Source organism: Phocoena sinus, chromosome 1 (assembly GCF_008692025.1).
Source record: "Phocoena sinus isolate mPhoSin1 chromosome 1, mPhoSin1.pri, whole genome shotgun sequence".
Classification (NCBI taxonomy): domain Eukaryota; kingdom Metazoa; phylum Chordata; class Mammalia; order Artiodactyla; family Phocoenidae; genus Phocoena; species Phocoena sinus.
Genome location: NC_045763.1, coordinates 108,390,232 through 108,502,617, shown reverse-complemented (window position 1 = coordinate 108,502,617; position 112,386 = coordinate 108,390,232). Strand labels below are relative to the sequence as shown.

General features: G+C 43.1%; 1 protein-coding gene across 7 annotated transcripts; it reads right to left on the bottom strand.

The window, feature by feature from the left end:
* Positions 1 to 5,096: 5,096 nt before the first annotated feature.
* On the bottom strand, positions 5,097 to 90,552 carry BCL9 (BCL9 transcription coactivator). Of its 7 annotated transcripts, none has more exons than XM_032649462.1 (11): positions 90,379 to 90,516; positions 71,943 to 71,989; positions 26,563 to 26,698; positions 24,575 to 24,666; positions 19,876 to 20,188; positions 18,592 to 18,908; positions 17,203 to 17,392; positions 16,206 to 16,305; positions 10,222 to 12,463; positions 8,775 to 9,035; positions 5,103 to 7,464 (listed from the first exon to the last, which is right to left on the bottom strand). In XM_032649462.1, exons 5-11 carry the CDS (start codon positions 19,926 to 19,928, stop codon positions 6,347 to 6,349), a joined length of 4,281 nt encoding a protein of 1,426 aa, XP_032505353.1. In that variant the 5' UTR covers positions 19,929 to 20,188; positions 24,575 to 24,666; positions 26,563 to 26,698; positions 71,943 to 71,989; positions 90,379 to 90,516; the 3' UTR covers positions 5,103 to 6,346. The 7 variants fall into 7 exon arrangements, with proteins under 7 accessions (XP_032505343.1, XP_032505353.1, XP_032505372.1 ...); XM_032649481.1 differs by lacking the exons at positions 71,943 to 71,989; positions 90,379 to 90,516 and adding exons at positions 26,401 to 26,445; positions 30,477 to 30,666; XM_032649452.1 differs by lacking the exon at positions 71,943 to 71,989 and having other exon boundaries at positions 5,097 to 7,464; positions 90,379 to 90,552.
* Between the last annotated feature and the right edge of the window lie 21,834 nt (positions 90,553 to 112,386).

The following is a 112,386-nucleotide window of genomic DNA, read 5'->3' as shown; positions in this document are numbered from 1 at the left end:
CGGTTCCTGACTTCATGGAGTGGGTGAGATAGAATTGCTGTAGAGGACACAAATAGGATGTTGTGCTACAAAATGATGATGTGTATATGTGTGTGTGTGCGTGCGCGCGCTGAGGATGGGTGGATGTTTTGATGGGGTAATCAGAAAAGGCCTTTCTGAGGAGGTAACAAGCTGAGACCTGAAGGATGTGAAGGTGTCAGTTCTATTTTACAGCCATTGCTAGTATATATCTCTTCAATTAGATGTAGGCTCCTTGTAGGCAGCTGTTATACTTTCCTTTTACTCCACTGTGCCCAGCGCAGTGCAGGATCTAAGATAAATGCCCAATGTTTCTTATAAGACCCTTGCTGAAACCATGGATTCTGTTATATAATGCTAAAGACCATTTCTTTCCTGGGCCAAGTGACGCCTAGTTCATACTTTGTATGGATGTGATCCTTGTATTTCCTTATTGGTATTATTACACTTCTAAATAATAATGATTATATTTTAAAGGCCTTGCAGACACTAAGTATAATAGGAATGAAGAGGATTGTAGGAATTCTCTAGCTTCATTGACAAGGAAAAGACAAACTAATCTTTATGACAGTGTATTGACATTTCAAAACTAGCATTTAATTATTTACATACTGTAGTATATTAAAAGTACATATGCATTTGTATAAATAAATCTGTGTGTGTGTATGAAATTTTTTAATAGCTCAACTGCTGACAGCTGTAACAGAGAACTTCACCAAAGCCTTGGAAGAACTTTTGCAGTTTGGAGAACAAAATAAATCACAGTAATCCATGATTCCCTGTAACCAAATACACTTTGAGTGAAGGCAATGGTGATGACTCAGTGTCTAGCAAGGTGCTGGGCCCGGCTGGACTGCATTTGATGCTGGGAACTGAGCCGCCAGAGGCCAGAGCTCCAGAGATCTTAAAGCCCAGCTGAAAGCACATGCTTAGATCAGACTGATTCATGGGGAAGGGCGAGAGTTTCCAGGAAAAGAAACTCTCGGTGGAGCTGTGGGGTTTCTATGTGGGAAGCGGGGAAAATGAAAGCTCCTGAAAGCTTGGCAAAGACTGAGAAATAAATACAGGCTCCCAGGAGTCTTCAACGGAAGAAACTTAGGCTGTGACCAAAAAAAAAAAAAAAAAAAAAAATTTTTTTTGAAAAGTTAAATCCACCCTCAACACTAATTAACTGGACACTGAATACCACTGAGATTTCTAAGTCCTTTTTGCCTTTGACCCTAGCTCCAGCCACAGGAGAAAGAAAGAGGGAGTCTAGCACAGAGCTGTGGGCAGGTTGTACAGTATGAAGAACCAAACTTCCTGGAGTCACACATCAAACCAGTCCAGTCCTGTCCCCCTCCCCGCCATGGGAAAGACCTGCACTTTCCTAAGGCTGGGATTTTTTTTGTTTTTGTTTTTTAACCTGTTCTTTGGAACCCTGGGGTCCCTCATAATTGCTTCAGGCTCTGAGGGGGGATTTTGCAAGGGAAGCCTGAGTTCTTGTATGTTTGGTGAAATAACTGAATTTTTCCATGCTTTAAATACATGTGAGGAACTCATTTCTGAACCTTCTCTTGATCTTCTTTCTGTGTTCATATACTCACCTTCTTCCTCTGGCAGTATTGGTTGCCAAGCACAATTAAGTACTGAGCCAGAAAGTTAACAGTTGAAGTGTGGTTACCTATAGGCAGAAAACAGATCGGGTCTGTTACAGTAACCCAGATAAGGAGCCATGTGAGGGGGAGAGAGAGAGAGAGAGAGAGAGAGAGAGGGAGAGGCTTTTTTAATTTACACAATCCTCATAGCATACCTTCTTTTTAATCTAGTTTATGATTTAACTCCCTCCAATATAAAATACTGGGCCACAAACCGGCTTCTGGGCTCTATAAACTGTTTGCTTTAAATGTGTCATTAAAATTTTACCACCAAATTAAGATTCCTTGACTTTTCTTAAATATATATAAGTGTTTGTGATTTTGAAAAACATGACTGGTCTGGGTTAGAGAAAAGAAAGTGACAGTAGGCTCAACTTATTTAAGCAGCAGAAGAAATATGATGCAATTTGATGTTTTTTAAAGCAAAAGAGATGAGTCTGTGAGTTTAAAGATTTCGTAGAATAAGCAAGTTTTTGCATGTGATCTTCCTGTGGTTCTCTCACCCCTCCCCCAGCCTATCCTCCACACCCCAGGGCAGTAATCTTTCTGCAGAGCCAATCTCATCACCAGATTCCCGTGCTTAAAACTTGGAAGTTCAAACTCCTCAGCGGGCCACCCCAGGTTCTCCCGTGGCCTGTTCTCTTTCTGGGCTAATTTCTTCTCTCCACCCCGTTTGAAGAGCCCAGCTGGCTGCAACAAGCAGGCCTTTGCTGCCCCCACTTCCTGTTTAAAAGCCTACCACCACCCTCCACCAGGAAGTACTCCCTCCTTCAAGAGTAAACTCAAAACCACCTTTCGTGGAGTCTTCACCGTACCTTCTTCTCTGGCCCGCGGCACTCTGTCCGCACCTTCACTATGGCAATGCACGGAATGGTCAATTCACACATGCATTTCCCGGTCCCAGCCTTAGCACAGTTCTTGACACACACTAGGCACTCTCTAAATGGTTGCTGGTTGCTGAATAAATGAGTCTTTGGGTTAAATACAGCTTTCCTCTCCTCTCAGCACTTTAAAAGTAGTCAGAAAAGGAAAAGGAAGTGACTAAAGTGTAGACAGTTTAAACGGAACACAGTACCCACCCTGTCTAGGGTACTCCCGACCACTGGGAAGGAGAAAGCAAGAATAAAGATAGAGACCAGGATCCCAGCTCTGCTGTGGAGCTGCTTGAATTTCTCACAACAGCCAGGACCGGCTACTTCATCTGTGGGGCTCAGTACAAAATGGACATGTGGAGCCCCTGTTCGAAGATTATTAAGAATTTCAACATGTGGCAGCAGGGCATTAAACCAAGCCGGGCCTTGTGCACCTGCACAGGTCGCATGGCCAGGAAGCTGCCCTGATGACAGAAGTTGCATCACGATCACAGTATCAAGAAGTACAGGAGAGCAGGGAGGCTGGGAGAAATTTTGGATCAATTTTTTTGGATCATAGCTTTAAAATATGTAAAATTGTTTTAAAACTTATTTTCTCTTGCCCCAACCCCTCATAAGGCCTCTTCAGTTATGTTTGCTTGTTTTCATTTATAAGTGCAGATCCTTTAAAAAAGTAATTTTATTTCACATTGTTTTAGGGAAAATACCACATATGCTTCATTAGTCCTTAAGAAATAATGCTATGATCCACACCTCACCACTTACCCCAGAAATGAAGTTACACATCATTATTGTATCTCCTTCATTTAATCCCAAAATTTTGGCAGGGGCAGGAGTGGGAGAGACTGCCTTGGCTTTCACGGGATTATGTTAACATGAAACACCTTTATCACCCCTTCGCTGATTTTTTAAAAAATCTTGCATCATTAGTTCTCCATGCAAAAGCATCCAACCTCTCAAATGTGATTTTACTTCATAGCAAGAGTGGCAAATTAGAAATTGTTACATTTAAACCCCAAATGAACTTGGTTTATCAGATGTCATCATGATGAAATGTATAAGCTGATAATGTAAATGAATGAAGATTTATGAAGGGGTCTTTTCAAAACCCAGCTCCTTTGAAACGGGTAAGTTGGTCTGCACTGCTGCAAGTTCTCCAGCAGGGGGCAGCGCGGAGTGCCACATCCCCAGCCTCTCTCCCAGCAAGGGTCCACAAGACTCCTGCCTGCCTTTGGCTCCCCTCCTTGGGACAGACGCAAAGGGACCACACAGCATTAGTGACCACAGCACTATGAGATGCAGCAGGAAGTGGGGCTGCCCACGAAGCCGGACCAGTGGACAAACGCCAGGTCCCAGCCTTCCTTTCAGGGCTCTCATCTCACGCTCCCCATGCCTAGCTGTTTCCCTGTTCTCTTCTATTACTTCAAAGCCAGAGAACCTAGGAACAGGGCTAAATTCATGAAACAAAATGCTCGTTGTACTCTCCTAATTTCTCCACAAGGTAAAATTTTCACCGCCCAGGACCCTCTGTAAAGATCTGATTGTGTCAGAATTCTTAAACCAGTGAGCCCAGTTTTCTCAACTGCAAATGAGATGATGACGACCTACTTCCTAGGGCCCCTCAAGAATTTGCAAGGGAATGCAAGTAGAGTGGACGTGACTGGTAGAGGAGGTGCTCAAATTAAATCTCACTTTTGTGGTCCGGGGCTCTTGTGTTACTGAGAAAATAGTGCTGCTGAAGGTGGAAGAGAAAACGACTCTCAGAACACTCTCGGGGAGAGAGAGCAACATTCACAGGCAAAACTCAGACTGTGGAACACCAGCAGAGCCCAATCTGTACAAGCCTGTCTGCAGACGACTCTGCACCTGCTGCTCCTCGCTTAGATTCTCTCACCTGAGAACAAACATGCACACAGATGCCCACTTGCTTAGCTAAAGACGCCTACAACTCAAATACACACACCAGAACAAACCTAACTGTACAGAAACACAAACAGCTGGTCCCTTAGAGGCGTACCTTGCGGGACACACGCTGACGTGCCGAAGGTGTGTGCGTGGAAGTGAACTGTGTAGACTGAGCAGGGCCTGCAGAGGGTATGCGGACGGGCAGCGAGGTGGGGAAGCAGAACGGACGACAGAAACCCACGATTGCGGGTGCAGTAAGAATACTTCACCTTGACAAGCTCCAGGGACATTTCATGGCTTTTCAAATAACTAAAAATATACCTTTGGCCTCTTAATTACTTCACACCATTACACTGGCTCTCACAAAAATTCCCAGTAAAGACCATGAATTGCCTCTAGAGGTGGGGCATGGGGACCAGGGCTGCTCTTCTGCCTATAGCTAGGATTTCCTGATTGGGACAGAAACAGCACAGGATCAGTCTACACGAGTAGTTACTCAACAGCAAGCAATACGCTTCATCTGCAAAAGCACTTTTATGTACTTCCCCTAACCTTCACCCAGATCAACTCCGATACAAAGCTACTATGCTTCTGGGTCACATGGCAACTAATAAGCCCAATACTGAACAAACAGGAATCCAAATGGACAAAAGAGGCAATTCAGTTTTGTAAGAAACAATATATTTTATTTTTCTGACACCACAGCTCTGGTGAGTGGTTTTGTACCAAATTTAATGGAGGTTACACAGAACGTTTGACGCATGGGACGGGGAGGAAAGGGAAGGAAACAAAAAATTAAAAACAAAAACAAAATCTTGGATAGCTTTTAGCATCTGTTCCACTCCCACATTAATAAAATTCACTTGGGAATTCCTAATAAAAGGAGAACAGAAAACAAGGTGGGCAGGGAAGGGTAGGTTGGGGAAGAAAAGACGAAGGGCAAAGAAGACCATTGAGCATCCCAAAGACAGACCTTTCCCTCCCAGAGCCGGGACAACGCTCGGCATGGAAGGCGAGGCTTCGTTAGATTTATTTCCCCAAAATAACACCGTGTATTGCAGCTGCCAAAGGGAAAAAGAGAGGAGGGAAGCAGGGGGTCACCAGTGGGGGACACAACAGGAGGAAACTCACTTAACCAAGAAGATAGGGAAGGAGAGAGGAGGGAAAACAAGAGAAAAATGTGAAGGTGGGTCTTCAGATTGGGAGAGACAGACAGTGCTGAAGAGCACTTGAACTGAAAAACAAATGTCCTAAGCATCATTATTTTTAAAAAGAAAAATCTCCCCCCTCCCCCCACCCCTCGCTGAACTTAGTTCCTCTTTTTGTGCTTTTCATTAATACTCTGCTCTGAGGTCGTAGTTTGGTTTTTCTATACACTGGAGTTGAAAGAAAATAGTCCAAAGGTCTGAAGATGGATTCTCCACCTAAAGTAAACAGCCCAGCATTCCTGTTCTCTTGTCCCAAAGACTAAAGTCTCTGCTAAAATCCCTTTTACAATATAGTACAGTACACACAAAAAAAATAAAGCCCAAAGCAAAAACAAAACCAGAAAAGAATCCTGGGAGAAGCCAGTCCAAAGGACGTAAACATACAGAGAATGGTGCAACACATGACCCATGGCAATTCTCAAAGCACGGCTACAGATTCCCAAAAGTAGGTGCCATCATGGGATACCCAAGTCCACAAAAATAATTTTTAAAAAATAAATCTTAAAAAAAACACACCTGTTGATTAAATGAATAATTTGTTTTCAGATAAATCCATACATTCTCGAGTTCCCCCCTCCCCCAAAGCAGCCCTTGGGTCTCTGTTCTCCTATTGCATGACCAACAGTACTCCTGGAACTCCCTCAAAGCAGCTCTCAGGACCTGGAATCTCATCTTGACAAGGATCGGCACATCCAATCTTAGCAGCTTAAAACATCATGTTTCCTGGGTTGCCAGGTCCTTGGCTAAATCCAGCCATGCCCACGTCAGCGGCCATGCTCCGGGGCCTCATCTGTGGGGGGATCATGATGTTCTGTTGGGGTCCCATCATGCCCTGCATGGACATCATCATGCCTGGAGATCCCACAGGCCCAGGGTGGGTGTAGAGCCCGGCAGGCCCTCGATCCTTGCCAGGAATCATGCCCACGGCAGCAGCTGGATTGCTCATCAGGGTGGGCTGGCCGGGCATTGTAGATTGTGCTGGTGACATCATCCGATGGTGAGGTCCCATCATGCCTTGCTGGAGAAAGGCTGGTGGTCTCATTGGGTTGTGGCCTGGCATGGATGGAGCTGTACCAAGAGGGATGTCCGGAGTTCCCACTGGCCCTGGACCTCCCATGCCAGGTAATGCTAGTCCCATTCTGGGGGCTTGTTCGCCCATCATCCCCTGCATGTGCGAAAACCCAGGTCCAGGACCCTGGGGCTGTTTACGGCCTGGGACTTCCCCTCGAGGGAAATATTGCAGTGTCTGGCTAGGCTTCTCAGATGGAATAATACGAGACAGATCAAACTCAGGTATTCCGGTGGCTCCAGGTCGGATGACCTCCTGTAGATCTGGGTCTGTAAACACTGAAGGCATGCTGTTCCCCAGGACAGCAAAGGAGTCAGGACCCCCTGGGCCTCCAGGCTTGCAAAGTGCTGCATCTGCTGAACTTTGGGGCAGGTTGCTGGGGCGGCCAAGGGGCCCTTCTCCTGGGAAACCCATCCCTCCTGGGAAGTTGCCCTGCCCCCCACTGGGGCCATTGTGAGGAAATGGAACCTGCTGTGGAGGAGACTGAACTGGAGGGAAGCCCTGGGGGAAACCCATCCGTCCTTGAGGTACCATCGGAGGCTCCTGGGACCCATGCCCCATGATAGGATTGTGTGACATCAAGCCAGGCCCCATCGGGACCCCATGAGGAGGTATGGTGGGTCCCATGGCATTCGGAGAGGGCATCTGATTGGAGTGAGAAAGTGGCTGGGTCATTCCCATTGGGCTGAGGGTTGGCATTGGAACCACGGGGTTTGGACCTGAAATTCGAGGATTCTGTGTATTAATGCCCAGTCCTAGAAAAACAAAGATATCAAAGGAATCAACTTAACCGAAAGCAACTCAGGAAAACTATCATAAATCAAATTAACAAAAAAACTATTGTGCATCAAGTGTGCACGGTACTGTGCTGGGGAAACATACAATGCACAATCTCTGCCCTCAATAAGATTATAATACATTTTGGGGCACACAAACCAACAGCTCTACAAGACAATATATTATTGAGTCTTAAACTGTAGGACATAAAGGTATATAGAAGACAGCTAGGAAGAAAGTCTCCTGTGTGAAAAGTTACAAGTGAATATGCAAATGAGTACAGTCTTCTTCATTGGAGACATTTAATACAGAAGAAAACAATTTGCCTGGATGGCTTAGTATTGGTCCTTTTGGAGAAAGAGGACTAATCAGTCCTATGAGTCTAAGAATCAGCAATAACAACAAGGAAACCAAACAGGCCTTTTTCAATCGATACTTGACATCACTACTTTATATTACCTTACAGAAAGAGCGTTTCGAACTCTACGTTACGTGAAACGGTAAAGAAAAGCTAACTTTTAATGGAAAAGGAAAACACACAGGTTCTACTATGGTCTCTGGGACATTTAAATATTTGGTCTCTCCATGGAGTTAACCACTGAGAATGGTAAGGATGGTGCTTGATGATAAAGAGCATCCCTAACAATCAGAATGGAACTGGAACCAGAAACCCATGGCTCAAAAGTCACGGTCTCTTTACTGACCACCTTCACCATCCCAGATCATGTCCTATTAGTGAGATTTGGGGAGATGGGAGGTGTAGGGGTGAAGGAGAACAGAATGAGTAGGGAAGGGAGGAATTTTATTCTCTCTAGTTCTAAAGAAAGCGATTCTCTAGGAAATAGGGGCTTTCCATTGTCTGAAATCCTGTGGCTGCTTGTGGTTTGAGGCTGCCCTTCCAGGAAAATATCTGAGGACTAAAGACATTCTGATCAGCATGTTAAAAGGATACCGCTCTCAGTTATGTGCCAGGAGGACCTCCCCAACCTCCACCAAAAAAAAAAAAAAAAAAAAAAAAGCATCTAGGTACACAGAAGCATCAAAACTTCCATAAGAAAGTGACAAGAACTATAAAGAAGCCTGCTTTCTTATCAACAAATTCTGAATTAAGCTAATAAAAAATACTGTGATCATTCTCTTCCTCTAGGCAAGACACTTTAGTTTTACTGAAACTAACTCAGATAGTATACTTTTCCAACTTGGTGAACGTCCGGCCATCAAGAAAAGACTTCAAGAAGTTTTCCTTTGTCCAGAGCTAGCTCCATATCCTATCTTCCTGATTTCTTACCTGGCATATTATTCATTGATGGCAAGTTGGGAGAACGAGCTGGAGGGGAGTCGTCATCTGAGCTGGCCACAGTCTTGATGGCATCGTGGTATAACGGGGTAGAACTGGGCATTGCAAACTTGGACATTCGAGACATCATAATAGACAGTGGGTTCTGGGAAAGGGTCGGCTCTGGAGGCATGGTGTAAGGTGTACTAGAGGGAAGACTTCCCGGGATACTCACAGAGGCAGACTGGCTGGCTGTAGGAGGTGGGGGGCCACCTAGGAGAAGAAAGCAAAATAAAAAAAGGGCAGGGAATTAGATTTCTCTTGAAAGCTACTGGGCCTATCGTTATGAACGAGCAGGGCCAGGAATGAGACAGATGAACAGGACAGTGTTATTAGACCCAGGACATGAATCATCAGTCTCTAGTCAAGCTCCGCGTGTGTGCAGAGGGAGACTGCAGTGTGAGATGGAGGTGACAGCTCAGCAGATGGGAAGACAAACGCACCAAGAATGCATAAGAAATATTAGCTCAAACTTGGGAAAACCATGGGTTACAGGCAACTCTTATGGATCTCTTTCCCTTGCCAATCACAATTTAGAATTCGACTCAGGCGTTAGTATGCTAGGAAGCCAGATTAGCAATCCCACCCCAGGTACTAACTGAATCGCCCTACACACGCTCTTGATTGATTTTCTGCCACCAAGATGTCTGAACTGAAAAGGTCTGAGGGGGCAACTCCACTGTACTGCTTTTGTGAACTGCTACCTAACGGAGAGACACACTTGAGCTTGGGAGGATAAATCTCCTATCCTATTCTGATTCTAGTCTTCCTCAAGTGGAGACAGCACAGACCTAGTATTTATACCTCAGTGCTCATCTTCCACTGACCACCTCTGGTCCCGTTCACAAAACCACCATCATCAGTGAGAGCTTCTCCTAGGAAGAAAATACTAATAAATCGTAGCTGATCTCTGAGAACAGCAGTTTACCAAGGAGAATGTTTCGGTAACAGTTTCTATGGTCAACACATATTTACGAGAACCACTCAAGTCTCTCAGCAGCCTCTCCTCTTTGCTTGGGATGATACTCAGACTCTCTTGACATGATGAAGGGCAGCCCTTTGAAGTGGGTGGATCTAGTATTTAAAGGCACATTTACCCACTGTTGAGACATTCTATTGCACCACCGTGAGTTCACTGTGCAAACGTAAATCATTCAGTGAAATGACACACATTTCCCATTTTCCTCCCAGTCCTATCCGAGAAACATATTCTGCACTAAGAGCATAACCCCGTGGAAGTACCGATTACGCACTCTGCCACAACTACGTCCATCTTGGCAAAAGCCACCTCCTTTGGTTGCATAATCAGGTTAAGACACCAGTTTTCTTAAAGGATGTACATCAGGCTTTTGCAATCTCTGGCTTTAAGGTGCAACTGTGAGGATGAAAGCATACTGACCTGACTCTACACTTCCCAGCATGGCTGGGGAGGCCATGGTGAGGGGTGCTTTATGGTTTGGAGGGATCCCGGGGCTCTGAAGGGGAGGCTTTGGAGAGGAGGTCCATCCCGGTGATGGGGCGGGAAGTGATGGAGACTTGAGGTGAACAGGCGAAGCAGCAGCAGACCCCAAGACAGGGGGGGACTTAATGGAAGCAGCAGCAGCTGGGCCCGCCAGCATGCCTGCCAGCTGCGATGGAGTCTGGGGGGACTTGAGGTTCCCCGAGGGCGAGCCCAGCATTGGCGACTGGACTTGGCGCATCGTGGGAGATTTCAGAGGGTTAATGCCTGGGGAATGCACCTGGCTGCCTGCCACAGAGAGATCCACGGGCTTCCGCCCCAGGCCGCGCTGAACGGAAGGAGCAGTGTTGAGGCTAGTGGGGTTACTAGAAGGGTTGAGAGGTAGTGGTGGCATATGACTGAGCCGGCTGTTAGTCCTTTGGTCGGGCCCAACTGGTTCTCTGAGATTCCGCAAGCCACTGTTGCTGCCTGGACCCTGAGACATGGGGAGGAACGGCCTGGGGCCCATGCCATACTCTTGCTGAGGGTGCTCGCCAAAGGGCAGGGGCACCATCTTCTGCTGAGCAGGTAGCATGTCTGCACCGCCGGCGCGGAGTTTCATCATCTCCTCGGGCCCCACCCCAGCCTCTCTCATCTTCTGAGGTATCATCTGAGAGTTGGATCCCATGTTGACATTTAGACTGACATCTCCCTTCATCCCACTGGGAACCATCCCAAACTCAAGTTCCCGACCGGGGCCCATCTGTGGGGGCATTCCTTTTGGAAAGTCACCCCTAGAAGGGCTCAGCGGGCCCTCTACTGGTATGCGAGGGAAGATGGGATTATTCCCCGGCTCCATGTGTCGCTGGGAGCCAGGGATCAGCCTGTTCATCTCCATGCCGGGCCTGATGCCTTCCACGCTCATCCCCGGGGGCAGACCCAGCTGTTTCTCTGCCAGCTGCTGTTGAAACATCTCTTCAGACAATCCTTGGGGGTTTGGGAAACGTTCCCCTCGGCCAGGACCACTGAAGACGCCCTGGCCAGGCGGGAAGTTTCGACCGTCTGGGATTTTTGGCACATCGTCTGGCCAGCTGACTCCAGAGAGACCTGGTCTAGATGCTGGGTTGGGGACACTAGGCCCCTCCATTTCAGAGTTCATCATTCCTGCAAATCCAGGGAGGCGCATCTGGCTACCTGGCATGTTGGGGTGGGGAGCCATGGCCCTCGGGGGCAGAGAATGGGGCATGTTGATCCCGTCAGCAAAGGGCTCTGCACCCCCAGGCCCCCAGGCCTCACCGGGGGTCATCTGGTACGGAGGGGGAGGCCCTCGGACCACTCCCCGCGGCCCGTGCTGATGGACCATCATATCCTGGAGGGAGCACTGCTGCACGACCACTTGCTCCTGCTTTCTCCTCTTCTCCTCATAGAACTCCTGCTGCAGCTTCAGCCACGCTATCTGCTCAGGGGTCATGTGATCCAGGTGGTCGGGTCCAATGGGCCCAGACTGGGAGTTCATGGAAGGTGGAACCATTTCATCCGGAGAGAAGGGCACATCTCTGTGTCCCTGAGGGCCAAATGGAGCCCCCACGTCTGTCCGGGGCCCAGGTCCCTTACCTAGGCTTTGGGATTGAGCCATCATGGCCTGTATTGGCCCTTCTGGTTTTTTCTGAGGTCCATCTAACACCCCAGTACTCTGCTGGGGTCCCCCACTCTGTCCTCCCGGGAATTCTTTCTCATCAGGGAAAAGCATGCGCTGGATATCTCTGAGCGTCTGTAAGGAGCGCTCCCGGTGCTCCAGCTGCTCCTGAGACAGTCCGTCGGGGTTCTCTCCCAGCGGGGGGGGCTCTCCACTGGACAACGGTGGAGGTGGGGGGCCTTTGGGATCTGCTGAAGAGCTACTGCTCCCCTGGGAAACGGGAGTCACTGCTCGGTTGTTGGGCGTCGAGTTTGGCCCGGTACCGTCTGGCGGCAGTGGAGTGGAGCTGGCAGGGCTGCCTACAGAAGGAATCAGTTTGTTTTCTACCCCGGGACTATCCCGGTCCAGGGGACGCGGGGGGGCGGCAGGCTTGGGTGCTGGTGCCGGAATGGGTGGAGTTGGCTGCAGTCTGGTGTTCTGGGAGGAAGTCTGGTCCTGGTTGGCTGGAGCGGGGGGCTGTTGTGGGAGAGGTTTCGGATCATTCCGAAGGGCAGATATCTGTGTGTTCTGAAGATAAACGAGATTTTAAAAATCATTGGTGAACTGAACAGAAGGGCAATGAAAAGAGCAAGATATGTTATAAAGGACTTGTCCCAGCCACATAAATCTACACTGACACTTGCTGTAGAAACTGCTCATGTACAACCCCACTCTGGACATGCAGACATTTTGATTTCTTTCTCACACTTTGCTGTCAAACGGCATCCTCTTTCCCTTGCTGAATAACTTTAAAGCATGCCAAGGGAAAGCCACGCTGCCAAAGTGAATACATTTGAGTATCTATTTCGAGGAACAGGTTTGATATCACATGTCTACTATGTGTTTCTGATTCAGGGAGAGATTAGTTTCTTGGTATGTGGGAGGCTGTACCTAACACCTTTTTCTTTCCCCGAAAGTATAACTGGGTATGTAGACTTCTCATTGTCAATCAAAAAGTCTAATGTTTTCAACTGAAAGAGAAAGTCGTTGTCACCTCCAGCTCTGTACTCTGCCCGTCAGAGGCGGGAGGTACGGCCGCTCCACTTCAGTGTTTCCCCTGGCACGGTGACTAGTGAAGTACTCCTATCCTTGAGTTTCCAGGGGCCTGACATCTCCGATTTCTGTTTTCAGTTTGTGATCACTGATTCCATACGAGAATTTGTACATTAACTGTAGTAAGACCATCTGTAGGCAGGAAGGGTCTGCAGAGAAATCTGAGGCTATCTAGCTCATGGTGTCTCTTGATCTGTTCTTTCCAATAGACAGCACGCGGCCCTTTCTACAGGCTGGATGATCGCCTTATTATTATTTATTAAGTACCGATGCTATACTAAGTCCTGGGTAAAGGCACGCTCACCTACAATAGGTGACACGGACGCTGTCAGTGTCTGGAAGAGGGACTCGTAATGTTCTGGGTCTACACCTCGGCACTGCTGGAGGTACTGGTACTAGAGAAGGGCGGTAATGAAGAACAGACAGGCCCAGTCTAGCGACTCCATCAAGGGATCTCTCACCAGCCTCCAGTGAGCCGCGTGATCCCTTTTTGATGTTCACTTGCTCCTACCTGTTCGCTTAATCCAGACTGTATTTCCAAACCCCTAACACTCTTACTTACATCCCCACCTACTCTCTGGAACGTTTATCAAGGCGCAGATTTGTACAGGAATCATCATACATATCCCTGAACACGAACAGTTCACGTTCCGTGGGTATATATGCAAATGTTCCACTTGCTGGTATTCTCCACGCATCTGTGTCTGCAGACCGAGACTGGTGGGGTAAGACTGGCTGAACTTGGATGACTCTGGATGTTGCAGTGTCCTCTGTCTCTCTGACTCCTTAACTGGAGTGTGGAGGTCACCTTAATTTTCTCTCCAGTGCTAGTTTAAGTTTGGTTTTGTTGTTAAGGGTGGTCACTGATTTTCTACAAGGTGACCGTGACAGAAGAAACAGTTTAGTACCACCCTTTATATTTTAGATTTGGAGCAATGGTGATTGGACTATTCCCAATTCACTCCTTATAAACTCCTTTTCTGATTTCATTTTAGTACCAGAGAAGGTGGAGGTGAAAACTGTCTTAATGACTTAAGATCTGTCATTAAGTCAATAAAATGTCGGTTTGAGTTGCAATGTACCCCGTGCATTCCAAAACAATATAAATTATAATTAAACAAATATTTTTAAAGAATAAATTTAAAAATATATACATTTAAAATATTATATATATCCATCGTCTACCCTTGAGTAGCAGAGATGCAGAGGGACATGAAATTCTTTTCCTAGGCCTAGGAAAGCCTAAGCCTGCTATGTCACAGGGGGGACTTCTATGTTCATATACAACAAGGACGAAATGTCATCCATTCTGTATTGAATTGTCACTTCAGTCGTTTATTGTCATTTAACTTTTCCCACGTTTAAGACTCATCCAAGTTTTAGATTTTATGCTTCCTGAACGCAGGGACTGTATCTTGAACCTCTAGTGTCCCCACAGCACTCGGTGCAATGCCTTGACAATGTGAGACACAAGAAATATCTTTTGGTTCAATTTGGAACACTACATGTATTAAAACAACCATTATATGCATTTTCTAATGTAATTTATAGTAGGTGCTTAAGTTCCAGAGAGGAAACAGACTAACATTTACTATAATTTTGGAAATATCAAGCAATTAAAAGCATTCAATGGTTCTCTCACTTTGAAATAAATAAGAATCATTTTGAAAGTCACTGAGACCTTAATTATGGTATCATCAGCATGTACTCCAGTACTGCAGTTTTTGTTGCTGCTTTTTCTCTGTTCTTCAGTTAACTCAAGAGTGTTTGCTATTTTTTAAAATCCTGCTCTTTACAGAGGGTCTGAATTCAGAATTTCCCAGAGATGGCTACATGATGGAAATCCTAAGATATCTAAATATCTCCTTTTTTATTTTGTACCTCTTCTCTCCTAGTAATTCATCAATATATCAGCGTGTTAGTAGAAAAGGCCAATGCAGTGTGATATGCCTAAAACCACACAATTAGGTTAAATGCTCAGAATGTAGTTTATACCATCAAGATTATCTCCCATTGAACCTTCATACACTGTTGGTGGGAATGTAAACTGGTGTAGCCAATATGGAAAACAGTGTGGAAATTCCACAAAAAATTAAAAATATAACTAACATACAATCCAGCAATTTCAGTCCTGGGTATTTATCCAAAGAAAACAAAAACACCGATTAGAAAAGATACATGTACCCTTATGTTCACTGCAGCATTATTTACAATAGCCAAGATATGGACGCAACCTAAGTGCCCATCAATAGATGAACAGATAAAGAAGATGTGGCACATATATACAATGGAATATTACTTGGCCATAAAAAAGAATGAAATCTTGCCATTTTCAAAAACATGGATGGACCTAGAAGGTTTAGGCTAAGTGAAGTAAGTCAGACAGAGGAAGACAAATAGTGTATCATTTCACCTACATGTGGAACCTAAAAAACAAAGCAAATGAACAAACCTAACTAAACAGAAACAGAGTCATAGATACAGAGAACAAACAGGTAGCTGAAAGAGGAGATGGGGGTTGGGGAGAGAAGAGAAATAGGTGAGGAAAATTAAAAGGTACAATCTTTCAGTTACAAAATAAATAAGTCACGGGTATGAAATGCACACTGTGGGGAATACAGTCAATGAGTACGTAATATCTTTGTATGGTGATAGACAGTAACTAGACTATCAAATCACTACGTGTATACCACAAACTAACATAGTGTTGCAGGTTCATGACCACAAAAAAACTCATAGAAAAAGAAATCCGATTTGTGGTTACCAGAAGTGGGAGGGCTGGGGGAGGGAGAATTGGAGGAGGGTAGTCAAAAGGCACAAACTTCCAGTTATAGAATAAATAAGTACTAAGAATGTAATGTACAACGTGATAAATATAATGAATGCTGCCATATATTCTATATAAAAGGTGTTAAGAAAGTACATCCTAAGAGTTCTCACCACAAGGAAAAAAATATATTTTTTTTCTATGTCTTTAATTTTGTATCTATATGAGATGATGGTAATCATTTCGTCACGTATGTAAGTTAAAGTATACAGTATACAGCACCGTAGGCTGTACACTTTTAACTTATATGGTGCTGTCAGTCAGTTGTATCTCAATAAAACTGGGAGAAGAAAAAAAAGACTATCTCCCTATCAGTGAAATTCACCATCTCCCACCTTTACAGTCACTGCAGAACCTTTAAACCATTATTCCGTTTCCAAAATGACATACCAGAGGGGCTGTGCTTCTCTCTGTCTTGCTGTTAGAGATGTTCTGGATGTGGAAAGAGACAATAGTTTCAACCTGGCCCTTCAATACAGCTTCTGCAGCTCTGCAAAGACAGAAGAGATGCACACACTAGGACTTGTTCCTATTTCACTAACTGTAAATTTAAAGCACTTTAACCCGATTAAACTGGTATAAGAGAGGAAGGAGAAGTATAAAGAACCACCAGCAATGTTGAATGAGAAGAAATCAAGAGAAAAAGGTTTTCATTATTTGTCTATCATTTATCATCAAACTTCTGAAATTAAAAGATAGCCATTAGCAAATCTCAAAAGAGGTACTAAAAACCCCCAGGATTTTCTCCTTCAAAGCCATCCACTCTAGTAGGTGTTTTATAGAGCATCCTAGTTCAAATTCCCAACCCAAGAAGGGTAAAATGAATTCTCACACCTAATAATAATTAAAGGCTGCCAAGATTCATTCTATATCTTAATTTTTAAAATCTTAAATGAAAAAAACTAGGGTATATTCACATTTTAAATAAATAAATAAATATCCATTGACCCATCCATCCACTAGAGACGTATGTACCAAAATATTCACAGTAGTTATCTCTGTAAATTCCTGAGATTTTTTTTTTAGTTGTTTACATTTTCTAATTATTCCAAAATGGACATTACTTGTGTCATTTTAAAAAGAATATTAAGTTGCAGAAAAGTGTATATTGTGCAATCAATCCCTTTTGTGCTTAAAAAAGTATATATATGTATATTTGTACAAGTACAAAAAATTTCTGGAAGGAAAGCCAAGGAAGTATCATCAATGGTTGCTTCTGGGGAGTAGGGGTGGGGAGGTTTTATATTTTATTTTACCTCTTTCTGTAGCGTTAACTTTAAGTAATAATACAAGTGGGCAAAAAAAGGATCAATCTTCAAAGGGAGTAAGAACTTAGATGCCCAAACACGCAAGCCACGCCAATAGCAAGACATAGCCATCAACTTACTTATTGGCCATCTCAGTAGAAAACACATACACCACTTTGGCGGGAGTCTTCTGAGCAGGTGTGGGCTCTGGGGCAGTAGTCTGGCCATGGGAGGGGGTGGAAGACCTGGGGACTGTAGCATTTGACGGGGTCATTGAGTGTGGCGTGTGCTGGGAATCCTGGGACTTTATGTGGTCAGCAGAATTACATTCTAAAAGAATGAAAAGAGTCATGTCACCGAAAGAATAAAACTCTTTTTTCTGCCAGCATTTACAGCATCATAATGCAAACACCTTGAGAATTTCAAGGAGGAAGTACCTTGCTAAGAGGAAACCTCTTCTATTTATAAAAACACTTCTCCCTAAATGACTAATTACAAAGCACTCTTCCCCCACCTCCTTACTTCTCTACTATGCATTCTTCAGATATTAGCATAAATGTCCCTCCTTCCTGGAAACCCCTTTTGGATCCTCCTGGACTGGCTGCCCCTGCTAGTTGAACCCATAGCCCCCTAGCTCCCCTTATTTCAGCATTTATCAAATTTACTGTAATTGTTTAATGATCTGCTGTCTAGGTGCATTCAAACCCTTGAGGATAGCAACTGTTTCTTTTGCTGACCATGGCACCCCCAGCCCCCAGCATAGTGCTGGCGCTCGTAACAGGCCTCCTACAAACACCTAAAGAAGAAAGGAAAGACAGGGGGAACAATCACCCAGGTTCTCATTTCAAATTTGGGTCGAGAAGTAACACTTCCACTGCTTGAATACTAGTTTCATGTTCTGGCCTATAGTTAAGATTTTTTATTTTATACTAGGAGGAGAAAGCCTAAAACCACAGCCATTGGTCCTATACTCTTTCTGGCTCACTCCATTTTGGTGCCTACTGTATCTCTACTACATGTAGCCACTCGTTCCTGCCACACTGAAACTGACTGTGACAAACCTGGACTAGTGCCAGGGCTGCCTCTTGTGCCTACAACTCTGGCCAAATGGCAGCCAGAGTGCACAAAAGCCAAGTCTTGAAGGATGAATTTGATGGAGAAGAGGAGTGTCAGAAAGACCGCTCCAGGGTGGACCCTGGCATAGACAAACTGGAGCTACCGGCTTGACACTTAAGTACAAAGAGTATGGAGGCCAGAAACATCCACAAGAACGTGGCTAGGGCCATGGAACATCCTAAAACGCTTGCATCCTCAAGAGCAAGAAGTCAACAAGGTGGTTCCAAACTATTCTTCAGTTAGTAGGAAAACGACCAGAAATAGTTCCATCTTAAACTGCGAGAACTCCTGAATCTGATGCACCTACTCTCCCCACTTGGCTGCTATTAGGCTCTCTGGCATCCACCAATGTCAGAGGCCTTTCCTCAGGAATACCTACTGCCCTCTGAGTCTCAAATATCTTATAGACATACCTTTCATGTCAGAGTCATCGTTTGGAGTCCCAGGATCTCTCTGATCAAAGGAGTCGGCGGAAATACTTCGCTCCCTTTTCCCCTTGCCCTTGGCACCATTTCCAGCCCCATTCTTCAGCCCCATGCTCCCACCTGGGCCAGGGAGTGCTTTAGGGGTATGGCCCCCACTCTTGGAGTCACAGGGGGATGGCTGGGATTGGCTGGCTGAGCCCCCCTGTTTACCCTGATTGGAGAATTTGGAATCCAGCTGGGGGTTTCCAGATGGGGACATCACTGTAGGGGGACGGACCATCACCTCCTGCTTTGACTTAGGGCTACTAAAAGACACAAATAACAAAGGGAGATCAGACACCGGATGCAACTGGGCAGCACAAATTAGGGAGGACTGATTTTTATCACAGGTCAAGGAGACCTGGACCACTAAATAACCACCCCACCTTTCACCGCAGCCACTTGCTTGCTCCCTCCTCCCCTGCTCTCATCTCAGAGCTCTCAACAGAGAGGAGGATCAAGCAGAGTGGCCTGCCAGGCCTTGGGAACCCTAGAGTCACATGGGGACCCATCTCTAGGGCTTCTGTCAACAAAGGACAACGGTTTCTATGTACATAGAGAAATGACTCTCACACTAAGACTAGCTCAGAGTAAACAAACAGACATCGTTAAGATCAAAATACCACCCGCCCCTCGGCTGATGACAAGGAACAGCTGTAACAGGAGACTAGCCTCCCTGCTGGAAAATACGAGCAGGTCCAGGAGAGCGCGAGGAAACCTGCCCATGACTGGCAGGTTAGGGAAACCCTCCAGGACATACGCCCTGAACAAGCAGGATCACACCAGAGCAGACACACTAACCACTGCCGCCAGGGGAGAAGGAAACAATTCTTTTAGGGCGTCAGCTTAACTTCCATGGAACAGAGGAAAAAGCCTCACGGTGGGAGTCCAGGGGCTGGTGTTTCAGTTCTAGGACCTTAGGCCTCCTCACCATTCCAGGTCTCGGTTTCCTCATTTGCCAAGTTTAGCTCACTGTACTGGCTGGTCTTTAAGGTCTTTTTCTTTACGTTTTGGTGAGGAGAGGGGTGGTAAATAGGAGCGGCCAGGTAATAATGGACAAATAATAACAGAGGAAAACTCTAACCTAAACTCTGATTCACTATTCTATCACTATTTACTTATCTTCTTTTCTTTCCCCATTCGCTTCTAATTCAACATGTTGTTCCACCAATGAGCATTCATGGTCCACTATGACATCCCGAAAGGGCAGCTGGGCCAGGCCCTAGCCCTCACCTCTGTGTGTTTCCTGACGGAGAGTTCCTCACTTTAGGGTTACTGGAATGCATTGATTGAAATCCTGAGCTTGCAGCCACAAACAGGGACGGGCTCACCGAGTTCCTCTCGGGCTGCAGCAGAAACAGCTGCTGAGGACAGCGGCAGTGGCCCACTGCTTGTTGGGTGAGTCCCTTAGCGCTGGCCACCTGCACGCCTTTTTCCTCTTTGTTTTTCTCCGCTGTGGAAGTGGGTCCTGTCCCCTTGCGGCTCCAGCATTCTCTGGGTGTGTGCCTCCTGCTGCCAAAGGAAAATCTCGCATCTCCAGGGCACACTAGGAGCAAAAAGAGCAAAAACAGAGACATCAAACACCCTTACAGCAGGACCAAGGCTAAAGCACCGCCAACTTGATGGTGCAGAGCTAGATGGTTCCTCAGCTTCCATCAGGGTTAAAGAAAAGGGAGATGTTCATATTCCGGCCAAAAGGCCCTGGTGCTAATGCAGCTGAGGGGTGACTAAGACTTTCTGCCAAGCATACAAGCCTCCCACCCAAGCTTCGTGTACCAGGCATTTGTAAGCAGATGAGAAAGACATTTTTATCTTTAGCCGTATATCCTCCCTTACATTTCTCTACATCCAAATACAAAACCCTCAAAAACCTGGGTTTTTCTTTCTTCAATACAATGCTTTGAAACCACTGAGTACTCCAAATCCATAGCAACTATCTGGTGTTTCACCTCTGATGGCTCTGAAATGTAACCAACCCAACCCAATTTCAAACCATGAAACAAATTACTCTCTGTTTATATTCTCAGGGCCTCAGGGTGGGGAGACATTAAAGGAGGTACTTTTGAAATCAACTATTGAGCCAATACAATCAGTTCTGTCCCCTGATTTCTATCATCTTTCTACTAAATTATGCTGAGTACGTGTCCTGTGTTCTCACTGCTTAATGACAGGAGCTGTAGGCATGGGTAAGCATGGGAATGATCCATAATGCAGAAGGTAAAAGAACATCTTTGAAGGCTAAGATATTTTTTGAGCCAATTTGCAAGGCTAATTTGAAGCATAAAGGTCAAGAAAATATTCCCAAACCTAGCCAGAGAACAAATGAGAAAGCCCTTTATTTAGGGAAGCCTAAACAGGGAAAACCAAGATACACTTTCAGTCACTGCTTCTTCCAGGGCAGTTCCAATGTGGTTTTTTGGTAACCACTGTCCCCCCGCACCTCCCGCTCTACCTTCTGGTATCTTATCCATGGGGTATAGGATTGAATGAGGATATTAGAGGCAGGATTACTGGCTAAAGAATCAAAGGGAGTTAGAAGTAGCTTAGGTGTTACATACACTTTGAGAGGCCTCAAGAACTGGACTAAAATTGGGAGGGTCCATTATATTCTAGGACTTGGCACTGAATATGATCATTGTCAAGTGTTAAATGTCTATTTCTTCATTTAGAAATTTGCAACAGTCCCAGCGATTTTACCTGAGACCATGAAAGGAATTTATGGAAGTTCTGAGTGCGTATAATCACGTTTTTTTCTTTTAAATGAAGAAGTCAGGAAAAAGAAATAGAATACAATGTTACGGAATGTTTCTATGCTGACCTTGGGAGAAAGCATCCTAAAAATATTTTGGTCTTGATTATATTTAAGGTTGTATGTTTATCCCCCACCACCTTTAGCTTTTTTTGTTTTTCCAGTTTAGATTATAAAACGGATTGTGGTTGTCAAGTTCAACATAATATATGATCATACACCATATTGTAACCTCCCACTAAACATCGGGAATCACTGGTAAAACAGAAGTGGTAAGTGAATCTTGCATGGACAAAGCCATCAGAAAACATTCACCTCAGGAAAAAAAAGAAGCTATCATCTATATAGTCTCCTTCTGTAACTTCTTCTGGTACTTTCTGTCTGCATCACACATTCTAGCACTCAATCATACGTTGAATTGAATAGTCCCATGTGTTTTCTTTGTTTTTTTTTTTTTTTTTGCGGTACGCGGGCCTCTCACTGCTGCGGCCCCTCCCGCCGCGGAGCACAGGCTCCGGACGCGCAGGCCCAGCGGCTATGGTCCACGGGCCCAGCCGCTCCACGGCACGCGGGACCCTCCTGGACCGGGACACGAACCCGTGTCTCCCGCATCAGCAGGTGGACTCCCAACCACTGTGCCACCAGGGAAGCCCCCACGTGTATTTTTTATCTCCCTATGTAGACTATGCTCTTTGAAGACAAGAACCTTGTTTTAAAGTTCTTCGGTTTTTCTATAATACTCAGCATGATGTACTAAGAATGTGGTTGGACTCGTGGTGATGTACCCAGTTCCTCCCAGAGCAGAAACACCTGGCACTTGTGTTGCACTCTCCTTCCAAAGAAACTCTAAACATATTACAAATATCAAATCACCTCAATATGCCAGGCATTTCTGATGAGCTGGTAGCAAAGATTATTTCTAATAATAATAATCAACGGCATTTTACAGATGAACGGACGGAGCACACAGGTGTGAATGGGCTTCTCCCAGGTTTCGCATCAGTGCTCTCTGACCTGCTCTTTCCTCTAAGCCATCTCCTTACCATTACCTTATGGGTGGAGAGACAGCACAGAAGGCTGAAACAAGCTTGTGGGCTCACCTAGTGATGGGAATAAAATCCAGGTGCTTTAACCCCTAATCCAAGGGAGTTGTTGAAATAAGTCACCCTAGCTTTAGCCTGACACCAAAAACAACGAAGCAAGAAATCTGCCAAGTATCTTATCATACAACACCAAAGAATAAAATGAGACTCTTTCAGCTCCTACATTTTCAGGTTAGTGTTCAAATGTTTACCTTTAAGGACTAGAAAAGATCTTCCACAGAATGGTTAATTGTAGCCAGAGAGAGATATTTCCCCAGTATAACTAAATCTCCTAACTCTAAGATCTGCTTATATAATTTTTCTCTCTTTTCTTCTTAAATAATACTTAAGATTTTTACTATGTGTACATACTAACTCATTCACAACAACCACAGAAGGCAGGTCCTACTACTATCCCTATTTTAGAGATGAGGAAACTGAGGCTCTGAAACAGTAAGTAATTTGCCCAAGTAAGTTGGGTCGCACCCCAGTAAGTGGTGGAGCTGGCATTCAGCCAGACACTGGCCATGCTCTTCATCACTGCAGTGCCTGGCTAAGCATGGACTTGGTGGACAAGGTGAGCCAGTACACAGAAAATGCTTAGCAGCACAACATAAACATTCAGGTTAACCATGACTACTGCCATTCTCTAGCAAGCTCACCCATCCTGCCTAATGGCATTTCTTACCTTCACCGTCTCCAACCAGCATCCTCCTCTCCTAGTGCATGGCCTTGCCCAGGACTTAACAGGGATAAGAGAAGTAACCAGGCAGGATTCCTCACCACCAAATCTGCAAATCTCTTTTTATCAGTACCTATCCCATCTTTCTTCCCTTTTAATGAAACCGAAAAAAAAGCCCACTTCTCCCCAAAGGTCAGTCCTACCACAGGTGGTCTAGGTCCCATCCCTTCCAGCTTACTGAACACCCTCACTCTCTCCAGTGGCCACCTCTCTACATCCTGCATCTCCTGGATATTTCCAATCAGCTTTCAGACATGTTGTAGTATCTTCCAGATTAAAAAAAAAAAAAAATTAAAGCAAAACAAAACCAGCTCTGGCATTCTATTCCCCTTTGGAGCCAAGATTCTCTACTAGAGTTGGTAAGACACAGTCTTCAGTTCCTTACTTGCCATTCACCCTTTAACCATTTTAAACCAACTTCTACCCACAGATCACAAAAACCATGACTTTTGTTAAGGTCACCACTGACCGCTTTTCTAACCTCATCTTACTCCATCTCGTAGACTCTGCCAGTTGATCACTTCCTTCTTGAAACTCCCCTCTCTTGGTTCCCATAATACCACACCTTCCCAGTCTTCCTCCTTCCTCTCAAGTCACTCTTCATCTGCTTCCTTTGCTGGCCCCTTCTCTATCCAATCTCTACAATTTTGAGTTCCTCACGACTCTACCCTGGGGCATCTTCTCTTCTTATTCTATAAGCTCTTTACATGCCAACAACTCCCAAATTTCCATCTCCGGCTCAGCTTCTGCTCTGCGGACCTGTATACACAACTGCCAACTTGACATCTCACTAGATGTCTGAAACCTAACAAAGACAAAGATGAATTCTTCTTCTGTATATAGCCTCCCTCCCAAAAGTATTTTCCCTTCAGTTTTCTATGTTTTAGTAAATGGCACCTTCATCCACCCAGCTGCTCATGACAGAAATTTGGAGTCATTCTTGACACCTCTCTCCCTCACCCCTAACCTTCCATATCAAGTTGAATATTTTTGCTGAGTGAAGAAAATCTCAGCTTCAGTGTTTCTTCTTCAGAGAGAAAGGATACTGTATAGCCACTAATCTAGACAAAATTCTCCATTATACTCTTTTCATAGCATCCTGTGTTTTTCCTTCACAACATTTCCCATGTTGTATGATTATGTGATCATTTGCATAACATTCATCTCTCATGCTAGACTCCATGAAGGCAGGGATCAAGACTGATTTGTTCATCCTTGTATTCCTAGCACTTACTATAGTGTCTGACACGTGCTATTTGCTCAAAAAATATCTGTTGAATAAAAGTTGAAGCTTTTCCCCAAGATCATCTTTCTAAGCCACGCATGCTCTCTAGTGCTATCATCCATCAGGCTACTCACCAAAACCCCAAGGGTCACGATACAGCAGTGCTCATCCTGGAGGGGAGGAGCTTGCGGAGTCCAGGAACCCCTGTCTCAAAGGTGACCCTCACCTGGATGAGGGTAAAATAAAGAAGAAGAGTTTCTAAGTGATTAGAAAAAAAATCAGTAGTATCATTGTTACTATCTTAAGAGAAGAACAGGTTTCCTATTTATTCTAGAGCATTAGTTTAAGAGGAAGTTATCGCCTCCCATGTAAACAGAATCACCTTCCAATTATTACAGGGTATATTATCCAATCTGCAGGTATCTCAAGGGCCTTGTGACTTTCCCTCCTTCCCAACTGCATATTTTCTTTTCAGAAACTGGAAAAATATTAATAAAAAATAAAATCAATTTTTCTACTTTTCTGAACATTTAGTAGGAAAAAAACCCCTCACATTTTTGCTTCTTCCCATTCTTAATTAGTACAGAGAATTGAGAGCTGACTGTAAAGGTGAAAGATTCAAAATTCCAGATACACTTTTGAATTCACAAAGTACACACCATTCACAGTTCCTCCCTACTCTCAACTGTAACTCTACATGTCAAGCATGCAGCAAGGAAATTTATTTTCACATACTTCTGTGGGAACATATGACTGAACAACAGGACCATATGATTTCCTTTGCTTGAGAGCCTACTGTGTGTGAAATGCTATACTGACTTGAGCTAGATAATTCAATAGAACACTAAGTAACTCACCAGGCAGAACAATTTCCAACACTAGTCCTTGTAAACTAGAATTATAACACCAAGCCTCCCCCTTTGCCCAGAATTTATAGTTTTGAAATGGCAAGGAAGAACCAAGTTCCAGATTGTCCTAAGGCCAAATTATTTAGGAATCTTTAAAAGGAAACTCTATAAGGTGACAACAAAGTTGTAAATAAATTCACAAATTAGTCTAACTTAGGTCAGAATCACCTCTATAATTCCGATTTCAACTTTTCCAATGATCCTTTTCCACTCTCCTGCTCTAAGAAGTCAAGTTTATTACAACTATGTCATGTTTAACAAATTTCGTTTCTATGCTATGACCACTACACCATAAAAGGCATAGTATCAAACTTAGAATGTGGAACTAAAAGGCCTCAGGATTCCATTCCTAGCTCATTCTTAACTTCTGGCATGCCAACTACTCAAAGGCTTCCTCTCAGAAAAAGCACACAATAGGAAGAACCAATCTTTCCCAAACATGTGGAGAAAAGAAAACTATACTATGGACTTACATAGAAAACTTTGGTCCAAACAAAATGCTAATATATGTTTTCATATTCAAAGAGTAAAAACTCACCTACTGTCCTTCAAGCTAACAAACTTTAAGCAAGCAAATAAATTTATATCAAGCTCAAGAGTTTCGACAGAATTTAACCATTCAAAAAGGAACGTCATCTATCATCATTTAGAGTAATGGCTACCCAAAGTAAAATGTCAGCACAAATATCCCTTCTTTGTGAAATTTTCCTTGATTCCAAACTATCCCCAGGAATGTCCTCCATGGCCCCACAGCATTACACTCATGACACTGTTAGAACACTTTAAAAATTGTTTCCCTGTTATATATAGTCAGGGAACCCCCTGAGGAAAGGGTCATCATCTCAGGGCCCAAAAGAAACTCAATAAATGCTGGTTGATTTGTTTATTATAATGAGCTTGAGACTTGTGTACTGCTACTCTTGCCTCACATTCATACAAATCAATGATGACACAATAAATACTTGTTTAACTTCTTACCATCTGCCTTTCCTAGGAAATACTTTATTGCAGAAGTCCCTGTTCATAGGAAAGTACAAGGTAATTGCACTTACAGTTATGACTTGCATTTAACTTGATGACCTCTGCCTTGGGAACTGCTATAGTAATGAACAAATATAGTTTTAACTTACAAGAGACCCTACAGAAGCAGAAACAAAATCCAAAATGCACAGACTGAATCACAGAAGTTACGTGCTCATCATCGGGCTCTTTACCTTTCAAGATGTCCAATTTGCTCTCTCTTCTAACATTGGGACACAGAGGAACTTTCCAAGAGTGATCTCTGCCTCCCAAACAGAAAGGAATTTTTAGGTCAAAGTGGAGTAACACCAGCTAGTCCCACATTCAGTCCTACAGGAATGAGAAGAATGGAAAAGTTCATAGCCCATCACACCATCGGCAAAGAAAACCACCCATTCCCCAATGCTCTGTGACCAAAACAATATTTGGAAGAAGGAATAGTAAGAAAATAATTAGGTCAAAAATGGGGAAGGAAGGCAAAACCACTAAAACCCAAAATGCAAGAAGCTGGAGCACTATAGCCTACTTCTATCCTATTGAAGACTGGGAAGTTTAGAAAAGCAAAATCCATCAGGCACAAAAGCCTCATTCTAATCACTGCTTTTAACTTTCTCCCCAACCACGAACAGTTATCACAGGTTGTAAAATAGACTTTTATTTCATATCTTCTCTATGCCCTTGTTCTTAGCATGGTGAAGATGCTGAAAAAAAACTACAAAGCTTAAAAGGCAAGTGGCCATTAGATAATTCAACTTTCAAAAATCGGCAGGTCTACAGCAGGACCTCTTAACCTGGGATCCACGACCTCTTAAGGGGTCTCTGGAGAGACTTAGGAGGGGTGGCACCTGTGAACTTGGCTGGCGAAAATTTTGATCTTCACACTCACTAACCTCCAAGTAAAAGTTAGCACCACCTTTAACTGTGAATGTAGGTAACAACCCACAGTAGAATTAGCAATCCCCTGACTATGTCACCAAGAGGAACCACAAAACACTTCACATCACATTACAGTTGTTGCAGATCTCTCAACATAATATTTACACTCATCACTACTTCAAAATTATAGTATCATTAGGCCTGAAGCTACATTTTGTTATTTAATGTAAACATACAAACTACTGTATTACAATTGTTTAACAGTTTGATAACTGTTTCCATGTCATTTGTAATTCTATATATTTTATGTTATACATTTAAAAAACATGATTCTCAGAAGAAGTCCTATGCTTCATTAAATTGCCAAAGGAAAACATGGGACGTAGAAGATTAAGAACTTCTGATCTAGAGCACATAAAGTTTCTATAGACCCTAACATAGTCACCAAGGCAGACAGACAAGTAAGTCATTCCATTAGCAGTACTTCATAGTTGAAGAAAATTAAGCCACCAGGAAGCCAAGTAACATGTCCAAGGTCACACAAATTTAGAGTCAGCATCAGCCTAGGTTAACACTCACAGCATGTACAGTCCCACTCTCTCATGGGGACCTTTGCTTACATTTCTACAATTGTCATCAGTATCCTGTTTTACCACTAAATGGGGAAGAGGTATCACCTTTCAAAACTAATATAAAACCAAAACCTGGACAACAGAACAAGGTGGATGTATAAGGTACTTCTTTTTGTTCTCTGATCAAGCATGCTGCTGTAATTGTTACAGAAGCTGAATTTGGTCTGTTCCAGAGATAGCAGTTTTTTACAAGTGAGAAAAAGTTGGGCTACGTAAACTTTCATTCCCAGAAGTGTCCAAGGCACTGTGCATGCATTGTGAGTGGTTAGGGCAGTGGTATCCCCACTTCATAAATGGGAAAACTGGAGAATAAATATGAGAGATTTGTTTAAAGTCACACATAAGTCAATGGTAAAGCCAGCTTCCTGATTCCAAGTTCAAGGCTCTAACCACTATACCAGATCACCATGATCAAATATTAAGTTGATTATAATGCTTGTGAAACCTCTGTACTTTTTTCCCCCTACAAGCCAGAGAGCATTTTCTTTTTTTTTTTTTTCTCTTCGGTACGCGGGCCTTTCACTGTTGTGGCCTCTCCTGTTGCGGAGCACAGGCTCGGGACGCGCAGGTTCAGCGGCCGTGGCTCACAGGCCCAGCTGCTCCGCTGCATGTGGGATCTTCCCGGACCGGGGCACGAACCCGTGTCCCCTGCATCAGCAGGCGGACTCTCAACCACTGCGCCACCAGGGAAGCCCAGAGAGCATTTTCTTTTGATCCGTGGGAACAGACACACTTTTGAAGGCTATGGGAAAAATATCCCATAGAATAAATTCCAAAGTACGTAAGTGCTTTTTCACTTACACTAGTCATCTAAGAATCCAGGTCAGGAATCCTTAGCTCAGGAGCCAAGTTACTACATAAAACCTGCCTTATAAGAAGAGAACAGTTTGGAAATTGTTCCTTCATCTTTTAGTCAATGACCTTCTTATCGATCTACCATTATGTTTAGGAACTATTATCATCTTACATTCAACACTGTTATTATGCAATAATATTCTAATGGTTCAATACCATTAGATCCTAGATTCTAAAACTATGAAAGGTCATCCCTATCTCAACTCTGCATTAAATTTTCTCTTATCGAAACCACTAATTCATGGAATCCTCATTCCCCAAAGCATCCTTATGCCATCTAATTGCTTTTATTAACCCATTTCTGTGTTTTACAGATTGGGTCTTTTTCAATAGTTAGTAAGGAGGTCTTTCTTAAATTTGTACTTAGGACCATAACATTGTTCACACTAAATCCTTGTTAAACCTTCCCATATCATTAGTATCCAGTCAAAAACCAAAATCAACAGAACAACCATGTTGTACAATCTCCATGAAGAGTGAAAAGTTCTTGTCCACACAGGAGTCTTACCTACCAATATTCATTTGCACCCCCTACCCCTTACTCTCAACTACTTATCCTTCCTACCTGCTAATTCTGATTCATCACTTTGTGCTCAGTGTACAAGAGTCCAGATCTCTGACCTAAGAATAAACACTTAATTCTTGAATACATCAAATGCTAACAAATACTCCATCACACACCATTGATCAAAATGTAACTCTTTACACAGCCACTCAATCATGTTCCCACTAAAGTCATTGCCAGGGATCTGTCCATGTCTGCCCTAACCACAGTCTAACTCTGCACCATTTCTACCCCACCTTAGTCTCTCGCTACCAACACATAGTTATGTCCATTTCTCTACTTTGTTTAGTAACTTTAATAGTCTCCAACTGTCTGCAATCTAGGCTCTAAGTCACTCCTCTCTATCACAGGGCAGGGCTCTGGAGGACAGATTTCAGGCCTCCTCCTTCAGGCTTGGGAGCCTTCACCTAAGGCCCCCAGCAACACTGTTATAGGCCTCTGGCCCTTCCCTCTGAACATAATAACCAACCCTGCTGTTTTCTCCTTGGGATATCTCCATTTCACCAGGCTCGCCCAACACTAACCAGTGACATCTTAATAGTCTTTGCAACTTTCAAAGGTTAATGGCTACAGCTCCACTTTGGAAACCACTGGTGTGTCCACGACCCCCACAATGACTCAGTGACCTAGACATCCCCACCTCACCTGCTGGAGCCCTTTACTACACGAACATTCTTCTTCTTCGCTTTCACTTCTCCCCAACCCTCCAACAAGTCACTGGCCTGCAAAGTCCCCTGTACTTCACTATCCATCTCCGGGGTCTAACAGACCCCACCAGACTCAACTCGAATTCCCTCATTTAGCTCTCCATCTCGCCCCTCGAATGCCCCTTCACCCAGGACCCTGGGACTGTCCCATCTCATCGTTTAGTCTCTCCAAGCACCGCCTGGGACACATCCTCTAAAAAATAAACCGAGAGATGCCTCCGTCTCTCCCCACCACTCAGTGAGCGGTGGGCAGAGGACGCCCCCCCAACTCCCCCTACAGGTTTCTGTAGACTCAACTCTAAATCTACGACCTCGACCCCCACCGCTTCTCTCCCCTCACCCCACCCCCCCAGCCCTACGCGGCTTTCGCTACCCCTGCCCTCAAACCCGCTCAAAACACGCGGACGCGGACCCGGCCCCCCCACCCCCGGCTTCGGTCCTTCCCCTCCCCCTCCCCCTGAGGTGCCACTTACCCCCGAGGCAGGAGTGGGGGAGGGGAGAAGAGGAACAGAGTATGGGAGGGGGCTTCGGTCCGGGGCGGCTCTCAGCCCCGGGGGGCCGGGGCCCGGGCCAGCGGCAGCGGCGGCGCAGCGTCTCCCCCCGGCGGCGGCAGCGGCGGCGGCGGCGCCGTCCCACTCCCGCAAGCACACATAGGCTCCATTGTCCGCCGGCGCCTCCCCCTTTCCGGCACCCCCCTCCTGGTACCGCCCCTTCCCCCCTCCCCTCGGCCCTCCCCCAGCCGCACCGCGCCACGAAAGGTACCGCCGGCCCCGCCTCTGACGCGAGCGAAGGAGTGCCCCCTCCCCCCGGCCCCGACGTTCCGCCCGGCGGGGGAAGGGGGAACGCCCCTCCCCGACTCAGCAAGGGCCCCGCCGCCGGGAAGGGCCCGCCCCCATCCAAGGGAATGTCACTAGTCCCCCTTCCGGAACGCGCGTAATGGTACCAACCGGCCGCTTCCTCCTCCCCCTCCCCTGCCTTCCCGAAGAGGCACCGCCCCCTTCGCCCCGCCCACCAAGTAGCCTCCCCTCCTCGACCCCGCCCCTCCCTCCAATATTTTACTATGGGGCCGCCCACCGCCGGCACCACCTCCTGCTTTGCATGGACACGCCCACCAGGTCCCCGCCCCAGTTCGTCACCCGGCCAGAGGTGACGCCTATTCCCCACCTTAAAGCGGCAGAGCCCCCTTTCTCAACTAAAAGAACCTCCCAAAAGGCCGGTGGGGTGGGAGGGGCGGCCAGGGAGGGTCGCTTCTTTCCCGCACCTTCCTCCCCACGCACACACTCACCCGGACCTCACCACCGCCTCTCGCAGCATTGAGAAGCAACCCAGTGGAAAAGGCGCGGAGGGGGGAAGGGCAGCGTAGAATTTGGCCATCTTTGACAGAAATACATTGGAAGCTGCCAAAGGAAGGGGTCTTTCCCTCACACTTCCCTGTTGTCCTGGTCCCGGCCTAGTCTTCAATGTTCAAGTCGACCCCCCGCGCACCTCCAGGATGCGGTTCCACCCTGCCCCATCCCCTCTCCCGTCCCTTGTCTTCACCCCTCAATCTCTGCACTGCCTTTGCTGTTGCCGGCTTTCTCCCCTCCCAAGGGTGCAGGCCCCTCTTGGGGTTGAACTCTCCTCCAGCTTCTCCAAAGCACATTCTCGCCAGGTCCTGCAGATGCGTTGGCTGGTGCAGGGTTTCCCCTTCCTTATGGGGCCCGGCCCAGCCCCGCTCACGCATTGCTACCTAGTGCCCATTGAGGACCTCTACCTAGATCCTCGAATCGCTTCACGACCGCTTTTTTAATCGCAGCATCACTTCCCTGATTTTTGGAAGGCCTGTGCTTTGGAGAGCTCAAAGCCCGGGCATCCCGGCACTGTCCCCTGTGAAGTGAGAGGGTAACCCATTAGACTGCACTTTTTCTTAGAAGGAAAAATGATGGCATCATGGTGAGCGCATGTTGCTGAATAAAGCTCAGATTCCCACTACTCCTGTTTTATCTTTGTGGCCCTTGTTGCTGCCCTGCCCAACTGTTATTACAGACCTGTCTGCTCCACAGCCCTCCCCAGAACACAGTGTTACATCTCTGTGTTTGTAGAGTCTTGATCTAAGATGTTTCTGCAACTATATGCACTGGCCCGGCAGCTTTTCTGAATCAGTTAAGCGAAGACTGCTTATGTTACAGTGTACTGCGCATTCTCCCCGAAGATAGATGGAGGCAACATGGCCAAAAGAAGTAGATAAATTTTCTTCTGCTTTTGCTTCTATCACCATGGTTTTAACCAGGTACTTATCTCTATGTCACTTTCCCTGTCTAGAAAATAGGAAACCTTCCTTAGGGCAATCTTTTAACGAATGGTGCTGGTTGTAAAGGATGGTACAGGAGAGCCCAAAATGATAAAGCTTTAGAAACCATTTAAAACTGTAAGCTGGCCATGTAAGTTTCTATACCATGGCTCCCCAGCTTAGATTCTATGAAAAACTGTTTTTTTCATAGCAAGATGTTTTCTGTTTGTCTTCTGTTATAACTGAGCATATAAATAAAGAAAAAAGACAAAAGCAGGTATAAACAATATAAATTTAGGATCGATTGAAGGATTCCAAGTGGGAAATAATTAAAATGCTTTCTTGTCAAATTTTGGTGATAGAATATTTGACGAAACATAGTAGGCACCTCTGTAAAAGAAGGCAGGAGGAAAAAGTCAGGTATGGACATATGAAAAGACAACTAAATCCAGAAATACACAAGAAGCATTTGGGATTGCTAAGGTAGATGGAAAGAAGGGATTCACAGACTTATCTGTAAGAGAAAACCACTACTAAAATAAACTCTGGGCTGGGGTGTTCCAGACCAGATCACCTCTGCTCAGAGAGCTCAAAAAACAAGCTCATTATAATAATAACACACATGCAAAAAAGTCTTAACCATTTTACTAGGCCTTACACCCTCACTTAACTTTGACACTTTATATGTGTCAAAGTTCGGAATTATTTATTGAACCAGAAGAAAAAAGCAAATGAATGTTAAATGTGCAACACTAGGCTAAAAGAGCAATAATACTGAGAATTTAAGCAAGCCGAAAGTCATGTTAATTTAGCTACCTTGCACAAGGGATAGAAATGCACTTTAAAATATTATTTATTGTAATGAAATAGTTTATCTATTTTTACTAGAATTTTTTCCTCTGAATTTTCTAACTTCCATGCATTTCCATCTCACTTGAGAAAGAATTCTATTTTGCTGTACAGGGATCTAGTACACTGTATATACATAAATACTAATGGATAATGATGAAATCATTGTTAAAAGCATCCTATAAATAAAAGCTTCAAACTATTTCTGTCACTCTAGAAATTCTAAGGTAAATCATTTTTTAAAATCCAAATGGTAGGATTGTTAAAAATAAAAGCTTTCAACACTAAAGAGATCTGGGTTTGATTTTGTACTTCCTGAAATTTGCTTCTCGTAATGATGATATGCACACACTGTGATACAAACATGGATTGTATGTCTGGCTTCTTAGTTCTTCAAGTAATCACAGCATCTGTTATTTAAGTGTGCCGCCAGTCTTTTCTACCTGTGAACTCCACCTTCGAAACACTTCTGTTCTCTCAGCTCTTGATAAACGTATACCTAAATCTTAGGGTTGGAAAGAAACACCTCCTACTTTACAGATGAGAATTCTAAGACATAGAAGTTTAATGACTTGCCAAAATTATGCCCATTTTTAGGGACTAGAATTTAAGTCCAACACTCTACAGCACTGTTCTAACCTCCAAGGATTATTCATTCCTAACAATATTTACTATTGTAGGAGAGAACATGAAATTCTACCTTAGGAATGATGAGATCAAGACTCAGAAGGGTTGAACCCACTCAGGCAGCTGCTGCTAGGTTTATAAGAGGCCCTAATAAATCCTTGCCTTGGTCAAAGCCCTTAGTTTGTCCACGATTTCCTGCTGCTTATACTGTTTCTTACCAATTCATCTATCTCATTGTCTAAAGCAAAAGTGGCAAATTTCAACCCCAAAGGAATACTACCAAGATAGTCATTTATGACTGAAAATGAGGGGTTAGAATGGAATGGCATCTTGACTTTCACAGTGCTGTAATAAAATAGTCAGGAAGGGATTTCTTCTTTAGGTTGCCCATGGAGGAGAAAAAAATCTCCCTATCCTAGCTTTTACCAGTCCATTTAAGCCAATGGGGAGTCCCAGAGCTTCATCCCTGCCAGGAAAATTGAGGGCTAAGTGTCTCTTTTGTAAGGAAAAAATCAAAATTCCCACCTCCTGCCTTCCTGCAGCTCCACCTGGGGCCATTGGCACTCTGATGTGAGCTTGGGTCTTGTTCTGTGTCCCCACATACCTGTTTTCCACAACCTGGGAATTAGAGGCACCCTGTCAGTAAAAGCTCTGACAGATCTGTGATGTGACACTCAGATCCCTTTAGACGGTACCACCAATGTTTCTCCTTCACATTCACACTCAAACCTTCATGGTTGTGCCTCCTACCCTCATTGCCTGCCTTCTAAAAGTCAAGCTTTGTGACATTCAGCCCACAAATTCCTGAGCCCTAATTGATAGATATATTAAATGCTGATCCACTTCCCCAGCTTTCCAATTTAGCCATAGTCCATCATGGCTTCACAACCTATGTTTTCCATCGGCTCTAACCATTTCTCCCCAGATTTCTTGGTCTTCAGGCCAGTTCTTCACATCTGTCCTTACAGTCTCATGTCCCCTTTCCTCTTCAGTTTCCACTAATTAACTATTTCATTTCTTATTATTAACCTCTTTCCCAAGAATAATTCTGGGAGAGTATTTCTACTACTTCATTTCATTTTATTCTGCTAGACATTTCTCTAGGAATTTTGCCCCTCAGATACACTTATGTTATTTTTCCTGGGTTCTGCCTTCACTGCTGAACTCTTCCCACTTCCCACAATCTCTTCCCAGCCTCTCTGTGATTGGTACCCAACTACTGCAGCTTTGACCTCACCTCTATGGTTTGCATCCAGGTTGCTCTTATTAGCCACACTGCCTTTTGGAATCCTTGACCACCCATCATCCCAGCAATGGAAATTCCTAAGGCTGAGATGTACGTACATTTGTTTCCACTCCTGGGCTGGCAGACATTACTAGAAAAAACCCATGAAAACAAGAAAATGGATCTCAATCAAATTTCAGGTGATGAAACTTCAATTGAACTTTATTAGTTTTTACTTGGCAATCCTTTTATGCATCCTCATTGCCTCCTATGTCATTTCCCACAGCAATTATTCCAAATTTTATCCACTACTTCTCCTACATTGCAGGACCAACCTTGTCATCTCATCTCACCTCAGAAGGGTTTTGCTCAGTTCTCTCTCTTCCATTTACTTTCTCTTTAGTATCTTCAGTAAAATCTTTCTTACACAAATACTCTTTTTTCCCCTTTCTTTTCATTCCCAACTTATCCAAAGGGTAACCTACATTCTCTGCTACCACAATTCCTTTTCTTCCTCGGTAATTAACCCAACCACTTACCAAAATTCTTTCTCCAGTATGGCCAAACCTAATCACCAAATCCATCCAATGAATATCCTTTCCTTACTCTCTTACAGTTTGAATTCCAAGATACGATGATATTCTGGTTTTGTCTCCCTCCCCACCCCCCAGCTTCATTGAGATATAATTGACATATAACATTGTATAATTTTAAGATGTACATATAATGACTTGATATATGTATATGTCGTGAAATGATTACCACACTAAGTTTAGTTAACATCCATCATCTCACATAGTTACAATTTTTGTGTGTGTGATGAGCACTTTTAAGATCTACTCTCCTAGCAACTTTCAAATATGCAATACAGTATTGTTGGCTATAGTCACCATGCTGCACATTACATCCCCAGAACCTATTTATCTTATAACTGGAAGTTTCTACCTTTTGAATACCTTCACACATTTCCCCCAACCCTCTACCCTCTGCCTCTGGTAACCACCAATCTGTTCTCTGTTTTTTGTGAGTCTGGGTTTTTTAGATTTCACATATAAGTGAGATCATACAGTAATTTGCCTTTCTCTGACTTATTTCACTTAGGATAATGCCCTCAAGTTTCATCCAAGTTATGGCAAATGGCAACATTTCCTTCTTTTCTATGGTTGAACAATATTTCGTTGTGTGTGTATGTATAGATAGTGTATATATATAGTATACATATATGCGCCACATTTTCTTTATCCATTCATCTCTTGATGGGCACTTAGGTTGTTTCTATGTCTTGGCTGTTGTAAATAACGCTGCAGTGAACATGGGGGTGCAGATATCTCTTCAAGATCGTAATTTCACTTCCTTCGAAGAGATAATTAGAGGTCTGTCTTCTTTTTTTAATTTTTAAATTTATTTATTTAATTTATTTTTGGCCGCACTGGGTCTTCATTGCTGCGCGCAGTCTTTCTCTAGTTGCAGTGAGCGGGGGCTACTCTTTGTTACGGTGCGCGGGCTTCTCATTGTGGTGGCTTCTCTAATTGCAGAGCCTGGGCTCTAGGCGCGTGGGCTTCAGTAGTTGTGGCATGTGGACTCAGTAGTTGTGGCCCACGGGCTCTAGAGCGCAGGATCAATAGTTGTGGCGCACAGGCTTAGCTGCTCTGTGACATGTGGGATCCTCCCGGACCAGGGCTCGAACCCGTGTCCCCCGCATTGGCAGGCGGATTCTTAACCACTGCGCCACCAGGGAAGCCAGAGGTCTGTCTTCTTTCCTGATTTTAATACTTCCTTGACCTGAACATTCCCTGAATGTTCCTTAAACTCCTTGGTTCTTTGATCTTTTCTGTCTCCACTTCTCCCTAGGATCTCTCTCTCTCTCACTCTCCTAACTTTAGCCATCACCTCTTTGCAGATGATCAACACATCTTCAAGTCTAGCTCAGGGCTCTCTTGAGCTTAAATCCTGCGTTTCTATCCATTCAGCTTGCCCATCTAGAAGTCAGTTTAACACATCAAAAAACAAACTCACCATCTTTCAAAATTGTCTCTGAATTCACTGCCTCTCACTTAGGCTCAAAACTTTGGAGTAATCCTGACTCAAAGTTTCCAGGTGTCTATGTATTTCTCAATCACCAATGTCCACAAATTCCCACTTAAATCAATTTCTTGTTTTCTGTTCCCAAGTTGAGACTGACTGTTGTAATAATTTCCAAGTAGACATTCCTGCTTCCAGCTTTTCCCCCATCAGTCAATTCTCCATGCTCTTTCCAGATAGAGCTCCCTAAAAGACCTGTGTGTGTGTGTGTGTGTGTATATATATATAATCATCATATATAATGATATATGATATCATATATCATATATGATATCATTATATATGTGATATAATTATCATAATATATATATAATATGTATATTATCATTTGTGTAGTACCTATTCGTCTCTAATTACCCTAGCCCTACTGGTTCTTCTGGGCCCAGCTAGGGCCTCTCTACCCTAACATCTCAACAATGTCGTATAGCAGGAACAATATTGGCTTTAGAGTCACCTGGACCTGGGTTTGAATATTGGACTGCATTTTACTGGCCAAATAACTTCAAACTTCAATAGGAAAAAACGTTATTTTCTTTATCATTAATTTCAGTCGTAGATGTCTATATCACCAATTTTAGAACATAGCCTAGACACGCAAACTTTTCATGTCATCTACCTTCAATTGTAGTTGCCAATCCTCCCCTATATCCTGAGAGCAGAATCTGACACCTCTTTGTGTTTTGCAGTCATTTAGTCATTGCTATATTTATTGAGCATCTACTAGGTGCAGGGCATCTTGAGGGGGTCAAAAAAATGAATCAGATATCCAATTTTGTCCTCAAAGTATAATTAGACTTATACGGAAGATTCATTCATTGGGGGGAAAAAAGTTTAGTAAATGCTTAATTTGTGCCAGGTATTGTGCAAAGTACTGAAGATTCAAATAAGAGGACATGTTCCCTGATGTTAGGATCTGGGATCTATCTAGTTAGGAATACTAACAAGTAAACATTTATAATCAAGTATAGTAAATGCTGTGATATGGATAAATACCAGGCATTTGGGGCACACAGAGGAGGCGTATCTAATCCAGACAGCAGAGTCAGGAAATGCAATAAGACCTGAGTGGAATCTTAAAGAATGCGTAGGAGTCAGCCAGGCAAAGGACTCAGCAATGTGCAAAGGCTCAGCTGTGTGACAATGTATATAAATAACCACAATACAAGATAGAAAGTAATATAATAACTAAGTGGCAGAGCAGAGGCAAAAAGTGGCTGTCAGAGGAGATACATTATTGGGAGTTCCATGAGGTGAGCAGAAAGTGCTTTGTGGAAGTGGAGGCATTTGAAGCAACCTGAAGGGTTCGGGGGTCAGGTTCAGACATGCCGTGGGGCCAGATGCCTCTTTGCCTTCTCAGCATTCTATGCAGTGCCCTGTACACAATGGCACAGTGCCTTGTTTGCTGTGATGATGGTTATGATTATGCTGATGATGGTGATACCTAGGTTTTTCTCATGAAGTTGCCTCTTCCCTCTTCCCAGAATGTTTACAAGGGGAGACTCATGATTCAAAAAAGCCATTTCTGGGTGGAGGGGCTCTCAATCAGACTGCCTAGCTTTGAATCCCAGCTCTGCCATTAGAGGGCTGTGCGACTCTAGAAAAATTACTTAACTTCTCTAGGGTCGAGTTTTTTCTTCCATAAAATGGAGTAATGATAGTATTTCCTCACAGGGTAGTATGTGGAACAAATGAATGACTAATGTAGATGTCTAGGAATAGTGCCTGGCATACAGTAAGTGCCCAATTAATGTTGGTTTTTATTATCACATTTGTTCATCTCTGGATTATCCACAATGGGATTGGCCTTCGGAGAGATTTTAGGAGCACTAAAAAGGCCATCTCCTCAATACTTCACTTATTCTGACATCAAATCTCAGTCACTGGTATCTCTTCAACTCTCCTAATACACTCCTTTAAATTCTATCATTAGAGATTCATACCTTTGGGGGACTTCCCTGATGGCACAGTGGTTAAGAATCTGCCTGCCAATGCAGGGGACACAGGTTTGATCCCTAGTCCAGGAAGATCCCACATGCTGCGGAGCAACAAAGCCTGTGCACCACAGCTACTGAGCCCATGAGCCACAACTACTGAGCCCACGTGCCGAAACTACTGAAGCTCGCATGCCTAGAGTCCATGCTCTGCAAAGAAAGAAAGAAAGAAAGAAATTCATACCTTTGGATTTAAGATGTCACTTCCCCAATCCCTTGGGAAGGAACATAATAAGGCGTTCGCCCTGTTTTATTTTAATAATTTATCTGGCCAGACCTCTATCTTTCTTAACTACCATGTGCACTGAGGAAATATTATGGAGAAGAAAGAAAAGGCTAATTCTGAAGCTTGGAGAACCTTCCCCAGAAACTTAAGCTAGAAGGAGATACTCAGAGGGCTTTCTGAGGGCAGTAGGTCCTCTGGGATTGGAGTAAGAGGTGAGATAGGAGAGAGATGACAAGAAGTAATGAGGACAACAAAAACAAGGTCATTTGTGTCAGTAAAGACAGGCTTTACTAACTTAACAAACAGTGCTGACCTTGACTTTGGAACTCTTCATCCACCACTCCTTTCTCCACTCTGTGCTGTGTTTTGGAATAAATCATTCTTTTCAGGATACATCTTGATTCTTATTAATGAAGGAGACTATACAGGTGACCAAGTATCCCTGGTTTTAAAATTTCATAATGACTTTTACATGTTGGCTTTCTTCATGATCAAAAATTAATAAATACCTACTATCTGTCTTAGTGCCAAATTAAGTAGAGTGAGAATTTCATTAGAGGCTGAAAAAATAGTCCCTCTCAGGGACCTTACAGTCCAACTGAGGAAGCAAAAAGATTTCAGGGCTTCCCTGGTGGCGCAGTGGTTGAGAGTCCGCCTGCCGATGCAGGGGACGCGGGCTCGTGCCCTGGTCCGGGAAGATCCCACATGCCGCGGAGAGGCTGGGCCCGTGAGCCATGGCCGCTGAGCCCGTGAGCTATGGCCACTGAGCCTGCGCATCCGGAGCCTGTGCTCCGCAACTGGAGAGGCTGCAACAGTGAGAGGCCCGCGTACCGCAAAAAAAAAAAAAAAAAAAAAAAGATTTCAATAACAATTAATTCCTAAATTGTATTACAGACATGACACAAACTCTAGACTTGAAGAAAAAAAAAAAAAGCAGTGAGGAAAGTCTGGAGTAGCAAGCAATAATTTGAAGGGTCAGAAGTTGAACTGGGCCTCGAAGAATAGGATTTGAGCAGTTCCAGGAGGGGACAATGACCCCAGAGGAAGAGAGACAAGGAGCAAGCCAGGGACTGAAAAGAGAATAGCATATGTGTGGACCAAAAATTACAACAGTAAAGGTCATTTCCAACAACCATAATGACAGCTGTCCATTATTGAGTATTTAGTATGTGCCTGTAACAAGCACTATTCTGAGCACTATGTTTATATTGTCTCACTTAATACCCATAATAACGTCATGAGGTATGATCTGTTATTCTCATTTTACAGTTGAGGGCTCAGATGGTTCAAGGAGTATGTAACTGTCCTAAATCGTGCAGCTAATTGGGGGCTGAGATTATAACCCAAGTCAACCTGAGGTGAAAGCTCTTAATCACCCCACACTACAGCCTCTCTTCAGTGCGGGTATTAGGATGCAATGGGCATACAATTGGTTAAATAAGTTGGGAATTCATGACACAAAATATAATTTAGAGAAAGCATGCAAGAAGGATACACTGTGAGTTTAAAAAAAAGCCACATAAAATAAGCTATAAGGATAGATTCTACAACATGTGGAATGTAGCCAATACTTTATAATAATTATAAATGGAGTATATATAACCTTTAATAATTGTGAATCACTATATTGTACACCTGTAACTTATATAATATTATACAGTAACTATACCTCAATTAAAAAAAGAGTAACAAAAACCCTAGTATTATAAAAGTAACATGCTTACTTTTTCTTCATGATTTATTCTGTTGGTAACTTTCAACCACAAGATTGTTCATTCTAAATAAAATAATATTGTAAAAAGAAAAGTACCGTGCTTAGAAATTTACAGCCTCAAAAAACAAGAAACAAAACAAAAACAAAAAAAAATTTACAGTTTTCTATGAATAATTTTTATAATGTCATTTACTGGTAGACATTTAACAAAGATACGTGTATTTGAAAATATTGCAATAGATGCCTATATTTATCAAAACAGAACCAAAAGCATGTGTATATATGCATTTATATAGCTAAAACAACATTCTAAATCTCCACTAATAAGAAAAAGTCATAGTCTACTGAACACTGCTCGTGGAACAGGGACCTTCCTTTCAGTATCATCCTGCATGTGATTTATAATTACACCCATTTTACAGGTGAGAAAACCAAAATGAAGAGGTTAAATGGCTTGCCCAAGCCTCACAATAGTTAAACAGCTCAGTCCAGATTTGAATGCTAGGCTGGCGGCAACGCCTGTGCCCTTGCTGCTATCCTACACAGCCTCTCTCTCTGAGCAAGGGGAAAACTGTGTAATAATAATACCACTGCAACATACATGGTATTTTTCAAAGCATTTTCACATTCATAGCAACAGCTGGTCCTTATGATAACCATGTGACAGGTTTGGAAGATAACTCCAGCATAGTGAATAATAATAGTAGTCCTAATAATCATTAGAATAATAATATTAGCCAGCACTGATTGAGTGTTCCCCATACACCTGGCACTATGCTAAGAACTTTACATGGATTGTATGGTTGGTTCATAACAACGCTATAAGATAGGCTCTATTATTATCCTTACTTGCACATGAGGAAACTGGGGCTCTCCTAACTGGTGTTAAGAGAGGTCACGTAACTTAATGAAGGAGGCTGGGCTCAGATAAGTTACAGAACTAATTCAAGGTCATGTGATAACGAGTGTGATTCCTGGACTAGAGCACAGATCCCCAGATTCCACATCCACACATGCCCTTTTCATGTTACTATTCTGATAATGAATCTGCAACTACAGGAAGGACAATTTGAAGAGAGAGCTTCAACCAGCAAGAAGAGCAGCTGGAAGACTAGTATGTAGAGATGATGCAGAGCCAGGTAGCATAGTGTGAGGGGGAATGAAGAGGTGGCAAAGCCAGGAGCTATCTGAGGAAGGTTATAGCAGCTCACTTCTGCAGCATGTAAATATAAGAGGAAGAAAAAATAGCTTAAGTTTGGCTTCTAGCCATAAAATTGGTGAAAAGAGGAGCATTGTGGCCAGAAATGAGAGTGGTTCAAAAGTGGCACTGGTCCACAGTAAGATAACACTACACACCAACATAGGATGGATTTTTAAAAAGACAGACAATATCAAGTGTTGTGACAATGGAGAGATGCTGTAACTCTCATACATTGCTGTGGGAAGGGAAAATGGTGCAGCCGCCATTGAAAACAGTTTAGTAGTTTCTTAAAAAGTTAAACATAATTTACCATATGACCCAGCAATTCCACTCCTATATGTCCACAAAGACTTGTATGTGAATGCTCTACAGCGGCATTATTCTCAATAGCCAAAATATGGAAACAATCCAAATATCCATCAACTGATGAATGGATAAATAAAATGTGGTATATCCATACAATGGAATACATTCAACAATAAAAAATAATCAAGTACTGATACATACTATAACATGGATGCACCTCAAAATCACTATGCTAAGTGAAAGAAGCCAGACACAAAAGACTATATATTGTATAAGTTTATTGACATGAAATGTCCAGAAAAAGCAAATCTATGAAGACAGAAAGCACATTTAGTGGGACTGGGAATAAGGATCAACTGCAAATGAGTATGAGGAATCTTTCTGGGGTGAAGTATACGTTATAAAACTGGATTTTGGTGATGGCTGCACAACACTGTAAATTTACCAAAAAAGCATTGAGTCATACACTTAAAATGGGTGAAATTATGGTATGCAAATTGTGTCTCAATAAAGATGTCCTTTAGAAACGTGAAGCTGGTTTGTGAAGGCAGAAAGAGAGTTAAGTTTTAGAATCACAAGTGACCATTAAACACTAAAGTGGAGATGTCCCACCAGGTAAGAGGGTAGGCTAGAGGTGCAGAGGTGAGAGCCAAAGCAATAAAAATGGATAAGATCATGAAAGAAAAAAAAAAGCACACAAGACAAAAGGAAGAAAGGAAGAAAGGAAGATGCCGATGGCAAACGTTTGGTGTCACTACCATTTAGGGGCAAGGATGATGGTTTACCTGGGCTAATGTGGTATTTACTCTGGTAGCAACGCATCTATAGCTAATATTCAGATTTACTTGTATTCTCTAAGCATACACCCACTGAGAGCAAAGGTATGTGCCCCACAGCATGGCAAACAGTAGGGTAAATCTACTTGGGGGAAAATTGCCTCTAAGTGACTAAGATACACAAGGCTAACTGGGAATGGACTGAATATGTTCCCTGTATTTTGATGTTAAAAAGAGAACTGCACAAAAAAAAAAAGAGAACTGCACACACTTTTACCCAAATTAGAAGTAACATCAGCATTAGGGAGTGCAGTTTTCAAGAGCAATGATATTTCACTTAGTTACTAACGACCAAGAAGGATCGATATTATGCTGGACCACCCCTGGAATCAGACTCTTTGGCCCCAATATTGACTTCTGAATTTAGGAGCCAGCAGAGACTCAGGTAAACTCTACAACTGCTTTCTCACCTCAGAATTAGTGGACCCTTCCTCCTCCTGCCCCCACCCCATCCCTACCCAAAGCTTAGAACTTTGGGGAGGAGACCCTCCCAGGCTGGGGACTAAAGATGTCTTCCCTCCCCCAAGGCCTGACAATCCTTTTTGTTTCTCCTTCTGTCACATTTCTGGTATAAATGAAGCAAAATTAGACTACAGACCTTGGCTGTGAAAATAAAGGATTAAAAAAAAAAAAAAAACCTCAAAAAATCAGGGAGCTCGGGCTTCCCTGGTGGCGCAGTGGTTGAGAGTCCGCCTGCCAATACAGGGAACGCGGGCTCGTGCCCCGGTCCGGGGAGATCCCGCGTGCCGTGGAGCGGCTGGACCCGTGAGCCATGGCCGCTGAGCCTGTGCGTCCGGAGCCTGTGCTCCGAAGCGGGAGGGATCACAACAGTGAGAGGCCCGCGTACCGCAAAAAAAAAAAAAAAAATCAGGGAGCTCAAGATAGGAATGAAAGCCCAAAGTTGGAACAACACTGGCTTCAGGACCACCTACCACCCACATCATATGGGGGTGGGGGGTGGGGTCAGCTCAGCTGGGGTTCTCAATCCCGGGTGCAAGGTGTACACCAAGGTAGAATTTAGATGTAAGGAAAATAAACCTTTATTTTCACTAGCTTCTAACTGAAATTTATAATTTCCTTCAATTCTGAATGTAGGCAAGAGATCAAGGTAGAGCAATTCATGACTTTTTACCAATAGAATCACAGATATTTTCACATCATCTTACAGCTGTGGCAGATATCCTAAATACCATTTACACTCATCACTACGACAAAATTACAGTAGTTATTAGATCTGCCAGTAGATCTTTTTTATTAATGCTCTAATAAAGAAACACATGTAATACTATATCACAAATTTGATGCCTTTAATATTTTGATATTTCATTATAACTATTTTTGTTCACAATTTCTTTTGATTTATGTGTTTAAAATCATTATTCTGTCCATAGGCTTCACCAGACTGCCCAAGGGGTTCCATGTCACAAAAAAGGTGAAGGACTCCCTGGCTGGAAAAACTCCCCAGTCCTCATCCAGCACCACCAAAAATGAGCCTCCCTGCTGCGCCTGTGGTCCCACCATTAGTGAACATTTCCTTTGGGTTTTTAAGATTCCCATTAAATTGCAAATGCCCCCAGATGAGAAGAACTTCTCCAAGTGTTATTAGTTAACCCCTTAAATGGGGTTGTTTAGCAGCTAGCTGAGCACAACACCCTACAATTCAATTAAGCAAACATTTATTGAGCTCCTGCAACCGGTAAGGAACCAGGCTTGGGGATGGCAAGCGAAACTCTGCAAGGTTTCTCCCCTCAAGGGTGCCAGCAATCTGTAGGCGGCATAAAACAAGTACAGAAAAGACAGGGGAAAGAGAAATGCTAAGGGGAAAGTGCAAAGAGCAAAGATCGTTCTGGGGGAGGGATGGTTCGGGAGGAAAGAGACTCCCTCATGCTTGCATTCCAGAAGGAGTGACTGAGTGTTCACTCGGTGCCCGGTCCACAGAATACAACCTTAGTCAAGGTCACTGCCTAGGGTTAAGTTAAACAGGTAAAACACGAAGTAAGCTACTGGCATTGAGTTCTCTATGGGGTATAAAAGGCCAGGGAAGCACAGAGGAGGGAGTAACTCAGTGCCGGTGGGGGCGGGGAGAGCCTAGAAAGACTGTTGGTTGCGATGAATGTGGCACGGAGGAAGTGACATATGAGCTGAGTCTAGTAGGATAAGTTTTAAAAAAAAGGGAGAGGAGAGAGAGAGAGAGATGGGGGAAGGGAGGAGGAGGGGGAGGGGCACCGCATTCCTGGCAGAGGTATGTGTAAAAGGGCCTGTTCTGAGAATGCATTTTCAGTAGGAGTTTAGGGATAGTGGAGGAACCCGGCAGGAGACGGGGGGTGGGGGTGGGGGACCTGGAATTGTATAGCCGGGCTGTACTGTGTGAACGGACCTTACATTTAATGCTGAGGAGTTTGCATCCTCTCCCTCTGGAACAATCAGAAAGGCTTCTTGAAGGAGGAGACATTTGAGCTGGGCCTGAAAGCCTGAGAAAAATTTCAACAGGTGGAGATGGGGCAGGGAGGGGAGTGTTTCAGGAGAAACGAACAGCACAGCCAGGCACAGGGCCGATAGCATATGGCTTGGTAAGAACGGTGCCGGAGCCGCGGGTGATCCAGAGCGCGCGGCACGCGGCGCACCTGACGGGGGTTGGGGGATGGGGGGGATGAGTGTTAACAGTTCAGGTTCCCGGCCGCCACGCAGACCCGCCGAGTCGGGACGTCTGCCGGCAAGCGCGTGGTTACCCATATCTTGACGCGCAGTTGTTTAGTGACTTAATAGGAGAGAAGGCTAAAAGGATGGTAGGCTTTGAATGCACGGTAAGAATCTGCATTTAAATCGGAAGGCAGTGGGGAGCTCCGGAGAATGGACCCAGAGGGAGAGTGGTATTTATCAAAACCGTGCTTACGAAGATTTAGAGACAGGAGAGATGAGGTTGGAAAGTGCGGGGACGGAGGCAAGGGCTGTTACAGACGTCCAGGTAGGGAGTATAATGAAGTATGGCAGTGGCAGGGGGAAGAGGAGGGAAGGGACAAACGGAAAGACGTTCAGATGACAGACTCTACATGGCTCACTGGGCAACTGAAGTGGATGGAGGGGCTGAGTCACAGAGGACTCCAGGGATTTGAGTTGGGCAGTGAGGAAAACAGTAAGGCCTTTAAAAGCAAAGCAGGGGAGGAAGACGCCTTTACTATAAAGCAGGTGAGGAAGCAAGGAGTTGAGGTGTGAAGTGGTGGCACAGTCAGAGGCCAAGAGTAGTGATATTTCTTTTAAGGGAGCAGCCACTGGTTAGTGGTGTACAAAATGAGGCACAGGTCGCACACCAAGACTGGGATGGGGCAGAGGAAGGCTGCAAGGGCTGCCTTTATCACCATTTTGTTGAGGATCCCCTAACAAGGTGAAGGGCAATCTGAGCTGTAAACCCAGGCAAGCCCCTTCTCTTCTCAGGAGCTCCCGTTTCCTCCTCGTTGGAAAAGCAGATGATAATAAAACTTATCACGCACTCATCTCATGGGAGTGCTGTGGAGAGCAGCCAATATACATACATAAATAAGTCCAAGGCACTTGGCAAGAACAAATGTGCTGGAAACGCTAAACACTAATAAATTCAGCCACTTCCTCGTCATGATGGTAAACAAGGTGTCTTTCTAAAAAGCAGATAGGGTTAACCGGATACTAAATTTGTGGCTGTCTCTAACAACAGGTAATTATTTTGATTTTCAAGAATTGATTTTCAAGAATTCCTTCATCAGAGAGTCTCAGAGTGACCCTAATATCTCTATCAAACTGAGGCCTGGACCAGACAGCAATTAATAAACATGAAAATTACTTTGTCAACCCCCCTCCCATTCTTAGTATCAATATGTGACTAATATCAGCATCCAAACTACAGACAGTCCCCACCAGCCCCCTAAACTGTACTCTTTGTCACACCCCTGAGGTCTCTCTCTTGGCAGAAGGGTGCCGTATAAAATATTCAGATCCTAGGTAGGATATGTGCAACCTACACGGGAAAGAAGGCTGTCAGACAGAAAAGAACAGTACTCCTAAAATGACAAAGATAGGAAATCCATTTTAAAGGAACACATCTCTAATTATATGTTCCATGCATAGCAAATCTCTTAATAAATCCCACCACAATCTCTGCTCCCCTAAAGAGCAGACCTGATAGGTAATAACTCCCCTCCTCTGTGGTAAAATCCAATTTTCACACCTGGTAAATGAAATAACTCCACTGTGAACCAAGGTCGGGTTGGGGTGAGCCGTTAACAGAAGGTTAGGGGCTGTGCATCATGTAACAGCTCTTCTGGGAACCCCTTCCAGAGATTTGCTCCTTTCATGCCAGTTGATACTACTCGGCCAGAAAACCTCCAACCTCCTAGGTTACAAATGCTATTTGTCACCTGGATTGGTTATAAATGAGTACTACGTTTCTGGGGTCACATAGGTGCAAGGCCTGGCTTTGGCCTTTATCTCTTGTTTGGTAGGAAGGTTCCTTACCATTTGTGTACTTTTAGGAGATAAGCTTATACCACATTCCTGACAAATCGACCATGAGAAGGGGAGATGCTACTGAAATTTACAATGGTAAAGGAGTAAAACACTGGAGGAACAAAAAAAATAAAAAGCCAAAAATCCAGCCAGGATGTATGTACTGTACAGACTTAATCAGGAACAACAAAGTGGACATCCACAAGGAATACACACACACACACACACACAGACACACACACACACACACACACACTTAAGATAACTAGAATGTGGGTCAGAAACACATCTCAGGATACATAAGAATTTAGTAAAGGGGATATCACAGATAAGTAGAAGAAGGAAGGCTTGCTCAAGAAATAATGTTGAAATAATTGTCCTACTGTTTGGGGAAAAAAATTCAGATCCTTATCTCACATCATATAATACAAAATTCCAGAGGGATTAAAGAGATAAATATAAAAATGAATTAGTTTTTTAAAAAAAAACTAGAAGAAACATAGATGAATATTTATCTGAACTTGGGGACAGGGAAAGATATTCTTAGAATAAAATCAAGGGAAAAAAATAAATAATTCAGTAGATTTGACTACATAAAAATGTAAAATTCTGTATGTTAAAAAAAATCACAAAACTAAAAGTCAAACAACCTAATGAAAACAAAATATTTCCAACAAGTAAGATTTCAACAGATATGACTGAAAAGAAGTTAATATTCTTAGTATATAAAGAACTCACACAAAGCAATATGAAAAATGTAAATACCTGAGTTGAAATTTAACACTTCACATACACAGAAAATTAACAGAAAAAAAAAATCACTCGAACTTACGAAAAAATTCATTCTAGCTAGTACTCAAAAAAGTAATATAGGGCTTCCCTGGTGGCGCAGCGGTTGAGAATCTGTCTGCTAATGCAGGGGACACGGGTTCGAGCCCTGGTCTGGGAGGATCCCACATGCCGCGGAGCAACTATGCCCGTGAGCCACAACTACTGAGCCTGCGCTTCTGGAGCCTGTGCTCCGCAACAAGAGAGGCCGCGATAGTGAGAGGCCCGCGCACCGCGTGGAAGAGTGGCCCCCGCTTGCCGCAACTAGAGAAAGCCCTCACACAGAAACGAAGACCCAACACAGCAAAAATAAATAAATTAATAAACTCCTACCCCCAACATCTTCTTAAAAAAAAAAAGTAATATAATAAATAAATCATATTTTCTATGCAGGCCTGGCACAGGATAAACATGTGGTAAATATTTGTTGACTTGTTCAAATTAACAAAAAATAAGAAAATCCCAATGTTCAGTGTGTGGTCAAATGAGTGCTCTCACATGCAACCTGTAGGATTACATATGAAAGCAGGGGTCAGCAAACTGTTTCTGTAAAGAGCAGACAGTAAATATTTAGGGGTTTGCAAGCCATACAATCTCTGTTGCAACTATTGGGCTCTGCCACCGTAGGATGAAAACAGCCAGAGACAGTATGTATATGAATGAACATGACTGTGTTCCAAAAATATGCTATTTATGGAAACTGAAATGAGAATTCCAAATAATTTTAATGTCATGAAATATTATTCTTCTTTGGATTTTCCCCCAATCATTTAAACATGTAAAAACCATTCTTATCTCATGGACTGTACAAAAACAGACCATGGGCCAGATTTGGCTTATGTGTCATAGTTTGCCCTGTCCTAGAGCAACACTTCTGGAAATCAGTTTGGCACTATGTATCAAGAGACTTTAAAGAGGCCATACACAGGCTTGCCAGTATTAAAATAATCTGGTACAAATAATTTTTAAAATGAAAAGTGGAAAGTTTGTACTCTTTTCCCTAATTGCCCTGTAATTCCCTTTCTAGGAATTATTTATAAGGAAAAAGGAAATGAGGAAACTCAGACAGAAATTTATGCAAAGAAGTATCTAAACATCCAGTAGACTGGGAATGGTTAAATAAACCTTGGTACGTTCACAATGAAATATGCATCCATAAATCTTTTGCAAAAAGTATTTTATGACATTTGAAAAATGCTCATGATAAAGTTATGTGAAAAAGGCTGGATACAAAATGTATACATTGTCCTATCCTAATTTTGCAAAACATATGTACATACAATTTATATAGATAGAAATATACACATATATGTACATAGAGAAAAGACTGAAGGAAATGCAATAAAATGTGAATAGTGCCCTAGATGCTGGGTTCATGAGTGATTAAATTTTTGTTTATTCTTTTGTTTTAGTATTCTCTACAATAAATAGTTATTACCCTTGTACTTAGGAAGACACTAATATTGTATTTAAAATAAAATAAACTGGGGAAAAAATCCAGAATCTGAAGTTTACACAGAATAGTTAGAGAAGAAAAAAAAAAAGAGAAAAGCCTTTCCAATGCAACCTAGATGTAAAATCTTGACAAAATCTGCAATGAAAAACAGACCCAGGCAACTGAAATTCGCCTGGGTCTAAAACTCAAGCAAAATCACCACAGGAGGAAAAAAAAGTTCTGATCGAAAGCAGCTGAGACCTGGAATCTATGACTGACCCTACACTGAACATATGCCCCAAAAGAAGCACAGATTAAAGGACCTGTCCTTGTGCACAGTGTGGCACTCAGACGCTTCTTTTTTCTCCTCTTCCAACAACCGCCCCCCCGCCCCCCCCCCACATTGCCAACAATAAACCAAAAAACAACCCCTGTCTCAAGCTTTAGAAAGACAGAATTCTATAAGGAAAGCTTGCTTCTTTCGTTTTGTTTTTAAAGAGGTATGGCTTTTGCTCTTCCAAGTGTTAACTAGCCATTTACACTTGGATGCATCTTTTGCTGGAAAGAGAGTGGGGAGTTAGGGCAGGAAATGGAGGGTTCCCAAGCAAACTTCATCTCTTTCAGTTTGGTCCAGAACCTGACCTACACACAATTAGTGTATGGCTATCTTTTGGGGAGGTTACTGTTTGCTGCTTGATATCCTACCCCTTTATGTTGGTTGCTTCATTTAGTTCTAATAAGAAGCCAGTAAGGAGGACTTTCCCCAACATTATCTAAGCAATTGTCATACCAGTCAAGACCTACCAGATAAGGCCTAGAGGAAGCAAATAATTTGTCCAGGGTCATCTAGGTAATAAGGGGCAGAGCCTGGCTTCAAATCTTCTAAGTTTGTGGCCTTGGTGGCTGAAATGTTTCTAAAGCCAGATTTTAAGGAAAGGCAGGGTAGAGCTCAAGTGTTACCATCAAACACACCCAGCACATTGTAAGTGCTCAATGAACGGTTGCTATTAGGAGAACACAACTACTACTAATTTCCTTTGCTAAGTCAAAGCTTAATCAGAAGGTTTCTTCTAGGAAAACAAAGGAGAGTTAAAGTAAAGTAGGGAAATTGCTAAGGTAACCTGGGAAAAGGCTTTTCCTTCCCCTCATTTCCCAGAGAGCTTTAATTCTTTTCTATTTAAGATAAGGGAAGCATGTTTGGGAGAAGTTTGGAAATGGGAGAACATTATGGCAGGTTCATGCCTTAAAAAGCAAGTCTAAACTCTTTAAGACCACAAACTACAGTGCATGGTGCTTTTCTAGAACGGTAGAAGCAATAAACATATTCCTGTAGGAAGACTCAGTCTCACAGAGCCCATGAGATGAGCCAAAGGAGAATCTTCTACCCACAAAGAGGAAGGTGGTAACGTCCTTCACTTCCTTTGTGGTTTTAACCTAAACCACAACTCCTCCCTGTTAGTTATGTCTTTTCTTTACATACATTCAGATGTGTGTTAGCTTTCTGCCACCTAATATGTCATTCCCTTCCCTGCCATATGGAAAAACAGCATATGCTTCTCTCCCTCCAAAGAAAGCTTCTCCAGCACACAGAAATGGTTTTGAGTTGCTCTCACAACCCATCTATTCTATCCAGAGCCGGTCTGTTCCCAGGGACCTCTGGAAGACTCCAGAATTCTTCCAAAGCCTGGGCCTGTGGCTTGGAGGCAGGGAGGGTGAATACATGTACTGTACATCACTTAGGCAAAAGAGGAAAAGCCTTGCTCTGAAATGAATGAGGACATCAGGGCTTTCAGTTGGGGACAAATCGAGGAAATAGAACGTCTTGTTTTGTTTTTGCTTTTTTTTTTTTTTTTAAGGAGGAAAGAAGAATGAATGAAAGGGGAAATAAACAAGCCAAGTAAAGGAAAATCAAAAAATACCCCAGAAGTGGTAGGTTCGGGAAGGTGGGCGGACGGCTGTCTCCTAACTGCCGCTGTAGCTCCTGAGTTAATATTTGCCAGACTGAGCATTCCTTTGAGTGCCGGTGGGATAATGGGCCCCGCTCAGCATCACGTGAGTTCTCCATCTCAGCCGAGGGACGGGATTTCAACCATATCACACACAGCTCTCATTACTTGTAAGGAAATGATCTTACTGAGGAAAGCAGCACAAACCATAAACACATTTACTTAAAAAGGCAAAGCTGTTAGGTGTACCCCTTAACTTCATGACTAATACCGTGTGCTGGTCTTAGCTGCCGATGTCCTGAGTCCAGAATAGCAATTCCCAGAGCGGATCTGAGAGCCCTTTCGGGTCATGGGCTGTGATATGAGAGGGGCACACTCGGGTTTAACTTTCTTGCCAGAAGGCATAGAATAACGGTCATTTTCTAAGGAAGAATTTATTAAGCACCATCAATGTCAGGCAGTATATCTATTCCATAGTGTAGGAAAAGGAAGTTCTTTGCCTTTGAGAAGTCTGTAATTTTGTTAGGGAACCAGTATGCCAAATATCAGAGTTCTAAGCCTAGAATCATTTGATCCATTCTCAACTTTTCCCTCCCTCCATCTTTTAGATTAAACAACAATAACATTGAGACCTAGGGAGGCTGATTGACTGTCCTTGGTCACTCAACCAGTAAATTAGCAGAGATAGAACCAACGTTTCCTAACTCCAAGTCTGGGTACCATTCCCTTATGGTTCACTTTTGATACTTCAAAAGGAACAGCTAGAACAAATAGCTACACAAGTTAATATGATACAAACCATGTGTACAGAAGTACTGTGGAAGACAAATTAAAGGAATGCAGAGTCTGAATTGAGTTAGTCCAGAAAGGTTTCTTTGGAGGAAGTTCTGAAGGATGTGTTTGGTAGGAATTGTCAGAAATTCAGTTTAATTCAACAACAATTTTCTGAGTGCCTAATGTGTACCAAGCACTTGGCATATAGAGGAAGAAGCCCCAAAAGATGAATATCATACAGTGTGTGCCCTAAAAGACAGCAGTACTAATTAAATTTATTAATGGCAAAAGGGGAATGACTGAGGTAAGTTACACAGATAGTTATAAGACAGCAGGAGGAAAAATCAGATTCTTGGAAATATTGTGATGGCAAAGAAAAGCTGGCCAGGAACCATGAGGAAATATACAGTGAGAGGGAGAATTCAGATTGTATTAAGGTTTTACAGAGAGGCAAATTTTTCTAAATTTAAGCTGGGTAAAAGGGAAACAATCAATTAACTTAGATTTCAAAAATTTTGGAGTTCGTCCTTATAGACATAATGTCTTGATTCATCACATGATCGTAGCCAGATTCATTCAGAGATTGATATCATGGAGACATTTTTTTAAAAAACCCACAATGAGACAATAGGTAGAAAACTTTGGAAGCACTGCTCCAAAGCTCATACTAGTAAAATGCTAAAGACAAGAGGACTTAGAGATCATTTGGTCCAATGTCTCATTACAGATGGAAAGATTAAGGTCCAGAGAAACAAAGCAAAAACTTACCTTTTCTCTAAGGAAAGCGAGAAAGGGTTGGGCCCAAAACTAGAGCCACTTTGTTCTAACTCTAGTGCTAATATTTTCTAAGCCAAAAATTGGGACACAAAATACAAGAGCATTTATAGGCCTAATGGAACAGACTATTTAAGATAAAAACAAAAGGTTACTGTGGTCCTTGATGATGCTTCCAGAACATTCCACTGCATTGGTCCTCTTGTTTGCCAGAGGCACGTTTCAGAAGGGAATCACACTCTACTCAGAGTCATGAGAGACTTCCACAGTCATAAGAGAAGCGTCAGAGTCTGTCTCCACCCAAGGTGAGCCCTGGATGAAAAGAAATGCTAGAGGGACTACAGGCAAGTCTTTCATAAACAGAATGAGATGATAAATAACATAAGAGTATCAGTTCCCAGGGCATCAGATTTTCTGCAAAGCCTAACATGCACAGGGCTCAATAAATTCTAAATATAAACTGAAGTAAACTGATGATGACCTTGGCCAGGGCACTCCTTGGGCATCATAAGATACTCATACAGCAGCAATTTTAACCCTGTTTATCTGTTACTTGTATAAATGCAAATCCAATGATTTTAATATCACGGTTAGATATTTCTCATTATTCAAAAGCTGAAACAAAAAAAAATTCCCCAGTATTAGTGTAATAACTGCCAGAAGATTTGTGGGTTATTCTTGCACTAAAATAAGTCATCCAAGATATGCATCAAGCCCTGTCCACGCAAAATAATATATAATGATGATGTCCTTTATGTAGACATTTCTCTTTCGATGGTAATAGATTTGCATGAATTCATACTCATTTTCTCACCTAACTCCTCTAGAGACAGAGACCAGCAGTAAGTTAAGTTGCTAACGTTAAGTGACTGGAAGCCATGGCATCTGCCTCATTATGCTGATATGGAATAAACAGCTGTATAGAAACATCATCCTAAGAGTTAGAACAGAACACCCAGGACGATGCAGGACTCACACTTGACGATGTCATTATTGTCCTAAGTCACGCAGCATTTCTCATTCATTAGGACCATATTTCAAATTTCAATAACCGTGATGTTTAGTAATAGTTTCTAAGAATATAGACTTACAGAGCTTTGTGCTTTTGGTTTCTATATATTGAATTCCTCCCTCTCACTTCCTGTCTTTGCCTTGACTAGGAAGTGAGCTAATTGACTTTTATGATTCAGTGTGTACTATGGTGTTTTATCAAGAAATAATAGCTTTTAAGGACTTCCCTGGTGGCGCAGTAGTTAAGAATCTGCCTGCCAATGCAGGGGACATGGGTTCGAGCCCTGGTCCGGGAAGATTCCACATGCCGCGGAGCAACTAAGCCCGTGCGCTACAACTACTGAGCCGGCGCTCTAGAGCCCGTGAGCCACAACTACTGAGCCTATGTGCCACAACTACTGAAGCCCGCGTGCCTAGAGCCCGTGCTCTGCAACAAGAGAAACCACTGCAATGAGAAGCCCGCGCACCGCAACGAAGAGTAGCCCCCACTCAACGCAACTAGAGAAAAGCCTGCACTCAGCAACAAAGGCCCAACGCAGCCAAAAATAAATGTGAATAAATAAATTTTAAAAAAAAGAAATAATACCTTTTTAAATGTATATGTTTGCATATTCATCAACTATCTCCAGAAAAACATGGAAAACTGGTTATCTCTGAAGTGGCTGGGGGATGGGACAAGGTAGAAGGGGGCCTTTTCAGTTTTATCTTTTTGTGAATTTTATACTTTGGATACGTATCATCTATTCATTGAAAAAATATGTTTAAATGTTTTTAATGAATAAACAAATATTCTTGTCGAGCTTCTTAATCCCAAAATATGTTGCAGCTGTGACCAAGATTAAATAGCAGTTGATTTCCAAAGTTTTAAAGGCATTGGCTCCATTCTGATCTAGCTTGCCTCTTATTCCTCCACAATGTTTCTTGTGCCACATTCCCTTTTAAACATCCAGCAAAGTTAACTTGAAGAAAAACATCGCAAGAATTGTGTGTCACTATTCAAAATAACTGGACATTCTTGGAGTGTGCCAAAACTATAGCCAGGAATCAATGAAATACAGATTCTGAGTGCTAGCTACATTTTTAAAACTTTGCAGAATCCAGTGGTATATAAACGCACGTAAATTTTATCTGGTTTACTCCAATTCTCTTGCACTTATTAGATTCAATTACCAATTATTTGACTATGGGCAAAAATCTCTAAATTGTAAGATAAGGTTGAAGCATTGAATAGATAAATATGGTGAATGGTTAAGGGACTTATTGCAACATTGTAATACAGCACTTTAAAATGAGAGGAAAGAAAATCCCCTATCCCTCCCCTCCAGTGTTGTACTTGTACCACCTAGAGACTTAACCTTGGAATTTTAAAAAATAAAAAAAGGAAGCATGATGCAATGGAAAACACACAGACTACAGGACCACACAGAGCTAAGTCTGAGTCACCCAAGTTATTAGTTGGGTGTCTTTGACAATTCATTTAGCTCTTATTTGTTAAATACCTGCTACAGTGAAGGCACTTTGCTGGGTGCTGGGCACTGGGCATAGAGCAGAGAACAAAGGAGAAACGAGTTTATCATTTGGTGGGGAAGATGGACAATTAAATTATAATAAAGTTTGTGAGGGAACGTGACAAGGAGCTAACCTAGTCTAGGGGTCAGAGTTGGCCTTTTGGAGGAGTGATGTTCAAGGTAAGACCTGAAGGATGACCTGGAGTTATCAGGTGAAGCAACTCCCTCATTTTCAGGTCCTTGTCTGTAAAACAGGGATTATGACTGCTATCTCAGAGGTTTTCTCTGAAGATTTAATGCGTTTTGATATCTAAAGCGTTTGGTGCAGCAACTGGCACTTAGTAAATGCTCAATAAACGACAGCTATTATTATTTGTTCATTTTGTACAGCCTTCTCCAGTTTATATATGAGGCTGTGCTCAAAAGTGTAAAACTTACAAAATGAACCTTCAGCCGAATATTTATGTTCTCCTGCACGTGCTACACAGGAGGGGAAGGGATAAGCAGGCCAAGTACACATCCTCTCGGCAGGAATGCCCTCAGGCTCAGGGCAGCACACTCACCGTGACCATGGAGGCAGGGCCCCAAATCTTCTTTGTCACAGGGCTAACGTGTTATATGAGTCAGATCTTTAGTCCTGGCCCCCTAAAAGGCTGCTGGGTCTCCCTGTTTAATCAGACATGAAACAAATGGCGTGCCGCGGCAGAGGCGTACAAACACGCTTTAATTACAATATTGTAACACCAATTAGAGATCTGTCTAATCGAGGACTCGGCACTTCCTGCTCGGATATTACTCCCATGTTGGGATAATTACTGCTAATTAAGCTTGGAACTAATTAGGCTAAATGATCTCATTTATACCAACAAAGATGACTTCTAGGAGTTCATAAGAAAAACTAGGGTGATTTTATCATTCCTGGACTATTTGGCATTTCACACTGGAAATGAAACACCATCCCCTGCCACCAAGGTGTGCAGATAGTTTACTCCTCTGGAATTCTGGTCCCAGATGGCAGCAGGTTCTTCATTGGTCTATGCAGATTCTCCTACACAGTGAAACAAATACTGTAAAAATGCTGTCCTCTCAGATCATGCTGTGTCCTTCCACAGATGACAGTCTTCTCCCCATGAAGGGGCAGCCACTGAGATCAGTGACAGTAGTAAAGGGTGACTACTCACAGCCTTGTTCAGAGTCCCTTTTGCTTTCCACATACATTTCATGTACAATCAACAGTCTTACCACAGTCTTCAGAGCATACAGTATGACATGGGTTTGGGTAAATTATTTATTCTACCTAAGTCTCAGTTTGACAGCTCTAGTGTAGGGCTAATGATAATGCCATGCAGCATTTCTGTGAGGATTAATAAGGTAACACATACGGAATGCAGGATGGTACTTGGCACATGGCAGCCCTCAATAAGCAACAGGACTTTCTTTTTCTTTAAGGCACCATAATACTCACTTCTGATCTAAGTCCTCATGTTACCTGTCTTGCTACTCTTTTCTGGCATGGTGCAGTGGTGATGGAAAAAGCACATGACAGGGAGTTAGGAAACCTAGTTATTTTCAGGTTTATCCCTAACTAGCTGTGTGACTTGAGCAAGTCACTTCTCCTTCCTGGAAAATAACGACACTTTGCTGCATGTACTGAGCCAGGGCCAGTATTGACAGTTCCACATGAATTTTTTGACTTGACCTTTATAGCAACACTCCTCATTTTAGAGATGAGGAATCCGAGACCTAAATAAATAATTTTCAAAAACAAAAACAATCTGTCACTGTTGTGATATGACAAGGTCAGGAATTGAACCCATGTCTCACTCCAGAGCCTGCCCCTCTTAATCACTGTTACACTGAATTGCCTTTTTTTTCCTTCCCATTTGTAACTGAAGCAACTAGAGAAGGCTTCTCTGAGAATCTGTGGTTCTGTCCTATGGGGTGAACCTCTCAACTTTATTCTTAGCCAGCAATACTAATCAATTATGAAGTCTTTATTGTGTGTCTAATATATGCGGCATTCTAGGGAAAATAAGATGCTCCCTCCCCAACACAAACACCTGACGAACTTCATCATTAGACTACCTGCCTTAGAGTTCCTGTACTTTGATAAATGTTTGCCCCTATCAGAATTACATATCTTAACTCTTTTCACAACAATGAAACTAACTTCCATCTTGTGGAAAATCCTCACTTATGCTATCTTCTTTGGGCTCTACCACTGGGGCTTTTGTTTTTCTCCCTCTGAGAAAAAAATTCATGTAAAACCAGGGACTCTGGTTCTCTTTTATCCTCAGAGTCTAATTAGAGACTGCATAAATATTAAGTACTTATACACAGACAGAAATTCTTTGCTGGATTGTTCTACTGGGGGAAACAAAACCCATAAATAAAGCCCAAACCTCTGTTCTTAAATAATAGAGAGAATTGAAACCTTCAAACCAGGTACCTTTTCTTCTAGAGAAGTGTTAAGGCAATCAAAATGCAAAGGCTGGCTGGTCACCTATGGTCAGTTCAGATCAAGAATTTCCTGCAGCCTATCTTGGAAGTGATTTCTGTTGTTGCCAGAAGAGCCTAGAATGTAAATACATTGGCCACCTGACTCTTAGGGGCCTTTGCAGCAAAAACCTCCCTCCAGTCTTTACCCCACTAGAATGTAAACTCCAGGAGGACAGAATTGTTTTGTATCGTGTTTCATCTCCAGTACCCAGAACAGAGCCTAGCATATAGTAGATGTTCAATAAATGTATGTGGAGCACTGGGTTCCAGTGCAGGACTTTGGGGCAAAACCAAAGAAGCTTCTACACCTTTTCAGACATGTGGAGCTCTGGGAAGGTGCATCTTTTCTCCCCTTTGGTGAATGCTTCTGGCATCTCCTCAGGAGGTAACCTTAAATAGTCTGGGCTGTTCTTTGACTCCTATGTCTGCAGGGCTGCCCACGGCCACATCCTGTGGTGAAGGCAGTCCCTGGGTCTGATTCCCTCACTCCAGGGTCTCTCTGTGGAGGAAAATGACATGGGATGAGGGAAGAGGATGCTTTCTCACCTGTTGAGGAAGAATCCAAGGACCTCAACATCACCCTGCGGAGGGGCTGGTAGGTAGACCCTGCCTGAATGCCCAGAACACTGAGCATTTCCCAACCCAGGAGCTTGGCTTTGACGGAAAAGTGGATCTCTGTCTGCAGCTAACTCTTTGGAGATTGAAAAACACTTAACTACCCTTGCCTCTGTCTGAAATAGACTGCCCAGGGGCAATGTCATGTTGGTTCCTCACTTGCAAGGTGAGAGCCTTAGTTATGGTTGGTCAGAAAGCACAAAGAGAAGGAAGAAACAATGGAGCTGGGAGCAGAAAACTCAAGTCTCAGACTGGGTAGCTTAACTTTCATCCTGTGTAAAATGGGGGTAATAAAAGCAATCCTCCCCACCTCAGAGTTATAAGGACCAAAAGGGGTAATGAATGCTACCACTGACCGCACACTGCAAATGTCACATAACAGTGAGTTATTACCTCTTGCCCACTAATTAATTGTCTCTAATTGTAATGGTACCTGCTTGGGAATGTCTGTGACCCACTGTGTCCTCAGGGACGCCTGGGTGGGCCCCATGGTGTATGGCTAGTGGATAGGAGATGTGCAGGCAGGTTCCCTGAGACCAAGTGTGAGTCTGTCTTTGCCAGAGATTGGTTTGGCTGCTCATCTGGCAGGATGTTTCCAGAGATTTACACCCAAGCAGCAGATGACACACACAAGGCCTTCCTGGCCTCCATCTCTTACTTTGCTGGAGATGGATCTATATGGCTGAAGACCTATGGGAGCTAAGGAGTCCTTCCTTATTTTCTACCGGTCACAAGGATTGGTTCCTTACCATTCCTAAGAGCATGGGCTACCCTAGCAAGTGAAGGACTTAGAGAAAGGCCCTTGGTCACAGGGAACCCCAGTGTGACATATTAGAAGAGCACAATTTTAAGGAATCCTGAAAGGGAGCAAAAATTAGCACAGGCTTTAAGACAAAATAGGTGATTAATTTGAGGATGAAAAATGAATATATTAATGAATAAATAAATATTTGGGTAAAGCGAAGAAACCTCTTATAAGAGGAATCATCATGCCATTCTCCTGATTCTCATTTTGTCTTTTGTGTGAATACAGTTTCAATGTATCATTTTTGTTTTCTTAATACAGCTGAGATAACTCAGCTTCCAGTGCTATCTAGGGCATGCCAGACAGAGAGCCAGGGCCTCTGTGGCTAGGGTGGTGAGGGAAATATTCTGAATCCCCAAATCACAGCATAGCAGGTCTAAGGGAGAATTTGGGTAAGTCAGCCAACCCCTTCATGTGAAAGATAAGAAAACTGTGGGGCTTCCCTGGTCGTGCAGTGGTTAAGAATCCGCCTGCCAATGCAGGGGACACGGGTTTTAGCCCTGGTCTGGGAAGATCCCCCGTGCCGCAGTGCAACTAAGCCCATGAGCCACAACTACTGAGCCCGCACTCTAGAGCCCGTGAGCCACAGCTACTGAGCCCACATGCCACAACTACTGAAGCCTGCGTGCCTGGAGCCCGTACTTTGCAACAAGAGAAGCCATCACAATGAGAAGCCCGGGCACCGCAACGAAGAGTAGCCCCTGCTTGCCGCAACTAGAGAAAGTCCGTGCACAGCAACAAAGCCCCAGTGCAGCCAAAAATAAATAAATAAAATAAATTTATAAAAAAAAAAAAAAAAAAAGAAAGAAAACTGTGGATCAGAAAGGTTACATGATGTGCCCAGGTCCATAGAACTATGCCCCTCTGAAGACAGCACGTTGGGTTATTTGCCTGAGAAAACATACCAGCTTTCCTCATCTGAGGCAAAAGAAAAACAAAAGTGTTTTACATTTGTTGCTACAGAAGGGAAAAAAAAAAAATCAATGAAGTTGCCAAAAAACAAGGCCTCCCATTTAAAGGCGCCAGAGAAATGGCCCAGTGAATGTGGGCCTCCGAGCAACCCAAGACTGGTTCCTACAAATGACAGAGGTACTGGGAAGTCGCCTGAGGCAGAGGTATCAGTGAGACCGTGTTTTGTCTATTCTTTCACCCCATTTAGCCAGGAAAATCCCCAAATGGGGCTGGTATCTTTAGGACTATGTACGTCCATCCATTCCTCTTTAACGACTATGACTGTCCCGGAAAATATGATCCACTCTTGCTTCAAGTATCTGTTAAAAGAATATGATCACACATCTGGAGGGCTGAAGGGCTAGAATCTCCCTAGTAAGAACCTCACCATGAGGCCTAACTTTAAAATGGGTCTTCCTAAAAAGTCCTTGAAGTTAGTCTTCCCTGGTAGAAAGAAAGTAGTCCTTCTTTGAGGTTGGGGGTCTGATTGACATTTCTCTGCATTCAAGATTTTGCTCATTCATTTATTCATTTATCCACCTGGCACTTATTGGGTTTCTATTCTGAGCCACAAAAAAGGGTAACTTTGGGAAGACAGAATCCCTGAAATGAAGGGGTCATTACTCTCCAGTAATTACCCATACCTCTATACCCGTGAGGACTAGATTATCTATCCTTCTTCTTATCTGAGAAATGTTTTCCTCTGTTGGAGGGGTGAAGAGGGGCAAATTTTAACTGGTTGGTTTAATGCATCCGATCATCTTCAGGCAAAGGTCACGTGTCATGCAATTGGAGCTAAAGTGAAGAGGGAGGTTGGCAGGCAGATCAGAGAGCAGAAAGGGCAGACCACAGGCAGAGGATGGGTTCCATAAGCTTCTGGACAGTAAAGCAAATGTCAAATATGAAAAGGTCTTGCCATTCATTCATTCAACAAACACGTGTTGAGCATCTACCGGGTGCCTGATACTACACTAGGGGCAGAGTTATAAGATTAAATAAGTGGACAACCTTATTCTCAAGGATCCCAGGATTTAGAGGAAGAAACACGAACATACACAACATTATGATGAAATGAAATAAGTTCTAGAAGAAATATGTACACAGTGCTAGATGGAGAAAGAAAATGCTGAATTTGGATACATTTTTAAGGTACAGTCAGTAGATTCTCATGACTGTTTGGAAGTAGAAGGTGAGGACGACAAAGAATTCAATGAGCCCAAGAGTTCTAGCTTAGGGGACCAGATGAAAGGTGGGATTATTTAAGTAGGAAAGGGAATACAAGAAGAGATTCTGGCTTTTTAGATGAAAGTGCATGCATTTTGTTTTGCTCGTGGTGTCCATGGGTGGTTGTAAATGTGTCTGGAATTCAGGAGAGAAATCAGAAAATAATGCTGTATTTGGGGAGGGGGGTGCAAAGGGATAGGATGAGGAAGAGAGGCAAACGTAGAGCATAAATATATAAGAATTTGAAAACATGATCCCTGCCCCTAAGAAGATAATGCAAAGTTCCCATCTACGCCATTGCTTTCATGTAGGTCACAAATGGCTTCAAACTGTCAACTGCAGAAGGCACTTTCCACCCTATCTCCTGCCTGACTTTGCAGGATTCACACTATTGACTCCTCAAGGCCTCTTGCAGTTGTCTCCCTGTAGCTTCTGTGATGCCACCTTTCTAATTCTCCTCTCACTTCCTATTTTTCCCCAGCTTTCTTCTACTTTTGTTTTTTTTTTCTTTTTTTTTTTGCAGTACGCGGGCCTCTCACTGTTGTGGCCTCTCCCGTTGCGGAGCACAGGCTCCGGACGCGCAGGCTCAGCGGCCGTGGCTCACGGGCCCAGCCGCTCCGCGGCATGTGGGATCTTCCCTGACCGGGGCACGAACCCGTGTCCCCTGCATCGGCAGGCGGACTCTCAACCACTGCGCCACCAGGGAAGCCCTCTTCTACTTTTCATGAAGTATCAGGGATCCCCAGACTTCCATCTCAAGACTTCTCTTTTCATTCAACATGCTACTCCTGGGTGATATCCCATAGCTTCAATTGCCACTTACAAACAGATGGTTCTCAAACCAATATCTCTATCCCAGACATCCTCTGAACACAATAGGTGACATATAGAAAGTATATAATCGACATTTGTCTGTTGAAACTAACTGAGCTTTAGCCGGACTTTTCCCATCCACGAGCTGCATTAGGACATCAGGATTTCCCATAGTCTTCAGATTCAGCATAAACAGAAGTAATCTTCTCCTGTGACTGATCTTCCTTTTTTAACCCCTATTCTTTTTTTTAAATTCAGAAAATGGCACCTTTAATACCCAGATACCTAAACCGGAGTCCAGAGTCATCCCAGGATATACTGTCTCACTACCATGTTGTCTTTCAGATTCTACCTCCAAAATGTTTTAAATACACCCCTTCCTCCTCATTCTCACTGCCAATGCCCTTCACCCCTTCCCCCCCACCCCCCCCTCCCAGTTTCACTGTGAGAGTCGGCTATTTAATATCTCTGGCTCTAATCTTGCCCTGGTCCAAAGTGCTGTCAGAATGATCTTACAGGATAAATTTCAAAGTCCTTGTGGTGGGACAGATCCTTTCTCTCCTGGCCCCTTGCTCATTTCCGTCTACTCTCTCCAAAAAGAATCCTTTTTAAGAAAATATTTACTAAGAAGGCTTGGTTCTCGAGTGGCTTTATGACCTCACACATTCTGTTCCCCCTTAGTGGGTGCCCTTCCTCCACTTGCCTCCCTTCCCCATTTGTTCACCCAGAAGGCTCCTCTAGACCTGTAAAGCTCACTGTTAGAGTTTTCTTCTTCCCCTGCTTCCCCCGGCTGCCTGGTGGTCACCTTCCCTTCTCCAGGATTCTGTTTATCATTTTTTGCCACTTTATATTGGACTGTTTATTCATCACTACACAGTACGCTCCCTTAAGGGAAGACAATTTATCTGTGATTCCTAGGGATCCCTATCACCTGGAACAGTGGTAGGTACTCAGGGAACGACTGAATAAATGAATGAATGAACGAGAATGATGGGAAACGGGACACACGTATAAAAAAGCCGTGGGAAAAATGTAAGCATGTATACAACGATACACATAAAGAAATGCACCTTCTCTTGGACAACTTCTGCTCTGGGTCTATATAGAAGGTAGCCTTTCTTCAAAGATGTCCTCAAGTCTAATTCTTTCACTTACTTTGTCTTTTAGAAAGACTGTGGGAAAGAGGGAAGCAAGTAAAAGAAGTCTGCTAAAAGTCCTCTTGAATTTGCCCTCCCATTTCATCTGATCCCTTTCTATATTTGAAAAAAAGAAAAAAAAGGGCTTCCCTGGTGGCGCAGTGGTTGAGAGTCCGCCTGCCAATGCAGGGGACACGGGTTCGTGCCCCAGTCAGGGAAGATCCCACATGCCGCGGAGCGGCTGGGCCCGTGAGCCATGGCCACTGAGCCTGCGCTCCGCAACGGGAGAGGCCACAACAGTGAGAGGCCCGTGTACCGCAAAAAAAAAAAAAAAAAAAGTAAAAGGTTCTCACTCAGATAGCTGTATAGAAATCACAAACTATTAATTTTTGTTCTGTTTGGAACCAAGTAAAATGACAAAGAGACTGGCTTGTTTTTGCCTTTTTTCCCCAACAAGCTTTCTGGTTCAACATTGCCCAGGTATGAAATTTAATGAGAGAAGGGTTTTAAGCATTCAGTGAGATGCTGGACCAAATGTGATTCCTTGCAACTCTGAAATTTTGTGATTTCACGAAGTCCAGCATTCTAGGTTGAATGGTCAACGGGGTATTTGTTAGGAAGAATTTGTTCTGTTAGGTTATAAAGCCTCTAAAGGCTGTGGAACTCACCTTTTATGAGATAATTTGGCCACATTTTTGCCCTAAAGCACTTAAAACAGAGCCCTAATATTAGCTCGGTGCTTTGTGACAGCCTGGAAGGGTGGGATGGGGAGAGTGGGAGGGAGGGAGACGCAAGAGGGAAGACATATGGGAACATATGTATATGTATAGCTGATTCACTTTGTTATAAAGCAGAAACTAACACACCATTGTAAAGCAATTATACCCCAATAAAGATGTTTAAAAAAAAAAAAAAAACAGAGCCCTATTGGGAGAAGTAACGTGACTCGAACTTTCTTGGGATGAGTGGGTCCCTTGGAAGTCTAAAAAGATAAGGCATTGGCTACAGAGGTCAGTGGGATCATTAGCATATCAAAAGCTCGATACACAAGGCCTTCCAAAAGAAAGGAGACAGTAGGCTTTATCAAGGAGAGTGAATGGGGTTTACCAGTGTTCGTGCACACAACTGAGTTACAGAGCAGTATGCGTGCAATTTGAAAGTGCGAGATTATTAGAGCTGAAATGAAACATAAAATTTGAAATAGATAGCCAGCAGTTGAGCAGAAAGGCAGTCAGACCTGCTGGGTCACTAGCAATGTCACCCTCAAAGTAAATAAGGGGATCTCTGCATTAGGAGGAGGAAGAGGTTGATTCTTGAGATTGGGGTGGGGGTGGAGGTCGTAGGACAAGAACGGATTTAGGTTTCTTTATGCAGGAACACTACTTGCTTTCACTTCTTTTTTTTTTTTTTTTAATTTATTTTATTTATTTATTTTTGGCTGCACTGCGTCTTCGTTGCTGCACACGGGCTCTCTCTAGTTGCCACAAGTGGGGGCTACTCTTGTTGCGGAGCAAGGACTCTAGGCAAGTGGGCTTCAGTAGTTGCGGCACGTGGGCTCAGCAGTTGTGGCTCGTGGGCTCTAGAGCACAGGCACAGTAGCTGTGGTGCACAGGCTTAGTGGCTCCGCGGCATGTGGGATCTTCCCGGTCCAGGGACCGAACCCATGTCCCTTGCATTGGCAGGTGGATTCTTAACCACTGTGCTACCAGGGAAGCCCGCTTTCACTTCTTATATTCTCATAATTTCCTCACATATTTTCCTTCAACAGAGTTAGGCATTACTCCCTACTGAGTGTCAGTTACAAGCCAAGTTTGATGCTTTAAAAAAATATTGATTTTTGTACCACTAATTGTTGAACATATCTGGTTTTTTAAAATAATATATTTTCTCCTTGCTCTTACTGGACTCAAAAATAAATGAAAAAAAATGAATGGGTTCCATTTTGGTCTTCCCTCCTAAATTTCCCTTAGACATATATCAAGTATGTGTGAAATGTCAACTCAATTAGAATATTTTGGAAATAAATTATCTATGATGGTGAAAAGCAGGCCAGAGTAGAATTGCTATTGTAATAGTAACATGTTAAGGAGATTTTAAAAATCTTACCCTGATTTCCTAGCTTCTGTACAGTCAATGAATTCACTTTTACAAGAATTCATTATCAAAGTCAATGGGTTTGTAAAATCCACTTGGAGTTGTGTGTGTGTGTGTGTGTGTGTGTGTGTGTGTGTGTGCGTGAGGTGAGGGAGGGTTAGGAAGGGGTTGCAATTTTTAGAAAACAAGAGAGGAAAAAAAGAATACAATATCACTTCATTGAGTCAAACACAACTGCAAACAGGCAATGTTAGTATTTGTCCCTTTCCCACATTGGAAGATGTTCTTTTCCCCCCTTCAGCTTCCTAACGACCCATACTCTATTTCCCACAGGGTCCAATTCAGCCTTTTTTTCTAGCTTCCATACAAGATTAGTTAATAAAAGACGCCTGATGCAATAACCTCCCATATCCAGAATCCTTCTCTGATTAGCTTTCTCCCAGCATCCCCACTACGCCTCCCTCTCCCCCATGGGATATCATAAACATAAAGAAACCCTCATAGCTAGGTCTTAAACCTATAAACAAAAGACAAAAGACAATGAAGCTTTAGCCTCACTTTCACAGCTCCCCTCCAGGGTCCTGCGCCTAATTAATTTTGAATATTCTTTTCTTCAGGAGGGTCCCCCAAATTGAATAAACTTCAGGTTCCCCCAAACCTGGACCCATCTCTGCCTATACATATATTTGGTTCTCAAGTACCCAGCTAACCCCTTTCCCAATAAGGCCCCAATGGCCATTTCACCTGAAGAATGGAACCCACAGTTGTTTAATCCACACAGATGTATGAAGGGGCAGGGCAACCACACAGCGCAGATTTTCTGGTATGCTTCCTATTTCAAATGTACCCTCTTGTCTCTAGAAATGCTTTCATACCAACCACATCCTTTGTCTTGATAAATTCTTAAAATATCTCCCCCCCATCATACCTTTAGAACTGTTCATATACAGGGCCCTTGATTGTAGGCTCTCAAAGAAGGTTGATCAAAGGGATAAGAATTTAAAAAACAGGGCTTCCCTGATGGCGCAGTGGTTGAGAGTCCACCTGCCGATGCAGGGGACACGGGTTCGTGCCCTGGTCTGGAAGGATCCTACATGCTGCGGAGCGGCTGGGCCCATGAGCCATGGCCGCTGAGCCTGCGCATCCGGAGCCTGTGCTCCACAACGGGAGAGGCCACAACAGTGAGAGGCCCGCATACCGCAAAAAAAAAAAAAAGAATTAAAAAAACCAAACAAACAGGAGTTTGGGGTTCTAGCAGCTTGGAAATTGCAAGTGTTATGTTGGTTATCTAGGAAAGGGCCAGCAGCTGGGTGGAGCTGGAGGGAAGGGAATTAAACGTCTACTGGGCACCTACCATATACCAAGAGCTGTTTACCATTTTACAACCATATTGCATATAACCCTGGGAACAACAATCCCCATTTTAAATTCCCTAGCACTTTGCTTAAAGATCCAATATTTTCATGATTTAAATGATTGTAGAGGAAGTGAGGCCAATCTCATGGAATTTGAGTTGATCTGGGGAATTTATTCAAATTCTCAATCACAGAATACTCTGGTTCTCAAGGCAGCCAGCTTTCTAGGGCCCTTGTAACTTAACAGAGGCAGTCTTGAAGGGTGTGCTCCCCAGCTTTCAGCATATCTTCACTGTGACATAGGAAGGGCTCACCAGCAGCATTTGGCCAGGCAGGAGAAGGATGCTGAATGACAATAGCAAGCAACTCGTAAATTCTGTCTCAGGCATATTTTCTTCTGAGATGGATGGTATTAGCAGCCTTGCAAGAGGAAAAGAAGCCTACTGTATTACTTATGTGTCCACAGTTAAACTGTGAAAAGAACAGTGGAAATGCACTGAAGAGTTGTATGAGCTCAAGCAAGTGATCTCACTTCCTTGGGCTTAAATTTTCTATTGTATAAAATTAGGAAGTTGGAATAGATGACGGCCAACGTTCTTTTGATCCTTGATATTCTATCATATAGTTGTTTGCAAGTACATTGGGTCTCAATTTCCTCATCTGAAGAACATCTATCTTGGTTTCATCATGGCTATAGGGCTATGAGAAAGAATGGAAAATGGAACTCAAGAAAATCAACAACAGTGCTACCCGATGGAACTTCTTGCAAAGATGGAAATGTTCTCCATCTGCACTGTCAAATTTGGTAGCCGTTAGCTACACGTGGCTATTGAGCGCTTGAAATGAGGCTGGTGTGACTGAAGAACTGAATTTAATTTTATTAAATTAAATTAAATGTAGATGGCCACAGGTGAATATTGGCTACCATACTGGATGGGGCAGATGTAAACTTCATTTAAGCCAGAACTTTATAAAGACAAAAGAATAAGAGAGTGGTTTGAGAATTATTTCAATGGAAGAATAAAAGAAGGCATGAGTTTAATTCAGGCAGTTTACAATCAGAGCACTATTATTGTTTCAGACCTTCTAAAAAGAAGGATTTTTTGTAATGAAGGCAATAATGGTATCTTACAATTATATATGATTTTACGCTCTCCAAAGTTCTTTCGTGACAATAATTTGGTCCTCAGAACAACCCTGTGATGTAGAAGACAAATAATATGATCTCATTTTACAGAGGAGCAAATTGAGACCCGGATGCTTGCCTAAGGTCACAGATTTCAAACAGTAATGAAGCAATACTTTAAATCAATCAATACAGACTTCATTTCTCTGGTTCCTTTCACAGACAGTACAACCTCCAATCCTACCTCTTGCCTAACTGCATTGTGGAAGTGGTAACAAATTATACAATACTCTTAAATATGATAATAGGAAAGATGAGGAAAAGCAAGGGACTCAATAATCTACCAACTAGACCATCAAACCCTAAAAGAATCAAAAGTTAGTTGTGTCTCTTGTGAGAAAAAGAAAGGAGTGAAAAATTAAGTCCCACTGTGTGCCAAGTGTTTTGCAGATTGTACGTGACAGAACAAGTTCTATGAGACAGCATTCTCAGCGTTTTATCGTTGATAAAGTTATTAGTCTTGAGATCACACGCCTATTGAGTGGTACAACCGGGATTCTGTTCTACAGCTCCTGGCTGTTTTCAGAAGTCACATTCACATTCAAAGGAAAAGAAAGATTCCCACCCCCTTCCCACCCTCCCACAAACTCTCCCCATACACACACCTCACCACAGAGCATGCTGCAAAGCGGTTAAGCACGCAGGCTTTGGAGTCACTGAAACTAAATTTGAACTTTAATTTTGACATTTTTCAAGGATTTTAATGCTTCCGAGTCTTGGTTTCCTCAATTGCAAAATTGGGGAACCTTTTAACCTACTTTACAAGGTTTTAAGGTGGATTAAATGAGATAATATGTGAAAATACTTAGTACAGTACCTGGTACAAGTGCTTAGTGAATGGAAGTTATTAATATTTTGCATTATTATTAAGGTGCTACAGACTCTGTGGTCAACTCTAAAAAGGTATTCCAAAACTATTTCAGACAAAGGAGCATTTTTGCTAAAGTCTACCAAGTAGACAATCTCTGGAGGACAGAATACACTCACTTGGACAATGTAGGTTGAGTCGGAGATTGTAGCTTTAGGATCAGTGATTGAGGCTGAAACATCAAAGTGATGCCTTTGCTCAAAAAGGCCCTGGAGCTGTAATATGTTTCCTGACTTTTCATCTCCTGGAAGACAGATGTCAAACCTGGGCCTGTCTTGAGCTCTAGTCCCACATATCCAATTCTTTGTTGCCCATCTCTACCTGAATGTGACACCTGAATAAACAGCCAACGTTCTCCAAAGAGAATCCATTCATTCATTCGTTCATTCGGCAACTATTTATGAAGCACCTCATATATGCTAGGCTTGATTCTAATAATTGAGATATAGTTACGATATGGACACAGTCTTGGAGCTTATTTTTGTTAGAGGGGAACAGATACAATGTACACAAACAAGATCATTTCAGATTATGGCAAGTGCTGTGAAGAATAAAAGCAGGATGACGTGATAAAGAGTGCCTGTGGGCAAAGGGTATGGTAACTGATTGGTTAGGGAAGGCCTCTCTGAGGAGATAACATCTAAGCTGAGACCTGACTGACAAGAAGGGCCAGTTATGTGAGGGCAGAGTGTTCTGGGCATAGGGTACAGCAAATGCAAAGGCCCTGAGGCAGGAATAAAGTTGGCGCGGTTCAGGGACTGAAAGAAGGCCAGTGTGGCTAAAGCTGAAGTACTGGAGAGGGTGCCAAGAGATGAGGTTAGAGCGAACTGGGGCCAGATCATGTAGAGCTTACACTAGGCCATGGTAAGGAGTTAGCATTTCATTCTAAATGCAGTGGAAGGCCATTTGGATATGATTAAGCAGGGAAGCAATGGGATCTGATTTGCCTTTTAAAAAGATTATTCCTAATCCTGCCATCCCCTCTCCCAAACACATAAATGTAAGTACGTAAGTGCATGCATCCAGTTTCTCTTAAGAGCATCATCATTTTGCCAGTTATCTGTCATGCGTGAGTCTCTCCCCACCCCCATTTAATCTGTTGCCAAATCCTATCAAGTCGGCCTCTTGTGTTTCTGAAGTTCAACCCCACCGGCTCATTCCCAGCGCCGTCATCCTAATTCAAGTCCTCACCACTTCTCACCATTACTCTAGTAGCTCTCTAACTGGTCTTCCAGACTCTTGACTGACCCTTCCACCCCACACACTATTGCCAGATAAATCTTCCAAAAGTAAAGGTCTGCTTATGTCACTTTTCTTGCTCAAGAACTTTCAATGGCTCTCCACTGCCCTAGAAACTCGATTATAATTCTCTAGCCCAGCGTCTAAGATCCTTCGCCCTGTATCCTAAGCTACTGTTCTCTCCATACGTGCCTACATTCATCCTATGCTTTGGCTAAACTGGTCTATTTACTCTTCTCAGCACATGGCTAGCTTTTATTTGTGCTGTTTCCTGGGTCTGAACGGATGCTTCCTCCAATTACATCTGTGAGATGCCTTATACAGTTCAATCCCTGGAGTCAAATGATACCATCTTCGTGATGCTTCCTCTGCTCTTTCTGACTAGATGTGAACCTCCCACAGGGTTTTGCCTGACTCTTTTCAAAGCATTTATTAAATTGTTCTTTGTATTATAGTTATCTGTGTCCATGTCTTACTCTGTACTAAATTATTAGCTCCTGGAGGATGTTGACTGAATCCTATTCATTTTTTATGCTTGTTAGTCCCTAGCAGAGAACATAGTGTACAGGAGGTACTTGATAAATATTTATTGAATGAATGAAGGAACAAATAGACAATTAAACCTAAAATTCATCTTTAGGTGGCATCGTTCAATAAGATGATTTTAGAAAATTATGAATAATCATTAGAGGGAATAAGAAGGGCCTAGCCCTTTAATCTTCACCATGGCATTTAAGGGCTCCCGGGGAAACACAAATAAGCATGGAAATAGGTTTCCATTGTTTTACATGGAATGGATGTGAGAAAAAGTCACTTGGGAGTTGCCTGAAAATCATGTACTGGGTTAACAGTGCCCTAGGACACAGATTCTGTGTCTGTGGCTCCCACTACCCACAGCCCTTCAATCCCCAAGGTCGGTTTATGGGAAATAATGTAGAACCATTGCCCTTAGCAATTAATTTTGAGTTGAGTAGTTCCTTTTTAGAAAAAAAGATAAAAGTTTCAGCTAATTCCCTAATTCTTCACTCTACTATATTAGCATTCCAGAAAGACTGAATTAGCGTGTTGGGGTTTACCTCAATCAGCTGTGTCGGTGAGTTCATTTATCTTCAGCGACGTTCCTCTGGAAGAAAAGTACTGAATGAACTTCCTCACAGAGCAAAGGTTTCTCTTTACGTAGAAAATGGGCACAATGCTTGCTTGGGAAGCAACAAGGTAACCTCTCCTCATTCACTATTTTTTGCTTCGTACACAGACCTTGACTCTCTTTATGAAGAAGGATAATCAGATGTCCCCATTGTTATTTAAATTATACATATCGCTAGTGCATTGTTTAGTTGCAAACCACCTGTTATTAATTATGTCTGAGACTTATGGTGCTCCCGTGAACTAATGGTGCCTTGTTTTTATCACTATTTAATGGTTAAAAAGACTCCTCCTGGGAGGTTAAGGAATCCACCAAAGATCAGTCCCTCAGCGAGAGAGCAACGTGGCAGTCAACACTTCCTCAGTGTATGGCTCACCTCACGCTGGAGTGGCGCCCTCTTATGAATCCCATCCGTGCCCACACACCTTCTTCCCTACCGACAAGCTGGATACCAGTCATGATTTGAGCAGTATGGTTGGTCCCCTGGATCTTCTGTGCATCACTTCTGTTGTTTTCTTTTCCTTTCTTTTTTAACTTTACAACTGTAATTTATTTTGAAATATGAAGTCCTCATGTCATGTGCTGAGGACTGGAAATTGACGTTATTACCAAGAATTTAGGTAGCTAGCTTTTACCAGCTTCTTAAAATCTCGGTTTTCTCTGGGCCTAGCTCCTGGCTTTCAGGACCAACTACTGTTCAATTGCCCAGAGGGTCCAGGAAAGAATCTTTTCTTTCAGACGCTATTTTTGGGTCTAAGAGAGATCAACAGGAAGGAAACGGTGTGAGTCCCTCCTATCCTTAGAGAGGAATGAGGTATGCACTCTCTTGGCTGTGGTTCGCCGGGGGAAGGAGGAAGAGAGTGCACTTCTTTTATGACGTTTGGCTCCTTGAGGTCAGAAGTACTCTCCTGTAGTTCAGGAAAATGAAGTAAAAATGCCATTTCTGGATTTCAGCAAAGTAATTTGCAAGGGGTACATCCACGGGTGGAGGAGAAGGGACGTGAAAACATGGGTGCAAATCCTGGTTCTGCTAACAAACAATCCTGGGCAAGCTCTTTCACCTGTCTCAGGCTCAATTTGCCTAACTGTAAGACAGGAACAGTAATATCTGGTTCATGGACGTTTTGCCCAGGTTAAATGGGATGGCATGTGTAAGGCCCCTGATGTTCTTATAAACAAGATAGAGAAATATAGGGTATGACAGAAGAATTTGGTGGATTGGTACCGAACAACTAAAAGATTTCCTACGACCTCCCAACCAGCTCTGTCTTTGGCTCTGCCTGGCTCAATTTGTATAGCAATACTTTTGTTAATCCTCGGAGAAACCTTTTTAAAAAGATCTCATTTGTGGATGTTACAAAATTGGGAGAGATGAGTGTCAAATGCAAAAACAAAAAACAAACCCCAACAAAACAAAACAAAAGCCCAAAGTAAAAAATCCTTAGAAAGTCAATTCTAACAAAATAAAGTTTAAAGTCCAGGTTGCCTACATAGCAGCAGGTGTTAAAAATATATAGATAGATAGATAAGGAGACTAAAGAAGAAGGGGCTGCAGAAGGAGGAGTTTATACTTCCGTGATGAGGCGCTGGAAACATCAAATGTACTCAGAGGTTGTACCAAGAGAAGTATTGTACCTAAAGCAAGGGAGGTGATAGTTCTCTATTCCATACGAAACAAAATGATCAATTCTGAATGCCTCTCTTTAAAAGGAATACAGACATCAGAATAGCGGCCAGGGAGATTTCTATATCATGTCCTATAAGGAACTCAGATTGTTCAACTTAGAGAAAACAAGTCTTGGAGGGGCCCACATACTTGTTTTCAAATACGGGAAGGGCCACGTGGTGCTAAGACAGTGAGGCTAACTTTAGATGTCTCCACACATAGAACCAGGACCAGTGAGTAGATGAAAGCAAAGCTCACAAAAGGTGCACTGAGCTGCCCAAGTGGCCCTGCCCTGCTGGTGCTTCTCAGAGGCCACAGGGCTCCTTGGGGGAATGTCATCTTCGGGGTTCAAGCACCAGACAGAGACTGAACCAGAGGAACTCAGATTGTCCTTCTCCTCTTAGAAATCCATGGCTCTCTTTGACTCCAGGGTCTCTCAGTTTTCCCCTGAGAAAAGGTTTTGGGGAGACAAGTCCAAAAGTAACTGTTTTTACTAGAATACATTGTTTTTATTATTTATTTTCTAAAGTCTCTGAGTCCTGGGCAAGCACTGATTTCCATCAGTGGCATAGTACTATGGAAAGGGCACTGGATTTGGAGACAGACTAATTTGGGTTAAACTCCAGCTCTAACACTTATCTGCTACTTCACTTCAGGCAAATTACTTGACCTCTCTGAGCCTCACTTTCTTCATCCGGCAATATTAATACTTAATTTAAGGGTTGTTGGGAGGATTGAATGAGATACCACATCTCACTGATTCTAAGATGCATATTTTTCACGTTCAGTAGTTCTGAAATCAAGATGTATTTTAACATTGATGGTACGCCATGGTTTAATTGGGAGAAGTTTTTTTTTTTCTTTCGTAGTGTCACATAAAGTAATGTGGATCTTACAAAAGTCAATTGCAACTTATATTCAAAGGAATATGCTCACATATATTAAACACTTAGCATAATAACTGGCATACGAGTGCCCAATACAGTGTTAATTCCATTCTTCCTTTTCTAGACAACTGCTTCAAAACCTCTTGAGGAGCAGGGAGGGCCTCAAGAATTAATTATTGGAATTGGCCTACAGATTCTCAATACAGAAAATTAATGAGAAGGTTCACACCAGATCCTATGGAGGGTTATTTCTACTCTACACACACACACACACACACACACACACACACACACACACACACACACATAATATACATTGGGACTTCCCTGGTGGCACAGTGGGGTTAAGAATCCGCCTGCCAATGCAGGGAACATGGGTTTGAGCCCTGGTCCGGGAAGATCCCACATGCCACAGAGCAACTAAGCCCGTGCACCACAACTACTGAGCATGTGCTCTAGAGCCTGCAAGCCACGACTACTGAGCCCATGTGCCACAACTACTGAAGCCCGGGCACCTAGAGCCCATGCTCCGCAACAAGAGAAGCCACTGAAATGAGAAGCCCACGCACCAAAATGAAGAGCAGCCCCTGCTCGCCGCAACTAAAGAAAGCCCACACGCATCAACAAAGACCCAACACAGCCAAAAATAAATTAATTAATTAAAAATTAATTTAAAAAAATTAATGAGAAGGTTTACACCAGATCCTATGGAGGGTTATTTCTACTCTACACACATACACATATATTATATATGTATATATACACTCTTTCTCATCCCATTTCCTTGTCATATAAACTTTCTATACTTTCCCAACTGTGCTTGTTCAGTTTATTTTGTTTCACACATTTTTTGAGCGTAAGGCTAAATGTTTTTGCCCACTTTATCTTAGGAAAGAGGATACCCCTGCCATCACCAACACTCTACCCGCTTCTCCAAAACCTACCATCAAGTTTAATATCCTTCAGCTCTGACTTCTTTCCTCTTCTGGTGCTCAATTCAAGATGCTTTACTTTGTCACAAGAAGCATATAATAAACTCAATGCTGCAAGGATACATCAGTCAGGGAAATTTTTTCTTGACCCCGCTGGTCCAGAACATAATCATCAGAGAGGTTTTTGTAGTCAAATACTGTGGTTATAAATGTGGATTTTTCCTCATACAAGAATATTATCTGGGCTTCCCTGGTGGCGCAGTGGTTGAGAGTCCGCCTGCCGATGCAGGGGACACGGGTTCGTGCCCCGGTCTGGGAAGATCCCACATGCCGCGGAGCGGCTGGGCCCGTGAGCCATGGCCGCTGAGCCTGCGCGTCCGGAGCCTGTGCTCCACAACGGGAGAGGCCACAACAGTGAGAGGCCCGCGTATCGAAGAAAAAAAAAAAAAAAAAAAAGAATATTATCTAATCCTTTATGTTATCAAGTGTATTGTCTCACTATTATTTTGTGTTAGTGAGTTACCTGGGTTAATTACATATTACACAAAATTCACTTCTTTATAGCTGCCTTCCATTTTACTACTTAATGGTGATATATCATCTCATCTTACAGCAATATTAGGAATTCATTTGCTAGCTCCTTCTCTCTAATCCAACTTCTACACAGTGGACTGGTGCTTAGGACCCTCACCAGAAGATGTGCAGCGGCAAAGCTGAGTTTTGTTTTTGTTGGTATAGTCAGTTAGCTAGTTTATCAACGTTTATTGAGGACCCACCATACACCCACCACTGTGCTAGGTTCTGGAACTAACCAGAAAGATAAAAGCTAGACCTTCAAGGTGTTCATCTTCTAGGCCAGACATGGAACAGAAGCCTTACTGAGCCAGGGCTCTCTTAAGTGGCTGACACTTAACTGACTAATCTGTGGTCTCCATTCCCTCTGCAAATGTAAAGACAAGGCCTGCGACATACTGAGTGATCACAGCCAGTAGTGGCTACTCTAGCAGGCCTGCACCCTGCTACTCCCACCTGTGGAGTTGTCTGCTCACCAGAAGCCAATCTGTTTGTTCCCAAAGTTGTTTATGTTAGTTCTTCCTATTATCGTAATAACACAATTTAATTAAAGTTACTTAAAGTAATGAAATATGAGTGCAAAAGAGATAAGTTGTTTCTATAAGATCCAAGTTGAATGTTTGGGAAAGGCACATAAAGGTGAATTACTGAAAATGTACTGGCAACTTAGGCGTGGGAGAGCCAATTGTAAAACATCATTAAATCTAGGGCTTCCCTGTTGGCGCAGTGGTTAAGAATCTGCCTGCCAATGCAGGAGACACGGGTTCGAGCCCTGGTCTGGGAAGATTCCCATATGCCGCGGAGCAACTAAGCCCGCGCGCCACAACTACTGAGCCTGCGTTCTAGAGCCTTCGAGCCACAGCTACTGAAGCCCGCGAGCCTAAAGCCCATGCTCCGCAACAAGAGAAGCCACCGCAATAAGAGAAGTCACCTCAATGAAAAGCCCGTGCACCACAACAAAGAGTGGCCCCTGATCTCCGCAATGAGAGGAAGTCTGCGCACAGCAACGAAGACCCAACGCAGCCAAAAATAAATAAATAAATTAATTTTTTTAAAAAAAATCATTAAATCTGGAAAAATCGGATTGCCTCACAAAATGTCTTTAAGATCTCACTCCACTTTAAATAAACTGAGACAAAATGATTGTGAAAGCCTCCGAGGTGTGGCTTATACGAGAAGTAGGATGCAAAGCACTAATGGGAAGCCCTAAACTCAAAAGACAGGCCTTGGCCCTACATCAAAAACTTGAGGGATGTTTTAAGTTGAAATAAAGGCTTAAGGAATGATTCCATCATTTTGTATGATTCTTGCTTTAACTAACTTGTTCAGCTAAGTCACCAACTATTAACTGAATAGGGTATAAGGGTTTCTACTGTTGTTAACATAATAGCCTGTTAAGAGCTATAATACAGGGTGTGCAGGTAGACAAGATGACTTCTTCCAAGGGAGGAGAGGGCTTAGGATGGGCTCTGTGACGGAGGTGAGTACTGAACTGTGTGCCTGAGGATAGAGTAGGAGTTCCTTGGGGAATAAGGAAAAGCCAGTCACTTTCCAGGGAAGGTACTGTCACATGAGTCTGTTTTTAGACTTTTAAAATCAACCCAGAGGCAAGTTAGCATAGGTTTGATTCTTTATTCTGCCATTACTATCTGTCTCTAAGCAAGCTTCAGCGTCTGCCTCTGGAAGGTGAGGATAATTGCAGTATGCACCTCAAAGGGCTATTGAGAAAATTACCGGAGATGACCTTTAAATAATCATGCATTAATAAAAACAGATGCAAAATTATCTTAAGGCTTTCTGGGAGCAAGGGAATAGGCATGCTGCAGACGTTTCTGGAGATGATGGAAATGTTGCATACCTCTTCTAAAATCTCCTGCCACGAGCACAAGCAGTAGAAGATTCAAGAGAAGGGAAGGTGTGGTGTAAGCCCCCAGGTGCTGGGAGGCATGTCTGCTCTTGAGATGGGCAAGACAAGTAGGAAAGCAGGTGCACTTGACAACCAGCTCTCAAATTCATACATTACCTCTCACCAACCACTTCCACTAGCTTATTTAGTCCTTTCAACAAACCCGTAATTTTACAGATCCTTCATTTTACAGATGAGAGAACTAACTGGGTCTCATAGAAGTTAAGCATATCACTCAAGGTTGTACAGATGATAAACAGAAATGATAAAATAGAACCCTGCTCACCTTATTCCAAATTCTGTGTGCTTCCCAACACCCCAGACTGTCATTCTCATGAGCCATTTAGTTGACAAACCATGGGCTGCTATGTCTTGTATTTATTCATCTGTTAAAACTTTTCATAGGACAGGATGCTGCAACTAATAGCTAAAATGAGGGTTGGAGATTATCGAGGATTTCAATTGTCCTGCCTATCTCTGACCTCCATTACCAGGGATAATCAGAAGCTAGCTCTAGCAATTTTCTGAAACTTTCATTAATTTTAAATAAATTTATACAATGTCATTTTCCCCCCTTTATCCAAATTAAAATGTCCTTGTCTTTTCAGTTTCTCATTACAGGCAAATCCCTTGTATGTCTTGCAGACAGTCTGTTGTTTTTCTCTGGATCCTTTGTATTTCTGCTTTGTTTTCTTTGAAATGAAAGGACCCAATGCCGAATTCTGATTTTAAGGTGAAATCATAACATCAATGTATATCATTAAAGTGTTTTATTGTAATTACAGAAATAGTCAATGCCAAATTATGTGCACTATATTATTTTCTGCATTATTCTTTATCCCATTCTCAAAGTTAATACAGCCTATTACATCTCATTCATTCTTCTGACTACGGCTGCACAGCAAGCAGATGTCTCCATTGAGCAATCCACAATGAATCCGAGATCTTTTTCCTGAGCACTTACAAGTAGAGTAATTCAGAGCCCATCAGTGAGTGTGAGCTGTTTCAATTGTTCCTTCCAGTGTACATTAGCGTGTACTTGTCTACATAAAATTTCAAGGAATCACAGATATTGGAGATGGAAAAGACCAGTTTGTTTACCAAGCCTGAAGGAAATAATCCTATCAGTTCATGATGTTTTAATGATGCTTATTAATAATAATTACAATAACTGTTTATATTACATGGTTTCTTTCATTCTAAAATCAGTAAGATGATACTTTTTTTTAAAGCAACATTTCTTTTCTAAAAGGGAACTGGGGCTCGGACATCAATGTTAACCATACCCTACACCAATCCAACGAAGCCAAGAATTCGACTCAGTTCAGTTCAGTAACACCTCTGAGCACCAACCACTTGTAAGGCAGGGACCCTGTTGGGTATTTTGAAGGACACATCGGTGAATAGAACCTAAGGCCCTGTCCTCTTGTTTATTATCTGTTAAGGGATTTGTCATAGTGAACACATATGTATAGCTATTATGATCATTCCAAGAAAAATACAAGTAACATGGACACCATGGAGCTGGAGAGATTTCTCAGGCTCCAGGAATTGAGAAAGACTTTGTAAGGAAGGTGATATTTGAGCCAGGCCTTGAAAAAAAGATGAGCATATAGTCCATTGACAGAGCTTGGGAAAAGAGGACTTGAGCAAAGAACCAAAATAAATCAAAACAATAGATCTTAGCTGGGTTTCTACCTCACAGCGTAAAGACAAGTATGGACATTCTCACTGCAAGTGGATATGGTACGTATGCAGAAGATGTCTACTTGGCCTCTATAAACAGGATTAAGATGTGGAAACTCCATTTAATTAACAACCTGAAATAACAATCAGAACACACAGACTACCAATCATGAGTATACTTATGGAGACAAGACAGAATGTTTTAAATTAGGATGTCTCAAAAATTTTTCAGAAATCCTGGTATTGTATGTAAGGAAAATTGGGAAGTCCCAATTACAGAGAAAAATCTCCAATCAAAGTGTAGATGGATAAATGACCTATCTGCCGGTACCTTAGTACTACTTAATACCACTCAGTACAGCTGAGAACTGATACTGGTGTACCATTTTGCCATTGGAGGGATTTGCAGGCCCTTGCTGGTTTGCTGGACAACTATAGATCCCCAACTGAGGATGCACAGAATAGAGGATTCCCTTTTATGATTCCTTCAATAAAAATATAGATAAGTATAGATGAGAAAAATGCCAATATGCCTCTATGATTTTTTCCTTTAATTTTTAAAAATTTAAAAACATTTTTAAATTGAAGTTTAGTTGATTTACAATGTTGTGTTTCTGCTGTACAGCAAAGTGATTCAGTTATACATATATATATTGATACATTCTTTTTCATATTCTTTTCTATTATGGTTTATCACAGAATACTGAATATAGTTCCCTGTGCTATACAGTAGGACCTTGTTGTTTATTCTCTATGATTAATCAGAGTAAATATTTCTCCACTTTTAGTCAAAGAGCCTAATCTTTGAAAACTCTATTATCTGGCGATATATTACCACAGTAGTTAGCTACTTTATACCACCCTTTATAAAACGCTGGACGTGAAGAAAAAGGAAGCTATAGAAGCCTTCTAGTACTTTGATATTCGTCCCCTCAAAACCATTGCAAATGCCAACTCCATCATGAAGCCTTCCCAAGTTCCTTCCACCCCCATTCCCTTCACCACCAAATTAATGTTCTCTCTCTTGATTCCACAGTCCTTCGAACCATTGCTATATGCTTTATCATTTGTTGTGTGAGCACCTATCTCCCTCCACCAGAATGAAAGCACCTTAAAGAGAGAGATTCAGCCTTACGCATTTTGCACTTCCACAGTGTCAAGCCTATTTTTCACTGCCTGACCCACAATAGATATTCAACACATGTTTGTTAAATCATTTCACCAGGTCTGAGAGACCTTATTTTGACATATTTTAATTATTAAAAAAATTTTCCCTTTGAACCCTTTCCAAAATTTGCCCTTGCTGTCTAATCACGGCACTCAGATCCAGATGCAGCATAAGTGTGTGTATGGCTACCGCTATTCTTCATCAATCAGCATGTTTGTCTGGTAGTGAACTGCAGAATTATTGCCCTAAATCAGACCTGAATCATGACTTAGTCATATTCATCAACTCTGTGATTTTGGAAAACTTTAGGTCAGACTGACCTAAGTTCAGATAGACTTACACACAAGCTCTGATTGTCACTTACTAGTTGTATGACTTTGGGCAAGTTAAACTCTCTAGACCTTAGTTTCCTCTACTATGAGATGAAGACATGAATAGCACCTATCTTGGTTTAAATATGACAACACGTGGAAGGGTTTAGCTCAGTGCTTTACACATAGCAAGTACTCCATTAAGTATTATTATTGTATCCTCATTCATAAAGTAGAAATAACACCTGAAATTATATAATACTGTACCTGTACCTCAATAAAAAATAGAAACAATAATACAAGACCTGCAGGACTGCTATAAGGAATAAATGATATGACAAGCAAAATTTTGCCCAGCACATTGTTTAGTCAATGTTTCCTTCCTTCTTATGTGCTAGAATAATTGCTACAATTGACTGAGCACCTATTACATTCTAGGTAATGTGTACCAGTCACTTTAAATATATTATGCCATCTAACTTAATTCATATAATAAGCTATTGAAATAATAATCATTAGCCCTATTTTACAGATGAGTAAATTGAGTTTCAGAGAGAATAAATAACCAGCCCAAGGTCACATCACTAGTTGATGACAGATTATTCCAGAAGAAGCTAAAGATAAGAGGAATCAAGTACAGAACAGAGAAGTAGAGGAAGAAAATATAGGCAGAAACTCCTTAACCTTAGTATTCCTATTTGTCCTCTAGCCCCCAATTCCAGGATGATGCTTGCTTTTTTTTTTTTTTTCCATGGCTTGCAGCATGCGGGATGCGGGATCTTGGTTCCTGGACCAGGGATGGAAACTGTGCCCCCTGCAGTGGAAGCACGGAGTCCTAACCACTGGACTGCCAGGGAAGTCCTGATGCTTGCTTTTTAAACTAGCCTCTGGGATCCATACCAATATAGTCTCCCTTTCACTATTCACCTACTTTCGTTTTCAATAAATATATTAAATGATGTCACTCATTAAGAAGTAACTCTAGGGCTTCCCTGGTGGCGCAGTGGTTGAGAGTCCGCCTGCCAATGCAGGGGACGCAGGTTCGTGCCCCGGTGAGGGAAGATCCCACATGCCGCGGAGCGGCTGGGCCCGTGAGCCATGGCTGCTGAGCCTGTGCGTCTGGAGCCTGTGCTCCGCAACGGGAGAGGCCACAACAGTGAGAGGCCGGCGAACCGCCAAAAAAAAAAAAAGAAGTAACTCTAATACACTTCCCTCTCTCAATTTCTTTCCTGGTTATAAATTTGCTATTTGTTCCCACGGTCTCATCTCAGTTATAATAATCATCATCCATGAAACATTTTAATTTTTAATAGTCTGGTTATTCTTAATTTCTTAAACTTCCATAATGGGCTCATAATAGACATGTCAAGTACATTTGTTGCCAGCTACATGGAAGGGAAGATGGCACTTCCATAGCTCCTACTAAAAGGCAATCCAGTTTTGTACCAAACGACAATCCCCCATTCCCACCCACCTCCTTTTGCTATAACACCCTAGACTAGAGGTGTAGTTATGACCCTTGGGCAGCTCCAATCACAGGCTGGTTAAAGTCCTGTAAGGAAGGGCAATGGAAAGATGAGTTGGATTCTTTCTTGGGAATCTGAATTAGGGAATTCTGAGAGAATGAAGCAATTAACAGGGAATACTACAAATGGAAGAATATAAGGACAGAAGCTATGAGGAAGAAGCCAGGAAGGAAGTAGGGTAGAGATGGTAGGGTTTTGGACATGGGGGGTTCTTAGCAAGTCAAAGAAGCAACAATTCCGTGTAAGCAAAAGCTATGAGATTGAGAGCAGTTACTCAGTATAGAGCTAGAAGACCAAACCAGCAGGTAGCAAAAGAAGCCCAAGTAAAGCAGACACACAGTGAGAGGATGGGATGGATAGAAGACAGAAAGTTGTCCCTAGAGCTGCTTCAGTAGCTGAAAGGTTTCTAATTCTGATTCCAGGTTCCATCTGTGAGCATCCTCACAATGAACGCCCCTTTTCTTGAGGAAATTTCAGTGAGTCAGTTCTTTGCAACCAGAATGCCTTTTCTAGAGGGTTCAGCACTTAAAACCTTTTTTAGAAGATGAAAGTTAAGTTGTACTGTTCCCCTTCTTTGTTTCAGATGGGTCACAATTGCAGATTCCTGGAAGTCAGTCACTCGCCTTACTATCCTGATTGTCCCGACTTCCCCAAATATCTCTATATTTTCCCTGTTCTGAGATAGAAGAAAGTTCTCTTCAGCTACTACCTAAATATCAAAACAAATTTCACCAACTCATTTATCACCTGATTCTTTGAAATAAATAATAAACTCTTAGGTAAGGGAAGCACAAATCCAAGAATGGGAAACATGACAAATAAGCTTTAGGGAAGAAAAACTGGACATAAGAAAAAGGGGATTCAAGGGTATAAAAATACTTCGTTATGAGTGTGTAATTTATTCTTTGCAAAGGTAGCGTGATAAGGGCCACATAAGGGAATGCCCAGCCCAGGAACAGTGGAGCAGAGGTAGGGTGGTTTGGGTCTAAGCAGCTTTCCAGAAGAAATGCCCAGGATCCGTTTTAAAGGAGTAGCGGGAGTTGGCTTGGAAAAGACAAGGCAGAAGAATGTTGCAGGCAGAGGTGCCTGGGCACCGGCACAAGAGCTAAAATCCTGCATTCTTTAGAGTACGGTTGCCTTAAATAGCCCAGTATATCATGGATTTCTGTACAATAAATCACCACTCCTCAGAGCAAGTGTGTCCTTGACCTGCATTCAAAAAGTCCCTTGTCCACAGACCCTCAGTGAAATTTTCCTCCTCAAACATATACTAACTACACAAGCCCCAAGGGTTATAGAGAGTCCAATATATCTAGTATTAGGCAAGATAAAGCTACCTCAAGATTCACAAGTTTCTCTTCTGAACAAATGATGGCTTGGCTTCTTTCAACCACCATTACTGTTAATTTTGAGTTTGTGAATTTATTTTTCAAGAAAAAAGAGTGATTCTGGTTTTCACGGAAACCATTTCAGTTCTCCAGAGCTTTAGATTAGAGGCATGTTGAATCTTTAAGTGAATACCATAAAAATGCTTTTGATAATTATTTATATCATTAAAAATTAGATTGACAGCAATAATATGTACAGTATTATTTTCCATCATAGTTTATCATTTATCAATAACCAAACATTACACATATTTCTAGAGAGTATACTCTTACATTCTAAAAAGTGTGCCGGTATACTATTTCACAAACCTATTCCTGTTTCCTATCTTTAAAGTCAATAATGTCTTCCTCTTACGTATCTCCTTCCAAGGATTGTTATGTAAGGTTAAGCAAGACATCCAATGTCAGAAACTTTAAGCAATCAAGAATAAAAGAACAGGGCTTCCCTGGTGGTGCAGTGGTTGGGAGTCCGCCTGCCGATGCAGGGGACGCGGGTTCGTGCCCCGGTCCGGGAAGGTCCCACATGCCCCGGAGCAGCTGGGCCCGTGAGCCATGGCCGGCTGAGCCCGCGCGTCCGGAGCCTGTGCTCTGCAACAGGAGAGGCCACAGAAGTGAGAGGCCCGTGTACCGCAAAAAAAAAAAAAAAAAAAAAGAATAAAAGAACAATATAAGTGAAAAAATTATTATATGTGGTTTTCAAAATTCCCTTCCCTAGTTAGAAAGTAATTATATATTATATACTATTTTTTTCCAGACAGAAATAAGACCAATTCAAAGAGAGTCAGTGAAATACTAATCGTCAAAGCAGCCTTGAATTGGTCCCCCTTGCTACAAGGAAGATGATATTTCTAAAACATGGCAGAAGAACTTACTCTGGGGTTCTAAAAATTGCATTAAACGCTACCATGTAAATTTTTAAAATTATATCTTTTCGAAGCTTTAGCCAATTTCAAATGAATAGTGCTTGGAATTACGCATAGAAAACATGCTTAATAAAAATGTCATTCACTCTCAACCCTCTTTGTCCCACTCTTGGCCACATATCAGAAGCAATTTATTACTCACATCCTAAAGGCATCATATATATATGTATATATATATATATATATATGCACACATACATTTATTTATTTATTTATCATCATATCAGCAAGTCTTCAGCAATATCCTTCAGGAGTTGCATATCATAAAGATCATCAACAGTCCTGTCATCCCCAAAAGCATAACATTAAACATACAGCATGTATCATAAACACTATAATTGCTTAAACCGGTCCCTTGCATCCTCAAAACAGCATGTAAGCATAATGCAAAAAGGAACAGCACAATTTCTGTGAAAAAGCTGTGAGAATGGTGAAGCTAAGAGATGTACCCAGTGCCCGTCCATTTTAAATTCATACTTATTATACAGGAAGACATGCATTCAAAATCGTCGATTCTTTTGAAAATGGTTCTTAAGTCTCCTTGCACATGTGCCTACATGCTGACTGGCAAATTCTCTTAAAATCCATAAGTTAAAATCCCACTTTTTCCTATTGTGCTTTTCACTTCAAAATGTCAACACAGTTTGGGTGTAGAGGAATTGATCCCATATATCCACAAAAGTCACATTGCCCCTTTGGTAACCATAGTTCTTGAACTGGGCCTTGTGTAAGGTGACCAAAAGACCAGATTCATGGAAGATCCTATGCATAGAATCAGAGAAATACTCAATAATGCAGCTGGAAGGAAACAGAGAGGATTTAGTCCAACCTGTTCATTCTAAAAGAGGTCCGGAGAAGAAGAACGGGGAGTCAGTCCTAGGTCATAGATTGGCAAATCCCAAACCAGAAACTGGTCCAATGTACTTTGTAAAAAAACATGTAATTATTCAATAAGAATTGGGGATCCCTCTCTTCTGATCAACATTCTAAATCTTAGTCTTTAAAAAGGGGGCCAAAACTAAAGCAATTATTTTAATGCCATGTCAACACAGTACTTTTGACCTGAATATCACGGTGATTTGGTGACTGCCTCACCCCTTTGCTTCTCAACTCTTGAAGAGATTTAACCTAAATGGGGAGATTTAAGCAGTTGGCCATCTTGCCCCTATGTTCTTGTGAGTCCTTGGATGAGACACATAACCTTACTCAAATATAACAGAAGGATAACAATATAATTAACTAAACAATATTATTTAATTACAAGAAAGGACTAAGCAGGTATCATTTTAAAGTGGATTACCATGTCAAGACTTAAAGGAAATGTAGAAAATTTCCATTTTACATCTTATATGTATGTCTCTTTGGGAGCGGGTGGGGCCACAAAATTTCCTTCAGTAAAACTACATGCAAAAGCAGTGCTTGTAACCAAGGAGTTTTGGTACTGTCTTCCATGTTGTACTGGTTTTAACTTCAGTAGGACTAGAAGCTCTAGCACTTTTATTTATACAAGTATCCACACACTGTACCTTTTAAAATATCATCACAGTCTTCATTCTTATTCCCCCAGAGTTAAGGATGACTGGGATCACTGCCGCCTGGCTCCCCAGTTCTGTTCAATCTTTTCCCCAGCCAGATTCTTGTTTTCTTCACTTCTTAACTCCCCACTCAGATTACCCCTCTCTTTGGATTACTCTTCCAAGGCAACTGGAGCGCCTCCCCCAAAGGCAGCTCCCCAGTGAGTAACAAGGGGGGTTGGGAGGAGTGTCTCGGAAGTGATCAAATACATGCAGATGAAGTCATACAGCTCACAGGAGAAGGCAGTGGCCACAGGTGCCAAATGCAGGCGACTACCCAAGCGCCGCATAGGGCAGTTGCGACAATGCGGGTCAGCAACCTCACTGAGTAACAATGTTGGGTGCGTAGAAATGACTCTTTTTCACACGACTTGACCACACAACCTGTGTGGAGTCTCAAAGTATAGGCGCCAGACCTATGATTTATGTGTGTGTGTGGGGGGGGGCATATCTGTCCTCCTTTTAAACTACGAAATTAATCTAAAAAACGATGGATTGACAACATTGAAGACAACACCTCTGAGTACTGAGAAAGACGCGATGTAGAAAATAGTGATACAAGCGTTAACACAAATCTGCCTGCAAGGAAATAACTGGCATTTCAATCAAATATTCTCTCCAAACAAGACCATAAGTGGGGTGTCGGGGTGCTCCTACCTTTGACCTCATAAAACCAGTAAGATTTTAATAACCCAACCAAAAGGCGACCCACGGAAGAGATTAAAAAAATGTTCTCCCTTTATAGATACGTGTCCTTGTTGGTAGGGATAGGCAAAGCCATTTCATTACACTACTATCTTTGCAATTCCAAGATGACAGTGATAACGGTGGAGTGGCCTGCAGCTAAGTGTTTAGTATCAACTGGAAGAACTATGGAACAAGTACAGTGAGACAAGAGCCTCACTAACCACATGTCCCCCGCCCATGCGCATCTGGTTTAACAGTACACAGAGGCTATAGCTAACGTGAATCACCCAGATAATGACAGTTATATAGGCTGGCTCACAATGAGTGTGAACTTGTTTAATAGTACAAGTGTAAAAGGGTTAGCAGACATTATTTGTGTCTCTGTTGTATTGTGCAGAGGAGGGTGGGGGGAAAGAGAGAGAGGGAATTTTCTGCTGTCTTTGGAAACACTGGACTCCGTGTGAGTAGGAATGCCACCAGCGGAATGCAAGTTGGCCACGGCAAGAAGTGCTCAACCACAAAGGCAAAAAGACAGTTAGCTTATGCCTAGTTACAAACTTCAGGTCGATGACTTATACAACTTTACGCCCTGCATTATCGTATCTGCATGCTGTTCAATGTATATTATCAATCTTTTAATTACTAATTTGTTTATGCAGTTAACGTTGATTCTACCACCAAGACTGCAAGCTCCCTGAGAGCAAGGGTGCATCTGCCTTGTTCTTTCCTACATCTTCAGTGCTCAGCAAGGTGCCTGATACATAGCAAGTGCTCCTAAAATACTAGTTGAATAAACAAGTGAACGCACGAATGAATTCGTGCAAATTCATGTTGTGACACATGTTTGCCACGTTTGTGCCTTGAGCAGGGCTCAGTGTGCTGTTATAACAGAGCACAGCAAAAAGAACTCCAAAAGGCGCCTCTCTTTGGCTGGCCCAATGCTGGGGTAGGCAAAGTCAACTGTGGAGGCCAGGTAAGGGTGGCTGGCATAACAACTGACACGCAGGGCACTCTGAACCCCAGGGTGTGATCCAGATGCAACCACAGCTGCATTGAGCCCCCTCAGATCGTTGCTGGGCTTTAGTGTCCTCATTTAAAACTTGAGGAATAACCTTTCTTTTCCCTTGCAGTTCTGAAATTCTAACCATTTAGGAAGATATCTGGACCCTGAAATCTTGCCAGAGACAAACCATGGTAAGACCTTCTGCTTACAAAGTAGAAAACAATTAATTTCTAAACTATGAAGTTCCGTTCTAGTTCAATGAAACATATTGGGGGGTAGGGGGTGGCTTCTTGCCATATCCCAGCCAGTTAATACCTTCTCTTCGTCCTTTCCCACACCCAGAAGTCAGGTTCTCTAGGCCTCAATGGGAAGAGCATAAATAGTCTCAACCAGGGTTGGTGCTTTGCTTCAATCTCTAGCTATCACAGGGAGTCGGTCTGATAAACATTTGCAGTTAGAATGGAAGGAAGCACAGCCTCCCAGACTTTTACCGATTTCTTTTTTTTTTTTTTTTGGACAAGTGGCAGAGTCATAGAAAACCTAGAATTAGGTAAGAAAGCAAAATTCCTTCAGAGAATTCAAAGAGAGCTACAACTGAGAGCCTTGAAACAATCACTGTTATAAGAACAGAGGAAGGGAAACCCACAATTCAAGAAAACAAGCAGACCTTTTTCTTTCTTAAAAAAATTTTTTTATCTGACTATTAGGCACCGATTTTAGCTCTTTACTCGCATCTCTCAAGATGTCACTTTAAAAAGCTAAGGTTTTATCCACAAAACCACCAGCGAGTAAACAGCCTTCACATTCTTACCCTCACACACACAGTAAGATATTTACTCTCTGATAAACAACAATTGTAAATAAATCTTGTTTAATCTCTAAAAGCCAAAATAAAAATCTTTAACCTCCAAGGTAGAGTTTATAGATGTGCCTGCACGCCCTGCCAGCGCCAGAAAACACAAGGTCTTGAATAAACTCCTATAACGGGAGGCGTATTTTCTGTCTCAAGCATCTTACATTGACCTTCTTTTTAAAAAAAATATGTACCAAGGAGGAGGAAAGGGGAAAACCCAACCCCTCCCACCCCATTCTCCGTACAAATCGGCCAATAAATCTAACGAAAAGACACAAGAGAAAAGGACAGAAGCCAACAGGTGGAAAAAGGCTTTTTGTTTCCTTAGAAATGCTCAGACACTTGATCTGTGTTCCTCGGTCTATTTGTCTCAGGGTGTCTTAATGATGGTTTTATTATCGTGATGATGATGATCAAGAACAATGATAACACTTCTACTTTGTGATTCCACAGCATTTCTAGCTCGAAGCTTTCTCCACGCGTTTGAGACAGAATGGTATGTGTTCCGTTTTACCAAATCCCAGGGAGGCATGCAGCATCCCCGGTCGGCTCTCTGGATTTTACAGCCGGGGAAACTGAGGCACAGGGCAGCCCACAACTGCTTCACGGTCCCTACCACCAGAGAAAGCCCTGAGACGGGAAAAGTTTCTGGATCGTCTGGCGGCAGAGTTCTCTTGCCCTCCCTCCTAGCCTGCCATGCCGCTCTTCCTCGGAGCGTCTGGGCTCGGGTGGTAAGGATTGGGGTACCTCCCCTTCACGACGAGCCATGCCAGGGCAGGGTGTGGGAAGTCCACACACGCACACGCACACAGGCACACTCGCACACACAAAGCTCTGTGCAATCTCTGCAGGCACTCGGCAGAGCCTCAGACGGCCCTTGCTCAGCCTGAGAAGGCACAGCTCAAGCTTGCAAGGAGGCCTCCTTGGGCTGCGGGCTGGGGCTGCTCCGAACGAGGGCTCTGCCCTTCTCTCGCTCTCTTTCAGGCTGCTCTCTCTCTCTTTTTTTCCCCCCTCACACCCTCCACCCTCACACCCTCCTCCCATCCCTCTCCATCCACCCCTTCTCCCCCAACAACCCAGAGGCACAGATCGTGTTACTGGGGTTCCCTAGAAAGAGGGGCCATCCCCAGCTCTGAGCGCCTGCAAAGACTTCCAGGGGCAAGGCTAGAGCTCCAATTGCAGGACCCCAGCGCTCGTCCTGAGCAGCGCAGAAATGAGACCCCGACTTCCAGGCACGGGCGAACCAGCCTGCCACAGAAGAAGGAATTGTTAGGGCTCTTACCTTTTTTATGAGGAGAAATTCTGGAGAATCATTTCAGAAACTGAGGGGGGAAAGTGAATGAAGACAAAAAAGACCCTTTTCCTGCAATCCCTGGCCTCCTGGTATCAAGACACTAGGACAACATCAAAGCAACTTAGGGGGAACACTTTAGGGGCCTATTGTCTGCTCTGGTCTGATCTGTTTTTCTTCTGACTCCCCCTCTTGCTGCGGTGACACTTGGTACGGCCCAGGCATTCATGCCAAGTAGCTTTCACACATGGAAGCTTGTCTCAAGCAATTGCTGACAAGCCACAAACAAGACATTCTCCCTCCCTTCTCCGCGCCCCCTCCTCTCCCCCCTCCACCTTTTCCTCCCCCCCCCCCCCCCCCCCCCGCCACTGTCTCCCCTCCTCCTTTCTTCTGAATGCAAACTAAAACTCTCCAGTGACAGGCAGGCTCGCAGGCTTGGCCTAGCTGCGCACGCAGACACACACACACATACACACACACACACACACACACACTCTCTCTCTCTCTCTCTCTCTCTCTCTCTCTCTCTCTCTCTCTCTCTTTGCTGCTGCACTGGTGGAGTTAAGAGACAGGAAAAAGCCTAGGCTGAGTTGGGGGCAGGGAGAGAAAACGAGAGGGAGAGGGAGAGCGGGAGAGCAGCCTCCTGTGTCCTGGTAAAATGGCAGAAGAGAGGTGAGCCCTCTGCAAAAACAGCAGTGGCCACTCACGTGTGCACACAGACACACACTGGGAGGCAGTCTGAGCTCCAGGAAGAGTGAAATCAATGACTCCACAAAGGAAAAAGCCTTGTCCCGTCAGCTGCAGCTTGGGGGAGTGGGGAGATAAGAGAGTGGGTGGACCCAGGGCTGGGGTTTCTGTTGAATGTTTAGGTGGTTTTCTTCTTCACAGTAGAAAAAAAATGTGTTCCCTAAGGATCTAGTCTTTCTTCACTGCATAATGGAGTCTAGAACTGAGCTACTAGTTAAAATAAAACCAGGAAATGTGGTAAATGTGTGAGTAAACTTAACTGTGGGTTCAACTTGTACCCAAGATATTTTTAAGTGGAATTAAAAATAATTTTTTTTTTTTAGCAGAAACCCTAGAGAGCGGTAGCAAGGAGAGTAGTAACAAGTAGTATAAACTCTGGGAGCTGTGAAGTGTGATGCTAAAGTTACTGATTGCCAAGCTGCTGGAATTTATGGAGGGTGGGCACTGAGAGTTGGAGGGGGGAAGGGTGAGTCTCTGTGAGCTGTTTTCGAGGAATGAGGGGGGAATGAGGTAGGATAATGAACATGGCAAGAAGCAAGCAGGAATTTGATTGGTGTGGAGGGAGGAGGAAGGTGGGGGTGTAAAGGAGGGAAGAGAAAGAGAGGAGGAGGGAAGAGAAAGAGAGGAGGAGGGAAGAGAAAGAGAGGAGGAGGGAAGAGAAAGAGAGGAGGAGGGAAGAGAAAGAGAGGAGGAGGGAAGAGAAAGAGAGGAGGAGAAAAACCACCGCATTAAAAACGAAGAAGAAAAATGGAAGCCCAGAGATTGAAACATGCGGAGTAAATGAGATGGCAAAAGAAGGCATAAAACGTGAGCAAAAAAGAGCACAAAGGATGTGCAAGTTTGCAGATGGCATGAAGTCAGGAGGGCCAGTCGAGATCAAGAAGAAGGATGGGATGATTACGTGACATTCATATTTTTAGCCAGTTGTGGAGTTATAAACCTGACAAGGTCTTCTTTGCCTGGGCCGGGATGGTTACCCTTCTACAAGCAAGACCTGAATGGAAGCTCAGCTCCTAACTGGAGCTACCAGATCTGTGTTTTGCAGGAAGGTTATTTATATTCTAGTCCTCTGACTCTTCCTCTACAAAATGCAAATTATGTGAACACACAACACTCATTCCTTCGTTGGGGTACAATAAAGAATAAATTATGACTTTTTACATTTAATGCTAGCTAAATGGCTCGTCACTGCCTAAAACTCACCACATCAGACACATCCTTGTTCCTGCTACCTCTTCCCCTTAGTTTGCTTCTCCATTATGGCTGATCCCTACAATTGTCTGTTCCGACCCATATTCACGATAATAATGGTGATGATAATGAAACTAATTCCTTTTGATTGCGTATTTGCTTGATTCTCAGCATTTTCCAAGCATTTTTTACCATGAAGTCATTTCTATTAAGACCACCTCTATCTACAGATGATAAAAAATGAGGCACAGAGAGGTTAAATAACTTGCCTGAGGTCCCACAGCAAGGTAAAGATGGAGCTGAAATCAGACTCAGGTCTGTGTGATTCTAACGCTCCAGCATTTACCCACCATTTTATGTCCTCTGACCTGAGTAGCACAGGTTCTCCATGGCACCCCAAGTCCACTCAGCCATATAAGTGCACGGTTTCTTTCTGCACCCCATGGCTAGGTTTGGATCCTCTCACTTTGAGCCAGGGGACCTTCTGACCTCTCCTTAATGGGCTACTGATTCACCGTCCACTTCCAAGTGGTGGTGACTCACTATATACAATGAGGCCTCCTAGTCAAGAATTGCATAAAGGGTCAACTTGACCTTTAATGACTGTATGATTTACAGATTGCCAGGCAATGGAGAAAGGCAGCTAAGACCAGAAAGGCTTTCCTTCCTTAAAAAAATTTACAAAGCAAACTAAGAACACCCACAAGGTGTTGATGGTAATGATGATGATGACAAGAGCTAACATGTGTTAAGCACGTATCTATATTAAACAACCCCATAAAGTATAAGCTATTATTGCTCCCATTTTCCAGAAGAAGAAGCTGAGGCACAGAGGTTCAGTAACATGCAACGTTCACTCAGTCAGGAAGTGCTAGCTGAGCTATGGTCCCAGGCAGCCTGCCTCCCCAGAGACTGTGCTCTCCCCCACTCTGCTGTACTGCTGAGGGAGTGAAAAGAGTAGTTCCAATTATTAGAGTGAAAATCTAAGTGCTCAGTGAGAGAAAGAGGAGGGAGGCAATAATAATCTTCATATTTTCACATGTTCTCCATGAGTAGCTAGTGAAGAAGAAAGCATGTACCAGGGCCCCCAAACAGCCCCAGTTTTCTAATTCCTCCACAGTCCCACTTGGCAGAGGATAGAGAATCTCCAGCCTCTGGGTCAGACATGTTGGTAGGAAGAGCAGTTCAGACTATCTTGCCCCCAGCAGTGATGGCTTCTACCTGCCACCTCCAAAGAGAGAAAAGAGAATCCAAGTGGATAAGTGAACAAGGTCAATCATGAGTGTTTCTAAGTTTATTCTGCAAGACTTCTGAATGTTAAGCATGGGGTGTAGAAGAAATTACCCTAGATTCTTGGGCAGAAGACCTCGTGCCAATTCTACCACTCACCAAGCCCTTGTCCCTGAGCTTTGTTTCCTCAATTATAAAATGAGCTAATGACATTAGCTCTAGAACCCTCTCCAGCGCTGAAATGCCATCGTTCTAATAACTGTCCAGTTGATGAAGAAAAGATTAGCAGCCAAGGTAGCTGATGAGATGTGTGTTTGTGTGCATGTGTGCATATGTGTACTGGAGAGGTTGGTGGCATAAAAGGATAGGGCAAGAAAGATCCTTGTTGGGCTGGTCTCCCCACATAATGGCACATCCCTTCCAAAATACCTTCTACATAGTAGCTATTTTCACTTTGTTTTGTTTCATTGCTAGAATTTCCACCAACTACAAATGTACATGCAAAACTAATAATCTTTTTAACTGAAGTATAGTTGATTTACAGTGTTGTTCCGATCTCTGCTGTACAGCAGAGTGACTCGATTTTATCCAGATATACGTTCTTCTTTTAATGTTCTTTTCCATTATGGTTTATCCCAGGAGATTGGATATAGTTCCCTGTGCTATACCGTAAGACCTTGTTGTTTATCCATTCTAAATGTAATAGTTTGCATCTACCAACCCCAAATTCCCAGTTCATTCCTCTCCCTCCACCCCTCCCCCTTGGCAACCGCAAGTCTGATCTCTATGTCTGTGAGTCTAAAATTAATAATCTTTTTAAAAAGCAAAACTCTAGAGGGAATAAGGAAAATCAGCCTCTTATACTTCAGTGTGAATTATTTCATTAGTCTGCTTTCCTCCAAACACCTATCGTATCCAACAGTCATTTAGATTGGAGGGTGAAGTGGAAAGACCAGGGGAGGAGCAGGTAGGTAGTTTTAGAATTTAGAGGACTCCTTGGTGTAAGGAAGGCCTGATCTGGAGGTTGCTCAGAGCAAGAGAAGATAAAGGGGCACTAAAAGATGGCATAAACTATGAGAAAGAGAGGAAATACTAAAAACAAATAGTCTGTTTCAAAATTACTTCTGGGGCAAGCCTGGAGTTTAAGCAGGGAGACGGCCTTTGCTTTATCTCCCTCCACACCCCTTTCCCCCCCTTTCCCTGCAGCTGGCACATACGTATGATAGGTTCCTCTGGGGTCATTGTGGGGCTTAAGTTCCATCTAAAAGACGGTTTTTATGAAGGAAAAATGCTCAGCTTTCCAAACATCCAACTTACAAATTCACCCTAAAAAACCCAGCCCATTCATAATTTGATATCTATCTATATGTATATGATTCATAATAAATATCTACAGGATATCTATCAATACATTTAACTGTGGGGAGAAAAATGTGGGAGTCAGGAAAAAGAGGCTTTTCTCTCCACATGTCTCAAAGGTGAATTGTCTGACATAAAGGAGAGAATCAAGCAGAAAATCAAGAAACAAGTTTCAAGATTTCCTAAGATAAAGCTCAATTTAGAGGCAGGAAGGTTTAGAACTCAATCTAGAAAGAGCCACCTCTTCTAATCATAATTTTAATAAATTATATAAAAATATACCCCCCCCCCCATGATTAGAAGGCAGTGACGTTTCTGTGCTCCGGAATTAAAAGAGCCGAGTTCCCGTATCAGTGTGCTTATAAGCTAAATGACCTTGGCCAAGTCTTTTAACCTTTCTGAGCCAGTTTTATGATACTTCACATGATATCATGAAGTAATGATCTACTATGTCAATGAGCTTTATAAAGAGTAAAGTGCTATACAAATTTTAGCTGGTCATATGTAATAATATGTAATAAGAATAAGAGCACTAACTATGTGCCAGGCGTGCTCTTTTCCTGCGTCATCGCATTTAATCCTCATAACTCACTTTATGAGTAGAGTACTACTACAGGGACACAATATAGTGTGGTGTTTACATACTTGGTCTCTAGAGCCAGACATGGCATTGAGTTACGGACTCTGCTACTCTGTGATTGTGGACAAATTACTCAACCTTTTTCAGTTTCAAGTTCTTCATTTGTAAATGAGGATATTAATAGTACCTTCCTCATAGGATTATTTTGAGGATGAAATGAGATAATGAATGCATGTGACATAATTAGCACAGTGCCCAGCACATAACAAGTAATCAACAAATGTGAGATATTATATTAGTTCTCATTTTACAGACTTGCTGAGATTAAGTGCTTTGCCCAAGGTCACACAGCTCATAAATATAAGGGTCCCAAAACGTGGTTCTGTTTGATCCAAAGCTCCTGCTCTTTATTGTTCTTTTATATTGTCTATCTCACCATCGACTTTTTTGAACCACAGATAATTGAAAGGACATACTAATTACATCATCATTTGTTTTACCTTTATGAGCTTCCCACTTGAACTATTAGTCTGCAAACATAAGCACTCAGGGAATATATTTTCCATACAGAGCATCTTAGAGAACCAATGTTATCATTTAAAAATACTACTTGAAAAAAAAATATACTACTTGAAAAGATCCCTCAAAGTAATCCAGAGTGGAGTTCAAGCATCTCAGAAAAGTACTGTGACAAACTCATGTTTTAGAAATTAAAAATTAGTAGTTTAAATTTTTCTTTCTTTCCTTTTTTTTTTTTTTTTTTTGCCGTGCCACGCAGCTTGCTGGATCTTAGTTCCCTGACCAGAGATTTAACCTGGGCCCTTGGCAGTGAATGTGCCCAGTCCTAACCACTGGACTGCCAGGGAATTCCCTCATCTTCTTTCCTTAGCTAAGCTTCAGGTCAATAAAGAGCATTTAGTGATCAAAAGCTACAGTATAGAAGAAAGAAGAATAAGGTATCCGGGTAATCCACAAACTGTAATATGCCTCCCCCCAAACTTTAAGAGATGGGCAGAAAATTGAGAACTACAATTTTTACAGGCCAAAAAAAAAAAAAAAGTTTAAAGGAACACAACTAAGTTGAAATACACGTATTAACAAGAGATACACATTATTGAACTCTGAAGAGAGATAGCAGGTAAAAATAGACCATCATTGTAGTGGGAAATAGAAATTCCCCTCTCCTTCAGAATAAATGAATATAGCTTCTTCATTCTTTTTAAACAACAATAAATCAGAAGAATGGACTCACATGTAGGTACACTGAGAGGATAACCATTCTGAAAGTGACCAACAGATGAAATGCCCCAAGGTCTTAACAACACTTTTTTTTTGTCCTTCTAAATGAATTAGAAACTTTAATTGTCAGAATCAAGAGAGTAATACAACCAGATTTTATACTTGAGACTGTAAAAAGGATGTTGCAATGTAATTTACATGCTATTTGCTATAGTTACCAAAGGTTGTATATAAGCATTTGTGAAAACACTACCTTTCAGAATAACTATGAATCACAGAAGAAATTATCTATGCCATTCTCAGACGACTCTGGCTGTGGTAGGGCAGACATGAGAACTGGCCTGTGAATCAGATCAGGGTGTTAACACCATTTTTTTAAAGTACAGTTATTTTATTTTATTTTATTTTTCTCCAGGCAACTTTCTGAAAAAGCTTTAATTGTTGCCAAAGACATATGGGTGCTTTTATTTATTTATTTTTTTTTTGGGTGCTTTTAAAGGAGTCTGATTAGGTGATCAAGGATAGTCAGAGACCTGCTTGAGTTCATATGTATCTCATTTTATTTATAATTGTTATTTAAGTGGGGTAACTAATGATAAATTGAGTTCTGTGCAGTTCATGAGATGTGGCACATACGTATGTGCTTACAACCACACACGGTCCTCTTGGGAGAAAGTTCAGCCTTGAACTACATTAAGTACCCCAACACTGAAAGTCTAAAATTGTCTATTATGAACAAAGTATATATGTAATAATACAACTGGCATTTTAGTGGGATGGAAAATCCATTTTGTCTTGTCTCCTCTCCCTTCTAACCAGGATGTAGAAAGGAGCTTAGAAGAGCCCGAGAAAGGCCTCAAGAATCAATGTCAGCCAAGGCAAGGAAGGCACAAACTAGAACATGGTGCATTTGCCTTGGGCTGTGTCTGTAACGCCTCTTCCCTGAGATCAGCTTCTGCGTGAAGCTTGCAGCTCATCAGAGCAGAAAGAGGCAGCAGAGCTACGGGTGGGAGCAACTGGTTTTGGTAAACAATGAGACAACTTCTCCCCCAAGGGAGCAGATCAGAGGAGAAATAATAAACGGTGGAGAGAAGCTCTCCAGCAGTTACAAGTCAGCCAGGAAAGGGCCGCCTCTCCTGATTGACCTTGGTGGCTGCAGCAGCTGAGCTTCCCTGGCCTCGGTAAAAGGGCAGAGGGATTCAGGTATGATCTGGGGCACTCAGCTGCTCCCAGGCCTGCCTAGAAGCCAGCACAGGCAGCAGCTACCTAGGCCACTAGCCACAGCTAAGTAATTCTCTGCTCAAACTGGCCTTGAGTTCACTTTGGGCTGACTCTGAGAGGGATACATATAAAAGGATTTCTTACTAGCCTGGCTCCAGAGCTCAAGTTGTTCCGCCCTGCAGAGCTGGAAGGAGATAATTGCTCTGAAACTATTATAGTTGCATTCATAGTACATCTGGACCTGAGGTTGTTTGACCTCTGAAAACCTGGAATGGAAATAATGCAATTACCTGAGCTAAAGACAATTTAATTAAAAAAAACACAGAAGCCAGGAAAAGAAAATTTATCTTTTACGCCACAAGTCTTTTGCCTAGCAATGGAATGTGTACCTTTCATAAAGATGAAAGATGCTTAAAGACTGAATAGAAGGTGATGTTTTCAATTCAATTCAATAGCAGTTGCTATTACCTGTTGTGTGCAAAACACTGTACTGGAACTGGGGACACCAAAATGAGTGAGGCTCTGTCCCTGTTCTAAAGGAGCACGCTGTCTAGACAATGGAAAAGAGACACACACACAAGTAACCACAAGCCATCATGTGATAAATGAAGCCAGCAAGTATCACAGGCATTTTGAGGCGCCTGCCCAACACATTCCCTCCGTTCTTGGCGAGTAGCTCCTGGACTACCCACTCAGATAAGCTTCAGCACTTATCTTTATACTATGCAACCAGTGCCCCCAGCCAAAAGATCCTCTCTCCCAGAAATTTAAAATTAGGACTCTCAGAAGTGAGTTGATCTGTGAGCTCTTGAACTGAGAGGACTGCTGAGAAAAGAAAAGTAATGAAATCAGCCTAGTCAGAACGGTAGAGATGGGAGTCCATGTGGCCTGAGAGAGAAAGAAGATCCCTGGTTGTCAGCTTTGGAAACCATGGTTTTAGCTCTGGTGGTGGCTTCCTGAATTTAGGTTCCTTAAGATGTTCCTGATTCTAAATCACCCCCCTCCCTCCCTCCTCCTAGACTAGAGCTAATGAGTTCCTTTTTCTTGTACCCAATAGAGTGAGAGTGAAGCTCAGTAATTCGGTTCAATCCTTCTCAGTTGGCAAGCACTGTACGAGTTCCAGATGCACACCTAATAAATTGAACTCACAAGACTTTGAGGCCTAGTAGGGATTCTGGTAGTGGGGAAAAGTATACTATGTAGTGCTATAAAAGAAGGGCTAAAAGAATCTGAGAGGGGAACAGCATTCATTTCTTCAAGGGAATTTTGGGAAGCCTTCACAGAGGATGCGCATGTGATCTAAACCTTGAGTAGGATTTTAGTGGATTTGGTGGAATAATGCATTTCAGGCAGAGGAAAGGGTGCTTCCTACTGAGAAAGCAGAAAGGTTATATTAAGATATGACTTCTACGCTTCACTGCCTCTCTAATTTTCAACCAGGCTCCAGAATGGCAAGCTAATTTGCTCCCTATGACCTGTGGACCAAATCCAGCCTGTTGCATTTTTGTACAGTACAGCCTGCAATCTAACGATGATTTTTACATGTTTAAACTAATGGTTGGAAAAAAATCAAATGAAGAATAATGGTCATGACATGTGAAAATCATATGAAATTCAAATTTTGTTCTCCGTTAATAAAGTTTTATTGGAACACAGCCACCCTTATTCCTCCACATGTTGTGTACAGTTGCTTTCACACTGAAATCACGGAGTTAAGTAGTTGCAAGAGAAATCATATGGTCTGCAAAGCCTAAACTATTTCTATCTGGCCCTTTGCAGAAAAAGGCTGTGGACCCATGTCCTATACTTCAGCCTCCAGAGGTTTCCTTTGAACATCTGGGATGTGAAGTTGTAGCCTCCAGAGAGGGTGCATCAAATATCCATTTATAGACAAAACGGTGTATCAGTGTGTACTTTGTAGGGTTGTTTTGAGAATCATCCATAATACCTGTCAAGTGAATAAAGAGATGTGAAATAGTTTACATATTTTGGATCCCATATTATATACAGACACAGATATAGAGATATCGGTATAGATAGGGAAAAAACTGAAAAAAATATGCAAAGAGCTATCGATATTGATTACTTCTGAGATGTGAATTATGGAGAACTTTATTTATAACACAGCAATGTTAATAATATCAATAATAATCACCTTTAGTGACTGCTTACTGTGTGCCAAGCACCGTGCTCAGTGCTTTATGTATATAATATCTTATTTAAATTTCCCAGGAACCCTATGTTATGAGAAGTATTATTGCCCTCATTTAACAAATGAGGAAACTGAGGCACAGAAGAGTTAAGTAACATGTCCAAGATCACCCAGTTAGTATTAGTAGAGCCATAACGTAAACACAGGCAGTCTGCATCCAGTGTTTTCCCTCTTCCCAGCACACCACACCCGCACTTCTTTTGCTATGCATTTCTTGTTAGATCTTTTTAACACTGACCATCTATTACTTTTGTAATTAGGAAAAACACACACTTTAAAAATAAATATGTAAATACATAGTATGGTTCCTAGGCACATGGTGATTGTTGACGACGATGATGATGATAAAGAGGAAGATGATGATGACAACTTACATTCATTGACCTCTTCCTGTGATCCAGGTTCTGGTACAATGTACCAGGCACTTTGTATGCTAGTTTAATTGAGGAGGTATTTGATAACTTGTTACTCCTGTCACCGTCAGGTGTTTCTCAGAGCCCCAGAGATGGGCTGGGGCTGTGTGGGTCTGGGATGGAGCGTGACATCATAAGTTTCCATTCCAAGGGCTAGGGAGAAGCTGTTCTTAATACTTCCCCCACTTCCTTGCCATTTTAAGTGGCCTGGGAATGAACAGGTATATACAGGTGGACCAAATGGCTGCTGGGGTCCAGTGAAGAAGGGTTCTAGTCTGATTCCGGCATCCACTTTTCAGCCCTGTGATCTTGTTCTAGGCCTTACATTGTCACAGTTGGGCATATTTGTCCTGTTTCTCCAATTCCCCCTTGTGTAGCAGGGCGGTAGGTGTTCGAGGCCGCTGGGGAAGGCCCTGCTGCCCTACTGGCAGGCCTCCCATAGCCTGAGAATCTCTCATGAAAGATTCATTCCTTTGGGTTAAAGCTTTGCCAAGGAGAGGTGACACATTAAGCCACTGACACCGTAGCGATTTAATTTCATGGAATCATAAGATGTTAGAGCTAGGAGCCTCGTAGAGTCTAAAGCCTCATTGTTCCTACCTCTAAACCCATTCTTTTCTTTTTCCCTCTACAATGGGAGAGGTGTCCCTGCTCCTGTCTGAGCTAATCCTTCTCCTTGTACTCTGAATCCCACACCCCCTCCTTCTCAAAGACCTCCCTTTATCCATTATACCTTCCCTTTCCATACCACCACCCCTCCCCCTCTGCTGGCTTCCTTCCATCAGTATTTAAATAAGCTCGGGTCTCCCTCATTTTAAAAAATAAAATAAAATAAAAAGCCTCCTGGGGCTTATACCCCTCTTAACTACTACTGCCCTACCTCACTTCTTTCCTTCTCAGCCGAACTTCTTACGAGAATTGCCTATATACTCTAAGGGGCAGACCACAGAACTCCAGGTTTTTAGGGCAGGCATATGTTTTGGGGGACCTGGTTCATCCTGGAGGAGGTAGAGTAAGTGGCACAGAAATAGGCTGAGGAAAGGAGGAGAGGAAAGTGGGAGGTCCCTGTGGGCAAACTGCCTATTCCATACTTTTACCTAAAATCAATACTAACCCTTCACAGCAACAAACAAGTTATACTGGTTTGGGTACCTTTTCTGAGTATGCCACCAAGGTACAATGGGGGATACCGTCTAGTAATACTTACCACATCACTGCCTTTGAATTGTTCACAGTTTCACCTGGGAGGCAGGATATACACACTCAATGAAGATATCAATACCAGAAGTGCGTGATTAAGGTTAAATGAATGATATAAATTCGTGGTCCTCAGACCACAGCATCAGCATCACTTTGGAATTTGTTAGCAAGGTAAATTCTCAGGCTCCACTCCAGGCCTACTGAGTCAGAGACGGGGGATCCCATCAATCTGTGTTTTAAAATGCTCTCCAGGGCTTCCCTGGTGGCGCAGTGGTTGAGAGTCTGCCTGCCGATGCAGGGGACACGGGTTCGTGCCCCGGTCCGGGAGGATCCCACATGCCGCGGAGCGGCTGGGTCCGTGAGCCATGGCCGCTGAGCCTGCGCATCCGGAGCCTGTGCTTCGCAATGGGGAGAGGCCACAACAGTGAGAGGCCCGCGTACCGCAAAAAAAAAAAATGCTCTCCAGTAAACCAGTAGACAATTTCAGATCATTTCCAAACTTAATTGTACTTCTCTGCTGGTGGAAGAGCAGGAAGGATCTGAATTGAATTGGGAACTTGATTGTTAACAATACTCATAAACTAGTGTGTGACACGGGTACACGATGACTGGTGTGGGAACAGGAGCTGCCTCTCTGCAATAGCCCGAATTTTGTCCAGTAATAAGTTGGACCTGAGTTTAAGCCAAATGGAACCAACAGGTTAGAGATTAATTAATTAATTAATTAAATGCCCTCCAGGAGATCCTGATGCAGAGTCTAGAGACCCAGTGGTGTAGGCAACAGGGACCCCTGGGGCTGGAGGATCAGGTCAGACTCATGGGGCATTGGGTACTTAAATCTGATTCAATGAGATAGAGCGAAGGGTAGAGGGTGATCCAGGAAGGATGAACCGGGTCAGTGAAAATATAGGGGTTGGAATACATAAAGGCTGGCAGGAGAGGGTATGGTGGATGAGGAAGGTGGGGAACCAGGAACTGCAGCCGGGCCGAAGGGGAGGTCCCTGCAGAGGATGAGGGCGGGGCCAGGGAGCCTTAAACGCAGCTCTCCTGTGGGGAAATAGAAACCTCTTCTGGCTCTCTCTATAGACAGGGCGCCACCTCCCACATCCCATTTCTTTCTCCCCTTTACCTTCACAGGCATTCTCTCCCAGCCTCTCATCTCCAGAAGCGAGGCTCGCCCCCCTCCTTTGATCTTCGCTGCTCTGATCCAGAATGGTCTCTTTCCCTGCCTCCCCATCAGTACTTCCTCCTTCCTCCTCCGAACCCGCCCCCTCACTCCTGCTACAGATGAGAAATTATAAACCACTCCTTTGAAAAAATGTTCCTAAAGAGGCTCCATGATTTGAACAAGTTCCTATTGAAAGCGTCAGGGGAGCTACACCTGCCTCTTAGATTCTGACAGTGCGTACCAGGGATTCATTCAGCATGAATCAGAGGATGGTCGTCGGAGCCGGCTTTTCACTGAGCCTCACGGTTAAGTTCCACAGGGCCCCGCGGAAAGCTGACGGTGTGGTTGGAAGCAGCTCTTTGTGGGAAGTCCCTCCCGAAGCCCAGAGAAATGCTGTCAGGCCGTGTGTCCTTGTTTCCCAGCGGGACCTTCTCTCAAGACAGACCCTCCAAACGCACCTTTAGGCTCTGATGTTTAGAGCACCTTATTCCTGGAGAGGCAACTTGACGTTATGCGATGTGCAGTGGGTGATGAATGCGCAAGGGATTCCTTCTGTCTTAGAAGCTTTCATCAGAAGGCCAAGGTTTTGTTTGCTTGTTTGTTTTTGGCCACCAGCCTTGTGGGATCTTAGTTCCCCCACCAGGGATTGAACCTGGGCCCTTGGCAGTGAAAGCGCAGAGTCCTGACCCCTGGACCGACAGGGAATTCCCAGAAGACTGAGGTTTTAAGTTTGAGCTCTTCTGTCTGCTAGCCAGGTGATTTGGTCTAATGCAATTATCTTCTCTTGGTTGCCTTATCTGTAAAATGGGGATAATGAATACCACCTGACAGAATCACTGTGCAGATGAAATGAGAGGTAAGAGTGCATTGTAAATGACACCAGCCCGTATAACACCCCAGTGCTGTGGTGGCCTCTGAATCCGTCCCCTGTTCTTCCATCTTCTCCACACTCCTTTAGAGCTTGTCCACTGTAGTGAACTGGTTTTCCCAAAGTGTGATTTTTATTATGTGGCAGGATAATATTCCAAGATATTATCTCTCCTGCTCCATTTCATCTACCAATATTTCATTTCATCCTTTACCTTTCAGTCACTAAGTGGTATGAGGAACAAGAAAAACAGAGACAAGCTGGGACTCCTCCAGCCTTTCACCACCTCCAAACCCGGAGACGCATCACAGCCTTGACAAGGAGCGTGTGGCCGGGCGCCTCGTGGAGCTGGCCTGCACAACTCAGAAATGGAGATGTCTCAGGGGCCCCAGCATGGAAAGTAACAGCCGAGGATCAGCTGCCGTCCCCAGGGCTTGCTAAGCCTCACAGAACTTGGTCTCCACCCTGCGCATGGCAGTGCTGGCCCATCCTTGCTGAGGTGTTATTTTCACCACAGGGTGGAACAGGGGCTGGAAATAAAGTTCTGTTTTGGTTCTTGGATATTTTAGTTTGATGCTTGACATTTAAAAAGCTGTTGCTGACCACGTTGTTTCCCTAATCAAAGGGCCTCAGTGACTTCTTACTGTCTTCACACTCAGGTCCATATGTCATCCTGTCATCTAGGCTCTCTACTGTCTAATCAGCCCTTTATACATCCTAGCCAGTCCATCAGATTTCCTCCAGCCCAAACCCGGCTCCTGAGCTCCTGCTGAGTCTAGCCCACTACCCACTAGGGTCTCCACCCCAATGTCCTCAGTGCATCATCTCACACACTCCTCCTTTACTTCTTCTGGTTCCTGTCACTGCTGATGGCCCCACAGGAAATACAGCTATAGGAGCCGAGCTCTGGGAGTCATGCTAGTTCTCTCTCGTCTTTAATCTATGTATACATCAAATTAATCACAACACCCAGTAGGACCTATTTCCTAAATGGTTTTGGACTCTGTTTCTTTCTCTTCATTCCCACTCCCGCCGCTTTAGCTCTGGCCTCATTCTCTTTTATTCTGACTATGGCTCTGGCTCCTCCCCGCTACCCCTTCCCCTCCCCAGCCCTCCCACACCGCAGACGGAGAGGCAGCAGAGCGTAGGGGTTAAGAGCGTAGGGGTTAAGAGTTTGGTCTTGGAAACCAAAAATCTTCTTACTGCTCCTACTGCTTGAGTGACCTTGAGCAAGTTTGTACCTCTCTCTGGAGTTGATAAAGGTCATCGTGAGGTTGAGGTTTATAAACCGCAGTTGGCCCTAAATAATGTGAGACATTGTTCTCATTATCTTTCCAAAATGCAAATGTGGTATGTCATCTCCTCTGAAATCTTTCACTGATTGCCTCATCCCCTGAATAAAGCCCAAATTCCATAGAATGTCCTCTAAATGCCTCAAGATCTGACCTCTACCCGTCTTAACTACCTTGTTTCCCATCAGTCATTATCCACCCTCCACCCTGGCCTCCAATGTCCTTCCTAAAGAGCCTTTACGTGCTATCCCTCGTGGATGCAGGGCCTTGGCTCCCCTGTGAGCCCCTGAGCCCCAACCTCATTCCCCAGGAGGATGACACCCTTCTGCACCTACTTTACACAGGCCTCTATTGTTACACTCATCACACTTTGATATACTTTTGTTCTTCATGTGTGTGCCGCCCCCATTTGACCAGAAACTGCTTGAGGGAAGGAATAATGTCCTATTCATCTTTCAGACCCATAACGGATATTTCCAAAAAATTTTGTTCCGTGCATTGATGAATCAACAAAATAAAAGCCGTGTTCATCCCTGAGTCTCCTCCTAGCGACTTCCTGCTTGGCACGCCACCCTGTACCCCCATCTGTTTAGATGATACCAAGCCTTCAAATCAAATCAAGTCCCACCATCCTCAGAAAGCCACATGAGACTATTCAACCAGACCCCTTGGTTAACACCAAGCAGGCCTCTTGGGCATGACCCTGTTCTGCCCTGTATTGGAGCCATTCTCATACAGATCACCACCAATTCTTTATTAAAGTATCGGTTCTTTGAGGGCAGCATTTAGCTTCCTGAGCTGCCTTATCCTTTATGGCCTTCAGCACAAGGGGTGTTCAGCATCCATGAAATAATGAGTCAGTAAACGAATGTATGCAAGGAGGAACAAATGAATTAATGTCTCCCCCGTCTTAACTTATTGTAGCAGTTGCCTGTTTTGACACATCTGGGGATATATTCTTACGTGATCTCATGTATTCTCTCTGCAAGAGATTGTAAGCCCAAGACTCATACTGCTTTACACTGCTTTTCTGTTTCCCGTAACCCTGATCACTGTGCTGAAAAAAAAATGGTACAAATTTCATAAATACTTCTTGAGGAAATGAATCAGCCCCTCTGACTAGTAATGGAAGTAACAGAATGTACAGGAGGAGAAATTGGTCTGGTGTATTACAACACGTTCTACCCAGTGTCCTGCTTCTTCACGTCACTGTTTTTCTCCTGTTCCACTCTTATTCAAGTCTGTTTCTCTAGCCTGCGGCTAAACATTACAACCAGCTTGGTTCCTACTACTCTCACCCTATTCAATACCGATAGCAGTTTTCCTGGGGATCCTTCCTCAGTTAATGCCTGCCATTGCCTGCTCCTATTCAAAGTCAACCCTGAAGATGAACCTGTGGGCTTATCATCAGCCTTCAGGCCTGGTGAGATCAGAATGATTTTCTTATAACAAAAACAGCAGCAACAACAATAATAATAGCTACCATTAAAAAAAAAAAAAAAAAAAATAGCTACCATTTAGTGAGAGCTTGCGATATGACAGGTGATGAGCTAACTGCTTAAAATATTTTTATATTTAAAATATTTAATAACAATATCTGATTCTATTTCATCATAAGAGAGTTGCATCATTTAGGAGTATATAGAATAAGACATCAAATGCTAAACAACAAGGTCTTTCTGTATAGCACAGGGAACTACATTCAATATCTTGTAATAAACTATAATGGAAAAGAATCTAAAAAAGAATATATATATTTATATGTATAACTGAATCACTTTGCTGTACACCAGAAACTAATACAACATTGTAAGTCAACTATACTTCAATTAAAAAAAATTTTTTTTAATTAAAAAAAAGATCAAATGCTGAGCATTTTTTTCTGGATTTTATCAAGTAATTCTCCTAACAATCATAATAGCTAACTGATAAATAGCCAGGCACTATTTTGTACATTTCACATATATTAACTTATTTTAAGCCACACCGTAATCTGTTGAGGTAGATGTCCTATTATTATCCTGACTTTACAGATGAGGAAACTGGTACAGAGAGGCATAGAGAGATTTACCAGCCTGCTGAAGTTACAGTGGTGGAAGTGGCTGAGTTTGAATTCAGGTTAAGGGAGTCTGGCTCTACTGTCCATGTTCTTCATTACTATGTTTATTGCCTATGGAGTAGTGCTAATATTATTCTCATTTTATGGGTTTATTTATTCATTCAGCAAATAGGTATTCCTAGGTGTCCTAACAGGCTCTAGGGATATTACAGTGAATGAGGCCAAGTCCCTGTCTTCATGGGGCTTCCGTTCTAGATGAGGAAACTGAGGCTGGGAAGTACTTACCGAGCGAGTACTGCCGTTCGGGCTGAATACAACAGTGCTGGGACCCTCGGGTCTGACTCTAAGGCCAATGATCTTAACCTTAGACAACACTGCTTTTCTGAACAGAGTCCATATCAAAGGGCCCGGAGGACCTTGTAAGGATTACTGGAGGTGGCAATGGGTGCTGACTCTGAGCTGTACCGACAGCGATCTCTTTCACCTTTCCTTTCCCACTGTCCTCTCTCCTTCCGCCTCTCCTTATCACTTTCCTGCACCTTCAAGTGCACAAAGGTAGAATTTACCTCTGACGGAGGCACTCAGGGCCAGAGAGATTGCTGAGGAAAAGAAGCTCAGCACCACTGCTGACTCTGGGCATTGCTTTTCTCACCTTTAAACTATCTTTTCTCTTTTAATATGACCAGAAACACTATTTAGTAATCTTCCTCTCTTCAGTCTTCCTGATAATCTTTGTACCCCCACCTCCCCAGCAAATTCAAGACCTTCGTGGTCCTTACAAGGAAGAAGTTCCATCCGACCTCAATCTCTCATACACTGTCCCATTCCTCTGGTCTGAGTCAGTCTGCCTGAATCACTGGGACAGTGGTGTCCCTGCGCATCTTTCCTTTTCACTGTGTTGAATCACTCCTGCTCCTCTAGGCATTCAGCCTAGATCTGTTTCTCAAACTCACATCCCTGTGACATCTGCTCTAGGTTCCTATTATCATGCTTCACTTGTGAGGCACAAAACTCAACATGGTCTGCATTCAGGAAGAATCAGGCCTATTGCCAAGAGCAGAGGAAGCCAGTCTGATGGCCCTTCTGAGCACACTTTCTGGTGAGGATGCTATAGGGCTGAGTGGTCTGGGGAGCCTGGCTGTCTGTAGCCCGAGCAAGTGCTTATCTGAGGATGGGCTGAGGGTCCTGGAGTGATCTCAGCCTTCCTTCCTGAGTGCTGAGATCTGGAGACTTGGAGAGGGAAGGAGGGATGTACAGGAGTCCCACAAAGTATATTGCAGCCAGGCTGAGATTCAGCTTTACTCCTCCCTGCAATCCTGGGCCTGGGAATACAAGAACCCCTTTCAACTTTCACAGACATCTGGGGAGAGGGGAGGGAAAAGGGCTTGGCTGCTTTGCCCTCAGTAAAGTGTCCTGTATGCCACAGATGTGGTATTCCCCATTACTCAGGGAGCTCTCTGAAGGTCCCTGGTGACGTCCCCGTAGGACTAACGCAAAAGAGGGAGTTGGTCAGAGGCCTGATAGGTGTGGTAGAGAGAATCCACACCCCCTCCCTGTGTCATATTGTGTGACTTACTCCTGTCTCTGAAACAGCTACTTTTCAGGGATATACAGAAAAAGCACCAAGTTCACTCTTAGTCTTAATCCAGATTCCCTCCAAGGCCGGGGCTTGTGTACTGAAGATTAATTAGGGGAAGTTATGCTAAGGAATAGGATAGGGAGGTCTGTGAAGATCGAAACAGGGAAGAAAGAGAAGCCAATCCATGATGACTTTTGTTATCTGATCATCACTGTGGGCAACCAGAGCTCAGTCCTACATAGGACCCTCTGAAGAGCCCTTGTACAGTGCCTCTAAGAGTTGGCAACCTGCAGGGTGGAAGAAGGAAGTATTAGTCCACAAGCTTCTGCTCCCTGTTGATCAAGTGTTGCTCTTTTGGTGTTAACATCCACATACTTCCAGGTTTGCCTGTGTATCAGAATGGCTGAGCAGGTTCCTGCGGGCAGCGAGAGCAGAGAAGCCAGGAAGAGAAAGCCAGTGCTGGTCAGGGCACCTGAAGCTACAATGCTGCCAGATTTCTCTGGCTTGCAGCTGATTGCTGCAGCACTGGCTGAAATAGTAAGGTGGGCCCAGAAATGTAGGTACGGCACTGAATTCAGAGGAGGAATTCTCTTTCCACTCCCTCTGCCTTCAGATTCAGATCCCCCAAATCCTTCAAAGTTCAGTTCAGTCCTCTCCCATGAAGATTTTCCAAAGGAATCTCATCATAGTTGACTTTTCTCCTTAATCTCCCAGACCACAGTACTTAATTAGCATTTTTTGTTGTTTTTTTTTTTTTTTTTTGCTTGATTTGTGTTATATACTATAAAGCTTTCACTCCTTGGATTATAACTTGAAGGCAGAGACAATTCATCCCACTCCTAGGGCCTCTAGAGTAGTAGACGTAAGACAGGCCTGTCAATCAGTGTTCATTGAATTGAATGGTATAAACATTATTAGCAATAAGAGCGCTGCAGTTTTCAAGCATCTGTTTGGAAGCGTTTGCTTTTTGTTGGCGTCATAGACTAAGCTGTAGGGATGGAGGAGGTGAATGTGGGTGAAGGTTTTGTTTAGGGCTCTAGATTATAAACTTAGCCACTGGAACCAGGACACTTTCCTACTCCTCAAAGTCTTTAAGTTATCTCTAGCAGAAAATGTACCCTGTGGCCTCCTCTTTGAAGACATGACATGTGCTGGACTGAATGTCCCAGCCGGTCATTTCTTCCTGTGCCCTTGCTATCACTTCAGCATGGCTGCCTCCCTCTCTCCTTCGTAAAGCCTTTTGGGGCTAGATCTACTCAAGTCACTGAATACTGACCCAGAGCCTTCTATAGGTAACTCCATGGGTTCTCTGTCCCTTCTCCTGGGAAAAAAATAAAAATAACAAGATTTTCTTCCCCATGCTTCCTAGAATAGTGAAGGATTTGCTCTGCTCTACTCAAATTCTTTTGCCCATTCCTTGCTGTTGGCCAAGGCACTAGTGGGCAAAATAGCAGATTAGGGGAGTGGCCTGTATCACTGGAACTAAGATTGCTACTGTCTTAAGACAAAGGTAACTGGCCTTTTGAGAATTGAACCAATGACCTTGACCTCATTGGCACAATGCTTTAGTTGACACAGGCTAGCCCATCATGCACTCCTTGTTATCTATACTAAAGAAGGGGAGCCCTGGACATGAATAATAGAAGTCATAGGTAATTCAACTCAACAAACAGCTAATGAGGCCGTATGGCATGCCAGGCCTTGTGTTATACAGGAAGGTGCTGTGAAAAGACCATCATACTTGGTATCAGAATTCCTGGGTTTGAATGGTGGCTCTGCCACTTAATATCTACATGCCCTTAGGTGACTCATTTGATCTCCAAATGTCTTAGTTTTCTCGTGGGTAAAATGGGGACAATAATTTTTTGTTCACTGGGATTTTTGTGAGATATTATATGTGAAAGTACTTTTAAACAGTTGAGTCTGAAGTATTATTCGTTTTTATGTAAAGATGAACAAGACCCAGTCTCTACCTTTAAGGCTCTTAAATTTTTGGCTGAGCCCGATGGGGCTAAATTTCTCCCAGAGAGAAAAATGTCCTTGAGGAACAAAGTCAGGGCCCCAGCCCACTTGAGCAGAAGCAAACCTTCTTGTGGGAATAATTCTTCTTCCCTTCATGGGGGTCTCTCTAGCTTCCTAGCCAGGGAGGGGGCTGCCCATGTTAGGCCATCTGAATGGGCAGCAGCTAACCACTAGGTGAGGGGCCCCAAATCTCAATAATGTGTATACAACTTATGCAGAATTGACAGATATATTTGGGTAGACCCCCAAATAGGATATATGTAGATATTTTGGAGCAAACTGTTCTAGACAAATGGTTTAAAAATCAGATTTGCTGGTATGATTGAAACCTTCTCCCCACAAATTCCACTTGATTTGAGAAGATATGTACATTCTGACTGGGGACCAGTCGGACCTTTTACAACTAATTAAGTTGTAGAAATATGCAGTCATGAACATGTTTGGCTAATATGTAACAAAACACATTAAGTGAGAAACTAGAGTTATCCAAATTTGGGAACCCTGTAAAGTAATTAGAGTTCAGAGAAGTTTGACAAAAAAATGGAGACCTTTAAAAAAATCAAGACTGGGAAGATTAGGGGATTTAATTTATTAGAAAAATCATGAAGCCAGGAATAAATGAAAAAACTGACAGATGAATGAAAAAGTCACATCATTTACTGCTTTGACATTTACTGAGTGTGATGGGGCAGGATATGTTCTAGCTGCTGGGGTGGGTAGCAGATCCTCGTCACCTGGAGCGTGTACCCATCTGCCAGCCACTGAGGACCCACAGCTGCACCCTTTACTGGAGACTGTAGGTGGAAAGCACTCCCCACAGTGATACCTGGGAGGTTATGCCCCCTCGTTCCCACCCCCACCTACACATACTCAGGGGGCAGCCTGCAGATGATGAGATGACTGATGTTTGGGGGGGAGTAGTGAAAACTCACCCCCTTGCCTCAAGGTGGGACAACTCTGTGTTGTTATTCAAGACCCAGAGCCCCCTCCCCCTTCCCCCCATTAGACTTAAGCTAGACTTCAGCTGAGCCCACAGCTGATCTCTCCTTGCCCTATTCTGTTTCCCTCATTCCACAGTCTCACCTGAAAGTACTCCCTCAATAAATCCCTTGCATAAGAATCTTCATCTCAGGCTGTGCTTCTAAGGAACCCAACGGAAGGCGAAGAGCAACACTGAACAGATCGGCAGCAGTCTCCACGCTCTGGGAGCTTGTTTCGCTAGAGGATACCGACAAAGGTACTTCCAGGGCTTCCCTGGTGGCGCAGTGGTTGGGAGTCCGCCTGCCGATGCAGGGGACAAGGGTTCGTGCCCCGGTCCGGGAGGATCCCGCATGCCGCGGAGCGGCTGGGCCCGTGAGCCATGGCCGCTCAGCTTGTGCGTCCGGAGCCTGTGCTCCGCAACGGGAGGGGCCGCAGCAGTGAGAGGCCCGCGTACCGCAAAAAAGAAAAAAAAAAGGTACTTCCAGTGTAGAGTAACGGTGATATTGTCAGAAAATACACGGTGCTCTGGGAATACGGGTGCCCACAGAGGGCTTCTTAGAGTTGAAAATTTCTAAGCTGAGAACTGGAGTGCGACTCCGAGCTGGCTGGGTAAAGAGGTGGGAAAAAGAATTTGCCAA

Excerpts from the sequence above, each read along its gene's own strand:
- BCL9 (XM_032649452.1), bottom strand. The coding sequence starts at position 19,928 with ATGCATTCCAGTAACCCTAAAGTGAGGAACTCTCCGTCAGGAAACACA. Across the intron at positions 18,909-19,875 it reads CCGTCAGGAAACACACAGAG|TAGCCCTAAGTCAAAGCAGG; the intron begins GTGAGGGCTAGG and ends TGTGTCTTTTAG. Across the intron at positions 17,393-18,591 it reads CGATGACTCTGACATGAAAG|AATGTAATTCTGCTGACCAC; the intron begins GTATGTCTATAA and ends TCATTCTTTTAG.